Source organism: Gavia stellata, chromosome 32 (assembly GCF_030936135.1).
Source record: "Gavia stellata isolate bGavSte3 chromosome 32, bGavSte3.hap2, whole genome shotgun sequence".
Taxonomy (NCBI): Eukaryota; Metazoa; Chordata; class Aves; order Gaviiformes; family Gaviidae; genus Gavia; species Gavia stellata.
This window is the reverse complement of record NC_082625.1, coordinates 1,352,193-1,483,354: the sequence shown is the minus strand read 5'-3', so window position 1 is coordinate 1,483,354 and position 131,162 is coordinate 1,352,193. Positions and strand designations below refer to the sequence as shown.

At 66.1% G+C, this 131,162-nt stretch overlaps 15 protein-coding genes across 16 annotated transcripts in view; 8 read left to right on the top strand and 7 right to left on the bottom strand.

Moving 5' to 3' along the window:
- YJEFN3 (YjeF N-terminal domain containing 3) overlaps positions 1–898 on the top strand; it is a 6,525-nt gene extending 5,627 nt beyond the window's left edge. The window contains 2 exon segments of the mRNA XM_059831626.1: positions 1–49; positions 684–898. The exon segment at positions 1–49 is cut by the window's left edge and continues 102 nt beyond it. Of these exon segments, the coding sequence (XP_059687609.1) occupies positions 1–49; positions 684–898 (264 nt within the window).
- A 1,082-nt stretch (positions 899–1,980) lies between these two features.
- Positions 1,981–8,710, top strand: CILP2 (cartilage intermediate layer protein 2). The gene is made up of 9 exons (XM_059831953.1): positions 1,981–2,041; positions 3,605–3,703; positions 4,064–4,336; positions 4,612–4,794; positions 5,192–5,350; positions 5,457–5,717; positions 5,855–5,963; positions 6,059–6,216; positions 6,318–8,710. The coding sequence occupies exons 1-9, from the start codon at positions 1,981–1,983 to the stop codon at positions 8,708–8,710; spliced, it is 3,696 nt and encodes a 1,231-aa protein (XP_059687936.1).
- A 10,928-nt stretch (positions 8,711–19,638) lies between these two features.
- On the top strand, positions 19,639–21,448 carry LOC132319840 (coiled-coil domain-containing protein 194-like). The gene is made up of 3 exons (XM_059831625.1): positions 19,639–19,968; positions 21,004–21,100; positions 21,312–21,448. Exons 1-3 carry the CDS (start codon positions 19,639–19,641, stop codon positions 21,446–21,448), a joined length of 564 nt encoding a protein of 187 aa, XP_059687608.1.
- Positions 21,449–25,019: 3,571 nt separating this feature from the next.
- PLVAP (plasmalemma vesicle associated protein) lies at positions 25,020–27,489 on the top strand. Its single transcript, XM_059831980.1, has 6 exons — positions 25,020–25,397; positions 25,777–25,867; positions 26,062–26,651; positions 26,983–27,103; positions 27,215–27,293; positions 27,396–27,489. Exons 1-6 carry the CDS (start codon positions 25,020–25,022, stop codon positions 27,400–27,402), a joined length of 1,266 nt encoding a protein of 421 aa, XP_059687963.1. The 3' UTR covers positions 27,403–27,489.
- A 1,539-nt stretch (positions 27,490–29,028) lies between these two features.
- Positions 29,029–33,052, bottom strand: GTPBP3 (GTP binding protein 3, mitochondrial). Its single transcript, XM_059831624.1, is given in 11 exon segments — positions 29,029–29,260; positions 29,348–29,626; positions 29,740–29,905; positions 30,048–30,191; positions 30,279–30,351; positions 30,464–30,666; positions 30,777–30,863; positions 31,205–31,440; positions 32,742–32,814; positions 32,817–32,933; positions 33,025–33,052. Coding segments are annotated over 11 exon segments (1,638 nt in total).
- A 2,555-nt stretch (positions 33,053–35,607) lies between these two features.
- On the top strand, positions 35,608–44,903 carry ANO8 (anoctamin 8). The gene is made up of 18 exons (XM_059831958.1): positions 35,608–35,707; positions 38,498–38,608; positions 38,789–38,921; positions 39,009–39,147; positions 39,524–39,620; positions 40,029–40,145; positions 40,223–40,350; positions 40,595–40,756; positions 41,004–41,156; positions 41,250–41,376; positions 41,472–41,527; positions 41,617–41,691; positions 41,951–42,094; positions 42,446–43,117; positions 43,213–43,404; positions 43,486–43,617; positions 43,986–44,096; positions 44,226–44,903. Exons 1-18 carry the CDS (start codon positions 35,608–35,610, stop codon positions 44,901–44,903), a joined length of 3,327 nt encoding a protein of 1,108 aa, XP_059687941.1.
- Positions 44,904–53,978: 9,075 nt separating this feature from the next.
- On the bottom strand, positions 53,979–61,443 carry DDA1 (DET1 and DDB1 associated 1). The gene is made up of 5 exons (XM_059832014.1): positions 61,419–61,443; positions 56,744–56,824; positions 56,241–56,292; positions 55,848–55,909; positions 53,979–54,834 (listed from the first exon to the last, which is right to left on the bottom strand). Exons 1-5 carry the CDS (start codon positions 61,419–61,421, stop codon positions 54,724–54,726), a joined length of 309 nt encoding a protein of 102 aa, XP_059687997.1. The 5' UTR covers positions 61,422–61,443; the 3' UTR covers positions 53,979–54,723.
- Positions 61,444–62,055: 612 nt separating this feature from the next.
- On the bottom strand, positions 62,056–62,946 carry MRPL34 (mitochondrial ribosomal protein L34). Its single transcript, XM_059832013.1, has 2 exons — positions 62,900–62,946; positions 62,056–62,674 (listed from the first exon to the last, which is right to left on the bottom strand). The coding sequence occupies exons 1-2, from the start codon at positions 62,941–62,943 to the stop codon at positions 62,362–62,364; spliced, it is 357 nt and encodes a 118-aa protein (XP_059687996.1). The 5' UTR covers positions 62,944–62,946; the 3' UTR covers positions 62,056–62,361.
- A 7,567-nt stretch (positions 62,947–70,513) lies between these two features.
- Positions 70,514–72,729, top strand: ABHD8 (abhydrolase domain containing 8). Its single transcript, XM_059831979.1, has 4 exons — positions 70,514–71,268; positions 71,912–72,082; positions 72,261–72,477; positions 72,580–72,729. The coding sequence occupies exons 1-4, from the start codon at positions 70,514–70,516 to the stop codon at positions 72,727–72,729; spliced, it is 1,293 nt and encodes a 430-aa protein (XP_059687962.1).
- Positions 72,730–75,221: 2,492 nt separating this feature from the next.
- ANKLE1 (ankyrin repeat and LEM domain containing 1) lies at positions 75,222–80,153 on the bottom strand. The gene is made up of 10 exons (XM_059831623.1): positions 80,128–80,153; positions 79,370–79,522; positions 79,124–79,229; positions 78,851–78,953; positions 78,595–78,750; positions 76,681–77,754; positions 76,420–76,582; positions 76,158–76,317; positions 75,931–76,060; positions 75,222–75,394 (listed from the first exon to the last, which is right to left on the bottom strand). Exons 1-10 carry the CDS (start codon positions 80,151–80,153, stop codon positions 75,222–75,224), a joined length of 2,244 nt encoding a protein of 747 aa, XP_059687606.1.
- Positions 80,154–81,004: 851 nt separating this feature from the next.
- Positions 81,005–83,176, bottom strand: BABAM1 (BRISC and BRCA1 A complex member 1). 2 transcript variants are annotated; one of them, XM_059831989.1, is made up of 8 exons: positions 82,868–83,176; positions 82,726–82,784; positions 82,451–82,571; positions 82,294–82,372; positions 81,855–81,879; positions 81,479–81,608; positions 81,305–81,391; positions 81,005–81,205 (listed from the first exon to the last, which is right to left on the bottom strand). In XM_059831989.1, the coding sequence occupies exons 1-8, from the start codon at positions 83,159–83,161 to the stop codon at positions 81,005–81,007; spliced, it is 996 nt and encodes a 331-aa protein (XP_059687972.1). In that variant the 5' UTR covers positions 83,162–83,176. The 2 variants fall into 2 exon arrangements, with proteins under 2 accessions (XP_059687972.1, XP_059687973.1); XM_059831990.1 differs by lacking the exons at positions 81,855–81,879; positions 82,294–82,372; positions 82,451–82,571.
- Positions 83,177–85,712: 2,536 nt separating this feature from the next.
- USHBP1 (USH1 protein network component harmonin binding protein 1) lies at positions 85,713–89,981 on the top strand. Its single transcript, XM_059831622.1, has 14 exons — positions 85,713–86,106; positions 86,198–86,325; positions 86,509–86,616; positions 86,716–86,832; positions 86,953–87,062; positions 87,172–87,312; positions 87,387–87,469; positions 87,758–87,893; positions 88,001–88,244; positions 88,436–88,627; positions 88,714–88,805; positions 88,900–89,022; positions 89,563–89,640; positions 89,978–89,981. Exons 1-14 carry the CDS (start codon positions 85,713–85,715, stop codon positions 89,979–89,981), a joined length of 1,950 nt encoding a protein of 649 aa, XP_059687605.1.
- A 6,540-nt stretch (positions 89,982–96,521) lies between these two features.
- On the top strand, positions 96,522–103,798 carry NR2F6 (nuclear receptor subfamily 2 group F member 6). Its single transcript, XM_059832004.1, has 4 exons — positions 96,522–96,774; positions 100,503–100,597; positions 101,995–102,519; positions 103,037–103,798. The coding sequence occupies exons 1-4, from the start codon at positions 96,524–96,526 to the stop codon at positions 103,309–103,311; spliced, it is 1,146 nt and encodes a 381-aa protein (XP_059687987.1). The 5' UTR covers positions 96,522–96,523; the 3' UTR covers positions 103,312–103,798.
- Positions 103,799–105,925: 2,127 nt separating this feature from the next.
- OCLN (occludin) lies at positions 105,926–112,140 on the bottom strand. Its single transcript, XM_059831973.1, has 8 exons — positions 112,119–112,140; positions 111,011–111,716; positions 109,628–109,786; positions 107,029–107,192; positions 106,759–106,947; positions 106,511–106,682; positions 106,219–106,260; positions 105,926–106,062 (listed from the first exon to the last, which is right to left on the bottom strand). Exons 2-8 carry the CDS (start codon positions 111,707–111,709, stop codon positions 105,961–105,963), a joined length of 1,527 nt encoding a protein of 508 aa, XP_059687956.1. The 5' UTR covers positions 111,710–111,716; positions 112,119–112,140; the 3' UTR covers positions 105,926–105,960.
- Positions 112,141–117,845: 5,705 nt separating this feature from the next.
- KCNN1 (potassium calcium-activated channel subfamily N member 1) lies at positions 117,846–122,782 on the bottom strand. Its single transcript, XM_059831972.1, is given in 10 exon segments — positions 117,846–117,872; positions 117,874–118,119; positions 118,217–118,286; positions 118,963–119,090; positions 119,199–119,309; positions 119,406–119,547; positions 121,731–122,149; positions 122,234–122,329; positions 122,404–122,667; positions 122,669–122,782. Coding segments are annotated over 10 exon segments (1,617 nt in total).
- Positions 122,783–131,162: the final 8,380 nt, after the last annotated feature.

The window sequence follows — 131,162 nt, the reverse complement described above, 5'->3', positions numbered from 1 at the left end:
ACCCTGAAGCACGTCCGCATCCCCATCGTCAGCCTGGACGTGCCCTCAGGTCTGACACCGCGCTCAGCCCCCCTGGGCAGGATGGGACCCCCCCCAGCCTGGTGCTCCCCACACCCCGGGCTTGTCACTCTGCCGCTGCGGTGTCACCCTGGGCTTGGCACCGGGGCAGCTGGGGAGCCCCCGTGGTGCCCTCCCAGGGTGGGGACAGCCCCAGGGACCCCCCCCGCTCTCCCCCCCAGCCTGGCAGCATCCCCACCAGGAGCCGGAGCTGGCAGCCGCTCCCCGCGGATGCATTCAGGGCATCCACGATAAATAACAAACTCCCTGAACTGAGACATGATGTAATTTGAAAACACCCGGGTGTCTGGTGGCCAGGCCTGGAAATGCCATCACACACCCCCCCCCGCCGCGTCCCCCCCCCGCCGCAGGAGCAAACAGGAGCCCTCGGCACGGCTGCCGGTGAATCCCCACCAAGAAAAACCCCGCGCGGTGCCAAGATGCGGCCGGAGCCGTGCATGGCGGCGATGCCGGTGGGGGGGACGCACACCCCATCCTCCCTCTGCCCTCCCCATCCCCACCACCCCAGAGCATCCTCCACCGGCACACCGGCTCCGGGCTGCCGGCAGCACCGCATCCCCTGGGCCGCCCCCCGACCCCTTCCCCGTGTCTTTTTGCCGTCGCAGGGTGGGACGTGGAGGCCGGGAGCAGCGGCGGGATCAGCCCCGATGTCCTGGTGTCGCTGTCGGCGCCCAAGCAGTGCGCCCGCCGCTTCCTGGGCCGCCAGCACTTCGTGGCCGGTCGATTCCTCCCCTATGATGTGCAGAAGAAGTTTGAGCTCAACCCGCCCGAGTACCCCGGCACCGAGTGCGTGGTGGCCCTGCGAGCCCCCCGGGAATAAAGCACTTGGTGGCTCTTCCCCGGCGTCAGTGTCTGCCTGGGGACGCGGGGCGAGGGGACGGTGGCCTCCTGGCAGGGTTTGGGCTGGGGCTCGTGCCGGGACTCGGTTCCATGCCCCATCCACACCGGCGCACTCAGCCCCAAGCACGGCTCGACCCCCCTCATCCCGCGTCCCCTGGGACCTGTCACCAACCTGCTTTCGGGGACAGATCCGGCGTGACCTCCTCTATCGCCCATCCCATGGGGACATGGGCGGCCGCTGGGGTGCCGGGGGTGGCTGAGGGGTCCCCGGTGCTGCCGCATCCCTCCATAGCATTAAACCCTCGAATGTGCCAGGGAAGGGTCGTCCCGGGGAGCTTGGTGCAGCCGGAGTTTTGGGGAATGCAGGGAATGCGCCTGGATTTCCGCCGGCTGGGCTGCGGGAGGGGGCAGGCGGCAGCTCCCAGCTGGGGGCAGCTGTGGTTTGGGGGTGATCCTGGGGGGGTCCCCACCCCATCACCGCCGCTGTCACCCCACCCTTGCCATCACACACCAGTGCCGCTGGGTGCTTTGCAGCCCGCAGCCCTGAGGGGCAGTCGGGGCCATCGATGCACTGAGCTCTGCACAGCCTCAACTCCACCTCGGCATCGGGTCGCGGGCGGCTCCGGCACACCCACGTGGGCCAGGTCACAGCGCGGGCGCCCACCGGCCCCGCCAGCCCGCCGTGCCCCAAGGCAGTGGGTGCCAGGGGAGCGCTGGCACCCCGACCCCAACCGCAGGAGCGCCGAGGCCGGGCTCGCTCGGCTTTTTCCCCTTCCCGCCCCTCCACATTCCCAAGTGCATCCAATTTTAGCAGCTTTGCAAAAACAAACCCTCAAGTTTCCCGGGCTGGAGCGGCGAGCGGCAGCGCGCGGCCGGCTCACCGGGGAGGGCTCCTTCCCGCTTCCCTCTTGACACCGATCCAGCCCCAGCAGAGCCGACGGCCCCGAGTGCCAGGAGCCGATTGCTGCTGTCTGCCGGCGCGAGGGGGAAAGGCCTCATATATAGACCCGCGGTGCCGCCACGCTCGCAGTCGCCGGCCGACCTGCTGCCGCACGGGCAGCCATGGGGGAGCTGGCACTGGCCCTCCTGGCCCTCGCCGCCCTGCACGGTGCCGGGGCGACAGGTAAGGCCGGGTCTGCCTTTTAACCATGGGCACCGGGATCCATCCGCACCATCGGCCGGGGGCATCCCTGCCCTCCCCGGGGCTGGTGGTGGCGGCGGCGATGCCGGGCAGGATGGGGATGGGGCTGAGCTCTTGCCAGATGTGTGCTGAGGCCAGATGTGTGCCGGGGCCAGAGGTGTGCCGGGGTGGTGGCCACCACCAGGGACAGTCCCGCTGGCATCTGCCGGTGAGAGGACGCGATGGTGAGGCTCAGGGCAGTTTTGCCCTCCTCGGGACCATGTCACCGGAGAGATGGGGACATGCCCCATGCCGTGACCCCGCCAGCCGTGCCTGCTCCAGTGCCAGATGTCTGAGCACCTGTGGGAAGCCCTGGTTGGCTTTTTGCCCCCCGGCACTGAGGCCCCCCAGCCCCGCGGGTGTCTCCGTCAGGTGCCGAGGGCAGAGTCCATGCAAGACTGAGCCAGGAATGTCCCTGGTCTGGGGACAAATCCACCCACCTGCAGGACGGGGGCTGCGGCGGGTCCCTGCTGTCACCCAGCTCCCTTCTACCTGGGGGGCAATAGGGTGGCAGGGCCGAGTCCCCCCGCCATGGTGAAGGGATGGTGCCCAGTGCATGCCTGTGGGGTGCCCATGGGGCACCCAGTGCATGCCCGTGGGGTACTCACCGTGGTCCAGGCTGCATAGGGGTGTCTTGGGTGTTCGGCCGCATCCTGCCCGATGCCCGTGGGTGACAGGCACCAGGGGCCAGGTTTCTCTCCAGGGACCTGCTCCCCGCATCCGTCCCCTCCAGCACGGCTGACCCCCCCGTCGCAGCACCCGGGATCACCTGCACGAGGGGCAGGCGGGCAGGGCTGCCCTTGGAGACCTCAGCTCCTCGGGGTTCACTCCTGGGGGACGAGGCTGGCCAGGTTCGGTGGGAGCTGGGGGGGACACCCTCCACCCGGGCTGGCCGCTGCTGTGTCGGTGTCTCTGCCAGCTGTGGTTTTACAGCCCAATTCCCTGCTGCCGCCCGGTTTGGCCGGTTGGGCTCGGTGTGACACCGGGTTCATGCCGTGGCCTCAGCATGATGGGTGCGTGTGTGAGCACCCTGGCTCGTCTCCTTGTCCCACGTCACCCCCAGCGCTGAGCTCACCCCAGGGCAGCCGGGAGCTCGCAGGCAGCATTTCCTCAGTGTGCAGCTTGTGGATGGACATGGCGTGGGCCCCGGCATCGCCGGACTCGCCACGCGGCACCAGCCTCGGCTGCCCCTCGGTCCATCCCTGGCTGACCGGGAGGCTGCAGCCCGTCCTCAGCCGCCCCAGACGGTGACACCGCCAGCCTTGTCCCATGGAGCCGGTAAATCCTGCCCCGAGCCCCCGAGCCCAGCTGATGATGTGGGGCCAAGGGGCTCAGGGCGGGAGGGGGTCCCCGTCTCTGCTGGGATGTGGTCCGTCCCGGCACTGGCTGAACTTTACCGCATGATGTTGGTGTCCACGGCTCGGCGAGGGACCAGCTGGGCATTGTTGGGTGCCCTGGGGAGAAGGTGGCCCAGCACTGGGTGCTCCCACCCTGTGCTTTCCCCAGAGCCCCTGGAGAATGACTCGGAGCCGGGCAAGAGCGGCGCGGCGGGGAAGCCCTGGAAAGCAGCCCCCAGCCTGGCAGACCTCGACCTGGACACGGCAGGTACGGCTGTCCCCAAGCCCCCACCGGACCCTGTGTCACTGGGGACCTGCAGTCAGGACACCCCAAAGGGGCTGCCCGGGGCAATGCCCACCATGCCAGCCCGGGACGTGCCATCTCCCCCCGCAGCAGTGTCCCCACAGGACCCTCGCAGCAGGGACCTGGTGCCCACCCTGCGCTCCCCGAGGCTCCCACGCCGCATCCCCCAGTGCCCTCCATCCGCATGTGCTTTCATCCACTCGTCCTTTGTCCACGCAGCCCTCGATGTCCCCAAGCTGTCCCCAGCCCCGGCAGCACCCCGGAGTGCTTAGGGATGGGGGGGGCTGCTCCCCATCCGTGCGCTCAGGGCTCGCTCCATCCCAGGCGGAGGAGCGGAGTGGACGTCCTGGTTCAACATTGACCACCCCGGAGGGGACGGGGACTACGAGAGCCTGGAGGCCATTCGCTTCTACTACCGCGGGCGCGTCTGCGAGCGGCCGGTGGCCATCCAGGCTCGCACCACCGAGTGGGAGCTGCCGGAGGAGGTGGGCGAGGTGGTGCACGTCAGCCCCAAGAAGGGTTTTCGCTGCGTCAACAGGGAGCAGCCGCAGGGCAAGACCTGCTCCAACTACCACATCCGCTTCCTCTGCCCGCTGGGTGAGCGCCCGTCCCTGCCACGTCCCACCTCCCCGCACCCCGCTGGCACCGTGGGGTGGGGTCCATACTCATTGCTGTGCTCACCCCTTGCTCGTCACCCGCCCACCGCTGCATCCCACTGGGTGCTGCTGGAGCTGCGGCTACACCAGAGCCTCCCCACTCCAGCAATCTTCCCTGGGGTGCATGACACTGGGCATCATCCCTGGGGCAACGTGCGCCCCACGGAGCTGGCTGCGGGTGGTGGGTCCCCAGTTAACGCCTCTGCATCCCCCCAGAGCACATCTACTGGTCGCACTGGTCCTCCTGGAGCCCCTGCTCACGCAGCGCCTGCGGCAGCAGCGGCACCCAGACCCGCACCCGCCGCTGCGTCAACGCCCGGCTTGTGGCCCCGCTCAAGGAGCTCAAGTGCAAGGGCAAAGCCGTGGAGCGCCGGCCATGCAGTGCCGGCCCCTGCCCAGGTAGGGACCCTGGCACCCGCTCCAGCACCCACTTGCCCTCCGGCCACAGCTTGCCGCCTGGCCCCAGCCACCTCCGGCTCCTCTCCTGGATGCCGCTGCCGGCGGCACGAGGGGTCTCACGGGGCCGTTGGCATGCGGTGGATGCCCCCACACTGACGCAGCAGCTCCCAGGGCAAAGCCTACACATCGTCAGCTTAATTGCAATAACAGAGGCCGCGCTGGTAAAAATAGCTTGGCAGGGGCGTGCCGGGGGGAGCCGGGGCTGGCCGGGCACGGGTGGCTGGATGGAGCCTCCCCGGCTGGGAACCCCTCCGCGTCCCCGTGGTGCAGGGCCACCCCGGGCTGGGGGCTGGGGGGGAGCACGGTGCCCGATTCCCGCCCGGCATCTCCCCCGCAGAGCCGGCATGGATGGAGTGGGGTGCTTGGGGCCCCTGTTCCCGCAGCTGCGGCAGCGCCGGGACGCGTGTTCGGCGCCGGAGCTGCAAGAAAGCCAAGAAGGTGCCATGCACCGGCCGCCCCGCCGAGGTGCAGAAATGTCCCCCCTCGCCCTGCCCAGGTACCTGCCCTCGGGGACGTGGGGGACCCCCTCCCCAGTGCCCCCCACCTGCGTAGCCTGGCTGCCGGCCATGGCCATGGGGTCTGAGTACCATGCCACCCCGCAGCCTGCCCCGGGCACACGCTGCAGGGCACTGTGGTCTCCGCCGCCGGCACGGCGCTGCCGGACGCCCGCATCTACCTGGAGGGTCGCCCGCCGGTGCTGCTGGCCCGCAGCGATGCCCGCGGGCGCTTTGCCGCGGCAGGGCTGTGCGAGGGCACCACTGCCAACGTTAGCGCCCACCGCGAGGGCTTCGCCCCGGGACTGGCACCCATCGTCTCCAACGGCTCCGGCGTGGCAGTGGCACACGTGATGCTGCAGAGGCTGGGTGAGCATCGCGGCGCGGGGTGGGGGCCGAGCCGTGCACCCCTCGAGGGATGTCCCTGAAGGATGCACAGTAAGGGGGAGCGATCCGGGGGGGCGGCCGCAGCTCGTTGCACCCTCTGCCACCTTCCTCCCCTGCAGAGAAGCCCTACATGGTGCTGCACCCCAAGGCGAAGGTGCGGGTGGCCGGGCAGGAGGTGACCTTCTGCTGCAAAGCCTCGGGCACCCCCGTGCCCAAGAAATACTACTGGTGAGTGGGGTCCGGGCCACGACAGCCGGGACTGGGGACAGCGGGGACAGGCAACCCCGGCCGCATCCCCACTGAGCCCATCCCCGTCCCCACAGGTACCACAACGGGACGCTGCTGGAGAGGAAGGTGCACCGGTACGGCAGCCGCCTGGCGCTGCGGGGGCTGGCGCCGGAGCAGGCTGGCACCTACCACTGCAAAGCCAGCACTGAGGCAGGCGCCATCAAATCGGCACCGGCACAGCTCACCGTGCTGGGTGAGAATGGGATGGGCGTCGTTAGCGGCAACATCATCCCGGGATGGGGTGTGCGGTGGGGAGGGTCACCCTAACACCCCTGTCCCCCCTGTCCCCCTTAGCCCAGGGCCAGCAGAGCTGCAAGCCAGAGCCTGAGCCGAGCCTCGTGGAGCTGCCCAGCGAGTGCCCGCAGGACGCCGCCGGCTCCCGCTACTACAACGTGGGTCGCTGCCCGCCCGCCCCGTGTGCCGGCAGCCCGGCCGACCAGTCGGGATGCGGGGCAGATGCGGGGCGCTGCTGCGGGGTGCGGAGGATGGAGATGCGGGAGATCCCCTGCGCCGGCTTCCTGCTGCCCATCAAGGTGGTGGCCGAGTGTGGTTGCGGACCCTGCGCCCAGCCCCGTGTCCTGGTGCAGGGACGTGTGACAGCGGCCGACACCGGCGAGCCCCTGCGCTTCGGGCAGATCTTCCTGGGCGGGAGGAAGGTCGGCTTCACCGGCTACAAGGGCTCCTTCACCATCGAGGTGCCGCCAGACACGCAGCGCTTGGTGGCTCGCTTTGTGGACCGGCAGCAGAGGTTCGTGGATGCTGTCAAGGTCCTGCCCTTCAACCGCCGTGGCGGTGCCGTCTACCAGGAGGTCAAAATGTTGCGGAAGAAGGAGCCGGTGGACCTGGACGGCAGCCGGAGCAACGCCATTCCGCTGGGGGAGGTGAGCGGCCGGGAGCCTGTTGGGGAGCTTGTCCTTCCCGCCGGCGCCTTCCTCCGTCCCTCCGGGGAGGTCTTCAGGGGCATGGTCAAAGCCAGCGTCACCTTCCTGGACCCCAGGGACATGGCGACGGCCAGCGCCGCCTCCAGTGACCTCAGCTTCACCAACGCCGAGGGGGAGATCGTTCCCCTGCGGACCTACGGCATGTTCGCTGTGGATTTTCGGGAAGGGGAGACTGGTGCGGCGCTGCAGACAGGGCCAGTGGAGGTGCGGATGGACGCAGGGCAGGTCCAGATGCCGGAGCACCTGAAGAAGATGAAGTTGTGGTCCTTGAACCCCGAGACCGGCTTGTGGGAGGAGGAGGGTGTCCTCCGGCCAGCCCGGGGGAGCCGGGGGAAGAGGGAGGAGAGGACCTTCCTGGTGGGAAACCTGGAGATCCGGGAGCGGCGTCTCTTCAACCTGGACGTGCCGGAGGACCGCCGCTGCTTTGTCAAGGTCAGGGCTTACAGCAACGAGAAGTTCAACCCCTACGAGCAACTGGAAGGGGTGGTCATCAGCCTCATCAACCTGGAGCCCCAGCCCGGCTATCCCGCCAACCCCCGGGCATGGGGTCGCTTCGACAGCGTGGTGACGGGTCCCAATGGCGCCTGCCTGCCCGCTTTCTGCGACGGCCAGCGCCCCGACGCCTACTCGGCGTACATCACCGCCACGCTGGGCGGGGAGGAGCTGGAAGCCGTGGCATCCAGCCCCAAGCTCAACCCCAGCGCTGTCGGGGTGTCTCAGCCCTACCTGGGCAAGCTGGGCTACCGCAGGTTGGACCACGATGACCCCAACTTGAAGAAGACGGCTTTCCAAATCAACGTGGCCAAGCCCGACCCCAACAACGTTGACGAGACCAACGGTCCCATCTACCCTTACCGCAGCCTCGAGGAGTGCGAGGAGGCACCGGTCAGTGCCAACCACCTCCGCTTCTACCGCGTGGAGGTGGACAAGTATGAGTACAACGTGGTGCCCTTCAAGGAGAGTGACCTGACCTCCTGGACCGGCGACTACCTCTCGTGGTGGCCCAACCCTCAGGAGTTCAGGGCTTGTTTCATCAAGGTGCAGATCGAGGGGCCGCAGGAGTACATGGTGAGGTCCCGCAACGTGGGGGGCAGCCACCCCCGCACCCGGGGACAGCTCTACGGGCTGCGTGACGCCCGTAGCGTGCGGGACACGCTGCTGGAGAACACCTCAGGCGCCTGCGTGGAGTTCAAGTGCAGCGGGATGCTCTTCGACCAGAGCCTGGTGGATCGCACCTTGGTCTCCATCGTCCCCCAAGGCAGCTGCCACCGCACGGCCGTCAACAGCCTCCTCCAGGAATACCTGAGCCGTCATCCGCCCGTGGCGGAGAACAACCATACGGCCGCCTTCACCATGCTGGCACCGGTCGACCCATTGGGTCACAACTACGGCATCTACACGGTGACAGACCAGAACCCGCGGCTGGCCAAGGAGATCGCCATCGGCCGCTGCTTCGATGGCACCTCTGACGGCTTCTCGCGGGAGATGAAGGCGGACGCCGGCACGGCCATCACCTTCACCTGCCAGGAGCGGCCGGTGGGGCGGGAGAGCTTCTTCCAGCGCCTGCTGACGGCCCCGGGTGAGGCACTGGTGGAGATCCGACGGGAGATGGGGACCGGCGAGATGCGCCGGGCTCCCCCCGAGGTGATGGACTTCGCCTCCGGTGCCCGAGCCCTGAGCCCCACAGCCACCCGTCGGACCCCCAGCAGCCGGCGGAGGATGGGCCGGATCCGGGGGCAGCCGTGAGCTCTGCAGCCCCCCCCCCGTGTCCCCTCCCCGGCTCAGCTCTACTCTCCCTTTCCCCATCGCTTTTACCCGCACTCATTTATAACGACCGAGGGGGCGGGGGGACACACACGGGACACATGGGGTGAGACCCTCCCGCCGTGCCCCGGGTGGACAGTGGGGCAGGGGACCACTGGGACGTGAAGAGGGGGGTGACAGTGGGCAGCCCCCACCGGCCTTGCCAGGCCCCCCCGGTGCTGCCCCTGCCCTCGCCCCCAGCCCCGCGCGGGGCAGCTCTTGGTGCTCAGCCCCGGGGACCACGGTGCCGGTGGTGCCGGCAGCGGGGCCGCGGCCCCACAGGGGTTATTTAAATAAAAAAGAATAAAAGAGGGGGTGGAAGCGAATAGGGGAAGGGGCTGGGATGGGAAGGGGTCCCCTGCCCGGTGCTTTGCCCCGTCCCCAGTGGCAGGGCTCCCACGTGCCCATGCCGGGGCCGGCACTGGCCACGAGTGCTGGGAGCTGGGAGCACCCACTGCATCCCTGCCCTGCACCCCACAAGGAAAAGTGGGGTTTCTCTTGGAGACAACCCCTGAGGCTGTGGCTAAAAGCCCTTCCTCCGCTCTCTGCCCCGGCACGGTGCAGTGCCAGCAATCCGGCCACGGTGCCAGCTCTCCAGCTGCACTGCCAGCTCTCTGGCCATGGCACAGGGGCTCGGTGCTGTGCGGCATTCCTGGGACACCGGGCTCAGTCCCCGTGACCTTCACCTGAGCTCAGCACAGAGCCTGGCCGGGCCTGATCCTGCACCCCTCCTGCTGCCACCGCCCCGGTTATTTTGCCCTCGGGGAGTGTTTTGCCCCAAATACCTTTATCCCAGGCAAAAAAAAAAAAAAGGCATTTCTTAAACCCCCTCCCCGGCGCAGGGACCCCCCCCCAACTTCTGGGGTGTGCTGGGGCCGGGGGAGCGAGTAAGAGGCGATGGCAGGATGCGGCCCCGCGGCAGTGGTGCCAGCACGCACCGAGCGTGCATATGGATTTGTACATTATTTATTACAAAATATACCGTTGTGTGTACACCCGCCTGGCTGCTGGGCTTCTCCGGGGGTGCCCAGACCCGTGGTCGCCCCCCCAACTCCTGCCCCATCGCCTCCCACCCTGTACGGTAGCACCGTCCCGGCGGCTCCTGTTTGCCTTGGGCCCGGTTCAGGCGGCTGGCGGCGGCGTGCGGGGAACCACGCCAGCTCCCCGTGGCTGGGGGACGTGGCAGCTGGGGCGAGGGGGGGGGCCCATCCAGCCCCATGGCCCCCCCCGTCCAGGCATGGGGATGCGCCCGGCACAGGAGCTGGGCACCCACTGGGTGACCCCAGCCAGGGCGAAGGGCAGTCTGTCCGTCTGACGTACGTCTGTCCCACCTGGCTCGCGGTACCGGGTGCGTTTCAAAGGCGTGTGTCCCCCCCCGTGCCCCCTCCCACCCGTGGCTCCCGGCGGATGCTGTAATGGAACAGGCTGGGTTTATGGGGCCAAACTGCCCCCCCTCTGCTCCCGGGACAACGTTTCCCTTTTACAACATGGTTTGGCCACAAAACGGCGTTTTTTTCACCCTTATACTGGATGCAGCCGCTTGTGAGATCAAAGGGGACACGGGGCACCCAGGGGGACGGGGGGGGCGTTCGCCAAACCAGCGGCCAAATCCCAGCCCCTCTCCCCATCCTGCCGGGACGGGAACCCACCGCAGCCCGATGCCGGCACGTCGGGTGGGCGACGCTGCGGCGCAGCGTGGAAAGAGGCACCTGAAACACCGGGAACCCATCGTGGGGCTCCCACCCTGCCAAAGCGTGGGTGCTGCCTGCCCCTGGGTGCTGCCTGTCCCTGGGTGATGGGAGCTGCCCCACTGGGAGCCACGTCCCCTCCTGCCGTGGGGGAAGGCCGGCGGATGCTCCCCCGTGGGCACCGCTGGCGGCAGTGCCGGGGGCCGGGGGGAGCACCGGCGGGCAGGATTGCTTTCCACCATCTGGTTGGCTCGGTCGGAGGCAGAGGGCAGATGGAAGCAGCTCTGCTGCTATTTATGGTGTCGGGAAGAAAAATGGGGCGAAAAAAGACAAAAAGCAGCCGGTTGGACACCCCCATTTGCAGCCCCTTGTGCTCACCGCTGCGCCTTGCTCCGCCTTGCCGGATCCCATCCCAGCACCGGCCGAGACCTCCGGCATCGTGCCATGGGGTTCTCTGGGCTCTGGGGGCCGGGGGGCGATGGGTGCAGGGGGGAGCCAAGGGGGTGGCCAGGGGCTCCCCCCGATCTCCGACATGGAGAAGGAGCCAGGGGCACACATGCAGGGATGTGCCAGGGTTGTGGGAGGTCCATGCTGGGTGTCCAGCCCAGCCCCACATTCCCAAGGGCTGGAAACCTGCCTGGAGTCAGGGGCTGGGCTGGGGGCTGCAGCCAAAATCCTCCTGCTGCTCCCCCCCCCCCCCCGCAGTGTGGGACCCTCCACGCAGGAGCTGAACCCACAGACCCCCATCCGGAGGGTCCCGCACCCTCCAACCCCGGGGACAAGGAGCCCCTTGGTCCTGCCCCCAGCCCCAAATGCCCCCTGTGCTGGCCGGGGCCAGCCAGACCCGCACGCTGTGGAGCATCATCAGGTACCGAAATAACCCCCCCAGCCCCCCCTGGCTTCCAGGCGATGCTGAGCCTCGCAGTCCAGCCTGGACTGATTACACGTCCAAGGCTGCCAGCTGGGAGGCTTTTGTCTCTAATTCTTGTAATCATTAGCAGAAACCACCGGCACGCGGCTCCGCGCGACCCACAGCGGCTCCAGAGGAGGGTACCCGGGGGACTGGGGGGGGGCACCCCTGCAGGGACCCCACATAGTACCCGCAGGCTGCAGCATGGAGAGCCCAGAGGGATTTTTCTGCAACGCAACAGCTTTGGGGGCAAAACCCACCCTTTTTTGGCCTTCTCGGCCCCTTGGCTCGGGCGATGCTCCCGGCTCAGCTCCGTGACGGCAGGTGGGAGGATGGGACCGGAGTGAGGATCCCTTCAGGTCCCCCACGGCTTTGGGCAGGCGGTGGGGCACGGTGGGTCCTGGCCATGGGTTTTGGGGTGCAATGCGTCCCCAGAAAGCTCCTGGATGGCAGGACCATGGGATGCAGGCGAGGGGATGCAGCAAGAGCCCATCTCCGTGCGGGATGCATATCCCTGTGGTGATGAGAAAGGCGGGTGGGGGCGGCCGGCGGGGCCGGGTTCAGCTGCTTCTTGTTACCCCCGGACCCCGGCCAAAAGGGAATAGCAAAGCGGGGACGGGAAAAAGGAGCCCGGGAGCCGGCAGCTCCCATCCCGCCCCGCCAGCTATTAGGGATGGCCGGAGCCCAACGTAAATGAGCAGGACAATGTGCTGGCGCGTCCGCACGTCCTTCGGTGCTGCCGGGGCCCCCGTGGTGGGGATGGGGCTGCCGTTTGCTCAGCCTCCCCCAACAGTGTCCCCACATTGGGGTGCGTCCCCCCAAAATCCCCACTGGTCCCATGGGGAGGAGGGAGCTGGGGAAGCGGGAAGGGGGTGCCGCCGCGCTGCGCCCCACGAGCACGTCCTGGAGCTGGCCGGGAACAAAAGCTGCTCCGAGCAGCAGCCGGGAGCTGGAAAGGGCCTTGGGAAGCTGCTCGCTTTCTTTTTTTTTTTTTTTAAATAATGGAAAATATAATGACAGTGCCTAAATTAAAATAATAAAAGAAACCAACCAAAAAGCCAATCCAAAATAGGAGAGAAACCCACGTTTCAGGCTGAAAGGGAACAGGCGCAGGCAAAAGATGAAAGAGAAAAGCAGAGGCGCTGCGCCCACCTGGGACCCTCCTCTCAGCCCCCCGGGGGGCTCGGGGGGGGCCGCGCTGCCCGACCCCCCCCCCGGGGCCAAGCCATGGGGTGAGGGCTGAGCGGGGCACGGAGCATCGCTGCCCTGGCAGGAGCTGCTCCCGTGTGCCGGCCCCGACCCCAAAAATATTCCCCCGCGCGCCCTCTCCTCGCTGGCTTCGCTGCTTCGCACCACACCCAGCACCGCTGCTTCGGGGGGGGCCGCATCCTGCCCAGTGCTCCAGCCCCGGGGGGTGCGGAGGTGTCTCCGCCACTCCCCGCCCTGAACTGGAGCATCCCTGGGGACCCCACACCTGAGCATCCCCAGGGACCCCCAAACTGGAGCAACTCTGGGGACCCCAAACCCGAGCATCCCCAGGGACCCCCAAACTGGAGCAACTCTGGGGACCCCAAACCCGAGCATCCCCAGGGACCCCCAAACTGGAGCATCCCTGGGGACCCCAAACCCGAGCATCCCCAGGGATCCCCAAACTGGAGCATCCCTGGGGACCCCAAACCTGAGCATCCCCAGGGACCCCCAAACTGGATCATCCCTGGGCATCCGGAACATCCCGGGGCATCCGGCCGCAGGGGGACACGGGAGGTGCCAGCTCCCCGTCTCTGCCGGGATGGCAGGGCCAGGCCAGATCCAGCTGCCAAATTCCAGGCCGTCTGGCCAAGAGACGCTGCTCCGCTCCCGGCGCTCCCTCCGGACAACCTGCTGGAGGAGGAAAACAAACGGAACACGGAGAAGCTGGAGGCGAGAGACACACACACCCCCCAACCTCACACAAAGTGGGGGCACCGGGGGCTATCGCTGTGTGTCCCCTGGGAAAGGGGCCACTGGAAGCTGGGATCTGGGGGGAAACAGTGGGAAGAGGGAGAGGGGTTGGCCGGAGCACTAACACTTGCTTTCGGAAGCGAGCCCGAGCCGGGACGCCGCAGGGACGGCTGAGCTCCACCGCACCAGGGCGGGTTCGGGGCAGCCCTTGACGATGCACATTCCTCCCCCAGTTGCTTTTTAGCTGTATTTTTTAGGCGTTGCATCTCAATATCTCGCTGTTCAAAGTGAGCTGGTTCTGGAAAAAACATCCGTTCCTGATTTTTCAAGCTATTTTTGAAACCTTTGGCCTTCGTTCCTCTTCAGGCTCCAGACCATAAATAATAATAACATACTTAAAGCCTTTACACTGACAGCTCACCGAATCTGCCAGAGCCTTTTAATTCTCCAGATGTTGAAAATCTGACCCAAAAACTTGAAGTTTGGTAAATATTTTGTGTGTTTTTAATTTCACAGCCATTGCTTTTTCTATCATCACATGAAGCAGCAGAATAAAAATACTAAAAGTGGAACAGCTATTTCTGGAGCTGGGGGGAGGAAAGGTGAGGCGGTGGCCGCTGTCTCCGTGTGCCCGGATGCGGCCGGAGCATCCCTGGGGCCGGGTGGCCCATGACAGGGCTCTGTGCTGGGGGTTCTTGGCTCCCCGGCACGGTCGTGGTGGCAGGGACGGTGGCACCGGCACGCAGCTGGCTGCGGAAACACCGCAACTGCAGGAGCAGCCCCCCCCAGCCCCCTCGGCCCCCCGGCTCCGACCTGGCCTGGGCTGCTCCCGGCAGGCATCACCGTGGCCGGACTCGGATTTATTTGGGTGATCAGCTTTGGTGTCAGGTGCAGTGACATCCCCAGCTGCAGAGTGCCACCCCAGTCCTGCATCCCACACTCTGTATCCCACATCCCATATCCCATATCCTGCATCCCACATCCCATATCCCATATTCCATATCCTGCATCCCATAGCCCATATTCCCACAGCCCATATTTCATGTCCCGCATCCCATATTCCATATTCCCATATCCTGTATCCCATATCTGCCATCCCATATTCTATATCCCATATCCTGCATCCCACATCCCATATCCCAGATTCCATATCCTGCATCCCATAGCCCATATTCCATATTCCATATTCCATATCCTGCATCCCATAGCCCATACTCCATATCCCATAACCTGCATCCCACATCCCATATCCCATATTCCCACAGCCCATATTTCATATCCCTCATCCCACATCCCATATTCCCATATCCTGTATCTCATATCTGCCATCCCATAGTCTATCTCCCATATCCTGCATCCCACATCTCGCATCCCACATCCCATACCCTGCATCCTATACCTCACATCCCGTAACCCACATCCCATATCCACATCCCACATCTTCTGTCTTGTATCCTATCACATCCCATACCCCATATCCCCCATCCCGTGCCCCCCACCTTGTCCCAGCCCCATGCAGGGGCAGGGAGGGGACCCGGGAAGGCACCTCTCCCCGTCCCCCCCCAACGGAAGCAGAGCCCTGCTCCCGGCCTCCCGAAAACCAGCCCATGCGGTGGCTGGACCCGGTTACCCCACACCCTGAGTACCCCTGTACCCCAGGTACCCCATACCCCGAATACCCATACCTCTAATTCTTCATACCCCAGGTACCCCGTAACCTGGTTGCCCCACACTCCAGTTATGCCATACCCCAGGTAGCCCCTATCCCAGCCACCCCAAACCCCGATTATTTTATACCCTGGGTACCCCATACCCTGGGTACCCCATACCCCCATTTCTCCATACTCCAGGTACCCCATACCCCGAATACCCGTACCCCTAATTCTCCGTACCTCAGGTACCCCATAACCTGGTTGCCCCACACTCCAGTTATGCCCTACCCCAGGTAGCCCCTATCCCAGGCACCCCAAACCCCGATTACTTTATACCCTGGGTACCCCATACCCTGGGTACCCCATACCCCCACTTCTCCATACCCCTGGTACCCCATGCCCTGGGTACCCCATACCCCCACTTCTCCATACCCCCGGTACCCCATACCCTAAGTACCATGTACCCCCAATTCTCCATACCCCCAGTACCCCATACCCCTAATCCCCCAGACCCCAGACCCCCCCATGCTCTGGGTACCCCATACCCCATTTTCACCCCTCCCAGGCTCCCCACACCCCCATTACCCCTTGCCCTGGGGGGTGCTCTGCCCAGTCCCCCCCCCGCACCATGGGCACTGGCCCCACTGGCAGCTCCATGGGGCTGCATGTGCTCCCGCAGCCCCCCCAGCTCTGCCCCCCCCTCCCTGGGACATGGCCCCTGCAGTGGGGGGGGTTTCCCCGCAGCGTCTGCCCAAACCCTGCCCGTACCAGCCCCGGTGCAGGCAGGGGCACAGCACCAGCCCCCTGAGAAATCCCAGCAGCCCAGCGGCCGTTGCACTCCCCCGGGTGCTGCGTGCTCATGAGCCACATCATTTCCTGGAAAGTCACGTTCTTTGAGAAACGAAACAGCTCGATTTGGGGGCAAACCTCAAGCTCCCTCCCAGCCCCGGTGTTTTTGCCCAGGCAGGGCAGTGCAGGCGGGATGGGGGGCTGCAGCCGATGCCAGCTGCCCGCGGGCAAGCAAGGTTGGAAGATATATGTGGCTGTGGCCCTTGTGGTGGCCATCGTGGTGCTGGTGGTAGCCATCGTGGTGCTGGTGGTAGCCCTCCCCACCGTGCTCTGCCAGCTGGCCGCAGGCTTCACGATGGTGGGGAATGGCTCGGCGGAGCTGGCGCAGCTGGAGGAGGTGTTGGCCATCACCAACCAGTCCCTCGCCAAAGCTCACAGGCAGTGGGATGGCTGCAGGAAGCAGCTGGTAGGTGCTGGGGTGCTACTGGAGGGTGGGGGGCCGGGACCCCACAGCCCCCAGCCCCGAACTGGCTGCGTGTGGGTGGTGCGAGGGAGCCTCCAAGCCGGAGCCTCCAGCCCCTTCCCTCTGCCCATGCTCAGGGTGCGCTGGAGGGGAAAGTCTCAGAGCTGGAACAGGCGCTCACCAGTGTAACCCAGCTGCAAGGTGGGTCCTGGGCAGGGCGGGGGGTGTGGGCACGGGCAGCAGCCCCTCAGCCACCCTGATCCCCATCCCCTGGGACACCCTGATCCCCGTCCCCTCAGCCACCCTGATCCCCATCCCCTGGGACAGCCTGATCCCCGTCCCCTCAGCCACCCTGATCCCCATCCCCTGGGACACCCTGATCCCTGTCCCCTCAGCCACCCTGATCCCCATCCCCTGGGACACCCTGATCCCTGTCCCCTGTGTCATCCTGATCCCCATCCCCAGGGGCACCCTGATCCCCGTCCCCTCAGCCACCCTGATCCCCATCCCCTGGGACACCCTGATCCCCGTCCCCTCAGCCACCCTGATCCCCATCCCCTGGGACACCCTGATCCCTGTCCCCTCAGCCACCCTGATCCCCATCCCCTGGGACACCCTGATCCCCATCCCCTGGGACACCCTGATCCCTGTCCCCTGTGTCATCCTGATCCCCATCCCCAGGGGCACCCTGATCCCCGTCCCCTCAGCCACCCTGATCCCCATCCCCTGGGACACCCTGATCCCCGTCCCCTCAGCCACCCTGATCCCCATCCCCTGGGACACCCTGATCCCCGTCCCCTCAGCCACCCTGATCCCCATCCCCTGGGACACCCTGATCCCCGTCCCCTCAGCCACCCTGATCCCCATCCCCTGGGACAGCCTGATCCCCGTCCCCTCAGCCACCCTGATCCCCATCCCCTGGGACACCCTGATCCCCGTCCCCTCAGCCACCCTGATCCCCATCCCCTGGGACACCCTGATCCCTGTCCCCTGTGTCATCCTGATCCCCATCCCCAGGGGCACCCTGATCCCCGTCCCCTCAGCCACCCTGATCCCCATCCCCTGGGACACCCTGATCCCCGTCCCCTCAGCCACCCTGATCCCCATCCCCTGGGACACCCTGATCCCCGTCCCCTCAGCCACCCTGATCCCCATCCCCTGGGACACCCTGATCCCCGTCCCCTCAGCCACCCTGATCCCCATCCCCTGGGACACCCTGATCCCCGTCCCCTCAGCCACCCTGATCCCCATCCCCTGGGACACCCTGATCCCCATCCCCTGGGACACCCTGATCCCCGTCCCCTGGGACACCCTGATCCCTGTCCCCTGTGTCATCCTGATCCCCATCCCCTGGGACACCCTGATCCCCATCCCCTGAGACACCCTGATCCCCGTCCCCTGGGACACCCTGATCCCTGTCCCCTGTGTCATCCTGATCCCCATCCCCTGGGACACCCTGATCCCTGTCCCCTGTGTCATCCTGATCCCCATCCCCAGGGACACCCTAATCCCCATCCCCTGTGTCATCCTGATCCCCATTCCCTGGGACACCCTGATCCCCGTCCCCTCAGCCACCCTGATCCCCATCCCCAGGGACACCCTGATCCCCATCCCCTGGGACACCCTGATCCCCATCCCCTGTGTCATCCTGATCCTCGTCCCCTGTGTCATCCTGATCCCCATCCCCTGGGACACCCTGATCCCTGTCCCCTGTGTCATCCTGATCCCTGTCCCCTGGGACACCCTGATCCTCGTCCCCTGTGTCATCCTGATCCCCATCCCCTGGGACACCCTGATCCCCATCCCCTGTGTCACCCTGATCCCCATCCCCTGGGACACCCTGATCCCCGTCCCCTCAGCCACCCTGATCCCCATCCCCTGGGACACCCTGATCCCCGTCCCCTCAGCCACCCTGATCCCCATCCCCTGTGTCACCCTGATCCCCATCCCCTGGGACACCCTGATCCCCATCCCCTGTGTCATCCTGATCCCCATCCCCTGGGACACCCTGATCCCCATCCCCAGGGACACCCTGATCCCCATCCCCTGTGTCATCCTGATCCCCATCCCCTGGGACACCCTGATCCCCATCCCCTGTGTCATCCTGATCCCCATCCCCTGGGACACCCTGATCCCCATCCCCAGGGACACCCTGATCCCCATCCCCTGTGTCATCCTGATCCCCATCCCCTGGGACACCCTGATCCCCATCCCCTGTGTCATCCTGATCCCTGTCCCCTGGGACACCCTGATCCCCATCCCCTGTGTCACCCTGATCCCCATCCCCTCGGCTTCCCTGATCCTTGTCCCCGCCGTCACCTCCCTGCAGAGGAGAACAGGGCGCTGAAGGCGGAGGTGGCCCAGCAGCAGGAGCAGCTGGGGGACCTGCAGAGCAGCAGGTGAGCCCCACTGTCCCCCTCGCCGCCCTCAGCCCCACACTCTGTCATTGACTCCCCCTGTCCCCCCCAGGGACAAGCTGCAGCTGCAGAACCAGCTCCTGCAGAAGCAGCTCCAGGACATGAGCCAGCACTCAGGTGGGAACGGGCTCCCGGCCGTGTCCCTCAGCCTCCTGGCTCTCCTCCTCCCCGGGATGCTCCTCCTGTGAGCCCAAAGCAGCAGGAACACGGGCCCCGCCGACTCCCCGTCCTCTGACGTGGGGCGAGGAGGGACCGTCCCCATCCAGTCTGGTGGGGTCTGGGGGTGGCAGTGGGTGCAGTGCCCACTGCGGGTGCCCGGCGCCCGCTCAGCCCTGCCTCCGGCTCGCCTCTGCCCTGGCACTGCCTACGCTGTCCTATACCTCCCTGCATGCTCTGCTCACCAAACTCACCCCGCAACTCACCCCGCTCACTGCGGGGACGTTCCGGGGAGACGCTTTCCCTCCAGCCACCAAGGGCTGTGCCCAAGGCGAGGGAGGGGACGGGGCACGGGCAGGAGGGGACAGAGATGTAGCACTGTGCAGGGCTGCCTTGAGTTGAGGGGTTCATGGGTACTCCACGGTCTGCTGATTTTTAACCAATTTCCAATAAAACCTTGTGAAAAAACCAGTGTTTATTGCTCCAGCAGCTCTCAGGGACCCGGAGCCCTGACTCTGCTGCATGGTGGGGGCAAGGCGGTGCTGCAGAAACCCCTTGGGCAGACGGCAGCCTCAGCATCCCCGGCACCCACCGGACCCCAACTGCATCCCTGCTTGTCCCTGCAGCTGTGACCCACGGCCGGGCACAGGGGCAGAGCGTCCTCCCACCTCCAGCACAAACAAAGTCTATTCTGGGCTGTGACCTGCGACAAACCGCAGCCCAAAGCCGTGTTTGGTGAGAAAAACCCACACGCAGCAATTACGGCAACCCAGGGAGCGACCTGCCCTGGGGACACTGGCACATCCCGGGCAGCAGCCGCTGGAGCGGGCGAGCGACCCCGTGTCCCCCTCCGGCATGGACCCCGCGGTGCCCAAGGCCACCTTGAAGGTGCTGGGACTGTGCGCAGTGCTGCTGGTGCTGGTGGCGGCAGTGACGGTCTCGGTGGCGGTGATGGTGTGGCGCTCGGAGGCGGTAGGGAAGCTGCGGGGCTGCCGGGAACAGGCGGCCAACGAGAGCCGGGAGCTGGGGAACCGCGTGGCCGAGCTGGAGCGGGAGCGAGCCCGGCTGCAGCGCGCGGCGGCAGCGGGTGCGCGGGCAGAGGATGCTCTGCGGCGGGAGATTGCCCAGGCCCGCGGCGATGGCAAGAAGCTCAACGCCAGCCTGGCGTCCTGCCGGGAGCGGGCGGTAGGTGCTGGTGGGGATGGGGACAAGGGGGTCCTCGGTCACCTGGCTGCGTGAAAGGGGAGAGTGATGCTGGGGTGCAGAGGGGGGGTTTCTGGGGGAGCTCGGTAGCCAAAACCAGGGTGAGGCTTCATCCCTGGGGGGATTTTCACCAGGATCCTTGGAAAGTCCCAGCCCTGATGGGAAGGATGCTGCAGACGAGCAAATCCTGGAAGGCAAAGGCTGGCTGCAAAGATGAGCTGGGAAGGGGGAGAGGCAGCCCCGGGAGAGGGGGACCGGCAGCACCCCGGGGGTCCACGGCCATCTTCCTGCATGGGACGCCCCAAGAGGCGAGCCCCGGCTGCTCCCGGTCCCTCGGCACAGCCCCGGTCCCGCCGTCTCCCTGCCCGGGTGCCCGTGCCCAGCTATTCTTAACCATGACCGAGCTGCTCCGCACACATGTAATTACCCTGTCCCAAAGCAGCAGCGGAGGCCGGAGCTGGTGCGGAGCTGCCGTTTCTCTCCTCCCAGGTATTTTTAGCTGCGGCCCCGGTTGGGAAAGGGCCTGGCCCCAGTGCCATGGCCGCAGCCCGGAGGAAGAGCCGAGTCCCGCCGCCCCTCCGGGCTCATCCGGCCAAACAATGGTCCGGAGAGGCTGGAAAAGTGCTCCGGCTTCCCAGGGCTGGCGCCGGGAGTGGGGCTGGGCTGTGCAGCCTCTCGGGGACCCAGCTAAGGGGGAGCCCCGTCCCCTCCCAGGCAGCGGGGATGCCACCCATGGGGCACTGGAGTGGTCTGGGGCTCCCGTGACATCCCTGGTGCACCAGCATCCTCACCAGGCTCAAGCTGAGCCATCCCTCCAGGGAAGAGGGATTTTCCCCAAATACATGTCCCTACCCCTTCAAGAAATGTGACAAGGGGGACCTAAAGCCACCAGCAGCATTGGGGACAGCTTGGGGACACAGGGAGGTGGTGAGGAGGGGCAGGGCTCCAGCAGCGGATGAAGAGACGGGAGGACACTGCCCACCCCTGTCCCCACGCCGCCGTGTCCCCTCTCCCCAGGCCAGGCTGGAGGCCAACGCCACGGCACTGCGGGACGAGGTGCTGGCCCTGCGGCGTGAGCGGGCTGAGCTGGCCCGCGGCAAGGCGGCTCTGCAAGGTGAGGTCTGTCTGGACACCGCATCCCTCTGTCCGTCCCCTGGGAGCAGCGGCGTGGGGTGCAGGTCCCCTGCCACCCCGTGCAAGGAGCCCGTCCGGGGGTCCCCCAGCTGCACGCCCTTTGGGGGCAATGCCTGGGCGGGGTGGGCTCAGGTGTGGGGTTTCAGGGTTTGGGGTGCACGGGTGACCCCGCTGTCCCCTTCATCCCGCAGAGGAGCTGGCGCGGGGCGAGGAGCAGGTGCTGGGGCTGCGGCAGCGGCTGGAGGAGGCGGCGGAGCAGCGGCGAGCGCTGCGGGCACGCGGGGAGCAGTGCGAGGCCCGGCAGAGAGAGCTCGAGGCCACCCTGTAAGGTCCTTGCCCCCCACCATGGGCTGGGCACCCCAGAGCATCCCCCCCCCAGCCCCACACCCAGCCTGACCCCAACCCTCCAGCCCCACCACCACCCTGCCCTGTCCCTCCCTCCCCATGGGGACCCTCTGTCCCCCCATCTTGGGGACAGGGAGACGCCCTCACGCCGCTTCGCTCTCCCCCCCCAGGCGGGACTACACGGCTGAGGTCGACGCGCTGCGGCGGCGGGCGAGGGACCGAGCGACCGGGCGCAGGTGCCCCCCGTCCCGGTACTTTCTGTGGGTGCTCCCTGCCTGTGTGGCTGGGGGGCACGGGGTGGGGGGGAGATTGGGGAGGGGGCTTCACCGGTGCAGCCAGCCTGGGTGCTCACGGGCACACTTCCCGGCACGTGCCATCGTCACCGGTGTCCCCAGGGGAGCAGGACCCGGGGGCCGTGCGGGGATTCACTCCCTGCCCTCCCCTCTTTTGCAGGAAGGGCTGAAGCCCCGCAGCCCCCAGACCCCCTCGCTGCCGGGGGCTGGGGGCCGGGCCCCCCCACCCCACTGAGCCCATCATTCCCAGTCCCACAGCGCCCCTTAGCACTGGGACCCAGCAGCGGCTCAGCCCCGGCCGTGTCTGACTGGAGCCAGCGCATCCAGATGGACCATGCTGGTGGTCACCGTGTGTCCCGATCCCACCGTGTGTCCCGATCCCACCGTGTGACCTCATCCTGATGCCTGTCGTGACATCGCTGCGTGTCCCGACGCCACCGCGTGTCCTGATGTCGCCGCATGTCCCGATGCCGCCGCCGCAGCGGGACCGGAGGGGTTGGTTATCCAGCTTTTGGGCAGAGTTTTAGCTCAACCAAGGGTTGGTTTCCCCACCGACTGCTTGGAGCTGCTCTTTAATCAGCTCCGGGCTTTAATGCCACGTTCCCAGCACGCTCCGGAAACTGGGAAGACTGGGCAGGCAGTTGGGCAATAAACGCTGCTCTGCTCACCGGGACGTCTCGCCGTGCCACCAGCCTGGCTGTCCTCTTGTTCCCCCCGAGCCCCGCCGTACCCCCCAAGCCCAGCCATGCCCCCCGAGCCCCGCCGTGCCCCCCAAGCCCAGCCGTGCCCCCCGAGCCCCGCCGTGCCCCCCGAGCCCCGCCATCCCCACAGCCCTGCTCAGGCATCACACACCCCCCAGAGCTTTAACCGGGCTCTGCCACCGCGGTGCCCAGCGGCTGCCAGGGCAGGACCCGGCTCTGCCAGGGACCCCGCAGGCACCCCGGGGGGGCCCAGCCAGGGACGCAGGGCCGAGGTGGGGAGGGGGGACGGGGATCAGCAGCTGCTGCTGTTTTGCAGTCGCTTCCCAGCATCTTTGATCCGCTTTGAAGAAGGTTTCCAGGAAAGTTGCAGATTTTCCTGCCGCCGCTGCCGCGGTATCCTGTGCAGAGGGCAGGCAGGCCATGCGCAGGCATCCGGCCTCCTCCTGCCTGCACTCCCCATGGGGGATCGCCCCCCGCTGCCCCCCGGCTTGGGGGGCCGGGGAAGGTGCTGGCAGGCGGCTTTCCGGGTGAAAGTACCTCTGCAAGGCGGCCCCCGGTCGTGTTGGGGGTCCCCGGGCTGCGGATCCTGTCGGGGGGGGGACCAGCCCTGTTCCCGCACCCCAAACTCGATGGTCCCAAAGTGGAGACCCCAGCCCCACAGCAGTTTGGGACAGGGATGGGAACCAGGCAAAGCCATTCCCATGGCCCGACCTCAACGCAGCACCAGTCCTCGGCATGGGAAGGATTCCTTAGAGCCGGGAGGCTAATTGGAAAATGGGACAGAGGAGGGTCTGCAGTGGGGGGGGCCGGACGCCCCGTTGGGATCCCCGGTGACCCCCGGGAGGCTGCGGGGAGCCCTTGGGGTGGGCTGCCAGAGGGAGCATCCAACCAGCGAAGCCACCGGCACACCGGGGTCCTGGGGTCCGGCAGAGCCCCGACAGCGTCCCCGCGGCAGGGCCGGGGGGGGCCGGGGGGTGACTCACCATTATTTCCAGCTCAGGAAGGAAACGGCAGTAGCTGAGAATGGATTCAGGACCGACACCATCCCGGCCATCGCAGACACTTCCCGGTCCCCAGGGACCGCGGCACAGCCAGAAGGCAGGAAACAGCGAGTGGCTCGGGGTCAGCGCCCGGCGTGGCCCCACACCTCGGCCCCCCCAGCCAGCCCCCCCATTGCTGGCTGAGCATCCTGCAGAGCTGGGGGGGTCCCAGGCACAGCCAGCCCCTCCACTGCAGCCCTGGGCTCCCGTGGGATGGGGACGGGGTGGTGATGGCAGCGGCTGGGATCCGACCGTGGTCCGGCACAGCCCAGAGCCGGGGGTGCCAGTCCTGCAGCCCAGATGCCCCGTCTGTGGTCGCCGGCGCTGAGGGTGGGACAGGCAGCATCCCCCTCCCTCCAGTCCCTGCCGTGGTGCTGCATGCACCCGATGCGACCCCTTTTCCCTGCACTGAGGAGCCCCCTCCACGTCCCCAGCCTGTCCCCAAGCCAGCCCTCACCCCCAGGCTCCCCCCTCAGCCCCGCGCGGGGCCCAGGGGACCCCAGACCTGGAGCGGGACGGGGGAGATGGCTGCAAACCTGCAGCTCCTTCCATCCATGCCCGGCTGGGCTGAGCTGCTGCGGCAGCAACGCTAGCATGGGTGGCTGTCCTCGCACGGGGCCAGGGCCACCACGACCCACGTGCTTGGCCAGGGCTTCCTCGGCAGCCTGGGGACCCAGTGGTCCCGCAGGTGGTCCCGGAGAGGTCTGGATTTGCCCCTTGCTCCCCGCCACCGGCTGCTCTCTGCCCAGCAGAGATGTCCCTGGCAGGTGACAGAGCCCAGGAGCGGCTCCCCGGGCCCTGTGGCAGGATGGTGGCTCTGCGGGGTGACAGCACCCATGGACACCGCAGCCACAGGTTCCCACTAGTGGCTTCGTCCCACAGCCCCACGTCACCCCCCCCAGCCCACTGCCACCCTACCTGCAAGCCAGGACCTGGCCGCATCCTTCCCCTGCCCGCGAGCTGCCTGCAAGGTGCAGGAGAGCAGACGTGGAGCATCAGTCCCTGCATGCCACTGACCTGGCGAGCAGCGGGGTCCGGCGGTGACTCGCGTGCCACCGTCCCACCACGAGGACGTGGCGCCAGGACCAACCCGGGGCGCCCGGTGCAGGCGGTGGGATCCTCCTCCATCACCCCACCAGCGAGCGCTGGCGGCCGCAGCCCACCCTGCCTGGCCCCAGGGACTCCTTCCCCCGGCATCCCCGGTGCCCGCTGTGCCGGGGGCTATTTCGGGGTGAGAGCCGGTCCCGGGGGAGCGCTGGGCCCCGGCACAGGGGCGGGGGGAGCAGGGTCTCAGGCTTCGCCCCCGTCTGTTAGCAACCGGGAACAATAGTCCTCCTGCAAACAGAAGCTGCGTCGTGATAACCCGTCAGGTCCGAGGCATCCGGAGAGGCAGGAAGGAGCCCAGCAGAAGGAAATATTAAATAGAGCAATATAAACACGGCGGTGGGAGCGAGCTCCGCCCCGGCGCGGCCCCGTTGAAAGGGGCTGCCGCGGGGTGGGGTGCGCAGAGCATCGGCGGGATGGAGAAGAGCAGCTACGCCATGGCCACGTTTGGTCTGGAGGCCAAGGAGGCGATGCCCAAGCGGGACTGTGGGTTTTATGTGAAGTACATCTTCCTCTTCACCTCCCTCATCCAGTTCCTCATCATCCTGGGGCTGGTGCTGTTCATGGTGTACGGCAACGCGCAGGCGGGCACCGACACGCACCTCCGGCTGCTGGAGGAGCAGCTGCAGGATCGCTACAACAAGATCATCACCCTCAGCGGGAGGAACATCAACCTGACGCGCACCCTCAACGCCACCATCAAGGAGAAGCAAGGGCTGCAGGTCCTCGCCCAGAAGGTGCAACAGGACCTGGATAAGTGCAATAGCACCCAGACTTCCAACCCCGTCACCGAGGTGAGCCCCCCGCTCCCCGGGGAGGGAAGCCAAAGCTCCCCTGGGTACTGGGGGTAGCGACCCACCCATGGGTGCTGCGGGCTGCAAGGAGCCGGGACCTCGCTTCAGCCCCGCAAGCTTCAGCAGGGATGGGTGAGAGGGTGCGGGGGGGCAGAGCCCGCTGGCCATGCCAATGTGCCCCCCCCAGCCCCGGGGGGGGGCTCTCAGCCCCGGCATCCCGGAGGCAGCCGCTGGCCGAGGGGGTTCTAATCTCGCAGCCCCCCTCCTCATCCTCCCCAGCCCCCAGTGCTCTCACCACCACCCAGCGGGTGCGACGTGATGCGGGGGGGGGGCCTTGTGGGATGCTCTGACCCCCCTCCTCTTCCTCCCCCCACCCCAGCTGCAGGAGATGAAGAAGATCATCTTCTACCAGAAGACGAAGCTGGACGAGTGCCACATGACCATCAGCGTCATCAACACCAGCTGCAGCGGTAAGGGACCCCCCCACCCTCGGCACCCCCCTCCCAGCCCCCCGGGGACCCCCAGCACCCCTCGGGGACCCGCCGCAGCCTGCGCAGGGGGTCTGCCCGCTCCCTGGACCAGGCAGGGGTGTCACCCCGAGATGTGGGGTGGGAGGCGGAGGGGGGGAACCACGCACCCCAACCCTTCCCCCCCCCCCCGGCAGGTGAGAAGGTGCGGCTGCAGAGCAAGCTGGACCAGACAGCCCTGAGCAAGAAGGAGCTGGAGGAAAACTGCCGCAAAGCGGGTGCCACGCTGAGCAAAGCCACCCAGGAGCAGGAGAGCTGCCAGCGGGACCTGCTCACCACCAGGACCGTCTGCGACTCCACCAAAACCAACCTGGAGCTGCTGAAGCACGAGTGCGAGTCCCTGAGGTCCGACATGGGCTACTCCTTCCAGCGCATCAAGGAGATGCTCAGCCCGTACAGCTGCAGCAACGTCCACGAGCAGCTCAGCTGGTTGACGAAGCAGACGGAGAGGCTTTTCCTCTGGCAGCAGGAACGGGACACCAAGTACGTGGGGAAAAGCGTCTGCGACATGAACCTGCTCCAGTGTCACATCAACTGCTCCAAGGAGAAGCAGGAGTTGGAGAAGCGGCTGCAGGACCTCGAGAAACAGGTCAAGGACAGCCAGGAGGAGAAGAAGAAGCTGCTGGTGGAGAAAGAGCAGCTTGGCAAGGAGCTGGAGGAGAAGAGCAAAGCCGCTGCGCAAGCCGGCTACTTCAAGCAGCAGTTCAACCTCTGCATGGGCTCCAAGGTGAGGGATCTGCCGGGGCATGGGGACATCCCCGGGCACCCTCCGCGGCCGCGCCGGGAGCGCACGAGTCCAGGCTCGTACATCTTTCTTTTGCACACGCAATTTTGCACGCGCATCTTTTGGACACGCGCTTCTGCAAACGCACCTTTGCACACGCGTTTTCTTTTGCACGTGCATCTTTCCTTCGCACACGCATTTCTGCACGGCTGTGGGTGCGCCCCGGGCAGGGACAAGCCGCCGCAGCACCCTCAGGCCCCCTTCGCCCAGAGGTGCTGCGCTGAGCGCGGCAGCGGTGCCGGTGCTGACCGTCACCGCCCGCTCTTCTCCGCAGATCGACGCCTTTGACATCACGGGCTCGCGGGTGCTGGGGAGCAGCGGGCGGCCGGGACCCTTCACCAACATGGGTTCCTACGTGGATGCGCTGAGGAACCAGGGCATCTTTGGGAATATGGGTGAGTCCTGGGAAGGAGGGGGCTTGTGGGACCAGCCCCCCGTCACGCTGGGGGTCACCGTCCCCCCCCAGCACCCAGCCCAGCTCAGGCCCCACCGCTCTGTCCCACCAGGCAAAATCAACGCGGAGGAGATCCAGCGGTCGGTGCAGAAGATCGTGGAGCAGTACACGTCCACCCTGAAGAACCCCAGGTGAGGGGGGCCGGCGCGGGAGCCCGCCGGGCTGGGGGGTGCAGGGGGCTGGGGGTGCCAGGGGCAAGCGGTGCCCGGGGCCTGATCCTGCCCTCTCCGCAGCGGCTAACAGCCAAGCGGCGCACAGAAAATGGCGGTGAGGGGCTCGAGGACAAGCCCAGGAGGTGTTTCCCGCGGCACAGATGGCAAACCCCAACCGGAGTGAGCGGCCAGCACCACCACCGTCCTCCCCCCTGGCCCCGGGGGGCCAGCAGCGTGGCGGGGGCCAAGGACCACCCTCCCCTGTCCCCTTCCCCGAGTCCCCACGTTGTCCCTTCCCATGTACTCGCCTCCCCCGCGCATGTACCCGTATGCTTGGAGACGGGGCGGTTGGCAGCTGTAAATACAGCCGGCCCTGAGCACCGACACAGCTCACCGCACACGTGCCTGGATGCCTATGGGGGGGTGCAGGGGTCACGGCCGAGACGCGGAGCGGGAACATCCCGTCCCGGCTTCACGTGCCCCTTCTGGGGGGCTGCAATTGCCCCCTGCCAGGAAACGCAGCCGCGGCGGCACAAGGCAAACCCCGGCCCTGGGCTTTCCCTGCTTGCTCGCAGGAAGCGTGCGAGGCCGCGCGAGCCGGAAGCCCTTGGCCACTGAGCCCCCTCGGCACGCCAGGGCGTGGGGCCGGGGCGCCACAGCGGGTCCAGGACGCGCCGAGCACAGTGATTAATTGCCAGCTGCCGCTCACTGATTTACAGCCGCGCTTCCCGCTCTTTCCTGTTGAAACAGCCTTTCCTGCCTGCGGGGCTGCCCGCACGCCATCCCTGCCAGCACTTTGCCAGCGGCGCATAGTGTCCCCGGCGTGTCCCCATCGCCATCCCCAGCCAGCACCCCCAGATCCCATTCAGGTCCCCCGAGCTGCATCGCTTATGGGATACAGGCAGCCACATGCTCCCACCACCCGCTGATGCCCAAGGACGTTGCCGGGTCCCCCCCATCCCTGCCCAGCCCCTGGAAGCGCACGGTGCCGGGGTGGGATTGGGGTGACTTGAGGGGCTCCCCCGGGGACCATGGCCCCAGCTGCCCACACCGCCCCGGGAAGCCCGGCTGGGGGTGCGGGGGAACCCGCTCGCTGCCAGAGGATTTCCTGGAGCTCCACTATAAATAATCTCAGAGCACCAGGCATTTCCGGAGCCTGGGAGCCCCGGCCGAGGGGCAGGAGAGCGGGGGGTCCCCGGGGAGCCCCCATCTTTGGGGTTGCAGAGCCCGAAGCTGCCAGGTGGGTGCAAGGGCTGGGGGGGATCCTGTCGCTCCGCGGTCTGGGGCTGTGCCCTTGGGGAGGGAGCCCAAGACCCCCATGCTGCATTGCTGGGGGTGTACTTGGGGTGCCAGGATGGACCCCGCCGGGATGCTGAGCCCTGCGTCCCCCATGCCATGGCACAGGGAGGGATGCCCCAGGGGGGAAACCCGGGGTGGCTTTTCCCTTCCAGCCGCTCCAGCTCCTTGTTTGTCCTCCTGGCCAGGAAACGGGGCCTCTCCCAGTGGCTTTTTTCAAGCCTGGGGCTCGGGACACACTTCCCCGGCCAGGAAAACACGCCAGAGCCCCGTGGCACCGGCGACCAGGGAGGGGAAAGGACACCAGAGCCGCCGAAGGCACCACGGTTTAATACCAGCACGGAGCCAAGAGCTCCCCTGCCCACGGTCCTTGACGCCGGTGGCATCGCAGCCAGGGGACCCCCCACTGCTGTGCCCCTCACTTCCCGACGCAGAAGTCCCTGAAGATGATGTCGAGGACGTCCTCGGCGCCCACGTGGCCGGTGATCCGGCCCAGGTGCCGCCGGGCCAACCGCAGCCGCTCGGCCGCCAACCCCAGGTCCCGCCGGCGCTCCCGGTCGTAGCGTGCCAGCGCCGCCGCGCAGTCGCCCAGGTGAAGGCTGTGCCGGCTCTGCGTCAGGCTGGGCGAGCCTGCCAGGGGGTCTCCGCACCTGGGGGGACGAGAACCAGCCTGGAGCACCCCCCCCCGAGCAGGGACAGGGTGGCTGGTGTCCCCTCCCGTGCCGCCCCGCACTCACAGCCGTGCCAGCTGCCGTGCCAGCAGCTCCAGGAGGTGGTCGAGCCCCTCGCCCGTCTTGCAGGAGAGGAGGGCGGCGGGGGGCAGGGGGTCCCCCTGGGCGCAGGCATCGCGCAGGGCCCCTCCGTCTCCCCGCAGCAGGTCGGCCTTGTTGAGGACCAGGATGCAGGGGGTGGCGGCGGGGGGCAGCAGGGACCCCAGGGCAGCCCCCAGCCCGGCCGGCTCGGGGGGCACCGCCGCGGCGTCCAGCACAGCCAGCACCAGGTCCGCTTGCCGCAGCCTGGCGGGGGGCGGCAGGGTAGGGCAAGGGGCCGCATCCTGCCACCTCCCAGCCAGCCTGGCCCCTGCGGTGGGGGGTACCCCCAAGCCCGGCCCCCCCCAGCCCAGCCTCACCGGTCCCGCGCGCGGCTGACCCCCTCCTGCTCGACGGGGTCGGTGGCATCGCGGAGCCCGGCCGTGTCGCTCAGCACCAGGGGGTAACCGCCGACGTTCAGGGCCACCTCCACCACGTCCCGCGTCGTCCCCGCCACTGGCGACACAATGGCTGCCGGACGCTGGCCTGGGCGGGGGACAACACGACACAGAGGACGATGCTGGGGCCCCCCCTGCCCTCTTGGCATCGGGGACAGTGACTGCTGTCCCCAGGGAGGGGGAACGGCATCCAGGCTGCGAGCAGCACCCCCACCCCGTGCCCCACTCACACAGCAGGTTGAGCAAGCTGCTCTTGCCCACGTTGGGGGGGCCGGCGATGACGGCGTGGACCCCCCCCCGGAGCAGCTCCCCACGGCGCCCGTCCCGCAGGTGGGCACCGATTTCCTGCTCCAGCGCCCGCACGGTGGCATCCACTGCGGGGAGAGAGCGGGAGCACGTAGCGGGAGCGGGGACAGCAGGGACCGTGCGTCCTGGCTCCCCCCCTGCCCTGCCAGCCTCACCTCGGGACAAGACCTCTTCCTCCACGTTGTCATCCTCACTGAAGTCAATATAGGCTTCAAGGTGGGCGAGAGCCTGGGGGTCGGGGGAGTCAGTGGGGACAGCCCGGCCCCGTGTCCCTAAGCCACCATGCACCGGCAGCGGAACCTGTGTGGCCGGATCCGAGCCCTCGTCCCACCACCCTCACCTGGGTGAGGGTCTCGCTCCAGCGCTGGTAGAGCCGGCCCAGCTCGCCCTCCATCTGCCGCAGCGCTTGCCGCCGCTGGGCCTCCGTCTCCGCCCGGATCAGGTCCCCCAGCCCCTCGGCCGCCGTCAGGTCCAGTTTCCCGCGGCGGAAGGCTCGGCGCGTGAACTCCCCGGGCTCGGCGGGACGCAACCCGGGCAGGCGCCCTGCCAGTCCCGGGGTGAGCCCCCCTCCCCGAGCCGGGGGCACCCTCCAGCAGCACCCCGGGGGGCAGGACCCGAGAGGAGAGGGGGAGGAGGGATGGGGGGAGCCTCACCCAGCGCCCGCAGCACCCCGCTCACCACCGCCGGCCCGCCGTGCACATGCAGCTCGGCACAGTCCTCCCCAGTGAAGCTCTTGGGACCTGCAGAGCCGGGACACGGCTTGGATGGGCACCGACTGATCGCACCGCCGGGACCTCACACCCGGCCGGATCCGGCACACCCCATCCCTTCCCCTCCCGTGGCAGCACGCATGTTTCAACCCCAGAGGGGCTTTGGGGGGGCTCAGGAGAGACCTCCCGCTAGCAGCTGTGCTGCGGCTGTGTCGGATCAGTGCAAAGGGGCCAGCGTTGACCAGGACCATCGCTACTGGCATCCGCGCTTAGCCGGCTGCATGGTGCCGGGGAAGCCAAGAGGGGCTGAGCGCCGCCTGTGCCGGGCACCGAGACCCCCACCAAGCACCGAGACCTGATGCCAACCCCACCTGGGAACCAGACGACGAGGCCGCGGTCCAGGGGCTCGGCGGTGGCGGGGTCGCGGATGCGCCGCAGGGCCAGGACGCGGGGCGGGGGCAGCTCGGGGTGCCCGGTGAGGCTCCGCAGGGCCCCGCGGCTGCCGGGCCCGCTGGTGCGGATGACGGCCACCCCGCACCGCCCGTGTCCCGAGGAGACGGCGAAGATGGTGTCTCCGCGTGCCGCGGAGCACAGGCGCTGCGCCCACCTGCGACGGGGCAGGCAGCGCGGAGAGGGGGTGCTGGGGTGGAGGGTCCCCCATCCACACCCCCCCCAGACGGGGCAGAGAGGGTGCAGGGGTGCACAACCCCCCATTCACCCCCCCGGGACCCCTCCTCGTGCACCCCACAGACCCAAAGGGGCTCCCACTGGGCCCTGGGGTGCAGACCCCTCCCTATGCCCCCCAAGATTCTGGGGTGCACCCCCCCTTCTGCAGCCCCCCACCCCAGCTTGCACACACCCCCCCGCACCCTGCCAGGCCCGGGGCAGGCAGACAGGGTGCAGGGGTGCCCCCCCTCCGTGCACACCCTCTCCCCACGCTCACCCCTCCGCTTTGGGGTGCAACCCCACCCCACATTCCCCCAAAAGGCACCAGGGTGCCCCCCCACCGTGCACCCCCTCCCCGGGGGGCAGCCCCCCCTTCCTGTGCACCCCCCGTACGAGGGTGCACCCCCTCCCCGTGCAACCCCACCGCCAGGTACTCCCCCTTCCCGTGCACCCCCCACCCCAGGCGCACCCCCCACCCCAGGGCCCCCCCTCCCCAGGGTGCCCCCACCTGCGTCCCGCCGCGCTCAGCGCCCTCCGCAGCGCCATGAGCCCCCGCCGCCCGCCCGCACCTCGCGGCGGCCTCAGCGTAAGCGCCTGGCCCCGCCCATCCGCGCGCGTCGATTGGTCAGCGCACTAGCGAGGGGCGGGCTTCGTGCCAGCGATCCCATTTCTGATTGGTCAGCAGCCCAGCAATGACGTCCCGCCGCCTGAGGCTGTGCAGGAGCCGATCGCTTCCGCCCGGCGCGGGGCGCAGCGCTGCCCGGGGCGGCTGTGGGGGTCCCTGCGTGTCCCCCCCGGGCTCCCTGCCTGTCCCCGCCGGGCGGGCAGCGCTGCCAGGCTGCAGCCGCCTCCCCCGGTGCCCCCGAGGCACTGCACGCCCGCTCGCCGCCTGGGTGCTGCCCCCGGGGGTGCAGGGTGTGGGGGTGCAGCGGGACCCCCGCGGGGTACAGGGTGTGGGGGTGCAGCGGGACCCCCTCGGGGGTCCCCCCCAGTATTGCAGGGCCGTCCTGCGGGTGCAGGGCCGGGGGGAGCCAAACAGCCGCGACCCCCCGGCTGCACCCTAAAAATAACCCCCAGCACCGCAGGACCCCGAGGTGGGGGGGTCCCCGTGTCCGGAGCAGGGGGGGCAGCACCCGTGTCCCCCCATGGCAGAGCCCACCCCTGCCCGGGCCCTGCCCTACCACCCCCTCTGCACCCACTGCTGTCCCCGTCCCTCGGGGATGGGGGTTCCCTCGCCCCCACCCTGACACAGGCTGTCCAGGAGCACTCGGGCTTTTGGGGGACACCTGCCCCCCCCGGGGGGTCCCCTGTGCTGGCACCCCCAGGCCCCGAGGCGGCTCAGCCGGCTCCGCACCCAGCCAAGTTGGAGCTGCTCTTCCCCGGAGAGCCCCCTCCACGTCCTGGGGGTCTCCCCCCGCGGTGGGGGCCCCTGGGCTGCGGGGTGGGGGTCCCCACATGCTGCCCCCGCCGTCTGCGCAGGGAGGGGCCCGCAGCCACCCACGCCCCCCCCCCCTGCTCCGTGAACCACAGAAATTTTCCCCAAGCAGCGTCATGGTGGGGTACCCACCCCCCGTCCCCGCCCGGGGCTGGGGGACCCCGTCCCTGTCCCCATCCCCTCCCGCTCAGGGCCCGAGCCGGGGGGGGGGGGGGGGCTGAACCAGCTGGCGCGCAGGGGTTGGGGTGCAGGCAGCCAGGACGATGGGGTCCCCCCCTGCTCTGGGGGGTGTCCCCCCGCAGTCCCCAAAATCTCAGCTCAGCCCGCAGCGGTTTTGGGTGGGCTCGGGCCGGGGGAGGGCTGCGGGCCGCTGCGGTGGCGGGGGGGGACGGGGGGGAACGGCCATGCAGACAAAGGCGCTGGAGCGGGGAGGAGCGAGCAGCAGCAGGGCCGGGATGCAGGCTGGGATGCAGGCAGGGATGCAGGCAGGGATGCAGGCAGGGATGCTGGCTGGGATGTAGGCAATGATGCAGACAGGGATGCAGGCAGGGATGCAGGCAGGGATGCTGGCTGGGATGTAGGCAATGATGCAGGCAGGGATGCAGGCAGGGATGTAGGCAGGGATGCAGGCTGGGATGCAGGCAGGGATACAGGCAGGGATGTAGGCAGGGATGCTGGCTAGGATGTAGGCAATGATGCAGGCAGGGATGCAGGCAGGGCTGGAGGCTGGGATGGAGGCTGGGATGCTGGCTGGGATGCAGGCTGGGATGCTGGCTGGGATGCAGGCAGTGAAGCAGGCAGGGATGCAGGCTGGGATGCAGGCAGGGATACAGGCAGGGATGCAGGCAGGGATGCAGGCAGTGAAGCAGGCAGGGATGCAGGCAATGATGCAGGCAGGGATGCAGGCAGGGATGTAGGCAGGGCTGCAGGCAGGGATGCTGGCCGGGATGCTGGAATCCCCAGGGTGCTGGAGACCCGTCGACGTCGCCTCCTGTGCTAAATCCCTGCGGGCACCCCAAACCCCCCCACGCCCCCCCACGCTCCGTGGGACGAGGGGTGGGAACCCAGAGCAGGAGCCGCAGCAGAGAGCAGCGGCAGGGAGCAGCCCCAGCTCTGGGGATGGGGGGGGGGCTCCCCGGGGGCTTGGGGGTCCCTGGGTGCAGGCGCCCCACGCGCACAGCCCTGCAAGGCCCCGGGGCAGCCCCCAGCTGACCAGGCCAGCCCGGGCCCCCTCCCCACCCTGGGGTGCAGAAGCTTTTCCTTGCGCCGCCCCCCCCTTGCCCCCCAGCTCGGAGCCGCTCAGCCCTCCCCTCCCCACCCGGCAGTGGACCCGGCCCACGGGGGTCCCGGGAGGCTCTAGTGGGGGTTCGGGCTCTGCCGGACCCCCTGGGCGGGGGGGGGGGGCACCCCGTGCCCGGCCAAGGCAGGGACGGCGGCCAGGCCTGGCCTGGGAGATGTGCCAGCTTGTCCCCCCCCCTCCAGCTGCCGAAGGAGAGATGCCAGAGGAGGGGACGGCTCCTTGTGGCACCGTTCATCAGCGCTGGCACCCAGCCCCTGCCCCAAAATAGCTGCGGGTGCGCGTGGAGCTGGGGGGGGGGCGAGCAGGACCTGGCACAGGGGTGCCCCCCACCCCAAAATAGCTGCGGGCATGTGCAGAGCTGGGGGGGGTGCGAGCGGGACCTGGCACAGGGGTGCCCCCCACCCCAAAATAGCTGCGGGTGTGCCCGGAGCTGGGGGGGGTGCGAGCGGGACCTGGCACAGGGGTGCCCCCCACCCCAAAATAGCTGCGGGCATGTGCAGAGCTGGGGGGGGCGAGCGGGACCTGGCACAGGGGTGCCCCCCACCCCAAAATAGCCGCGGGCGTGCCCGGAGCGGGGGGGGGGCGGTGAGTGGTACCTGGCACAGGGGTGCCCCCCACCCCAAGGCCCACACTGCCGGGGGGCTCACGGGGTGCCCTGGCCGGCCCCAGGACCCCCCCCGGCCCTGCGGGGAGCTGGGTGGGGTCCCCCCCGAGGGAGCGGGGTCGGGCTGGGGGGGGGGGGGGGGGCAGAGGAGGGCTCCCGAGAGGTCAGGGAGGCAGCGCGCAGCCCCGGTCGGGTTACCGGACCCCCCCCCGCCCCGGCCGCTCCGGGGACCAGCCTGACCCGCGGGGCCGGGCGCCGGGGCGGGGGGAGCCGGGGGGGGGCACGGGGGGGGCGCGGGGCAGCCCCGGGGCAGGCAGGGCAGAGGGGGGTTGGGGATGCAGGGGACAGCCCGGGGGGGGCGGGGGGGGGCGCTGGGGACGTGGGGCAGTCCCGAGCGGGGGGGGGCGCTGGGGACGTGGGGCAGCCCCGGGGGGGCGGGCGGGGGGATGCCGGGGCCGGGGCCGGGGCGGCAGCCGGGATGCTCCGCGACCCCGGCGGGGGGGGGGGAACCGCCGCCCCCCTCCCCGCAGGACCACCCCACGGGGCGCGGCCGGACACGCGTGGCCGGTGCGACCGGCGCTGTGGAGACGGCGGCCAACCAGACAATTAAAGGGGCCGGGAGCGCGGCGCTCCGCTCCGCCGCCTTTGTCCCTCCTCCCGCCCGCCGGCGGCGGCGGCGGCACCGGCACCGGCCCCGGCCCCGAGCCCGGAGCCGCGGCGGCCCCCATGCACCGGCCCCCGCCGCCGAGCCGCCGCCGAGCCCCGCACCATGCCCGAGCCGCCGGTGGCAGCGCAGGACGGCGACCGGCCCCGGCGGGCCCCGGCCGGCGAGGAGCGAGCGGAACCGGCGGCCCCGACCGGCGTCCTGGGTAAGGTGGCACCGGGCGGGAGCGGCCCCCGCCGCCGGGGTCGGGTCGGGGCTGCGGGCGGCGGCGGCGGGGGGGGGGCGGGGGGGCCGCTCCCTGCGGCTTCGCTGCGGATGTCGGCGGGGCTCGGCCGGGCTGCGGCTCCCCGGGGACGGGGAGGGGGGTCCGTGCCCCCGGTGGGGCTCTGAGCACCCCCCCGGGAGGGCTCCGTGCCACCCCCGGGACGGCTCCGTGCCACCCCCGGGGGTCCCGGCCCCGCGCCCCCACGGGGGTCTGCGGTCCTCCGGGGAGCGGGACTGCGCGTCCCTCCCTCCCCGGGACTGGGCTGTGCCCCCCCGGGGTGGGGTCCACGCACCGGTCTGTGTCCCCGCGGACGTACCGGTGACCTCCCCAGCATCGGGTCCAGGCTCCCCCCGTGTCACCTCCGGGCCATGCAGCCCCCCCGCCCCGGGAAAGTCCGGTTGCCCCCCCGGGACAGGCCCGTGCCCCACCCCAGACCGGCTCTGTGCCCCCCGGGGCCGGGCTGGGGCAGTGCTGGGCAGCGGGTGCAGGACAGGGGCTTTGGGTTGGGGTCCCCAAGCCGGGGTTGGGGTCCCCCCCGCGTGGGCCCAGGGACAGGTGACGTCCCCCCGGCCGGGTTGGGGTCCCCGGGAGAAGGCAGCGCAGGCAGGGCCTGCTGCCCGCCGCGCAGCCGAGCGGGACTCCCGCCTGCGGGAGGGTGACCCACTTTGTCCCCCCCCCGGGACACGGCCGCCCGTGCCAGGCAGCATCGCCGCTCCCCCAGATGCCTCCTTCCCGGGCGGCCGCGGGCTCCGCTCGCTGGTGGGGCAGTGGCGTGCCCGTCCCCGGCACGCTGCAGCTCCCGTGACCTTATCCCGGAGAGCCAAGGTGAGCAGCATGGCCCCAGCGTGCCGGGGGGAGCGGGTGGCCGTGGGGACGAGAGGGAAGGGGGGGACGCAGCTGGGATGCTGCGGGGCTCCGTCCCCACGCTCCGCTGGCGGACCCCTTGTGCCAGTTTGGTGATGGCAGCGGGTGCTGGGAGGGGGCTGGGGGCCGCCCTCGCTGGCAGCGGGGCGAGAAGGACCCCGTGGCCGGAGCGGGGCGAAAGCAGGGTCTGGCCCCCCAAGCCCAGCCAGGGTGGGGGGACAGGAGCAGCGCTGGGGACCCCTCTGTGTCTCGGCCACGTCTTTACCCATGACCTTGGGCAGGAAAAACCCTCCTGCACCCAGAGCTGAGGCATCGGGGTGGGCACCCCCCTGGCACACCCCCCTGGCATCGCCCCGGTTTGCACGCTGGTGCACACGCGTGTGCAGGCTTCGCCGGCTGCCTCCGCCGCTGCCCGCCTGTGCCCGCCGGCTGGGCCCCCGCGGTGCCCCCACCCCGCTGCCCGTGCTGCCGGCTGGGTTACACCGCTCCCGGCAGGGTGTAAATAATTCAGGGTGGGTGAGCTCACCCTGCCGGCGTCGGCGAGCTGCCTGGCAAGCGCGGCCGAGCCACCACCCTGGCACCCCGGCAGCGCTGGGCCCGAGGTGCGGGACGTGCCCCAGGGTGCAGGATCGGCCCCGCTTCGGGGGCGGCTGGCTGGCTGGCAGCCTGGCGCCATCCCCGGCTTTCGCCCACGGTGCCAGGACAGGGCGGCCTTTCAGAGCCTGGCGCCACGGCCTCTTCGTGACGGCAGCTCAGGCGATGAGTTTGTTGGGTCTCAGCCTGGCTGGTGGGGGGGGGGGGTCTGCTCTGCTCCACTCCCCCAGCCCAGGGGTGTCTGGGGGTGCCCAGAGCCGGGGTGCATCCCCTGGGATGAGCTGCCGGAGCAGGTTTGGCATTTCCTGTTTTTCGGGGTTGGCAGGTCCCGGTGTGAGCCGAGTTTCCGGAGCCCTGGGACCTTCCCAGCCCTGGGGCGGCCGGAGAGGCCATGACGTCCCCTGGGCATCGGTCCACCCACCCCATTCTGGCTCTGCCACCCTGGCTTAGGAGGGGAAACTGAGGCAGGGAGGTGGCTGGGCACGCTGCCGCATGGGGCAGGGAGAAATGGGGTCCCGTGGGGGGACCCCCCCTAGTACCATCAGGGACCCTCGTCCTGCCCGCCCTGCTAGCTGTGGGCAGCGTTTTGGGATGCACCCAGTCCCCATCCACCCCGAGAAGTGCGATGGGGACACTGGGCACAGGGGTGGAGTGTCCCCATGGCGTGGGCACCCCACAGCAGGACAGGGGCCATATCCCTGCGTTGGCCCCTGCCGAGGGGTGACGTGGGGACCGTCCCCATCCCGCCTCACCGCGTTGGCGCGGGGCCTCCCCGGGTTTCCATGGAGACCGGCTGCTTTTTCGCTCTCCCCATTTTTCCTGCGGTTTCCCATCTCCCGGAGCCGCGGCCCTACCGGATCCCGGTCCCGCCGAGGGGCTGCGGGCAGAGGTGAGCGGTGAGGGGGCTGCAGGGGGGCACCCCGGGGCATCCCGCGGCAGCCGGCACCCCAGGGGTGCCAGAACGTGCCGCCAGCTCCTCCCCAGCAGCTGTCGGGGCCTTTTTGGGCACCCTGAGCTGCCGGAGGAGAAACCTGAGCCGGGGCCAGCGTCACCACGAGCGGGGCCATGACCTGCTGCCATGGCCACTGCTGGGGACGGCCACCGCCGGGGACACGCCGGGGTCCCTGCACCCATCCCATGTGCCGGCAACTGAGTCGTTGGTGCTTCGGGGTCTGGTTCCCAGGGCTGCGGTGGAGGGGATGCCCCATGGGGTCCCGCGGCTGCTCACCCCCTCTCTCCCTCCTTCCATCCCTCCCTCCCTCCCTCCGGCAGATAAGCTCTTCGGGAAGCGGCTGCTCCAGGCCGGGCGCTACATCATGTCCCACAAGGCCTGGATGAAGACGGTGCCCACGGAAAACTGCGACGTGCTCATGACCTTCCCGGGTAGGGAGATGCCCGGGGTATCTGGGGCCGGGGCTGACGGTGCCGGTGCGGAGCACCGGGATGGCTGTGCGGAGCTGCAGCAGGGATGGGGGACGTGGGGAGGGATGGGGACCGGGGTGGGCTGTACCAGGAGACGTGGATACCCTGGTCCCTGCCACGGTGCTGACCGATGTCATCCAGACACCACCGACGACCACACGCTGCTCTGGCTCCTGAACCACATCCGCCTCGGCATCCCCGAGCTCATCGTCCAGGTCCGGCACCACAAGCACACCCGTGTCTATGCCTTCTTCGTCACCGCCACCTACGAGAGGTAGGGTCCTGGCCGCGTCCCCAGCCCCTGCCGCATCCCCCACTGTGCCCCCACCCGCATCCCCAGCCGCGTCCCCCCTCCCTGCAGTTTGCTGCGCGGGGCCGATGAGATCGGGCTGCGAAAGCCGGTGAAAGCCGAATTCGGTGGGGGCATGCGGAGCTTCTCCTGCGAGGAGGATTACATCTACGAGAACATCGAGAACGAGCTTTACTTCTTCACCTCTCAGGTGGGATGCGGAGGGATGAGGGACATGGGGCAGGGATGCGGGGATGCTGGGCAGGGATGCAGGGATGCGGGGATGCTGGGCAGGGATGCAGGGATGCGCAGACGCAGGGATGCAGGCATGTGGGGTGCAGGGCAGGGATGCAGGGGCATGGGGCTGGGAAGGCAGGTCCTTTCCCCCTCCCCAGGTGAAGAATGGGATCAGGGAGCCCGAGCCCAGCTGGGAACTGAGCCAGCCCTCCCCCAAGCTGGGGACAAGGCAGGTCCAGGGAGGGGACAGGACAAGGGCAGGGGATGGGGACACGGGTGTGGCAGGAGAGGGGCCGGGGGCCGAGCAGTGGGACCATCGCCCCGGGCTCAACCCCGCTGCGGTGCCGCAGGAACGGCAAAACATCATCAGGTACTGGCTGGAGAACCTGCGTGCCAAGCAGGGCGAGTCGCTGCACAACATCCACTTCCTCGAGGGACAGCCCATCAGTGAGTACGGCACGGTGCGGTGCGGTGCGGTGCGGCACTGCCACCCCACTGCCCCGCTCCCTCTGCCCAGCCCATGCCCAAGTCATGCCACAGTGGTCCCAGAGGTCACAAACGCAGTGAGGGTCCCCTGTCACTGCGTGTCCCCATCCCTGGGGCTGTGCGCCGGACGGGGTGGTGGGTGCACGGTGGCTGTGCCGTGCTGTGGCCAGGCAGTGCCAGGGTTGGGCAGAGAGCCCCAACGTGCCACGGTCACCCCCAAACCCATTCTCCCCGTTGTCCCTGCCCCAAACCCCACCGCACCAGGGCCATCTGGGGACACACATGGGATCTGGGGACACGCATGGGCGGCCCGAGGTGGGCTGGCAGCGTCCCTGCAGCCCGTCCCTCACTCGGTGCCCTGCGGCGCAGTCCCGGAGCTGGCGGCCCGCGGCGTCATCCAGCAGGTCTTCCCGCTGCACGAGCAGAGGATCCTCAAGCGGCTCATGAAGTCCTGGGTGCAGGCGGTCTGCGAGTCCCAGCCGCTCGGTAAGGCGCTGGGGGCAGTGGCATGGGGGAGGTCTGGGGGTCCTGGCCCCGCTCACACCTCCCCTCGGCCCCCACAGATGAGATCTGTGACTACTTTGGGGTGAAAATCGCCATGTACTTTGCCTGGCTGGGCTTCTACACCTCGGCCATGGTGTACCCCGCCGTCTTCGGCTCCATCCTCTACACCTTCACCGAGAGCGACCAGGTGAGAGGGGCCGGGAAATGGGGGAGATCCCCGCGTTTGGGGGGCGTGGGGGGGCAGGTTGCATCCCTCCTTGCTCCGGGCTTTCCCTATGATGCTTCAATACTGTAATGGCTATGAGCTGGGAGGCTCCCAAGCCCGGGGTGGTGGGGCCGGGGCAGCACCGTGCGGCTCCTCAGGGCTGTGGGGGGGTGTTGGGGACGGGAGGGGACCGACCCCGGTGCAGTTGGTGCCATCCGTCCCGCAGACCAGCCAGGACATCTGCTGCGTGGTCTTCGCCATCTTTAACGTCATCTGGGCCACCCTCTTCCTCGAGGAGTGGAAGCGCCGCGGGGCCGAGTTCGCCTACAAGTGGGGGACACTGGACACCCCGGCCGAGTCCATCGAGGAGCCCCGGCCCCAGTTCAGGGTGAGCCCTGGGGAGGGGTTCCCGTGCCTGGGGGGGTCCCCGGGGCTGGGGTCCAGCTGAGCTCTCCCCCAACCCCGACAAGCCACCCACGCTCGGTGCAGAGAACTGGCGCCTTCGTGACACCCCCCACCCCTGCACCCTGAGAGGGTCTGCACTGGGTGCCACTAGTGCTGGGGTCACGGAGGAATCCCGTGGGGCTCCCCGCCGTGGGGAGGGTCACACGCTGCCGTGTCCCCCCCATCGTTAGGGCATTAAGAGAATCAGCCCCGTGACCAGCGCGGAGGAGTTTTATTACCCGCCGTGGAAGCGCCTGCTCTTCCAGTGCCTGGTCAGCCTCCCCGTCTGCCTCGCCTGCCTCTCCTTCGTCTTCCTTCTCATGCTGGGCTGCTTCCAGCTCCAGGTGGGTCCTCATCTCCCCTGCGCCGGGCTGCCAGCCCCTGCCGCGCTGACCCCGTCCCCGTCCCCGTCCCCGTCCCCGTCCCTGTCCCTGCAGGAGTTTGTGCTGAGCATCCAGGAGCTGCCCCGGATCATCCGTTTCCTCCCCAAAATCGTCCTGGCTGTCATCGTCACCGCCTGTGACGAGGTTTACAAGAAGATCGCGTACTGGTTGAATGACATGGGTGCGTGGGGATGGCACCCAGGGGTGCTGCTGGCAGGGCTGGGTGCTGGGACCCCACCCCGAGCACCCCCTGAACCCCCCTCCTCTGTTTTGCAGAGAACTATCGCCTGCAGAGTGCCTACGAGAAACACCTCATCATCAAAATCATCCTGGTGAGAGGAGGCCGGGGGCTCCGGGGGGGACAGAGGGGACCGGGGGGGTCCTGGCAGCCGCCCCGCACTCACCCCCCCCTTTCCCGCAGTTTCAGTTTGTAAATTCATACCTGAGTCTTTTCTACATCGGTTTCTACCTCAAAGACATGGAGCGGCTGAAGGAGGTAAGGGGCCGTGCCCGGGGGCGGCGGGGCCGGCCTGAGACCCCCCGGCGTCGCCCAGATGGACAGACGGATGTCCTTGAGCCACCCCTGCCGCAGTCCCCCTGTGCCCTCCCGGGGGGCCGGTGTCCCCGCATGCCCCCCGCCGTGGTGCCTGGCTGCTGCGCTCCCAGCCGGAGGCTGCGCCGGGTCCCCGGCTCCCGCTCCTGCTCACGGTCTCTCTCTGTCTGTCTGTCTGTCTGTTCTTCTGTCCCTTCCACAGCTCCTGCTCATCTTCTCTCTCTCCCAAAGCCTCGTGCGTCAGCTCAAAGAGGCTCTCCTTCCCTTCATCCTCCTCCACCTCCACCTCTCTCTCATCTTCTTTAAGGGCCTCCTGGGCTTTTGCTGGAGACTGGGAGTATCCAAAGTAGGAGCGGGGAGGGGGAAGCCGGGCATCCCCTTGCACCCCCCCCAGGACTCCCGCTGCCCCCGGGAGGGACACACGGGCATCCCCAACCCCATCTCTGCTCCGGCTGGCAGTGGCACATGTGACTCCAGCACTGCTGAGGTCCCATCCCATCCGTTGTCACCAATGGGGGGGTCACAGGATGGGGGGGACACCAGGCTTGGCTGTCCCGCTCCGCCAGCACAGCCATGGGGAGCAGCGGGGACCCCGCGGGGGCAGGCGATGGGGATGCAGGGACACACACAGCCCCCCCCGCCGGGTGCTGTCCCCCCCCTCCCCGGGTGACAGCGTGCGCCCCGTGTCCCCGCGCAGATGCTGGCCACGCTGCTCATCACCCGCCAGTTCCTGCAGAACGTCAGGGAGGTGTCGCAGCCCCACCTGTACCGCCGGCTGCGCCGGGGGGACCTCAGCCTCCGCAGCCTCCGCCAGCTCGCCCACACCGTCATCTGCCTGCTCGCCCCCCGCCGCCACCCCCCGGCCCCCCCCGAGGGGCTGCGGGGGGAGAAGAAGTGTCTGAACGGGGGCTGCGGGGTGCCGGAGGAAGAGGAGGAGGAGGAAGAGCGGCGCGAGTCGGACTCGGAGGAGGAGAGCGCCCTGGATTGCGGGTTGAAGCTGAAGAAGGTGAGCTTCATCGAGAAGGCGGAGCGGCGCGGCGGGGAGCCCGGCGGCCCCGAGGACGAGAGCTTCCTCGAGGAGGGCAGCCCCACCATGGTGGAGAAGGGCATGGACCCCGCGTCCGTCTTCGAGCTGTGCGAGGACGAGGAGGAGGCTGAAGGTCCCCCCGGCAGCCCGGTCAAGGCGGCGGAGCCGGCGGTGGTCCCGCGGGCCAGCCGGAGGAGGCGGGCGGCTGAGAGCCGGGAGGAGGAGGAGGGTGAGGAAGAAGGGCGTCGGCGCAACCGGGCGTCGTGGATCGACCCGCCGGAGGAGGACTACTCCACGCAGCTGACGCAGGCGGAGGTGGAGAGCTGCATGAAGAAGTATGAGGTGAGCGGCGCAGGGGAAACACAGGGCCGGTGGGGTGGGGTGTACCCCCCCCAGCCCCATTGCAACGTGCTCTTCCTCCTCCTCTTCCTCCCCAGGACACCTTCCAGGACTACCAGGAGATGTTCATCCAGTTCGGCTACGTGGTGCTCTTCTCCTCCGCCTTCCCCCTGGCCGCCATGTGCGCCCTGGTGAACAACATCATCGAGATCCGGAGCGACGCCTTCAAGCTGTGCACGGGGCTCCAGCGTCCCTTCGGCCAGCGGGTCGAGAGCATCGGGCAGTGGCAGGTGGGCTGGGGGGGACGACGGGGGGCCCGGCGGGGGGCCCGGCTGGCTGGGGGCTCATCCCCAGCACCATCGCTCTTGCAGAAGGTGATGGAGGCCATGGGCGTCCTGGCCATCGTGGTCAACTGCTACCTGATCGCCCAGTGCGGGCAGCTCCAGCGCCTCTTCCCCTGGCTCAGCCCCGAGGGAGCCATCATCTCCGTGGTGGTGCTGGAGGTACGGTGCTTGCGCCCGGGGCTTGCACCCGCCGCCTGCTCCACGGGCGTCTGTTATTGTAGGGTCTCCTGCTGCGTGACAAGGCGTTGTCTTGGCTCAGACAGCCGAGGGCTCCCCCAGACCTTCCCCTCCAGGGGTGGGGTCCCAGCCCTAAACCCTCCACTGCAACCCCAGGCAGCTCGCGGTGGGTGCTGCCGAGCAATGCGATGGGGCTCAGAAACCCCCGGGGTGTTATTGTAGGGACTCTCTCTGGCCCCGCATCCCTTGCGGGCTGCCTTTCGGGAGGGGGTGCCCACGGGGCCGGGGTGGGGATGCTCAGCCGGGCCCGGGGTGGGGATGCTCAGCCGGACCCGTGTTTCCCCCCGCAGCACTTCGCCCTGTTCCTGAAGTACGTCATCCAAGTGGCCATCCCCGACATCCCCGCCTGGGTGGCCGAGGAGATGGCCAAGCTGGAGTACCAGCGCCGCGAGGCCTTCAAGGTAGGCGATGTCGGGGTGGGACCCTCCTCGGGGCTGAGCACGGAGCCAGGACACCCCGTCCCCGGGGCCGGTGGGCTCCCCAGGGTGTCCCCGAGGTGTCCCCGGGCGTGACGTGCTCTCCGTTGACAGAAGCACGAGCGGCAGGCGCAGCACCACTTCCAGCAGCAGCAGCGGCGCAAACGGGAGGAGGAGGAGCGGCAGCGGCACGCTGAGTACCAGGCCCGCAAGGAGCGCGAGTCCAGCCGCGACGAGGCCAAGCCCGAGGCCGCTGGGCAGGACCCGGCCCACGAGAAGAGCCAGAGCAAAGGGAAGGGCTCCGGGGGCACCTCGCACGGCTCCGACAAGCCCAAGCGACCCAGCTCCCTCCTGGCCACCAACAACGTGATGAAGCTGAAGCAGATCATCCCTTTGCAGGGCAAGTTCCTCTCCGGGGGGGCTGGGGCCAGCAGCACAGCCACCGCCAGGTCCCCCCAGTCCCCCACCGGCAGCGAGAACAAACTCCCCGGCTTCCTCAGCTTCAAGTTCCTGAAATCCCCCGAGACTAAGCGGGACACGGGGACCGAGAAGGTCCAGTCGCCCACCAAGCCATTCAATCCTGGCAAGCTCTTCAACTTCGGCAAGTCCGAAGGGGCCGGGGGCAACGGCGCCGTGGCCACCACCTCCCCCCAGCCCCGGCCCGGCCCCTCAGCGGACACGGGTGAGCGGCCGGTCCCCAGCAAGTCCCATCTCAATGGGGTGCCGGAGGAGGGGGGCCGAGAGGAGCCGGAGAGCCGGGCAGAGGAGGAGAGCGGGGGCTATAAACTCTAACCGGACCTTTTGGGGGAGCGGGAGCGAGCGGGGCTGCCTGCTCCCCGCTCCAGGTAGCCGCGGACATCGTCACCCTCTCGCCTCGCCTCGCCGTCCCCCGCCGCAGGGAGCGCAGGGCTGGGCTGAGCCTGCTGGGTGTCAGTGCTGGCCCCTCGCCCTGCACCGTCCCCCTCTGCCGCATCCCCTCACGTCCCTCCAGCCCCTCCGCTGGGACCCGCCGCTGCCCCAGCTCCGGCGGGGGTCTGGCCGCATCCTGCACCAAGGACACCTGAGCAAAGCGCCGTTGGTGCGAGCAGCAGCAGGGGCTGGCCGCGGCCTCGGATGGAGCATCCCGACTGGTTTCCCTCCTGCGCCCCTCCGCAGGCTCACGGCTGGGAGGTGCCCTGGTCCAGCTCTGCACCATGACCCCGGCGTGCCAGCCGCCGGCATCGCACCCACCGCCCCGAGGAGTCCGGCACAGGGTGATGCCATGGTCCAGCCCGAGGAGACACAGGGGACGCTTGGTGCTGCCAGATCCACCAGGACCAGCCTGCCGGGCTCAGCACCACGTCTGGGATCGCGGAGGGACGAGACTGCAGCGCTCATGGGAGCAGCGGCGAGAGGAGCCCGATTCACCCGTGCCTACAGCCTCTGCCGTACAGCCATCGCCCGGGGGTCCACTGGCACCGGGGCCGTGCCCTGCTCCGTCCCGCTCCCGGCAGCCTCTGCGTGGATTCCTTCCCAGCACCGGGATGTTTTCCTGCCCAAAACCCGGACGGCCGGGAGGGAGGGGGGTGAGCGGCGAGCGCCAGCCACCTGGATTCCCATGCATGGGCAGCATTTCTTGCACTAAAACCGAAACAAAACCCAACGCAAGTAACTCTCTCCCCTTCTTCGTCTGACGGCTCGAGGCGGCGGAGGCGAGAAGCTGGCACCGGTGCCGCAGTTGGCAGAGTCAGGCCGGCTTTGGGCAGTGGCCCCAGCGACTGCAACACGAGCCGGGACGGTCCCTTCCCCTCTCCGCTTTCTTATTTCGTGGAATTATTTCGCAATAAGGCACTCGCACACAGAGGTCGCAGCCGGGAGAAGGAGCGGGGCTGGGGGGGGGTAAACGCGAGCTCTCTGCAAGGGCAGGGTGGGGGGGTGGGAGCAGCTTCGCTTCTGCCGGGGCGAAGGTTTTGCCATCGCTGGGTCTAGTCTTAGTGCTTTAACAGCCGCCGTCCTCGCTCCAGCGTGCGGGGAAGGGGCTGCGACGCAGCTGCTCCTTGCTTTTCGGCGGCTCTGCTCGGTGCTGCTTCGCTTTAGGGGCCAGGACGGGGCGGTGGCACCCCAATGCGGTGTCCACGGGTGACCTGGCTGGGGACATCCAGCCCTGCCGGCTCCCTCCCGCCCCTCGCCACCCGCTCTGCCCACCAGCCACCAACCATTTCCAAAGCAAGCAGGGGAGAGGCGGGGGGCTGCCGGGAGCCGGGGGTGCCGCTGGGGCGGCCACCCCATCACTGTGCCTGGTCCAGGCTCGGGCGGGGTCCCTGTACCCCTCTCTCCCCAAGACCTGGGCTGTAGGAAACGTCAGGTTGTTTCCCCCCCCATCTCTTTCCACACATCATGTAATTTTTTTCAGTCTTTGAATCAAGCCATTTTATACAGCAATAAGGGCAGGAGAGGACAAAGGCTTTATCTGCTGCTCCGCTCACCGGCGCTGCCAGCGCGAGAGCCGAGGTGTTGCCCATGGTCCAAGCGCAGGCAGGGAGATGCTCGCCGGGGCCAAGGGCACCGTCCCCCTCCACCGGGGTGGGGTCCCCGCGCTGCAGTGGGGGCAAGATCCCCCCGTGGGCTGGGGACAGCCCCGAGCTTTACTGTCCCCGGGACCACAGGGCCAGGGCTGGTTCCCTGCAGACAGTGCCCTCCCCGGGGCCACTGGTCCCCCCTCGCCCTCCCGCACCGGCCGTGGCCTCTCCTGGGTGCGAGGAGCAGAGGGTGCGGGAGAGATTTCTGGGGCGAGGCCAGGGAAAAGGGAGCGCTGGGAAACTGGGACACGCAGGCCTTGGGAAACCCAGCGAGACCAGCACCACCGTGGCCGTGCCCTGGAGCAGCAGCAGCAGCGCGTCAATCGATGGCAAGAGGAAAGACCTCGGCCCGGCTGGGGGTACCAGGTAACCCAAAACACCCACCCCTGCCTCGGCGCGGCACCCTGCCACAGCGCTGCCGGCCCTGGGGGCTCTGCAGAGCCCAAGGCTCGCCCCACGCCCGGCTGCCCTGCCTGCACGCACCCCGAGCTCAGGCAGGGCTGCAGGCAGAGGTGCGGAGCGCTCTCCCTTTCTCCATTTCATTTAGTTTCTCTGCTTGGGTTTGGCTGGTCGGGGCCAGCTCTCATCTCTGCCCCTCCTGAACACACGCTGGTCTTCAAGGGAGTTTCTTTTATCCCATTTCCCTCCTGAGAGCGACAGTCCTGGTACCATCTATTCCTGCACCGCTTGCCCGAGGAGAGGGCAGGGTCCCGCTGCTGCCAGGACCCCACAGCCCAGGGCGTTTTTAAACATTTCTCTCTACAACGTATTTCTACAAGCGGCCGCCTGTCTGGTATCTCACTCTTCTGGGCAGTTACTGCACAAAGGAGGGAAGAGTCAGGTTGTTTTGGTTTGTTGTTGTTTGTTCCCTTGTTGTGTTTTATTTCTTTGGAAACGAAAAGAAATGAAGGGGGTTATTTATTTCTTTTTAATTTATTTTGTCATATTTTTGTAAAACCTGCAGAAATGCAATAAAAATATATTTCAACAAGCCTGAGGCATGGGCTAAGTTATTACCTGCAGCGGCTTGCACAGGGCATCTGCTCAGGGGACAAGGCTCAGGTCTCCTGTCCCTAGGGAAGGTGGAAGGGGACACTGGGGATGTTGTCATCCTTCACAATCCTCTAATGCAGGGCAAAGCTTGGAGACGGCGACACAAGGCCAAACCCCGCCGGCGCGATTCGATGCCAAGCGCCCTCCAGCAGCCACACCGCGGCTCTCGCGCGTATTGTCAGGTAGAGGAAGAACGAAGAAAGTTATAATCCTCTAAATTCTGCAAATTTATTATACACAGTATCAAACATGGAATAGTTTAAAAATAAATGCAAAAAAAAAATCCAATGGCCATGACATTCAGCTAACAGTGTATTTACAGTCACTCCACGAGGGCAGTCCATCTGCCAACATGCAGCTTTCAGGAAAACCCACCTTCTCCCAGCCCCACAAGACAATATATTTGCAAAGGAGGAAAATTCAAGTTGCAAAGACAAGTTGGAAGTAACACAGACTCACAAGCTCGGTGCTGCGTCGCAAAAAAAAGCCTGGGATTGTGTGTGCTGAACGGACCGGAGGAGTTAAAAGCGGTTGCGGACGACAGAAAGCTCCGAGCCGCTCGCAGACACCCAGCCGTGATGCGCAACTGGCCAAGGACGGGGTGGTTTAACTAAAAATACCCAGTGAAGCCTGTTAATGGCACACTGTGCGCCGGTTCATAAGAAATGAATGCATTTGGAAATCAGCACAACCGTAGCACAGACAGCGCGGTGACTCAGCTCTGACCATCCATTCAGATTTCATCCTATTTCTTACAGTAAGCTGTTAGTCATCCCATGTCCCCACAGCCCTGAGAGCCATCGTTAGGGAACGAACCAGAGAGCTAGTCCTGCTCTCCGCCGGCTCACTCCGCTGCCTCGACGCTCCCCAGCCCCTCACCCCTTTTCATACTCACACATCCATGCCGCTTATCAAAGCAGGGGACAGTATTCGACCTGTTAGACTGTCCAGTATCGTGTGTCTCAAAAAAAATAAAAGCACGGTGTGCATTTAACAGCAACATGCCAGGGATTACAGCACTGCGATTCACTGAGGAGCGAACAGGGAGGAGTTGTCCTGGGGATGTCTGTGGAGCTGGTAGCAACCAGGCAAGTCGCTAGCCAAATAAAGTTTGCTTCGGTCATGAAGGTGAGGAAATTAAAAGCAGAATTAGAGCACAAAGAGCACAATTACCACCCTTGTTGTGCATAAGGCTGCACAAAGCAGCTTCGCTTTCCCACAGGGCTGGTGAGCCGAGGAGTGGAGCTGTCTCTCGCCTCCGAACGCTGCTGAGGAGTTGGTTAGGGGAAGGGGAACAAGAGCGGCCGACAACCTGTGGAAAACCTTGTCTGTGACCGCAGCGACAAATGCTGGTCTGCAGGCGTGCCTGCTCACCCTGCCTCACCGACTGATTCAGCAAGGAATTCACCATAGGAAAAAAATCCTGATTTGAAATAGGGTCAAGTTTTAGCAGTGCTGCCCTTCGATCTCGCCAGCTGGATGCTTACTTTCAGGTTTACATCAGCAAAGCTTGGAACTCTACCACAAAGGTTAAAGCCACCCAGACTCCTCAAAAAGCATCAAGACCGCCAATAAGGCTTTTTTTTAATTCCTAGAACAACCCAATTCTAAAAAATCACATATGTAGGGAGCCTTAGTTCTTCATACTTGGGGACACACTAGGCAAGTTTTGCTTTTAAAAACAGAATCTCAGTGTTAAAGAGAATTTGAAAGCTGGTATTTCATTCCATGTTCTTCCCCGCAGGCCAGGTTCAGCCTTTTCAATATCTAGAAGATGGTGTTTTTCCCCAGTAGTTAAAAAAAGATGAGGTTCTAGAAGTCCTATCTCCTCCCTGACATTAAACTCTCAAGATGACACACATCTTTTATATAAAATACAACTCAGCTGCCAGCACACGCGTTTCAGGGTGAGCTCTGCAAGCCGATGCTGCAATAGTAAGTCATTTAGCATAGCCCGGATGCAGCCATTAGACCCATAAGTAAGCTGTCAGCTGGCATAGCCAGTCCACCTCGATAGCCTGCTGACTCAGCCTCTTTTGGCGATTACTAGCCGCAAACATCCCAGATCAGCTGTCAGCCGAGACCCCAGGGCTGCCCTCTCTGCTGTCAGGGCACAGACGTCGTGAACCAGCAGCAGAGGAACCCGAAAGCGCAGTCAGTGCGGCGTGAAGGTCAGTCAGTGCTTAACCGAAGCCATGATGCAATACCCCCTTGCAGGCACAGCAGCCAGCACATCCTCTGCACTGCTCCCAAAAATACCCTTCGCTGCTCCCAGGTAAATGCAACCCTCTCTTCTTTAAAGAAAAGGATTTCCCACTCCCTGTTACACATCCAAAAACATAAAGACAAAACCTGACACGGGGAGAGATCAGCTGGAAGCTCTCTGGTCACGGTCAGTGTGTCGCACAATTCCTCGGCTGCCAAGCTGATGTCATCAATCCTGGAACACTAATTAGTTTTTCTATTATAGATACGCAGGTCTTTTTTAGAAGTCTTAAAAACAAAAAAATGAAGCTAGTGGTATACAAGCAAGCTGGGAAACAGTAAGTGGTAACATAGCTGATAGCTGCACTGTTAGAAAAAGTCCAAGACTCCTGCTTAGTCTTTGCCCTTAAGGCCAGTGTCAAGGAGCTCACCAAAAAATAAAGCTTTGAAGTTACAGCTATTATAACTACCTAGTACAGAGTGAAAATTTTAAGACTCATGTTCAGCATGTTCAAAATTTGCCTGACAGGAAACAGTCCAAACACCGACAACTGAACTGCCGCGTAAGGCACGCGCTGGAGAGGGAAGGAAACCCATCTTCCAGCCTATCCTACTCCAAAGCCAACTTCACAGCCTTCCCCATCGGAGCTGTCGGTACAACCCCGAACAACTGCGCGCACGTGGAGTTCACCAACAGCTTGGCACGTTCACCAGGATGACAGAAAACAGCGGTCGGGTGAAGCGTGTCCTTTGGATTCATCACAACCCGGCTCAGCAACCAGCTCCTAACAGTCATTGGGACACGCATCCCAGACATCCAGACCAGTACGCTGCTGGTGCTTCAGGTCTTGCCAAGGCTAAGAAAACAAGTCTTTTTTTTTTTTTTTTTAAAATCACATCTAACATATCTAAATGATTCTAAAAGCCTGTCCTCTTACATTGAAATGCATCTAAGTGCATCCTCTTAGTGAAATGCATCTAAAAAAACCTTCTGCCCACCTTAAATACTCCTGTGGTAGAGTTTAAACCCAGGACAACCTCGGTCCAGGCTGAGCCGCAGCCCCAGGCAGATGGGGAGCCGAGCAGCTCCCTTCCTCCCCTCCCGCTCTGGGTCTCCATCCTGCCGCTCGCTGCTCTTTGTAGCACAATGTGGTTTCAGGGCTTTGTCAAAGAAAACTTTCGCGCATGCTTGCAAACTCCACAAGCTTTGCGAACAGTCCTCCACAGCTTGCCAGCTTCGTACAGAAACCAAAAGCTTTCCAGGCACAGGTTGTGCTGCATTCTGCACTTCCCGGTGTTCATCGGTTGGAAGGGACCCCGGGAGGTCGCCTCCAGCCTCCTGCTCAAAGCACAGGCGACACCCAACGCAGAGCCCGTTGCTCAGGGCATCGATCGTTAGGTCTCGAAAAAACTTCCAAGAAATTTCCAAGAAACAGGCAACACCGTGAAAGCCGAACATGCCAACGTTACCTGACTGAACGTACTCTGACAAAATGAACTGACCCAGCAAACTCCAGGAGCCAACCATCAGTGCAAACACACCCAGACCTTGCTGCTCAGACGCAGTTACCTGTCCCCTCAGCTGTGAATTCACAGAACACGTTAAAGTCTATCCTTTCTTTCAACGTTTTCCCACCTCTAACTCTTATGGGAGTATTTATTTACCTATTTCTCCCCTAAAAAAAGAAGTGATCATATGCTATCAAGAATTAACCTCAACAAAACTTTAGTTTCCCTGCACATCAGTCACTAGTGTATTTTTATGTTAGAAAAAGGCGGTGCCTAACTTTTTTATATTCTAAACTTACACAGCATACATCTAATTGCTCACATTGGGCACAAGCTCCAGCGCTGTTTAATATGGGACAGACGCCTGCCAACAGGACAGTCTGCTGGAAGGGGCTGCTCCTAGATGGACTCATCACCCCCGAGATCAAGAAACATGTTTCTGCTACTTTGACTTTTGAGAAGAGATGCACTATTCAACTAAAAAAAAAAAAAAAAAATTCTGATCTCCCACAAGTATCTCAAGTTTTCATTAAAAAACCCAAACTGTTAGTGTACATTGGTAACAGAAACAATAAAAATACCACTATGCAGACATATACAAAAAACCCCTGAGGGTCACTAAATCTCAGTCACTTTGTAACGAGAGAGTTGGAAGTCAGAGGAGCTAGGTATTATACAAACAGTGCGGGCAGCAAAAACCCAGGGTTTCTTTTTTTAAACATTTTTATGTTGTTTTCAATGCACTAAGGCACCAGGAAGTCACAGTTAGGCAAGTAAGATCTTCCATGCAACATTCAAACCCGATACACTTACCATGTATTAAACAGACGCGAATAGAGGATCGAAGTGCAATAGCTTGAGGACAGCACTCTTAAGCCAGCGGCAGCATGGAAAGCGAGTCAGAGAAGGAAGGAGGAAGGAAGGGAGCTCTCGCTTCAGAGCGGATGGGATGCAGAAAGACTCACTGTGGGTGTCAGAAATCCACACTGCTTGCACACAACCACCAATGCAAAAAAAAAAACCACCAGTGACACTTAAAGTCACGTCCCTTTGACGACCTGTTTGTCCGTAACTTCAGAACTACTTTAAAAAGGCAACTGTCTTTTACCTCCTAAAAACATCTGAAATATTTCAAAGGCTCCCGTAACCAACAAGATCATTTTTAAAAGACACGGAGGGAACAAAGACGGGGGTTTACAACAGGAAGGAACTGCCAACTCTCTTTAATAGTACATCACTCTGTCTAGCAGAGAAGTCAGCAAAGCTCACCTTGCCATATCAATCAAGAATTATACAGCATTTTACAACTTTAAAGCACTGTACAAACATTACTGCAAGGTTGCAGCTCTCAAGCTTTGCTAAACACACAAATTGGTCACACTTTACCACCAGCTGCACGTTCGTTTCCTCTTCTGGTATCTCACAGCTCTTCAAAGGATTCTTCAGTTTCAGCTTCAGATAATCCCTGCCAGGCCGGATGCTAATGCGGCACCTTCAGTCGACGTCTTGCACTTTGCACAAAAGCACTTTTTGACAGCGTTAACTCTGGGAGGAGTCCTCTTGCAATTGCCAGTACATCACACGGAAACCCAAGTATATTTTATCTTCACCAACACAGTTGGCATTTTCAACGTCATTCCAGTAATTTGGAGGTTACTGCCTTAGCAAAAAGGTAACGTTTTTTGAGGCAGATACAAAGTTCTAAACTACTCAGTGTTAAGTTAAATTCACTCACTGCATCAGAAATTTGGTGCCTAACATACATTTAAAAATGCAACATGAGCTGTGTCCTGCTTTTCCTAAGGTTCTGCCTTGCAACATAAGGTCGTCAGCAACAGCTTATCTCCCTTCGTGTTCCCTTCGCCCCCAAACCTGAACACGTGGCATCCCCCGGTTGGACAGGGGTGCTGTGGAGAAGGGGACGGCAGAAACCCTCAAAGCTCACGGCCACTGCAGCCACTCCCAACGAGGCTTATCCAGGATCTCTAGGAAAACATGCGTGCGATTTCTTGAATTGGTGTTTAGGATTCGTCAACGAGGAAAAAACACAGCTATAAATGCAACAATTTAAACTAACACAGTGTGAAGTCAGCTTCTTACGTTAAAGCAGACAAGACATCATTACTAAGCTACACCTTTCCTGTTCCCTTCAGGTGACGATGCTCGTTTCCTTTTAGTCTCTGAACCTCTGAATCCACCTAGACGACTTACGGGTCTCCATTTTGGCTCTTTCCGAAGAGTCAGTGAAGGGTTACAGGCAACAGGCACTGAACTGTCACAGTCCAAAAGAGATTGGTCTTCATCAGAGACCATGGAAGCTCACATTTTGATCAACTCCAAGTCCTGGACTCCATTCCAGACAGGCTGATATCGCAGGAAAATACAACGTACCATTATTCAGAGCCGGCAGTTGAGAGAGAGAACTAGGTCTAGCTGCCGAGGTGCTCCCAGACTTATCCAGCCAAGCGCTGCCTGCAGGGTGCCTACCCAACTCCATTCCATCAGCTGTTGCTTAAATACGTGGTTGATCAAATACTCAGAATAGGCCAAGAGTATCCTTTTATTCCAACGGAGAAGTTGCACACAGCAGTCCGTTCAAGACCAAGAGACGGTTAGAATTTAAGAGCAACAAAAGCAACACACCTTTCACTTGAATTCTCCATGACCACCGATGCATGAGATAATGTAACGCTGCCAAATGACCGTGGCCCTTACAGAACAGACCAAAAGAATACAACTGATGTATCAAGTTGACAACACGTTTGCTAAGATCAACAGAACCCTAAATGACACCCATGATTTTTAATAGTGCGGTGCCAGTTTCAGAATATTTGCGAAAAATAGTGAGGCCCCACACTTATGGCTGGACTGGGCACATCCAAAGAAGAGTTAACCACTTGTAATACGTCAACGGGTACATGAATCGGGAAGCCGATACCACCGCAGGGTTCTGTAATAACCCACGTCTCCCACCCAGGCTCCCATAACTAGATCTGGTTGATTAGGTAACAGATTCAACAAAACCTGTGAAAGTGACAGTGTATATTTTTAGAAAGGAGGAACTAAGGTTATACTACATCATTTACTGAATGGTTCCACCACTGCTCCGTAAGTTTTACGGCATAAATAAAAAATGGAGAGAAGAAAATAAATACATTGGCTCCTATGAAGTCAGAAGTGGTTTGGGCTGCATAGTGGAGGGGTGAGAGATGGGGGCAAGGGGCAAAATTTACACACTTTGAGACAAAACAGGAAGCGCCTGCAAAGTAGAGGAGAAAGCCAAGAGTTTAAGTGTCCTCGTTCATATCCTGGCTGTCTGTCCGAGCGATTTTCCGTGGTGGTGCCGAATTCTCACCTTCTATTTCCACTTGCTCTTGATCTCTCTTCTTTGCTGCATTCTGTTTGGACAGAGAAAGCCACAGTGAAACTCTCCAAAGCCTCAGATTCTGGTGGGACCTAGTGTTGGTAGAACAAATTCTTGCTTGTACAAGGTTTGGATGGAATACTGTGCTGCGATGACCTAACAGGCACACTGGAACAAACACTGAAGAGGGATTTTGCTCAAAGCCAAAAGGTGCTCCTTCTAGATTGTTCTTCAAATTTGAGGGTGGGACTAAAACACCAATCATTGATCTTGACACCTTTTATTTATAGATCTCAAATATTGCGTAAACATGAGCAAGATACTCTTTCCCACTGCTCTGAGTCAGTCCTTGAACTTACCAAAATCTCCCAGAACCTTCTGTCACATACAAATACTTTCTCTTCAGCTTCAAGGTTCCTTATAATTTTGCCTCTCTCCACGTTCTTCCGCAACCTCTGCTCTGCCCATGATTACACTCACTGCTTTGACAGTGTACTTCGCCTTGTTCCAAGTGCTCCCAACCCAGGTATCCCAGCTTCCTAGTCTCAAACGCTAGCTAGAGCACGCTAATTTGTGTGTTCCTCATACGAGAACTCAGATTTTGTACCCGAGGTACTTAAACAGCCTCATTGGCGCATTCACATTCTGCACAAGCTCATCCGTCTTCTCCTAACAGTCCTGGGAGGTAAGAGCAGCTTTACGCTAGCTGTAAAGCAGATGCTGAGGCATGGGGAGACCAATTCGTCAAGATCACAAAGGAAAACTGCAGTAAGTGGGAGATGTAACTGCAGACTCCCAAGTTCTAGGCTAAACACGGAGTTAATGTCCTTTAAATTGAAAGGGAAGAAAAAGTTGTGGGTTGTTTGTTTGTTTTTTTTAAAGTAGTGTTGTGCAGAGACAGTCTCCTTAAACTATCTTTTGCTGAAGTGCAGCTCGCACTTTCTTTTAATTAATCTTCAATACCTTGATTGTGATCAACATTCAGATCAATTAGCCCAAATCAGCAAATCAAGACAAAATGTTAATATTAAGAAAACACAACCATACCTTTTTGTCCCACTGCTGATGTAAATAACGCAAAAGTATATTTGTCTTTTCTGTTACTATGACTGCGAAAAAAAAAAGAGAGAGAGAGAAACACACTGAGGTCATTTTAAAGATAACTTTTAAAACGGTGCAGTAATCACCACATTACTTCACGTACTGAGCACGGTCCTTTTTAATAAGAGGACAGTATGCAGGAACACCAATCGCTTAATAAGGATAGAGGAACAGCACAAAAACAATAACTAGACATACACTGCTAATCACTGTGGTGATAATTCAAAAATATCACCTCTCTGAAGTTTAAAATAAGGGGTATCATGTGTATGCCAGATTTCCAATATTAGAACAGAATAAAGTTATTAAAAACCTCAAACTTTAGTGGGGCAGACTTACTTTGTTCAGACGGATATTCTCTCGTGGGAAGATACACCGATGGTCTTCTATTCTGTAGAAGAATTAGAACAATTACAGAACGAAGACAGCAAAAAGGTGATTTTTAACCCAACCACAGCTAAACCAACCAAAAGACATAGGGTACAAAGGCATTGTGATATTCTGCCCTATTACATGACACTGTGTGGCTACAGCTTTTTAAAAACACACATAGAAAGAAGAAGGTCCATTTCTCATGTGTTTTTCAGAGCATAAGACTACTACTAAAGAATGCATATATAAAGAAAGCACCACAGATGTGGTTTGGCTGATGTGATGACGCATTCCTCATCAAAGCAGGCAGGAAGTTTTCCTTGCCAATCTCAACTCATGAACTATCAGCTGTGATCATACATGTTTTTTTAAGAAACAAAATGCTCATTTCAAGTTTATTTCACTCTAGCATCCTTTGAGCTGTGCAAGAAAACCTTCCCCCCAAAGCACCAGGACGTGGCAATACTTACTGATGCTTTACATACAGAATCCGCATGGAATCTGCTGAAGTTGCTTTTGTTGTAGACTGGTAATCCTTTCAAAAAATCTGCCTAAAAAGACACAGAATACAAAGATGTAGGTGAGGAATGAAAGAGCAATATTCTGGTTGTTGTTTGCTTTGCGCTGATTCTCGAAGGAGTCACTCAGATCATTAAGATAAACAACTACAGGAACTGAAGTATGGTGCCAGGTCCCAGCTAGCGAGATGGCTGCTGGATACTGAAACCCACCCAAAACTGTTTTTGTAAAGTAAGCCAAGCCCCAGCTTCTGCATTTGACTCATTATATCCCCAAAGTTCAGTAATTCAGTTAGAAAGCTGCTAATTAAATATCTTTTGGCATATAGGTGATTAAAAAGAGGAATGTGTCCAACTGGGTGAGCTCTGACAGAAGGAAGATTTGCACCACACAGATACAAACACTGCTGAGGTAGCAGACCAGAATTCACAGTAATTTACCAGCACAAATCACGACATCACATGAGAAATTCTGCTGCAGCTACGCTGATGTCTGAAGTCCTTGAATACGACACCATACCAAAACAGTTGCTCTTTCTCCTTCCCAGTTAACATTCTCTGTCACAGACCAAGGCTGGTTCCACAGAGCAACGAAAGCCTACACGACCTCAAAAGCCCAATCCTTATCACACACTTATCAGCCTGGCCCAACTTTATTTCCTTTTTGAAGGATCACATCCCTACATGCGTCAAGGCTACTGGTACATCAGAAAAAAACAAGAACAACCCAACTTTTGCTGGAATCGGTTAGATGACCACTCACAAAAAAAAACGTTGATCGCACAGGCCAGCAAAGCGATTTGCTAACCAGCCGTGGGAACCCTGCAGAGCCTTCTCCGTTTAATTAAGCCGTAGCAGCATGAAACAGGAATTTCCTTCTCCAAAGTGAAAAAGGAAGGCGGGAGGAGAACATTACAGGGTCAGGAGAAAAACGAGCTTGAAAGTGTGTTGGAGCCTCTCTACTCTCTAGCAGAGACAAAGGAAGATGCCCAGCAATGTCTTTAAAGTAAAGAGAAAATGGGTAATAAATATAAGATGTACCTGTGCGATAAGCAGAGGAGAGAGAGGCCCTGAGATGGTCCCTTCGAAGTCATTAGACCAGCTATCTGTATCGTAATGATACTTGCTTAAAGATTCAAAGCCTGTTACACCGAACACTAAAGGATTCTGCTCCGGGACATACATCACCTTCTTTATAAGCAATTTTAAAAGGACAGTAAAGCAGCAGATGAGAAGTCATTTAATTTCAGTGTTAGAAGCAACAAATAAATGGACACTACTGCTACAAAACAGCTAGGTTGGAAGACATTGTTTTCATTTAAATAGAAGCCATTATTTTTATTAACACTGCATCTTTAATTCAAAACAAAGAGCTATAATTAGCCAAACCAGAAAATATTATTCATACTTTTGTTCTTAAGAAGAACTCTACCGACTTACTAGTTTCCACATTCAACCCTTCCCCTGCTCCTGGTTTTAGAAATAATCTTGTTACAATACTGGACTCGGGGTTCAAACAGCGAATTGTGAATTTCTCTTGCCCGTCTTAACCCCCACAGGACCAACACTATTTCCTTGTGCCTTCACTGCCTTCGATCACAAGTTCTCCAGGACAGAGCCCATCGCTCGCTCGTCTGTGTAACGTCCATACCACGGCTGAGCTCAGGAATTACGGCAGGATCTTCTGGCTCTGCTATAACAGAAGCCCACAGTTTCGGACTGCGTTGTGCTCTCAGCTCGCCACTTCCCACGCCTGCCCCGATGGATTTCTCTCTTCATCTGTTCACACCGACACCCACCGTCGGCACCGATCAGCCAACACGTACGCTACCTGAGGACTCCCAGACTGAAAAGGACGGGGAACCCTTTAACAACTTCTGAAGGTGCAGCCAGACAGAGTTTTCTCCACATAGCCCAGATTTAAGAATCACTAATTATATTACTCTGTTTAGAAGGATTGAGGTTCTTTAAAAATATCCTGTTACATTTCAAAGCATCTCACCTTCCCATTACATTAAATTTGCAGGCTTTTTATGACAAAGTAACCTGCTCTGGGACACCAGCCTAATCCAGAGACAGACATGTCCTTGATTTCTTTCATTGCAGCAAAAGCCTAACAACTACTTGGTTTTAATACCACTTATAAGAATGGAAAATAACTGCTCTTATTTAGGAGCAGACAACTTCAAGTAACTCTTCAATAAGCTACAGCTCACCCCAAGTTTCTCATGCCAGACTATTCCCTACTTTCCCGCCAGGGATTTGGTGCAGCAGAGCCCACGTTTCCCTGGGAAGAGCCTGGGCGAGTGGGATCACAGCTCTCACCAGGGGTTCTGCAGTCTTTTAACAGACTTTTACAGCACAGCAAGTTACATCCAGTAAGTTGCAAAAATACTGTTAAAATTTTCAGTCAAAATGCAATTTAAATGGTGAATGCGGGGGTTTTTTCCCCCCTCTCTACCATATAAACAACTGAAGCAGGATATATGCCAGCTAAGTGCAGACTTGCAAGCAGGAAAGGTTACTACACTCAAGACAACACCTGGAGACCTCAGCTCGAACAGCCACGAACATCCCAGGCTCTCGGCCATCACCTTTCCTTTTCTCAGGCCAGCAGTCGCTTGGGTGGACCAGCCCCAGCCCCGCCAGCAGTGCCCACTGCCCAGCCAGAACTTAGCTAGAGCAGAACAACAGGGACACCGAAACGACTCAGAACGGGAGACGGACATTTCTCCAACCCACACTCCAGCCAGCACGTTAAGCAGTTATCAGCAGTTCAGCTGAAAAGTCTGGCTGTCAGTGACACAGACTATCCCTCTGATAACGATAATCCTGCTGGATACGCGCATATTTCGGCAGTTATCTGCTGAGACGATCTCAGAAATTACCAAAAAGGCTCCCTCAGGGGAATTGCCTGGAATCATACTCCTGGATATTCAGAATTAGACAATACTCCAAGTGCAATGATCCTTATCTGCTCCAAGGGCACCAGACAAATAAGCCCCAGCAGGTCACTGCCGTGTTTGCGCACCTATCACACAAGGCAACACCGAGTCATACCTCCCGTATAACGTCACATGAGGAAACGTTCCCCCCAGTGTGCCTTCTGCCACTCTTTAACCAAGGAAAGCGCACCCCAGCCAAGCTAACGAAGCTGATGGAGCGTCCTGTGTGGAAGTGAAAAACCAGCACCCGAACTGAGCGGATGCCTCGTTTCCTTTGGGGAAAGGCAAAGCTCAAAAAAACCCAACAAAACAAGCGCGATTAAGCAACCTCAGAAGACAACACTGGTTCCTTCTATGATGTGGGAAGTGAGGCAGAAATAAGATGCATCTACTGTTCTTGTGTCAACAAGGGTGCTCAGCTTCCTAGGAAGACCGCAGTCCTCATCTAAAAGCAGAAAAGTGAAAAAACCCATATATACGTGCCCCATTCTCAGCTTTTGAAGGGAGCTGCAGTAACGACGCTCAGAAAGACGAGGCCCAGCACACGCATGCTGAAAGCAGGGCTCTGTCCCAGCATGATGCATGCACACGTGGACGTGGGTTAGAAGAAAACCACTAACACAGGCTTGGGAACGGCCACCTAAGCTCTCGGCCACGGTATGCCTGTACAGGGAGACCACAGGGACACCACTGGTTTTCCCTTAGTTAAGGAGCTGGCGGAGGGGCAGAAGGAAAACCCTCTTTCTCTGAAAATTACGTCGCTACAAAAGGGAGGGAGGGAGACTGGAAGCCTCTTGGCTGTGCCAGCCGCTGCCAAACGCTCAGGCATCAGACCAAGTCCCTGTTGCTGCTTAGGGGGCACAGAAAGGGTTGAACAACCTCCACAGCCGCCAGCCCCCTTAGTGCAACCCCCAGCCCTGGGGACGGGGGAGCACCCTGCACCTCAGAGATGCCCCAATTTTCCCCTTCTGCCCCCCAGCCGTGGGGGCAGAGGAAACACCCCACTCCCTGGCAGTGCCCCCGCTGCTCTCAGACCCCCATCCCTGAGAGTGGGGAAGACCCCAAACCCTGGGGGAGCCCGAACCCTCCAGCCGTGGTGGGGAATAGCCCACACCCTGAAGTAACACAGCCCCCCCCAGTCACTAGAAGGGGGAACCCCCCCAGCCCCCCTCATCCCCGCACCCCCAGAGAAAGGGTGCATCCCCAGCTTAGGGTGTCCCTACCCTCCTTAGCCCCCCACCCCCGGGGAGGAGTCCCGCCATCTTAGGGTGCTACAGCCCTCCGCCCCTTGGGGTGTAGGACACCCCCGGCAACAACCCTCCGCCCCCCCCCCCCGTCGCTAGGGACGCGCAACACCCCCGGCCCGGGGTGCCCCGGCCCGCCGCAACCCGCCGTCCCACAGGGTGGGGCACCCCCCACCTCAGGGGGCCCAGCCCTCGGCCGAGGCCCCCGCAGCCGCACCGCCCTCCCACCTCCGCCGAGGCCCCGGGCGGGGACGCCGGAGGGTGCGGGCCCTGCAGGGCCGGAGGCGGCCGCGGGCCCCCCTTCCCCGGGCGGGGTGGGGCAGCGGGGCGCGGCCGGCGGGGCAGCAGCGGCGGCGGCGGGGCCCCACGGGCCGCGCTCCCCTCACAGGGCCGGGCCGGGGGCGCCGCCATTTCGGGCGGGGGGCGCGAGGCACCTACCATCTTCGCCGCCACCAGCCGTGAGGAGCCGCCCCTCCCCCGCCGCCGCGCCTCAACCCACCCACTACCTCCGCTGTCCGCCCCGTCCCTATTGGCCAGCGCTGCGCCACTCTCGTCTTCTATTGGGCGCCGCGCCCGTCACTCAGCGCGGCGCTGAGGAGCGTGAGTTAGGTTGAGGCAGGAAATACCCGCTCGGAAGGTCCGGGGGGAGTGTAGGGGGGGGGGGGGTGTGTGCAGAGCGGGAGGACCCGGATGTGGCGGCGGCCGCGGGGCACTCTGGGAGATGTAGTCCGTGCCCCGATTCCCCTCGGCCCTCGTTAATGAAGGCACTGTTCATTACGTGGCAGGAACCGGGCGGTTAATTAGCAGAACAGCGGCCAGGAGAAGGCAATTCCTCCCCTCCACCCCAGCCCCAGCCTGGGGCTGCAGCCCAGAACCAGGCCCCTGCTCCTGAAGCGCCTCAGGGGGACGGAGGAGCAGAGTAGGCAGAAGCCGGCGTAAATTAACACCAAAGTCCCCTCCGCACCCTAATTCTGCGCTCGTGCCATCCTTCCGAAGGCTCCCGAGCAGCTGCGACCCCGCAACAAGCCAGCTTTCCTCCCCCCGTTCAGTTTGCATCAACAATTAGCGCAGGAAGTTGAAGGCGAGTCGCGGGGCTTTAATGACAGCTCATGTTTTCACAAGTTTATCTCTGAATCACACACACAAACCGGCAATAATTTTACAATTTAAAAAGCAGCCGTTAAACGAGGCCCTCGGAGGCCGCCCTCAAGCCAGCACGATTCCTCACATGCTCCAGCCATGAAAGGGACAGTCGGTCGCTGCCGCTCGGCACAGCCTCCCTCAGCACAGACGCTCAGGCCAGGTCAGTCCAAAGCCACGGCCAGCTCTAGGGCTCGATTCTGGCTCGCCCCACGCCAAATCGATCTCGCGGGCAGAGCCCTCAGTGGCTCAGAGACTTCCTGCCCTTCAGCATACGCCGGAGGATAACCTCGATGCCAGCCGGCGTGCTGATGCGCTTGATCCAGCCGTGGGTCCGTTTGCGCTTGCGGTTGTTCGGCTGATACTCGTTCCCGCGCGCTTTTGTGCGGATCTGCTGGTGGTTCCAGGAAGACGGCGGGCCGGCGAGGCCGGGGCAGGCGCCTGCGGGCTTGAAGGAGAGATGGCTTCCGAGAGGCAGCTCCAGGGAACTTGAGAGGACTGAGGCTGTTCGGAGCTGGAAAGGACAGGCTCCAGCTTGCCCCAGCAGAAAAAATCTTTGGAAAAACAAAAAAAAAAAACGAGAGAAGTGAGAAGCGAGAGCCTGGCGCTGCCGCTGACAGGCAAATAAAGGGCTTTTCTGCAGCCATGAGGGACGGGGCTGACCCTGTCACCTTCCTCCCCCAGCCCAGGGCCCGCTCACCCCCCACTGTCCCCTCGGGGGGTAACGCCACACTCCGCCCGCCCTCAGCCCTCCCCGGGCAGGCGGCGACCGCCGTTACCTGCCGCCAACAGCCCGCGGCCAGAGACGGCCCAGCGCCGCCATCGCCCTCGGCCCGCCCTGACAACACCGTCCTCCCAACAACACCGCCTCCTATTGGCTCCCTCCTCCCGGCCAATCACGACCGGCGGGGAACGCGCATGTGCGCTGGGCGGGAGGGGCACGCACGTACAACGCAGCGGGCCGCAAGGGCCGATGGGGCGTGTAGTCCTGCAGAGGCCGGGCCCGCCGCGCTGTTACCATGGCAACGGCCGCGGGGTACGGCCTGGGCCCCCCGGGCTGGCGAAGCGCCGAGGCCTCCTGCAACGGGGGGGGACTCGTCCCTGTCACAAGCCGCTAACAGGGCAAAAGCCGCCTCTACAGGGTAATTTATTCCTCGCCAGCACAGTTCTGCCGGCATCAGCTCCGGCATTTGCGCCCCTCCGGGGCGGGAGGGCCAGGCCAGGCCCAGGGCCCTGCCACCACAGGGGGCCCGCGCCGCCGCCCTCCCTGCCCGGCCTCCTCGCAGCTCTTCTTCTCGCCCCTGAGGGGTGTGCTGCGGCTGCCCCCAAAATTGGCACCACAGGCAGCGTGGTGGAGCGGCCATCCATTTTTGGAAGCCCCGTCGGGCACCGCAACTGGCCTGGTAGAGGGTAAAGCGGTGCTGGGACCGGCACCGGACTCTGATCGCCTTCCTCCTCTTACGTATATTACGTGTATAGAGCAGCAGCATGTAGGATGTGCCAAGGCACCTACAGCCTCCGCCCGTTCCTGAGTAGGTGAATGTGATTTATCTGTGTTTTACAGAGCAGGAGAATGAGGTGCAGGAGGATGAGGAAGAGGAGGATGAGGAGGGCCGGCTGGGGGGTCCGAGGGTGAGTCACCGGTAACCCAGGATCTCAGCCCCCCTCGCTGTCTGCTCTGGTCATGGAAAAGATCCTTCAGATTGCTTTGCTGGAGCCAAGCCCAGCCGTATCACCAAGAGCCGGCACCAGCTCCGGGGTTTTTCTGCACTGGTGCGTTGCGTTCCCGCCAGAAGTCAGCCCGTCGGGGTGAGGGGATGCGACTGCAGTCCTCCCAAACCCATGGCTGTGAAAATAAACCCCAGAGACACTCGTGATTTTATGTTTGTCTTCCTGTCCCGGCCCCCGGGGTCTGCGCGTTCATGCCTTCGGTGCATGGTCACCCATGCTGAGCTCCGACCCGCTCGTGGCACTGACACGCTCATGGCCTCTGGGAAGCTGCAAATATAAGAATGGTGAGAAAAAGGGTAAAAGGTGAAAAAGGAACTCGGTAACTCGTCCCACTGGAAGGGGCAAAAAACCAGGGCGAGTCCTCGCGCTCCCCCGGCTCCTGGCAGGCTCCCCACGGGCGGGCGGCGGGGCTGCGCTGGGTCTTGCTTTGACTGGCAAGTCTCCTTGTCTGTCACGCCGAGAGCCCTCCTCTTTAGGAGGGATTTAAGGGGCTTTCTATGGCTATAGACTACAAGGACAAATAGCACCCCCAAACCCCAGAGCTCAGTTATGAAGCTGCTCGTGGGGAGAAGATGGAAGGAGCGATTTCGGTCTAAAGCAGATGAGCTGAGCTGAAGGCATTGCTCCAGCCTTCCCACCAGACAGGCAAAAAAATGTAATCGGAGGAGCTGAAAAGCTGAGCAGCCTGCCAGCGCTGGCACCCTGCATCCTGCACAGGCTCCCGCCGCCTCGGGCATCTCTGCCTCTCCCCCGTTTGCCTCCTGCAAGATTTAAGCCTTTCATTTGCAATCTCGACTCCTGACAATCCTTGTCAATAAATGAGGTGAGCATCCTCTTCTGTCTCTCTCTCTCTCTTTGTGCAGAGAACTGGGAGCACAAGCTGTGATGTAGGGCGTGCGCTGAAGCGGAGGGGAGGAAGGTGCTCTGCACGGGGAGCAAAATGGCCAAAAGATGTGGTTTTTTCGAAGCTGATGGTGGGAAGGGATTTGAGAGGCGTTAGATGGGATTGCAGGGAGAGAAGGGGAGACGGTAGCCTCGCAGCAGCACGGCATTGCTTGCGCTGAAATAACCCTGTTATATTGAGCGTGCTTTGAGCGTGGGGTTATAAAAAGCTGCCCAGCGATAAAACTTAAGGGACGGCTTCTGTTGTGATGCAATTGCAGTAAATGATTGCTGGCTCAGACCGAAGACCTGCTGTTGCTATGTGCGTGTCAAATCTGCTTGGATTTTCGGTTGGAGATCGAGGGGGCACCTGCACGCATCGCTGCCCGGCAGAGGGGGCAGGGTTTTTCTTCTTCTCCTGCCTCCTTGCAATGGTTTCTTCCAGCTTGCTGCTGGAGGACGTTTGCTGCCGGAGGAATCCAGCCGGCTTTTCTGCGGCTATGCGATCAGGGGCGATCCCCTCAGAAATCCAGGAGGTTTGGGAAATGGAGGGGGTTAAGCGGGATTTCGGTCGCGGAGGTCAGGCACAGGTTACTCCGCTGTGCATTGCATAATCTTTTGTTTCTCAAGGTCTTCTTCCTTCCTAAAGAGAGACGTGTGGCAGGCGGCCAGCCGCGGCTCCAGGCTGCCGTATGTCTTGCAGATGCTCTGCTTTCCCTGCCATGCCGTTTCTTGACTGAATGCGATTTGTCTGCGTCCCGTGGGGCCCTTTGGCGAAGTCCTGGTGCCTGCGGATGGGGACCAGTCCTCCCCCTCCTGGGAGGCTGCATCCCTGCCTGTGCTGAGGCTTTCAGGGCTGCCTCCTTGGTTTTCTATTTGTACAACTGATAAAGCTTTCCTGACTACTTACTCCTGCCTGTCCCGATAAAGCTGCTATAATTGTATCAGGATGGGGAAGCCAGGCATAACAGAATAAATCGAGGTGCTTGCCACCAGCTCAAGTGGCTTTTTCACATTCCCCCAGAGGGAAGTTGACTTTGCAGGACCGAGACTAAGCGGCATAAACATTTTCTTGCCTGTATCTGAGATCAGTGCTTAAACAGTCGTTCTCTTTATGTGTTTCTCGATGCTGCAGTTTCTCCACTTTGCAGAGAGTGAATGACTGGGGGAGGCTGGGAAGAGCATAACAATATTTGCCCATTCCTCAGGAGTGTCGTGTGTCATCATTAATACTCGTGAGCCCCGGAGGGAAGGGATTAGAGCTGAACAAATTATTATGGCAGGTCGGATTCTGGCTGCAGCACATCTCATGCTCCTCTCTGGCACCTCTCCTCCGAGGATTTGCAAGAAATTAGCAGATATCAAGTCCCTGCTACTCCCTGCGAGGGTCCAGGTCTGGGTGCAGGGAGGGGGACGGAGGTGCTGAGTGGTGATGGGACTCGCTGGGTTATAGGGAGGTTCGTGGCCATTGGCTCTGGCGCTGACTCCGGCTGCCCCTGCAGCAGATGATGCTCTTGGCTCGCTTATTGGGGCCAAATGTTTACCAGGACTTCTCTCGGCAAGGAGGGGCTCACTGCTGCCCTGGGGGCTGTCATGGAGAAATGCTCCTGCCCATAATTCAAGGTCTCCCCAGCGGGGAGGGGACAGGAGGAGGAGATTTGTGTCATTCCCAGCACCCTGGATGTTTGGGACATCGGCTGTCCCCAGCGCTGTGTGCAGGGACCCAGCGGGGACGGGATCACGGTGGGAGGCAGGACCAGGAGGCTGTTTGGGGCAGGGGAGACCCTCTGCTCTGCAGGGATGGCAAGGGAAGACCCAGCTTGGCTGGCCCGTCCCTGCGTGGCCGTAAGCGTGCCCACACCGTGATGTCGCATCCCTGGGGCAGATGTGGTACGAGCGCTGCCCTGATACACCACCCCCCCGGCTCCGTGTCAGCCCCACGGGCTCCGTGTCAGCCCCACGTGGCTGCCCGTCACGTTACCCCGTCGGGCTTTCCGCCCTCCACCCTGCCACATCGCGTCTCGTCCCATTTTTCTCCAGCTGTGACATGGTGCCATCAAGTTGTATAAAATCTGAGGCGCTGCAGCCCCAAGTAGGTCAGTAAGTTGTTTTTCCGCAACCAGGTTATTCATCGCAGCAGCAGGGAGGGTGAAGCCAGAGGACTCTGCGTGGGTGCTGCGGGACAAGGTCTGGACCTGGGCAATAAATTATCCTCCAAGGGATTAATCTCCAGCATTCCTCGAGCATCCCCTCTCTGCTGATAGCGGTTTCTTGGGGGCAGCCATGATTTTCGGGGGGACCGGGACATGGGTATCAGTTCAGGGCGATGCTGTCCTCCTTCCCAAGCCTGCAACGCGTCCTTGGCCTCACGGGACACGGGGGCTGGCGGCAGGTTCACGCCGCGCCTGACTCATTGTTGTGCCTGGCCTTATGTAACCGGTGCCGAAATCTCGCTCTCTGCTGGGGGCGGCGATGGAAGGTAGCTGGGATGGAGGGGGGGGGGGAAGCAGCTCATCGCCATGGTTACCAGCATCTTTGCAAAGTTCTTCGCATCCATCTGGTTTCATTTTCAGCCCTTTTCATCTCGCGGAGGGAACATCCCTTGATGTTTCTGGCTGCATCAGCCACAGCAGACGGCGTGGTGGGTTAGAGGAGGCGCGTGGGAGGTGGGAGACGGGCGCGCTTTGCCTCCCAGCCCCTGAGATGAAGCCTGACATCGAATCGAGTCTTTTAACCTCCTGGCCCTCCATTTCCCACCTAGCCACTGAACGGCTCGACCGGGATGCGCTCTCTGATGGGATTCGGGTGGTGTTTTCTCAGTCCGATACCCAGCAGGGATTGCCGCGTCCTGGACCACAAGCTCCAGCCTGGGCATATCCGAGCGGAGGCATCTCAGCTCCGGGAGCCAGGCCCTGCCCTGCTGAATAGCCCCCACCTCTTGCAGCGGGATCCGGGCTCATACCCAGAGCCGATGAGGCTGGAGGGCGGCTCCGTGGCCCGAGCCTGGGCTCCTGGATCTGCCTGCAGAGCTCCTGACTGCCAGAGCCTTCCAGCAAATCAATTCTGGAAATGAACAGGATGGACTGATTGAGTTAATCCTGAGAAGTTAATCAATGTCGAGGCGGTTTGGCCAGAAGTCCTGTTTATAATCCATACAGAGATCATTAGTACCTTGTGAAATGGAGGCACAGCACAAAGCCAGGCTTTATGGAAATCAGAGGCAGAATCATGTCCGGGTCCCGCAGGCTGAGCCCGGGGGAAGCGTACCCAGTGCAGGTGCAGGATGCGGCCTGCCAGCTGTGGGCAGAGCTTATGGAGAGCTCGCAGTCATGCTCGTGGGGACTGCGAGGCTCAGGGTCTGCCTGGTTTCCCCTCTCCCCCCGGGTTTTCCGCCTGCCCCATCTCTCTGTTCAGCATTAGCAGCTCAGAGCTGCTTGGGGGTCAAGAGCAGCCCGAACCTGGCACCAAGCTGGTGCTCGACAACACGGCAAGAGCAGTGGTGTGTCCGTCCCAGTGCAAAAGCAGCTGGGCATCTTCCAGCCAGGGCTCCAGCCAGCCTGGTGCCCAGCTCCTCAGGCTCATCACCCATCTGGAAGTGTGGCTCAGCAGAACAGACCGGCCCCTTGCCAGCGAGGTCTGGATTTGGCCTCTCCTTCCCAGGGCTCTGAGACCTCCTGCTCTTGCTCATCAGCTTGGATGGGTCCATCCCCAGAGGAGCGAAGGGAGCCCAGTGGGTGACACAGCTGTTTAGCAGGGTGCTCGGCCAGGCTGCGGGGAGCAGGGGGCTGCTGGAAAGCTCTCGGTGCAGCCGGATTCTGCATGGATGTACTTGTGTCCAGAAGTGAGATCACCAACATAAACCCAGGCACCAAACCGCAGAGAGCTGGGACTGCCATGCCCCGCAACGGGGGGAGCCCCCGGGGAGCTCCCCGGCCAGCGATGAGGAGAAGGAGCACCCAGGACCGGCTTTGCTGCATTTCCAGTCCCTGCAATTCAGCACCCAGAGCCTTGCACGGAGTTTGCGTGGGAGTCGGGCCACTGTCCTCGGCAGAGCCGGGTGAGAATCAAACGCTGGCTGCAGTCCCAAGAGCTGGCAGCGCTCCCCGGATAAGCCGCTCCGGCTTTGCCAAAGGAACTGTTACCCGGACCGCCTGCCTGGAGCGAACAGGCTGGTTTTTCCCGGGGAAACCCGCGAGCTGTGCATTGGGCTGGGGCCGGAGCGTGCGGGGTCCCCACCGGCCAGTGGCTCTTGCCAGAGCCCAGCCAGTCCCCAGGAGCGTGTGGGGGCCAGGCTGGGCACGTTGGGGTCCGTAGGGGTCTCTGAGGGGAGCGCGGTGTTGGCTTCCCCAAATATAGTGAACGATAAAAGCCGCAGCGAGGGAGGCCTGCGCTCCCAGCCTGCCTCCGTCCCTTGCTTTGTTTTGCATGGTCTGCCAGCAAAGCGCCCGCAATCCTGCCGGGTGCACTTGAAGGGATTGTTTGGAGATCTGAGGGGGCTGCTCCTGACAGCGTCACTGGGATTTAGATGTTTAATTCCCCTCTGGGAATGCATTTGTCCTTCTCCTCCCCTCCGCAGGGGTCATGGTCGGTACCCACAGCCACCTCTCGGGGGGCAGCTGGTCCCCCCTCCTGCAGGGACAGCCCCTTTGTGCAGCGCCCGCTCCAAATCTCATTGCCCATCGGCATCAATAATTCACCATGTTTAGCTTCATCAATAATAAATGCGCATCAAGCTGCCAGCCAGGGGAGGCAGGGACCTCCCCAGCCTCCTCCGCAGCTACCCTCGGCACCGCCGGGACGGCGTCGGGCTCTGGTCCCGGCACCGACGTCCCCGGTGCCACCAGCCTTTCCTACCTCCCATCTGCCTTTGCTCGCGTCTGGCTTCACTCTCAGCCGGGCTCGGTGGTCCCGGCATCCACAGCCCTCTCCCAAAGTCACCCGAGCGCATCTGGAAGAGCAAATGTCAAGGAATGAGCCTTGGGGACAGCAAGGACAGTGCCACGTCCCCCCAGCCCTCAAGGTGCCGGGGGGGGATGTGGGGAGGGGGTTTCCCACCCCCCAAGCAGGTACTGGGTCACTGCCCACCCCCCCCCAGTTCTTTTGCCATATTATTTTCAGCCTTGGTTTGTGGAGTGATTTTAATTAAAACCTTCATCTCCAACCCCTGTAATTTCCATCTCTCACTATTTGTGTTGGTGGTTTAGACTGGAGCTACATCTATATATTTAATTGGTATAAATAATGCATTTTCATAGCTGAATCTTTCCTTAGCTCCATACTTGGTGCCAGAAATAGCATTTTCATTTCAAACAGGCTTTCCTTTGCGCGTTCCTTCCCTTGGCCGCAGCAGATCCCTTCTCGGAGGCCCATGGCTGCGTGCTGGGGACGACATGGGTTTGCAGCCACTTGAGTTCATCTCTGCCAGGCCAGCGTACGTCGCACCGGCTCAGTGACAGGGACGTGGCCCAAACAAAGCTGGACGGGGAGTGCTGGGTCCATCTTTGATCTGAAACAGAAGCCCGTTTGCAGGTGGCTGAGGAGGGCTGTGCATTTGGGATGCACCACGTTCATCCCCCGATGCATCCCCAGAGGCACGTTCTGCCCTCAGTCATGCTGCTGCGGCTTTTCCCGGGGCTGGCAGCAAAGCAGGGGGGGACAGGGCTGTTCCCTGGTCCCCTGTGCTGCAGCCAGGACCCCCAACAGGTCCCCACTGGGTGCTGGAGCTGATGACTGGCCCCCCTTCTCCTGCCCCCCCTCTTGCCTTCATTGCAGGGAGCATAATGCTGAACAGCATCACCGATGGGCTCCTCTGCTGCCTGATGGGCAAGACGACAAACGCCGTGGGGCCACTGGACAGCGTTGAGTCCAGCAACGGCTACACCTTCATGGAGGTGAAGCCGGGGAGGATCCTGCGGGTCAGGCACAGCATGCCCACCCGCCCGGCCCTGGAGGGGCCCGAGGAGACCCAGCCCGGGGGGCCGGAGCGGGGCACGGTGCACTGCAAACGCAAGATCACCGTCTACCGCAACGGGCAGCTGGTGATCGAGAACCTGGGGGATGCCGTCCGCTCCGAGATTCTGCACTGCCAGAACAGCTCGGGGGAACCCAACAGCACGGTGGAGCTGGAGCTCTCCGACGTGGCCGGCCAAGCTCCTGCCCAGGGTCCTGCCGGCACACCGGGATGCGGCACACGGGAAGCAGCCACTGCCCCTGGCAAGCGTCGGAAGCGTAAACCCAAGAAAGTCGTCAACATTGACTGCAAGAAGCAGATCACAAGCTGCAAAGGGACGCACAGCGACGTGGTCCTCTTCTTCATCCACGGCGTGGGCGGCTCGCTGGACATCTGGAAGGAGCAGCTGGACTTCTTTACCAAGCTGGGCTACGAAGTGGTGGCTCCCGACCTGGCCGGCCACGGCTGCAGCTCGGCTCCCCAAATTGCCGCCGCATACACCTTCTACGCACTGGCGGAGGACATGAGGGCCGTCTTCAAGCGCTACGCGAAGAAGAGGAATATCTTGATAGGACACTCGTACGGGTAAGGGACCAGGGGGTCCCAGGGGGGAAGGGATGGATTCATCCCCCGCCCCGTCCTCTCCTTGGCAGCAAATGCCCAACAAATCCTGCACTTGGGGGGGGTGAGAAGCAGAGGAGGGGTGTGCGGTTTCCCATTCTGGGTTTATCCCTCAGCTCTGATCTCCTATGTCCTCTTGGTGCGTGTCCCTGGGTCCAGCTAATCCCAGAGCCCATCCTCCAGCAGGGAAGCTGGCAGAGCACAGCCTATAAATAGAGTAAACCCAAGAAAGTCAATTAGATGGAGACTAAGCAGTGCAGAGAGCAGGGCTGGGAGGAGAGGGGACCGGAGACAGGCTCCGACCTGGGCAGGATTAGATCAGAAGGACAAGGCTGGTCCAGGCCGGCGGGCACCCAAGTGAGTCCCAGCACCCTGCTTTGCTCTGCACAGGAGCGAAACCTGAGCTCAGCCCCTCTGCCCGTGCTCTGCGGGGCACCGGCTGGTGGGTTTGACTGGAGTTACCCTGCCCCGGAAAGGGGGGGCATGGGTCAAATGAGGGGGTGTAGCCTGTGCTCTGGCCATGGATCCTTAGGATCTGCCTTGGGATGCAGCATCCTCCGGTGCCACGGGGTCAGAGCGTGGCCCCCATGTCTGTCTCTCCCCGCAGGGTGTCCTTCTGCACCTTCCTCGCCCACGAGTACCCAGACCTGGTCCATAAGGTGATCATGATCAACGGAGGGGGCCCGACGGCGCTGGAGCCCAGCCTCTGCTCCATCTTCAACATGCCCACCTGCGTGCTGCACTGCCTGTCCCCGTGCCTGGCCTGGAGCTTCCTCAAGTGAGTGGCCGTCCTGGCACCGCGGCACTGGGGAGGGTTGTCCCTGGTCAACCTGGCTTCCAGCCGCCACGGGCAGGGACACGGCGTCCTGCCAGCAGCGTCCCCCACACTCCCGTGCCCCTGATGCTGAGGCACCGCGCTGGGCTAACCTTCTGCCCGTGCCGGCTCCGTCCCGCAGGGCTGGCTTCGCTCGCCAAGGTGCCAAAGAGAAGCAGCTGCTGAAGGAAGGCAACGCCTTCAACGTGTCCTCCTTCGTGCTGCGCGCCATGATGAGCGGGCAGTACTGGCCGGAGGGCGACGAGGTTTACCACGCGGAGCTGGCCGTGCCTGTGCTCCTGGTCCACGGCATGCACGACAAGTTTGTCCCTGTGGAAGAGGATCAGCGAATGGCTGAGGTAGGGGCTGGGGAGGGTGGGCGAGGGCTGGGGTCTGCCTCCCAGCACACAGCGACGCTCGTCCCGGTGCTGACGCCTGCCGCTGGCACCATCTCCCTCCAGATCCTGCTGATCGCCTTCCTGAAGGTGATCGATGAGGGCAGCCACATGGTGATGATGGAGTGTCCCGAGACGGTGAACACGCTGCTCCACGAGTTCGTCCTGTGGGAGCCTGAGACGCCAGCTGGGGACGGGCAAGGGGAGAAGAAATAAGGCATCGGGACGCGGTGACCGGGCTGCTCCGATGGGAGAGATGTTTCAGAGAAGAGAGGGGTTTGCGAGAGCGGAGGGGTGCAGCGGAGGCTGCCCTCACCGGGAGCTCAACCGATTTTCTTTCCCGGCCGCGTTGGAGGCTGGTAGCGGAGCGCAGAGGCTCCCCTGGGCAGGGGTGCGTGGGGCCGGCAGCGGGAACACGGCAGACCTGGTCCCCGTCCCCTCGGGGATGGCATGGCAGCCGCTGGAGCGTTTTCATCCTGTTTCTTTGTAGTATTATTTTCCTCACACAGCGACTCCCCTGGGGACACAGAGGAGGTGGCTGCGGGGAGACTGGTCCCACCTGCAGCAAAACGGGAAGGACTCGGAGGGGTTCCTTCAGGGAGAGCATGTCGGCTCCGGCACCTTCCCGGCCAGGGCCGGAGGAGCTGAGCTGGGATTGCTTTAAGGGGAAGCCAAAAGCTTCTTGGCCTCAGCAGCGGGATTTGCCTCTCTGAGCCCTGCAGCGCCTCGCTCGAGCCGTCTGTGGGGCCAGGAGGATGGGACCACCATTATTGCCAGCAGCCGCACATGTGGCGTCCAGCGGCTCCTGCCTGGTGCTGGCAAGGGTCTGCCTGCACAGCTCGTCTCTGCCTGGCCAGGAGATGAGGACGAGGAGGTGACCTGCTCCCACGGGCACGGTCAGAAGGACTGTCAGCTCCCCCGCCGTGGTGGGACTGGCATGGCTGTGGTGGGGAGGACAACGCCAAACCTGAGCTCTCCCGCGGTCCCCAGGTGCCACCGTCCGTGCAGTCACATCCCCAACCACCATCGCTTTAGGTACCGCAGCGCTGGCTTCTCCAGAACCCTCTGCTTCCCTCCCGCTGCTGCATCCTCGAGATGCTCGGAGCCATCGCCACCACGCAGCGACTCCTGCAGTGTCTGATCCACTCGCCCTTCCCAGCTTCTAGCTCCTCCACGACTCTGGGACCCACCACCCACTCCCAGACCACGTGCCCACCGGGATCACACCCATCCCTCATGCACCGGGGGACCAGCAATACGTCGTCCCCTTGCCGCTGTGTCCGTCCTTGCCGATGACTCCTGTATGGATCCGCAGGTCTCGGAGCAACACGGGAGCGACGAAGCAAACCGCGACCCGTCTGATCGCAACGGACAACAGCTCGTTACTTGCTGACACTGTTTTGTACATAACCCACCGGTCCCATCACCTCCTTTCCTCTGCGCTTCGCATCCCGCTGCCAGGAGCCAGGCAGGACCGAGAAGGTACACGAGAAGTGTTGAGCGGGGACCCGGGCACCGTCGCGAGGTCTGGGGGCTCCCGGCTGCACCCGTGGGTGGGAGCCCGAGCGAGCCGGGAGGATGCTGTGCTCGGGGGATTGCCCCAGCCTCCCCACTACCCCAAAGAGCGGAGCCGCTCCCTGCCTTGTTTCACTCTTATTTCCCCCCATCTAAACCAAAGAAACAACCAGTCCCACGGAAACCTCACCCTTGGCCCACGTCCCACCCAGTCCCCCTTGCCCCGAGCGGGGCTGGCACCACACCGAGGCACCCCAGGTTGGCTCGGGGGGCTCCTGGCTGGGCAGGGCTGCTCCGAGCAGAGCTGGCACCCACCTGCAACGCGCCTTCCCCGAGGCTGAGCCCATCTTTCTCCCCAAACTGAGCTACGTAGAAGAGGAAGGGTCCTTCGGAGCCAGCCCCGGCGTGATGGGGACCTTGTGTGATGAGTGTCCCCAGGCAGCCCCCCTCCATCCCAGCGCCGGGGCAGAGCTGCCCCTCTGCCAATGCCTGCCCCTGCCCACTGCTGCCGCAACCTGTCTCATAATGAGAATTTTAATGACCCTGGGTTCAGATCGTTTCCATGAGCCTTCCCTCGCAACACCCCTTCCCACCCCATCCTGGGCAGGGGAGACCCCGCAGCACGGCCGGGGTCTGCAACGAGGGTACCCAGAAATACAACCGTACCCCAAAATGCGGCTCTGCCCCTGCCGCAACCCCCCCCAGCCCGCTCCAGGCGACTGTGGGTGCCCGGCTGTGGGCCACGGCTCTTCAACCTTTGTTTGCCACGGAGTCTGTGTCGCTTGTACCCACGTCGCTTGTGCTAAGGCCAAGGCAAACCGCGCACCGTAACCCCGCCGCTGAGCCACGCGCCGTCTTAGTGCCATTTCATACAGTAAAGCCGTGTTATATTCTCAGCCGCGTCTGACTCAATGACGGGGAGAGATGCGCCGGGGGGGGGGGGGGGGGGGGGCTGTCCTAAGAACATGGCAGAACAGGGAGGTGAAGCCAGAAGTCACACGCAGCTTGAATTTCTTAGCAAAAAAAGAGCTGCAGTGATTTATTTATCACCCATAGGGAAATAGAAAAATTCTCGCCAGCGTTCACGACGTAAAACCTGCACCCAGAGCACAGCCGCCTCCTCGGCCAGGGCGGAGGGGAGGTGCAGGCAGGGGGTGCCCCCCAGCACAGCATCCCCCAGCCCCCCAGGGCGCTCAGCGCCCGCCCTGGATGTCCGCCGGCCAGAGCTGCCGCTCGCCCTCGGCCAGGAAGATGCGCATGGCCCTGTGCAGCATGTGAACGCCCAGGCGCCGGCGCCGCTCCGCCGGCCAGCTCGCTGCCACGCCATAGCAGTTCCCCTTCCTCTGGTTGGTGATGGTCTGCAGCCCTGTGGGGAGGGGGTCAGCACCCACAGATCCAGCCCCCTGCTCCCCACCAGCACCCACAGCCCTGCAGGGAGGGGGTCAGCACCCACAGATCCAGCCCCCTGCTCCCCACCAGCACCCACAGCCCTGCGGGGAGGGGGTCAGCACCCACAGATCCAGCCCCCTGCTCCCCACCAGCACCCACATCCCTGCAGGGAGGGGGTCAGCACCCACAGATCCAGCCCCCTGCTCCCCACCAGCACCCACAGCCCCACAGGGATGGAGGCAGCCCCATGTCCCCCACCAGCACCCACTCCCAGGCAGCTTTTCCCGCAGGAGATGGGGGTCTGGGGATTGTGTCCAGACCCTGTGCTGGCAACCGGGGTCCCCAAAGTCCCCGTGTGCCCCAGGATGGGCTGCGTCCCCTGCCCTGTGTCCCCCTGACTCCTGCATGGGGTGGGAGGGAGGGATGCAGGGAGTCGGAGTGGCGGCAGAACCGGTGCCGGGAGCCACAGCAGGGGACCGGGGCAGCACCATCTCCCCCCCGGGCCCCGCTCACCCAGAGCCTCCACGAGGCAGCCCTCCCGCGTGTAAGCCTCCGCCGGGACGGTGCTCTGGAAGCAGTGCACAGAGATGATGCCCTGCCCGCTCGCCCAGATCTCCAGGATGCGCCGCACCTTGGGGCAGCCCTGCGGGACAGTGGGCACCGTCACCGTGGCCTCGAGCCCCCCGCTGCAGCCCCCCGTGCCCATCGCCATGGCCCCAAGCCCCCCCAGCCCATCCCACCTTCTGCGTCCTGGCACGGTGCTGGCTCAGCGCCTCGGCAAGGTGGCAGTATGGCCGGGCACGTGTCCCCTTGCCCACGTAGAAGATGGCTTTGACGAAGGTCCTGAAGCACTCAGCTGGGCTCAGGCGGTGGGAGCGGAGCGGCAGGTTCTGGGTGGTCCTGGGGGTACAAACCCCCAGCTTTGGGGCTCGATGTCTCCCAGGGGTCCCCGCTTGGACCCCTCTGGCACAGGGGATATGTGGGGCAGTGGCGTGGCCCTACCTGGGGTCGAGGAGGAGGTAGTTGAAGCTGGACTTAACCAGCCCTTCCCGCCAGCGCCGGCTCCGATCGGGGCGGTCGAACTGCCGGACTAGCGCCAGCTCGTCCTGGGCGCAGTCGGGGACGTGGCCAGTCTGCAGCGCGGCTGCCAGCTCGGGGCTGTGCCCTGGGGTGGCCATGCCGGCATTGGGGAACACCATCAGCCCCACGCCGGCATGGCGGGGACCAGCCAGCTAGGCAGGGAGGGGGATCCCTGGGACTAACCTGCCGTTTTCCCCCGGGGTCCCCTCACCAGCTCCTCCAGCCGCCGCAGGTAGAGCCGCCTGGTGAGCTTCGTGACAGGCCCCGGGTCATCCCCCAGCGCCCGCAGCCGCCGGCGCAGACCTTCGTCTGAGAGGGGCCGCAGCAGTGCGGTGCACGCTCGCCCACCCTGGACTGCGGCGTCCTTGGGGCTGGTGGTGGCCTCTGTGCCGGGGCTGTGCCGCTCGGTGGGTGCCTGTCCCCGCTCCTCATCCTCAAGATGCTCCTTGGAGCCGTGGGTGCTGCAGCCAGCAGGCGAGTGCGGCATGGCCGGGCTCCCCAGCTCCACCACGGTGCTGCCCGGTGGCCGTGGGGCCGGGAGGCGGCTGAAGCTCCCGTGGGACCACAGGGGCTGGTGTGTCCCCAAGGGCGAGGGGTCCTGCCGCCCAGAACCACCCTCCAACACCGTGGGTTTGGGGCTGCCGGTGGCACAAGGGGGGTCCCGAGCATCTGATGGGGAGTCCTGGGGGAGGCCGTGGTCCCCAGGGCACAGCAGGACCGTGGGGCTGGAGCCGGGGGGGCCCCGAGCATCTGATGGCGAGTCCTGGGGGAGGTCGTGGTCCCCAGGGCACAGCAGGACCGTGGGGCTGGAGCCGGGGGGGCCCCGAGCATCTGATGGGGAGTCCTGGGGGAGGTCGTTGTCCCCAGGGCACAGCAGGACCGTGGGGCTGGGGGAGCTACTGGCCCCCGGGGGCAAGCTGGGCTGGCTGGGGGCTCCGGGGAGGATCTCAGTGTCATCCAAAGAGCCTGTCCCCTCTCCGTCCCCACTGGACACATCCTCGGCCCCCGGGGTGACGCAGTGCCCCAAGGAGGTGGCAGGGTCCCTGCGGACACCTCGGGGTGCTCTGAGCCTGGGGGGCCTCCGGGGCATCTCCGGCATCTCATCGAAGAGGGAGGAGGAGGAGGAGGTGCCGAGCCGCTCTGCGGAGGCCTGGAGGCGGCTCTTGGTCCTGGGGGTGACGTGGCGGTGTCTGGGGGGCTCCGGCCCCCGGGGGGTGGCATCGCCAGCGGCAAGGCTGGCCAGCCTGCGGGGGGGCTCTGGAGTACAGGGTGGGGAGCCCCGGAGGCTGCACCCCTGGAGCCGTGCAAGCAGCTCCCCCACAGCACCCCCCTCTGAGCCATCCTCACAGCGAGGGGCTGCCCTTGAGCCCCCCCCAAAATCCTCACCCTGCACCCGCTCCGCATTTGGGGGGCTGGTGGGGGGCAGCTCCCGGATGGCAGCTCCGGTCAGGGAGGGGGCTTTGCCTGGCTCCGGCCCCCCGGCTGCCCTGGGCTGGGGGGAGTGTTGGTGCTGACCCCCCGGGCACCCCCCGGCCTCGCTGGGCTCCAGAGTCTCCACGGCACTGACAAAGCGCTCGCTGTCACCGCTGCTGTCCCCAAGGCTGCTGCGGTCCCAGCCCCTGGCCCCCGCCTCGAGCACCATCATCCCCAGCTCGGGGGCAGCCGGGGCCGCGGTGCCGGGGATGTCACCATCCCCAGGGCTCCGGCATGGCACAGAGCAGCCGCTCAGGCCACCGCGGAGCAGGGGAGCCCTGGGGTATGCCCCGTGTGTCCCCAGGACCCTGCTGCAACACCAGGGCTGGGGGGGGCTCAGGGACCCACCGGGACCAAAGTCCTGCCGGGGCGAGGGGCCGGGGCTGTCCCCAGCGCTGGGCTCGGGGAGACCCGAGGGGGGACCCCCCATCCTTGTCCCCACGGTCCGGCTCCAGCATCCCTCCCCGAGCTCATCCCCGGCCGAGAGCAGCGTGCTGGAGGCGAGGGGCTGTGGGGGGAGAACTGGGCCCCTGGGGTCCCTGTGGGGCCAGGGGGCAAGAGAGGGGACGGAGAGAGACGGGGGCTTTGGGGGACAGCCCAGCCAGAGCGGGGGCTCCCCCGAACTGCAGCCACCCCCCAGGTCCGGCTCCTCCAGCAAGGACCTGCGGGTGCTGCTCAGGGGCCCGGCCTCAGCACCGTCCTCGGGGAGCCCAGAGGAGACGCTGCCTTCGGTGCCGTCCTCCGTCAGGAAGGAGAGGGAGCGCCTGGGCCCCCCCGGCTCTGGGGGCAGAGACGGGAGTCAGCCTCCGGCCCGAACTGAGGGGCTGGATCAGTCCCCCCGACACCCGCCCCGGCCGAGGGGGCACCCTGGGGACCTCACCCTCGGCGGGGGGCCAGCCCCGGGCACGTCGCGAGTCTCGCAGGATCCGCAGGCGTGCACGGTTGTCCTGCTCCAGCACCAGGTCAATGCCTCGTTTCCCATCCTGCGGGGAGGGGACGCTGCTGTCACCGCTGCCAGGGCCACCACAGGGTGACACGGCCCCGCCAGGGCCAGGCGGGCACCCGCTGCTCACCCACCCCACCGATGATGAGGGTCCCAGCACCGGCAGCACCTCAAGGTGCCATCCCCATCCCCAAAGCTGTCCCCGCTGACCTGGTCTCGGGGCTCCGCATCCCCCCCTTTCTTCAGCAGGAGCCGGAGGCACCCGCAGCACCCCCAGGACACGGCGACGTGCAGCGGCGTCAGCTCCTCGGCGGACCTGGAGTGGGGAGCAGGGCTCGGCCGGCGGCACAGGGTCACGGCCGGCCCTTGGGGGGTCACACAAGTGCCACCAGCCCCGCAAGTGCCACCAGTGCTCCGGCATCGTGGGAGGGGACACTGCGTGGCCCCGGCTGTTACCTGGTGTTGGGGTCCCCGCCGTGGCGCAGCAGCACCCCCAGGCAGCACCCACCGCCCGCGTCCTCTCTGAGGGTGGCCAGATGGGTGGGGGTGACCCCCTCCGGGAGCAGCAGGGTGGGGGCGTCCCCCCACTTCAGCAGGGCCCGCAGCACCCTGCGGCACAGCCGGGCACGGTCAGGGCGGGGGGGTCAGCCCGCAGCACCCCCCCCGCCCCAAGGTGCTCCCGGTGCTGGGCTGTGCCCCCCCGCCCGGCTCAGAGGCACACACTGGGGGACACCCCTGTGCCACTGCCCCCCCGAGCAGCGCACCCCATGCCCCCCCCGTGCAATGCACCCAACACCCCCCCCGGGGCCTGCAGGACCCCCAGCGCCTGCACCGGCCCCCCCCACCCCCGGTGCAGCGCCGGGGGCTCCCCCTCCCCAGTGCAACCCCCCCCCCCGGGGCAGCGCATATAGGGGGACCCCTAAACACACACACCCGCCCCCCCCCCCGAGTTGCAGCACGTGCAACGCGCCCCCCCGCCCGGTGCAAGGCCGGTATTGCAGAGCCTGCCCCGGTGCAAAGCCCCCCCGCACCCGTGCGAGGCCGCAGCCCGGGGCGATGCCCGCCCCCCCCCCCCGGGGCGCTGTCCCCGTCCCGTGTCCCCCCCCGGGGCGCTGTCCCCGTCCCGTGTCCCCCCCCGGGCAATGTCCCCGTCCCGTGTCCCCCCCCGGGCAATGTCCCCGTCCCGTGTCCCCCCCCGGGCAATGTCCCCTTACGGCTCGCGCCGCCCCGCGCCGCTCATGCCGCCCCGCGCACGCGCACTGCGCCCCGCCCGTTCGAACCCCCCGCGCACGGCCGCTCATTGGCTGGCGAGGCGGCCAATAGGAGCCGTCCGAGGGCAGCCACGCCCACCCCGCCAGAGGTTGTCGGTGCTGGAGGGGCGGGGCCGCAGCGCCCAGTGCCCCGCCCCGAGCCCCACCCAGCGCCCCCCAGTGGCCTGCGCCGGCATTGCCCAGCGCCGCCCAGTAACACCCACCAGGGCTCCCAGTAACCTGCACCAGCACTGCCCAGCACCTCCCAGTAACCTGCATCAGCACCGCCCAGTAACCCGCACCAGGGCTCCCAGTGCCTCCCAGTAACATGCATCAGCACTGCCCAGCGACTCCCAGTAACTGCACCAGCGCCGCCCAGTGCCTCCCAGTTACCTGCATCAGCACCGCCCAGCACCTCCCAGTGCCCTGCACCAGCACTGCCCAGCACCTCCCAGTGCCCTGCACCAGGGCTCCCAGTTCCTCCCAGTGCCCTGCACCAGCACCACCCATCGCTCTGCCCCGCTCTTAGAGGGGAGAGCCCCAGGGCTGCCCCGGACACCCAGCCGCCCCTCGGGACCTCCACGCCAGCACCGCGGGACAGGACCCCCCGGTCCCCATGGCCGGGGTGCGGGAGCACCCACACACCCCACCCCGGGTTTCCAACCCCGGCACAGGAGCTGCAGCATCAGCACGACACCCGCTCAGGAAAACACAGCTCTCTTTCCCCCGACCCCAGTAACACCGTCCGGCCGCCCGCAGCAGCCCTGCGCCGGCCACCCCCCGGAGCCATCGGCACCGAGGAAAGGCTCCCCGCCCCAGCAGCCGTCCCCCCCGGCCCGGCTCAGACGGTGGCTTCGATCTCGGGGGGCTCGTCCTCCTCCAGCAAGCTGTACGCCGCGTGGGTCTGGAAGGGCCGCTGCAGCGGGTGCGCCAGCAGCTTGGCCATGCAGTTGTGCAGCTCCACGGCCGGCCCCGTCAGCGACACCTCGTACTTGTAGTTGGTGCCTTTGGTGTCCAGGCTGCTGAAGAAGGCGTACATCTCCTGGGGGGGACACGACGCGGGGACGGGCAGCGCTGGCACGGGGTGACACGGCCCCCAGCTGCGGTGGGGAGCGGGGGGGACACCCCGTCCCGCGTTTACCTTCCAGCTCGTCTCGTCGTCCTTCTCCTCCACCCCGTTGTGGATGTAAACCACGTCGAAGAAGAAGTAGGGGCACTGCAGCATCTTCTGCAGGACGAGAAGCCGGGAGCGGCGCCGGGATGGACCCGGAGCTGCCGAGCTCACCCGGGGTGGGGGGGACGGGAGGGGACCTACCTTCATGTGCTCCGACATGGAGAACTGGGGCTGGCAGCCCGGGCGGCCGAACACCAGGATGGTCCGGACCACGTATGGCGGCGGGATGGTCTGCACGTTCTCCGTCACCGGCAGCTCGATCTTCTGCTGGCTGCGCCGGGGGGACGGAGGCGGCTCAGGGACCCCCCATGCCTGCGGCGCAGGGACCCTTCCCGCCTCGTTAAAACTTAATGACTATCTTCTGACAGGGCTGGGTCCGGGAAAGCAGCACCCACCCCAGGAGCTGTTGGGGTTAAAGGCTCGCGGCCGTTTTTACAGCAAAGCAGAAAATCCGTAGCCAGGGTGGGAGCCCCGACCCCCCCGCAGCAGCCCCCGCCGCCCCCCCAGCCATACTCACATCAGGTTGAAGAGTCCTTCCAGATCTGCAGCCCCAGATAAGGACTGATCCCGGCACACGGACCCCCGCCCGCCCCGGGGATGTCCCGCACCCAGACCCGTCGGCCGGACACCGGGATGGAGAAGGATGGGGGTAAAACACCAATAAATGGGTGTTTGGTGGGTCTGGAGGGTCCGGCGTTGAACCCTGCCATGGGGGATTCAGGGGTCTGGTTCGACCCTCCAGCCGCAAACGCCGATGCCGCTCTGTGCCGCAGCCGGCTCGGCTGTGCCGGGGATGCCAGCGAGGCTGCGGATCTGCTGCCATCTGCAGGCAACGGGCCCAGAGGGTCCCCGCTTAGGCTTGAGGGACCCCGTTTGCACCCAAGGGACCCCGTTTGCACCCAAGGGACCCCACGGGGTCCCGTCCCCCTGTCCCAGCCCCACAGGCGGTGGGATACTGAATGACTTGCAGACGACGGTCTCCAGGTCGTAGAGGCAGCTGCAGACCTCGCGGGGGTCCGAGGTGAACCCTGAGAGCTGAGAGGAGCCGGGGTGAGGGGGGCACGGAGCCGTCCCCGTCCCCGTCCCTGTCCCTGTCCCCGTGGCCCCGCTCACCCACGTGGCGTCGTTGTTCACCACCACCAGCGCGAACTCGTGGCCCTTGTCGATCTTGTGCTTTGTCCTCACGAACATCTCGATCATCTTCTGGGAGATGTTCAGCGCGTTGGTCTTGGACCTGCCGCGGGGGCCGGGGCTCAGCGGGGACCCGCGTCCCCCCGCGTCCCCCCAGGCCCCAAGTGCACTGGTCCCCGTGCCGGCTGGTGACGGCAGAGCCGGGGTCCCCGGGGGTCCCGGAGCCAGCCCAGCCAGGAGCAGCCCCCAGCACTCACCCGTTGAAGGACTCCAGTTTGGGCAGAGCCATCTCCTCCGCCAGGTCCAGGCAGATGATCTGCAGGAGAGAGCCACGGCTGAGCCCCCGGCAGCCCCTCACCCTGGCGTCGGGGCTGCGCCACCCTCCCTGCAGACACTCACCACCTTCTCGGGGCAGTTCACCCGCGGCGTCTTGACCTGGACCTCGGTGGGGGGCGCGGGGCCGGGCCAGGCGGTGCCGTCGGGCGCAGCCGTGCCCTGCGGGCTGTCGTCGGCGCTGGCCGCCTCGCCCTCGCCCTCGCTGCGGTTGCCCACGCTGGCCTGGGCGCTCAGCGCCCGGTCCTCGGCCCCCTCGGGGTTGGAGCGGGTCCTGGGCCGCGGCTCCGTCGCCTTCTCCTCCTCCTCCTCGGCGGCGCTGCCCGGCTCCGACGTGTCCATCACGCAGCCACGCTCCATGGCGGCTCCGGCAGTGCTGGGGACCGGTGCTGGGTGGCTGCGGGGTGTCAGTGCTGCTGCAGCCCTGCGCCCCCCAGACCCCCCTGCTCCGCGCACCCCTCGCTCACGCACCCCCTGCCCCATGCACCCCCCCCTCGCTCTGTGCTCACATCCCCCCTGCCCTGCGCACCCCCTGCTCACACACCCCCTGGACCCCCCCGCTCTGTGCACCCCCTGGACCCCCCCCCGGCTCTGTGCACCCCCTGCTCATGTACCCCTGGTCCCCCCCCACTCTGTGCACCCCCTACTCACGCACCCCCTGGACCCCCCCACTCTGTGCACCCCCTGCTTACACACCCCCTGGACCCCCCCCCCCCGCCCCCGCTCTGTGCACCCCCTGCTCACATACCCTCTGGACCCCCCCGCCCCGTGCACCCCCTGCTCATGTACCCCGGGTCCCCCCCCCACTCTGTGCACCCCCTGCTTACACACCCCCTGGACCCCCCCATTCTGTGCACCCCCTGGACCCCCCCGCCCCGTGCACCCCCCGCTCACGCACCCCCCGGGCCCCCCCGCCCCGTGCACCCGCTGCTCGTGCACCCCCTGGACCCCCCCCGTTCTGTGCACCCCCTGGACCCCCCCCCCACTCTGTGCACCCCCTGCTCACGCACCCCCTAGACACCCCCCCCCCCACTCTGTGCACCCCCCGGACCCCCCCGCCCCGTGCACCCCCCGCTCACGCACCCCCCGGCGCGCGCTCACCCTCTCCCGGCCGCACGAGCCCCGCCCACTACCGCCCGGAAGCGGCGTCGCGCGAGGGCTGCTGGGATTTGTAGTTTCCCGGGGTCCCGCCGGGCACGTGGAGGAGCGGGGCACCCCGGCACCCTGAATGCCCCTGCACGGCACCCCAAACACCCATGCACCGTCCCCTGCACCCTCAGCACCCATATACACACCCCTGCACCCGTGCACACGCCCCTGCACCCATGGACCCACGCCAGCACCCCAAATATCCATGCACACCCCCCTGCACCCATGCACCCACGCCAGCACCCCAAAGATCCATGCACACGCACCCCCGCACCCATGCACACCCCCCTGCACCCATGCACCCACGCCAGCACCCCAAAGATCCATGCACATGCACCCCCGCACCCATGCACACCCCCCTGCACCCATGCACCCACGCCAGCACCCCAAATATCCATGCACACCCCCCTGCACCCATGCACCCACGCCAGCACCCCAAAGATCCATGCACACGCACCCCCGCACCCATGCACACCCCCCTGCACCCATGCACCCACGCCAGCACCCCAAAGATCCACGCACACGCACCCCCGCACCCATGCACAGCCTCCTGCACCCATGCACCCACGCACCCATGCCTGCACCCCAAATATCCATGCACAGCCCCCTGCACCCATGCACCCACGCCAGCACCCCAAAGATCCATGCACACGCACCCCCGCACCCATGCACACCCCCCTGCACCCATGCACCCACGCCAGCACCCCAAAGATCCATGCACACCCCCCTGCACCCATGCACACCCCCCTGCACCCATGCACCCACACCTGCACCCCAAATATCCATGCACACCCCCCTGCACCCATGCACCGCCCCCCTGCACCCTAAAAACCCATGCTCTGTCCCGGCACTCTGAACACCCACACAGCACCCTCCAGCACCCACGCACTGCCCCCCCCCCCAAATACCCCTGCAGCACCCCTTTGCACCCCTCCAGCACCCAAACACCCACGTACTGCCCACAGCACCCCTGGGCTGCTCCCTCCCAGCCTGCACACCCCTGCACCCCGTGCAACGCCTCCTAGCACCCCAAATGCTCATGCACCCCCCCTGTGTCCAGGACCCCCCCTCCAAACTCCGGGGGACGCTCGAGGATGCAAAGCTGGGTGCATCCTCCCAGCTGGGTGCGAGGGAGCCCGGGCACGTGGGGAGGGTCCAGTGTGGGGCCGAGGTGCCGTGGGGCAGAGGAGGGAGGGACGGTGTTGGGGGGCAGAGCCCCCCAGGATGGCCGCGCCGCCCGCCCGGGCACGGGGCAGCGCAACGGTTAAGCGCAGGAGGCTGCGCCGGGGCTGCCGAGGAAGAGGAAATCTCGGCAGGAACAAGGACAGGGAAAGGCCCAGGGCTGGGGCTGGTGGCGGAGACGGGACGTGCCGGGACGTGCCGGAACGTGCCGGGAATCCCGGCTGTGGAACCGGGACGAGCCCACGGACGGGTGCTGGTTGGCGCGGGGCGTCGTGGGCAGGAGGCGGCCGGGATGGAGGAGGCAAGTGGGGTGTCCCATGGGATGGGCGCTGCCGCGGGCTGGTCCCACACGGCCGAGGGCCTCCTCGTGCCCCCCACGGGCATCCCCCGGCCACGGGCATCCCTGGTCCCGGTGCCAGGCTCCGGTACACAATGGTGCGGCAGTGCCGGGTCCTGCCCAGCCCTGGCTCCGGAGACCGGGGCAAGGCGCTGTGGCCGGTCGGCTGGTGGCCAAAACTCAGCCGTCCCCAGCCCGGCAAATCCCGGTGTGTGTCAGCCCCTCCGTCCCCTGGTGCCGGCCATGGCTGGCCCGGGCAGACCCCCCTGCTCCCCGCAGCCCCCGCAGTCCCCGCTGGGCGAGGAGGAGGATGAGGCCGAGGATGAGGATGATGATGACGACATGGCAGAGGACACCGAGGGCATCCTGCGCTACGAGGAACGCATCGCTGGGCTGCTGGCAACAGTGGCCTGGCTGCACCGGAGAGCCGAGCAGCTGCAGTGCCGCACGGGCAGGTACCGGCACATGGCGGCCGTGGGGCGCCGGGAGCTGCCACTGCCCGGCCCCCTCCACCTCTGGCCTTCGCTGCCCCACAGGGAGGATGAGGAGGGCTGGGAGGGCACCGCCAGCCTCCCCACTGCCAGCCCGCAGCCCCAGCGCCTCGACGGCACACTCGACACTGCCACCGGTCTGAAAGGTGGGTGCACCGTGCTGTGCTGTGCCGTGCCATGCCGGCAGCTCGTTGCCGGCTGCGGGGACCTGACCCCAGCCGCGCTCCCTCTCCCCAGCCCATGGCCCCGACCTCTTTGCGGACCTGCAGCACGCCGTGAGCTCGCTGGAGCGCACTGTCTTCTCCCGGCACCGGCAGGCACCAGCGCAACCTGTGCCCAGCGAGGAATGGGCACGGGCGGCCAAGGTGAGCCACACCGCCATGGTCAGCCCAGACGCCAAGGGGATGGGCACTGGCTGACCGGTCCCGTATCCGCAGAGCCTGGAGGAGCTGGACCGGACACCGGGCTGGACCAGGGGGGCGATGTGCTGGGGCCTGGAGGAGGGAGGGCTGCCGGCGGAGGAGGCGGCGGTGGCGGCGGCGGCGGAGAGGAACGCGGCACTGCGGGCGGCCCTGGGGCGCCGGGACGAGGAGCTGAGCCAGGCCACCACCTCGCTGCGGGTGCTGCGGGGGGAGCGCGACCGGCTGCAGCGGAAGGTGGGTGCCAGGGCATGGCAAGGGCAGGGCACTGCCCTGGTTCAGCCCTTGGGGTGCCACCGGAGTGGCCCCCGGGGCTCAGCCCAGTGCTCGGTGCAGGTCTGGGAGCTCCGGGACGCTCTGTCCAGGCTGGAGGAGCCGGGGGGCTCCGGCAGCGACACCCCCGGCCTCGGCAGCCCCTCGGGGCAGGGGGAGCCCCAGCTGCCCCAGGTGAGTGTGGGGCCGGGGTGGGATGCGGCCACGGCACGGCTCGGTGGGTGACATCCTGCCCCGGCACCGGGCTCTGCCTGCCCCGGTGCTGGGCTCTGCCTGTCCCCTCTGCAGGACTCGCCCCAGTGCGGCGATGGTGCTCAGCCACACGGCGCGCAGCCCCACAGCCCCCTCTCCCCACAACCCTCGGAGGGTGCCAGCCGGGAGCAGGAGCAGCGGGTGCAGCATCTGCAGGGGTGAGTCCCCCCCAGCCCCAGCGGCTGCCGAGCCCTCGCCGGTGGGGAAACTGAGGCACGGCACTGGGGCCTGTCTGTGCGGTTAACCGCGGGTGCCGGCGTCGCCCAGGTACCTGGAGAGGCTGCAGGAAGTGAACCGGCAGCTGGCGGCCGCGCTGCAGGGGTGCAAGAGCGATGCGGAGCGGCTCAGCATGGTGCTGGGCCAGCACGAGTCCCGCAGCACGGCCCTGCGCCTGGCCCTGCGCTGCAGGTGGGGACGGGACCGGGGGGGGCATGGCGGGGGGGGGCAGCCGGCGGTGCCACGCTGACCCCCTCTCCCTGCAGCGAGCGCTGTGGGGGGGCCTACGCCGCCCTCCTCGACCTGGTGCGGGTGAAGCTGGGCAGGGAGGAGGATGGTGCCCGTGGGGGTGAGTGCCAGCCCGGGGGGCTGCGGGGTGCGGGGGGGGCTGGGGGGATGCTGGGGAGTTGTCAGGGAGGGTGCTGGGGGGATGCACGAGGGGTGCTGGGGGATATCGGGGGATGCAGAGGGGATGTAGGAGGGATGCAGCGGGATGCACGAGGGATACTGGGGGGGTATCAGGAGGATGGTGGGGGGATGCAGGGAGGATGCTGGGGAACCCCAGTCCCCACCACAGCCCCTGTGGGCACTGACTGGAGAGGGGCACCTGCCTGAACACTGCCTGCCCGGTGCCAAGGAGCCGCAGGGGAGCAGAGCCCGGGGCACGGATGGGGGTCCAGCCCCACGCCGACGGAGGGGCTGCAGCTCCCAGGCCGAGCAGAGCCGGACGGCCAAGAGGAGAGCGGCGACAGCGGCTCCCCCAGGCTGCAGAGGTACCGGGGAAGGAGAGGTGGGGGCACGATGCTGGGCCAGGGCTGAGCCGTCCCCGGGGTGGCACCGTGCCCCCGTGCCCACCCCAGCCGTGTCCCCGTCCCCGCAGCACCCCGGTGCCCCACGGGATGGAGGAGGGGGCCCTGCGCGAGCACATTCGCCGGCTGCGCGCGGAGCAGGCGGCCGTGGAGGCGTCCCTGCACGACGCCCCGGTGCCCGCCCGTGTTGGCACCCGCCGCAGTGAGGACGCCCGAGCCCGGGCTGAGCAGGCGCTGCGGGATGCCAGGGCTCTCCTGCCTGGATGGAGGCGGCCGGAGAAAGCGGAGCTGCTGCAGGACTTGGCGACGCTCAAGGTGAGATGTGGGGGGGATGCAGGGGGCCGGACCCCTGGGTCCCTCCGCGGCGCTCCGTGGGGTCCAGGCTTCGAGCAGAGCAGCTGGGAGAAGGGCAGGGGTGATACACGGCAGGAGGGAGCCGGGGTGGAGGGGGGGGTGGGCTGTGCCTCAGTTTCCCCCACCCAGCGGTGATGCCACTGCCCTGCCAGGAGTCCATGGCCGACCTGAAGACGCGGCTGCAGCTGGCGGAGAGGGAGAAGCGGGGCCTGGAGGTGCTGGCAGCCGGGCAGGGGCCACGGGAGGCTGCGCTGCGCCTGGTGCTCCAGCACCTGGAGCGGGAGCGGGACAGGGGACCCGGCCGCCCCCCCAGCACCCCCAGCAGCTCCAGCAGCAGCGAGGAGGTAAGGATCACTCCGACCTCCCCACGGGGACCCTCCCCAGGGCCGGGGGTCTCCCCAGGGATGGGACCCACACCCAGCCTCTGCAGGATGCCCAAACCTGCCGGGTGGGAGCGGCGGCTCCCCGGCACCCTCCGGACCTGGAGAGGATGAGGGAAGAGCTGCTCCGCACCCTGGCTCGGTAAGAGACCTCACCAGCGTGCCACGGCCCCACCACGGGGAGCCATGCCGGCACTGGGCAGCGTGCCGGCTGGCTGCCATGCGGGTGTCCCCAGGGTGGACGAGCTGCGCGCCCGGGCGCAGGCCCTGGTGCTGTCCCTGGAGCAGAGCAGTGCCGCCAGCCGCGCGCAGCAGGCACAGTGCGTCACCGTCACCGCAGACTTCTTCCACGCTCACAGGTGGGCAGGAGGCGTCTGTTTCCCCGCTGGGTGGGTGGTGGGTGCAACGTCCCCTCACACACCCCGAAAACGCGGCGCCTTCCTGCATGTCCCGGATGCATACCCCCCCGCATGCCCCAGATACACGGTCCCTTCCTGCACACCCCAAAACCACGGTCCCTTCTTGCACACCCCCGATGTGTGGTCCCTACCTCCATGCCCCAAAACCACAGTCCCTTCTTCCTGCACATCCCAAAAGCGCAGTCCCTTCCTGCACACCCCAAAAACGTGGTCCCTTCCTGCACCCCCCAAAAAGGCAGTCCCTTCTTGCATGCCCCTGATGCGCAGTCCCTTCTTGCACACCCCAAAAACACGGTCCCTTCTTGCATGCCCCCAAAATGCGGTCCCGCCTTGCACACCCCTGCTGCGCAGTCCCCTCCTGCACACCCCAAGAGAGTGCTCCCTTCCTGCAAACCCCAAACCCATGGTCCCTCCTGCCCACGCCGTCCCCTCGGTCCCCTCGGCCCGCTCGGCACCGCGCGCCCGGGTCGGGATGCTGAGCGTGGCGCCCGCAGCGCGTTGGCCCTGGCGTACCGCGGTGCCCGGCGGAAGCAGGCAGCCCAGCTGCGGCGGCTGGAGGTGCAGGCAGGTGCCCTGCGAAGGCAGCACGCCCGGCGGGCGCAGGCGCTGGCCCACAGGCTGCAGACCCTGGAGCAGGGGACGGCCGGCAGCGAGACTTGCATCTAGGGACCCCCCCGTCATCCCCAAGACCCCCCGTGCCGGGGGATGCCTGCTGTATCCCCGGGGAGAATAAACCACTGATGCTCGTGGCTCAGTCAGCCCCAGCCTGGTTCGGGTTTGGGGGGCTTTGGGCTTGGGGGGGCCTCAGGCAGCCGGACCTCCGGCTTGGCTCATCCCAGCGGGGCCGGGAACAAAGGCCGTCCCTCCCCGCCGCCCCCGCTATCTCCCGGCGCAGATGAAGCCATTTCGTTATCCCTGACGTGGGATCAAAGGTGACGGCGGTGGCCGTGGCGGCCGGGGCCCCATGCATATTCAGGAGGGAAGAGGAGCAGTGACCCCGCGCCGGGGGCATCCTCGCTGCGCGGGGGGGTGCCGGCAGCGGGGCTGTGCCGGGGGGGCTGCCGGGGGGAGCAGGGGGCTAAATCCGGCAGCCTGAACCCCAGCACAATGGGGCATTTGGATAGTGGGAGCTGAGCTGAGCGTGGCTCTCTGCTGGGAGGATGCGCAGGGCTGTGGGGCAGCCCAGGGCTCAGACACGCTGCAAGGTGGAAGGGAAACTGAGGCACGGAGCTATATATAGGCTAAAATGAGGCCTGCATCTCCCCAGAGAGATCCTGCAGCAGAGTTCAAGTCTCAGTGCATCAATATCCAGAGCTGTGGTGATGGAGAGGGCAGAGAGAGGGATACAGGGCAAGGCTGTGGGGATGCAGGGATGCAGGGATGGCAGAGAGAGGGATACAGGGCAAGGCTGTGGGGATGCAGGGATGCAGGGATGGCAGAGAGAGGGATACAGGGCAAGGCTGTGGGGATGCAGGGATGCGGGGATGCAGGGATGGCAGAGAGAGGGATACAGGGCAAGGCTGTGGGGATGCGGGGATGCAGGGATGGCAGAGAGAGGGATACAGGGCAAGGCTGTGGGGATGCAGGGATGCAGGGATGGCAGAGAGAGGGATACAGGGCAAGGCTGTGGGGATGCGGGGATGCAGGGATGGCAGAGAGGCATACAGGGCAAGGCTGTGGGGATGCGGGGATGCAGGGATGTGGGGATGCGGGGATGGCAGAGAGAGGGATACAGGGCAAGGCTGTGGGGATGCGGGGATGCAGGGATGCGGGGATGCAGGGATGGCAGAGAGAGGGATACAGGGCAAGGCTGTGGGGATGCGGGGATGCAGGGATGGCAGAGAGGGATACAGGGCAAGGCTGTGGGGATGCGGGGATGCAGGGATGGCAGAGAGGGATACAGGGCAAGGCTGTGGGGATGCGGGGATGCAGGGATGTGGGGATGCGGGGATGCAGCTCACTCCCTCGAGCTGCTCGTGCCCTCCGTCCCCACCACCTCCCTGCCAGCGGGAGCCCTCCGAAACGGGGGCAGCCCCGTGTCCCCGGAGGTGGCGGGACTGGATCAAAGGAGAACTTCTCCAGGCCCCGGAGAGCCGCCCTGGCACGAAACGGGAGCAGCGGTGCCATGGAGCCCGGCCCCGATCCGTGCGGCAGGCGCTGCCACGTGCCGGGCACAGAGGGGCAGGTCCCCGCACCCAGATACCAGAGTGGGGGGGCTGCCTGCTCCCAGCCCCTGGCCCTGCCTGCATCCCCTGTGCCAGGCTCCGGCGGAGACCGCGGCTCGGCTCGGTCCAGCCTGGCGCGTTGGGGGGGTCCCAGGGCCACCGGGGGCCGGTGGGGGTGGCGTGGAGGGGCTGACCCACAGGTTGAAGGTCAGGGCTCTGCGCTCAGACCCCTTTTCAGATTCAAATGGGCTCCTGGGGGCTTTGTGCGGGGTCAGGCTCCACCGAGAGCCGCATGAAAGGGCCGGGGCGGCCAGGGCGGCTTCAACCCTGGGTGCCGGGAGGGGGGCGAGGGCAGGTGGGACCCGCCGCCACCCCCACCCCGGCTGGAGGGGTCCCCCCTGCCACGTCCCACTGACCCCAGGGCCAGACCGGGTCCCCCCAGGGCGGGTGATGGGGTGCCCGAGTCTGCGGTGTCCCCACCGTACCCGGCGGCTGCGGGGGCTCGGGGCAGGCTGAGGTGGCCTCGGCTCCCCATTCCCGCCGCCGGGCCCAGCCACGCTGCCCGCCTTGGCACACCCCGAGCCTCTGCCAAGGACAGAGCATGAGCTCTGGGAGTGGAGCCGGCGGCTGCCGGCACTGTGCTGCCTGCCAGGCTGCTGGCACGGCACAGCACGGCGCAACTCAGCACGGCATGGCGCGGTACAGCACAATGCGGCATGGTGCAGCATGGCACGGCGTGGCGTGGTGCAGCTCAGCATGACACGGCACGGCATGGTATGGTGCAGCATGGCACGATGCAGCATGGTGCAGCATGGCATGGTGCAGCATGGCATGGCATGGCATGGTGCAGCACGGCACGATGCGGCATAGCGCAGCGTGGCATGGTACAGTATGGCACGGCATGGCATGGCGCAGCACGGCACGGTGCAGCACAGTGGCTGAGGATGGCAGGACCCCCCTGCTTTGCCCGCTGCTCACCCCCAAGTGCACCCAGAAACCTGCAGCTCCCCAGGGAGGGCTCCATGTACCAGTCCATGATTTACAAGACGCCGCCATTCTGTCCCACTCCCTGCCTCAGTTTCCCCTCCGTGGAGCAGCGTGGGCTGCAGCAAACCCCCCCAGCACCCTTGGGTAGCAGGGCCCAGTGTGGGACTGCACCCCGTTCCCTGGGAGAGTGGGTCCGGGGGGCTGCAAAACACCATCCGGGTGGGGGCCAGCCTGTGCCGGGGGGGGCACGGGGGCGAAGGCAGCGGGGAGAAGCCGGGAGTGATGGGAGCAGGGAGGGTGGTGGGGCGGGAGGGCGGGTGATTCATGCCCCCCCCCCCGGGGAGGGAGCATCCGGCCTGGGTAGGGGCTGTGGTGCGGGAACTGATATCCCGGGAATGCAGGGCAGGGAGAGGCGGGGGGGGGGCAAGGGGGGGGGGCTGGGGGTGACGGGGGTCGGGTGTCCCTCAGCCTCTCTGCAGGGCTGGGGGCAAAACCGCGGCATCGGGGGGCAAAACCACCACCCCGTGGGGTGGCCGTGGGGGGCACGTGAGGGAGCGAGAGCCCGCGTGCGTGCGGTGACCCCCGCTGCCGTTCGCACGCACGTGTGCACCCCCCTGCGTGGGGCTGCGTGTCCCGTGCACACGCATGTGCGCTCGGTGGAGGTGTGTTTGCTGCACGGGCACGTGGCGGGTGCTCCCTGTGCCGTATTGGCGTGTGGGTGCCCCGGGGCAGCTGTGGGGCGCAGGGCCGTGCTGTGGGGCAGCCGTGGGGTGCAGGGGTGCGGGGCAGCCCTGCCCGGGGAGCCAAGGAGCCGCGGCACGGCTGGCCTCAGCCTCCCTTTGTCCTTCGCCTGCCACGGCGCGGCCGCGGTTCGGCCCTGCAAGGTCACGCGCTCCCGCGGCTGCTGCGGGAGGGTCAGGACCCACCCCGCCATGAGGGCCCCTTCGCCTTCCCGCCGGCTACGGAGCGGGTCACACCTGCCCTCGCCACCCACGGCACGCACGCACATGCCCGTACACCCGCCGGCAGGATCCGGCCCCAGGAACGCAGCACCCTCGGCCCCACGGCAAACAGGGGCTGGGGGCTCTGCAAGCTGCTCCGGGGCAGAGCGGGGCCGGATCCTGCCCGACGGCCGAAAATCAGGAGACTGACCCAAACCATGCAGGGCTGTGCCCAACCCCTCCACAGTCCCGCACTGGGGTGCAGGTCCCCATGGGGGTGTGCTGGGGCTGGGGGGGGACGGACAGACAGACAGACAGAGAGACGGGTGGGGTGGTATCTATCTAAGCCCCCGGGAAGAACCGCTGCCGGCAGCTCCCACCTGGGTTTGGGAATGGGCATGGCTGCCCCGCAACCCAGAGTGCTGCTAACCAGGATGCCGGTAACCGGGTCGGGGCTGGTGGCACCGGCACCCGGCTCTCTGGTGGCACAGCCACAAACCCGCACATTTTGGCAAGGGTTGCTCAATCGTCCTCCAGCGCAAAGGCTGGAGCCGGGTCCGACACCGAGCCTGGAAACCTCCCCGAGCCCCGTGGGCGCCTCTGCTGTGCCGGACCCTTCCCGGGGGCGTCGGGGCGGCACGAAACGCGCCGGCAGCTCCGGCTCCTGGGGGCCCTTTTGTGCGGCGGAGTCAGCAGAGCAGCACAAGGAAGGAGGAATTCCTCCGGAGATCAAACGCCTTCGCCAACTGGACACCGACGTCAAAACAAACCCGGCTCCCACCGCGGGGCCGGGAGCCGCGCGGGGGAGAAGATCCAATTTCCTCCTTTGTTCCTGGATTATTATTTTTTGCAGGGGGCGAGGAGGCGGGGGAGCGGCAGGGAAAGGGCCATAAATCACGGCCTGACAGAAGAGAAAGGAGAAACGGGGCTGGCTGCAGGTGGGGGTGACCCCCCCCTGCCTGGGCTGGGACCCCCCCGAGCCCAGCCCCTTCCCCGGCGGCTCTGCCGGGTGTTGCTCCCCGACCGCGGCAGCCCTGCGGCATCGGCCCCGTGCACAGCCCTCGCCGGGCACCTCGGCGCGGCCGTGTTAGCAGGTACCTGGTGAGCAGAGATCCCTCCAGACAGGAGGAAATGGAGGTTTTATTTATGGCCGGAGCTGTAATCCATCCACCTCTGTTGCACCCCGGCTCCGGGCTCGGGGCTTTGCTGGGGTTTTTTATATCCAGCCCGCTTTGCTTCGCCTTTCCCTTAGCCCTGATGGAGACGCCGGCCCCGGCGCGTGGGTTGGGAATGCCAAGGACAGCGGCACGAGGCGCCGCGGAGGTCCTGGCAGCGCTCAGTCCAAGCCCGTCCCTGCGGCGTGGGCATCGCCGACTGCTCCACTCGGCATCAGCATCCTCACCCGGCCCGAGGCATCAACTGGGACCGTGGCGTGGGGTCCCCCCGTGGAGACAGGCCTGCCCCGAGGGCACGCCAAGGAGGGACAGGGGTGCATGGGGGGCAGCCAGCCCACCCGCGCCCCGGCTCCGCGCCCTGCCCGCCGGACTTTGCCCCCGAAGTCAAGGTGAAAGGCGCGCTGCCGGGAGACACCGGGGCCACCGCGGCATGGCCAGGAGCAGAGTTTGGCCCCCGGGTGAAAGGCGAAGGCAGGGCGCTATCGCGGGGCTGCTCCTGGGTCAAGCACCTTTCCGCACAGTTTATTTCTTCGTTAACGATTAACAGGGCGGCAGCAGGCGGGCGCTGCGCACCCACAGCCGGCACCCCAGCCCGCCCCTTCTCGCAGGGCCGGCCGACGAGCTCTTACGGGTCCGACTTGATGAGCCACATTACAAACGGATTTTACGGGGCTGCAGGCAGCCAGTCCCCGGCCGCATCCAGCCCTCCGCCCCGTCCCAGGGGCTGCGCGGAGCGGTGGCACCCCAGGGACCCCGGGTGCCACAGGAGCACCCCGCGGCACGGCGCCGGCCCTCGTGCCCCGCACGAGACGGTTTGCCGCGGCCTCGTGCTGTTTGCGGTAATTAAAGATCCCGCTGGGACTCTCGGCAAGAGGGGATTGCCGGTGGCGGCAGCTTGGCCACGGGCCAGGCGTGAGGAATCGCTTCCCATCCTCCCGCCGCGGCCCCGCATGGTGTCACGCCGCACCACGACGCGACGGCTGAGCTTTGCCCGTGCGTGGCAGGGCCGCAGCGGGGCTCCGTCCCCGTCCCCGTCCCCGAGGGGACCCGCTGCTTGGCGGTGCGGCTGCCCGTCGCCGTACCCCGCAGCTCAGAGGTCACTTGCCGGGGCGGGGGACAAGGACCGCAGCCGTAACCGCGGCCCATGGCGCAGCACGGCCCTGCTCACCGGGCGCCCGGTGCAGCCCCGGGCAGCACGAGGTGCCGAGCGCTCCCGGGACCAGCGAAGGCCTCCGGTCCCCAAAGGGCACCGACCGGGCGAGGCCGGGGGGGGGGTCACCTCCGCCGGCCAAACCGCCCGCCCCATCGCGGCGGCGGGGCCACGGCATCGCCCTGCCCGTGCCCCGCACCGGGGCCGTGCCCGCCTCCGCCACAACCGGTCCCACCGGCCCACGGAGCCGTGCCCGGCCCCGGCCACCGGCCCGCCCTGCCCGCTCCGCTGCGGGGCTGCCCGCCCCGGGGCCGGCTCGGCGGGGGGGGCGGCCCGGTGCGGCGGCGGCGGCGGGGCCGGGGCAGGACCCGGCGGGCGGCGAGCGGAAGGGGAGGAGGACGGGGAGGAGCATCCAGGGCGGCCACCGCGGCAGCGGCTGAACTTTGCTCTTTCGCGGGAGGCGGGGAGGGCCCCGGGGCTCGGCGGAGCGGGTCCCGCCGGACCCGGACCGGGACCGGGCTGCATGCAGCGGCGGCGGCGGCGGGGCCCGTAGGGGCGAGGGCGGGCCGGGGCAGCGCCGCCTCCTCCTCCCTCCTCCTTCTCCTCCTCCTCCTCCTCCTCCTCCTCCTCCTCCTCCTTCCTTGCCGGTGCCGCGGAGCGGAGGAGCCACCGGGGGCGGGAGCGGCGGCCCCCGCATGCGGCCGAGCCCCGGGGCGGCCGCCGCGCCCGGAGCCGCCGCGCCCCGCGGGGGGATGCGCCGCGCCGCGCCCCGCTCCCGCCGCCGCAAAGTTTCCGCGGGGCCCCCCCGTTAACGGGGGGGGGGGCGGGGGGGGGGAGGAAGGAGGGAGCCCTGGGATAGGGGGGGGCTAAAAAAAAAAAGCCAAAAAACCCCCTAAAAATCCCAAACCGGCCGCCACCCCCCGAAAACTTGCTCAACTCGTTCCGGGAGGCGCCGGGCGCCGCGCACCGGGCGCCGCTCCATGCGGCGGCGGGGCCGGCGCTGAGCCCCGGGGCCGCGGAGCCATGGCCATGGTGGCCGGCGGCTGGGGCGAGCCCAACGGCGGCGGCGGCGGCGGCGGCGGGGAGGAGGCGGCGTCCCCGGCGGGCGGCGGCAGCGACGCGGAGCACGGCGAGGAGGAGCGGGCCGGGGCGCCGGTGGACTGCGTGGTGTGCGGGGACAAGTCCAGCGGGAAACACTACGGGGTCTTCACCTGCGAGGGCTGCAAGAGCTTCTTCAAGCGCAGCATCCGCAGGAACCTCAGCTACACCTGCAGGTAGGGGCTGGGGCAGCGGCGGGGGGGCTCGGCGGGGCCCCGCGGGGGGGCAGAGCCCTGGCACCCTGGCAGCTCTGAGGGCGGCCCCCGGTGCAGGTCCCCAGTGACCCCCCCATGAAGGCTCCCCCGGTGCAGGTCCCCCAGTGCAGGGTCCCCACTGACCCCCGGTGCAGGTCCCCAGTGACCCCCCCATGCAGGCTTCCCCAGTGCAATCTCCCCAGTGTCTCCCGGTGCAGGTCCCCTGGTGCAGGTCCCCAGTGACCCCCCCATGAAGGCTCCCCCGGTGCAGGTCCCCCAGTGCAGGCTCCCCAGTGACCCCCCCATGCAGGCTTCCCCAGTGCAATCTCCCCAGTGACCCCCCATGCAGGCTCCCCCGGTGCAGGTCCCCCGGTGCAGGCTCCCCAGTGCAGGCTCCCCAGTGACCCCCCGGTGCAGGTCCCCCAGTGCAGTCTCCCCAGTAACCCCCCAGTGCAGGCTCCCCAGTGACGCCCTGGTGCAGGTCCCCCAGTGCAGGTCCCCCAGTGCAGGTCCCCCAGTGCAGGCTCCCCAGTGCAGGTCCCCAGCGTGGCTCTGCAGTGGCCCCCGTGCAGCTCTGCGCTGGCCCTGCCGTGGCTGCTCACTGGCCCAGCTGCAGCACTAACGGGGGCCCCGATGTGGCTGCACAGCTGCCCTCGGTGCAGCGCAGGGGTCCCCCTCGTGCTCTGCACCCCGCATAAGCAGCCCCTCTGCCCGGCGCATCTCCGGTGCCCGGAGGGATGGATGCCCTGGCTGCCCCGTCCCCTGGGCCGTGGGGCACAGCCGGTGTCGGGGTCCTCGTCATCGCCCGGCTCTGCTCCAGCATTAATTGCCGTTCCAGGCTAATGCCTGAAAACACACCGTGGCTGTGAGTCACTTCGGTCACGGCCGCTCTACCCAGAGAAAGCACCAGTGCGGCAGCGAGTATAATTTTAACCGGAGGTGTCAACAGCCCGGCGTGCTGCGGGCGCTGATCCGGTGAGATGCCGGGGAGAGGGGCTGCGGCCCCCGCTGGCCCCTGCGCTTGGGCCAGCGCTGCAGCAGATCCGGGCCCGCCGGCAGGACCAGGATACGACCCCTGCGAAGTTTGGAGCTGTAAATAACTCCGGAGTTTCTGCTGGGCTCGAAACGAGCATCAGGCTGGCTGGCACGTATGGGGGACCCCCGGCCCTGGGCTGTTCCCAGAGGGGTAAATGCGTATATAGGGGTTCACTCGCAGGTCTGGATCCACGTGCGGGTGCTTCCAGCGGTGTTTGCTAAACCAGTGAGGGTGCTGCGAGGATGGCACCCGCATCCTGGCCGTGGGCACCCCGCAGGCGGGCCAGGAGAGGGGCACCCCACCTCTGCACCCCGCTCTCCCCCTGCCCAAGGGGGCCGGCTGCTTCGAGCTTCATCTCCTGGTGCTGAGAGGCCGCGGGAAGGCAAGGGGCAGCGCTGCTCCTGCAGCGGGAGCCGTCTCCGAGCCGCCTTGCTCTCGTTTGGGCGGCCTAGATTCGTCCTCCCCCGTGCGCAGCATCTCCTCTCCCGGCAGCTCCCGGCACCAGCGCTGCCGGGTCCTGGCTGACGTCAGCCGAGCTGCTCGTGGCCGTGGAGCTGCCGGCGTGGGGCAGGGTTCAGTTCCCGTTGCCCCTGGTCCTGCCGCATCCTCCCCACCGGCTGCCGTGGATGCAGCGTGCGCGGACGCAGCGTGCGCATCATCCCTGGCCCTGCCTCAGTTTCCCCATCTGATCAGCAGGATCTGAGCAGCAGGCTCGGCCGAGCGGCTGCTCAGGATTAATGATTTGAAGATGGGGAATACATACGGCTTTTGAGAAATTCCAGTTTCCTGGAACAAAGGAAAGGCCAAATCAGGGCTCCCCGGGAGAGGATCGGGCTCTGCGTCCCAGATGCCGCTTCGGTGCCGGGGTGATGGAGGGGCTGTGAGCATCCAAGACTTTATCCTGTGCTTGTCACTGGTATCTGGGCACCTACTTCAGGTGTTTTGGGGTTTTTTTTCCGCACTTTGTGCTGGGAAGTGACTCGGTGCAATAGAAAAACGTTGGTTTTTCCAAGTAGGGAGTAAGTGTTGGAGGGGCCGGGAACAATGCTCCCCGGCAGCCCTGGCATCTGCTTTGTTCAAGGAGTCAAAAGCAGCATCAAGCCAAGATTGCTCTAATTTGAATATTAAAAGTGAGTTGGATTCAGTTTAGTTCTTGCACTAAATAATTACATGTTCTAATTACATAATTAGCACAGTAGACGCCTTTTGTATTCTCACAGTTTCCCAGGTCGCTGCAGCCTATCAGGTGGAAAACTTTGCTACGAGCCGCTGGCGGGAGCTGAGATGACTTTTGGGTTTTCCTGGGGCTGGGGACGGTGCCCCGAGGCCCCGGTGAGGGTCAGCCAGGCCCCCGCCAGCCGCTGTGCCGGGAGCTGTGCCCCCGCCGCGGTGCAGGCGGCTGATGGAGATGTAATCTGACGTTTTGATTAGCTATCGCTTCTCCGCTGGAATAACTTTTTATCAGCAACACGTTTTAAAATGTGCTAAGCGCAGTGGTGATGTTCGGGGTGAATTAATTCCGGTTGGAGCGCGGTGGGAATCCCTGCCTCTCTCGCCTCTGGAGTCGTGTAGGGATGAGGAGATTCGTGTCAGGATTCCCAGGCAGAGCCGAGCTGCTGCCGGATGCCGGCGTGCCCTGGCCCTGCCTGCGCTTTCCTGGCTGCTGCTTTATATGCCTTAATTTATCTCTCTTTTGCCGATAACCCCCTGTCCTCCCTGTTTGCCGCAACAGCCTTCGGGTGGGATGCGAGCGCCCGGTGTCACCCGTGCCCCGCTGCATCCCTCGGCCATGTGAGGACCATGAGCGCGAGTGGGCCCTGGGAATTGGGGCTGGGGGGTTTGGGTGCTAACGATGCCGTTCGGGAACGTCTTCCGCAGCCTGTCCCAGCGTGTCGCTTCCCACCATGTCAGCAGTTGGCTTCGGTGCTGGCCGGTGGCCCGCTGCATGGTGCGGGGCTGCCCGGTGCCCGCGGCTCCTTGCCCGGGGCAGAACCTGTGTGCCGGGGGTGGGCATGACCCCCTCGCAGGCTCTGAGGTTGCCGGGGGGAAAGCATCCCTCCGGCCGGTGCAGACCCCGCGCCGGGGCTGGGTGCATGTGCACCACTGCTCCGGAGTTGCCGGGTTTTGCTTTGCCACGCTCGCGGGGTCCGGTCGAGGCCAGACCGGAGCACGGAGGATGCAGAGCCGTGCCACCGCCATGGGGGACGTGGGCAAGCGCTTGGTGCCCGAGGGGCCGCGGCGACAGCCCCGACCCCGTAGGAAATAGTTGAAATTCCTCTCACGCCTGGCGGGGAGGCCGGGGGCTGCTCGCCCCCCGCACGCCGGGACACGGGGCATCGCTCCCCGGCACCCGTCCCTATGTGTTCCCGAGGATGGGGTCTCTCCAGCTTTCCGACAGCCCTGGGCATGGCTGGCAACACGAACTGGCAGCCCCTGCTGTAAATCGCTCTGTTTCCATAGCATCTGAGTGCCGCCTGGGAGTGCCTGTGGCTGCACGCCGGGGGCCGGCGTGGCACAGCCGCGGCCACCGCGGAGGGGGCCGCGCTTGGAGGCGAAGGGCTTTGCCTGAGGGTGGTGGGGAGGTGGGTGGCGGAGCAGCTCCGTGGGGCACAGGGACCCCCGGCGGCATCGCGTCGCTCCTCCCCGCACCTCATCTGCCCGGTCCTGCCCGCAGGTCCAACCGTGACTGCCAGATCGACCAGCACCACCGCAACCAATGCCAGTACTGCCGCCTGAAGAAGTGCTTCCGCGTGGGGATGAGGAAGGAAGGTAACGCCAGTGCCGCGGGGATGGGGATGCTTCCCGAGGGGTCCCAGCGAACCCCACCGCTGCAGCCCTGGCCAGGGGCTCCCGGTGCTGCCGGTGCCCACTCTGCTCCCGGGTGCTCGGTGCTGCCGGTGCCCGCTCTGCTCCCGCTACAGCCGGGTGCTCTCCCACCTCTCTGGGAACCCTGTTTGCATCAAAACCCTCGTTCGCCCCTTTTTTTTTTCCTCCTTGAATCGCCCCCAGTGCCGGCAGCGCAGGTGGTGTTTGTTTGGAAAAGCCGGAGCCTTGAGCTGATAAGGTGACACACCTGGAGCCGGGCCGGCCGTGGTGCCCCCGGCGCGGTGGAGGTCAACTGGGACGGGCTCCCGGTGCTGCCGGAGCCATGCAAATCCCCAGGCTGCTTTCTGCTTGCTGCCCGGCGGTGCGAATCCCAAACGCTTCCCAGGCTGCTGCAAACGGGACAAAGGGTTTAGCCCAAAATCTCAAATCCCCGCAGCAGGATGGGGCTGCGCCAAGGCACGCACGGGGATGGAGATGCCGGGGCTCGGCGCGGGCTGTGCCGTGGTGCCGGGGCTGCTCAGCGGCAGGTGGCATTAATGTGAGGAGCAAGGGGGGAAGGATACTGGAAGCAGGACAGTAATTCCCTCCTTTCCAGAGGAGTCGAGATGGCATTATTGCCACTTAGCATGATTTAGAGCTCTCATTTAAGTGGCTCATGAACAGCCCATAAATTAATTACTAGGGACTGAGCAAATAGTGGGCGCTAATGGGAGAGGGGGGGAGCTGAAAAATGGCTCTCCCTGAATGCAATTAGGAGGGGGAGTGCCCCAGGGTTAACGATGCTTCCAAGATGGACGTTTTATTTGCAAATAAATGATTGCCGCCATGCGATGACCTTGGGTAGCAATCGCCCTGCCCTGCTACAGCCAGCGCGGGGTGACCGTGGTGCCGGTGGGGCACCCGCTCTGGCATGGCATGGCCGGAGCCGCGGCTGCTCCTGCGCCGGGTCCTTGCAGAGGAGGAGGTGGCACGGACACTGTCTCAGCCCGGCTGCTGGTCGGAGGCCACGGTCGAGCCGTGGTGCCGGCAGCCTGGGAGCTGCTGGTGAATCACCGGGATGCTAAATAGATTAGTGTAGCTCTCGCAGGCAGCTCGCCGGCGGGCGCAGCGGGTGGCACGCACCACCTCCCTCTCCCCCAGCGCCTGAAAGCCGCCCATTGTTCCCCTTGGGTGGCAGGATCCGGCCATGCCGGGGATGCTGGGTGGGTGGGGGGAGCATCCCCGTCCTTCCTCACCCCTGCATGGGGCAGGGGGAACCCCGCGTGCCCCCCCTGGGAGCGGGATGGGGGATGCAGCAGGATACAGAAGCAGGCAGACACCTCCTCTCCTCTTCCTCCTAGCCGTGCAGCGGGGCCGGATCCCCCCCACCCACTCCAGCACCAGCCCCAACACCATGCCCAGCGGGGAATACTTCAACGGGCAGCCGGTGTCGGAGCTCATCTCGCAGCTGCTGCGGGCTGAGCCCTACCCCGCCGCCCGCTACGGCTCGCAGTACGCGCAGCAGGGCAGCGTCATGGGCATCGACAACATCTGCGAGCTGGCCGCCCGCCTCCTCTTCAGCACGGTGGAATGGGCCCGGAACATCCCCTTCTTCCCCGAGCTGCCCGTCTCCGACCAAGTAGCCCTGCTACGGCTCAGCTGGAGCGAGCTCTTCGTCCTCAACGCGGCGCAGTCGGCGTTGCCACTGCACATGGCCCCGCTGCTGGCCGCCGCCGGCTTCCACGCCTCCCCCATGTCGGCTGACCGCGTCGTCTCCTTCATGGATCAGATCCGCATCTTCCAGGATCAGGTGGAGAAGCTCAACCGGCTCCAGGTGGACTCGGCTGAATACAGCTGCCTCAAAGCCATTGCGCTCTTCACGCCGGGTAGGTTGGTGCCGCAACCGGGCTCTGTCCCCATCTCCCCACATGGAGCCATGAGCTCCCAAGGAGCATCTGCCCCCCGTTTCCCTGGGGGTTCGGGGTCCGGAGAGCATCGTGTGGCTCTCGCGGGGGGTGGCAGGGGTTCCTTGCGTCCCGGCGCTTCTCCACCGTGGTTTGCAGCATCTCGGCTCGTCCGTCTGGGCGCAGGGCTGAGCTTCTCCGAGGCGACGGGAATGAGACCTGCAGTAACAGGGGGGTCTTGGGGAGCTCCGTCCATGCTCGTCTCGTGCCGCAGAGGTGCCTGGTCCTTCCTGGCAGGGACGAACCTGCAGCAGCCCTTTGCAGCCAGAGCAGTCCAAGCCGTGGTCTCACACCGTGCTGCGGCGCTGCAGCCAGCTGCCTCCGCTAATCCAGCGAGGAGAGCAGCCAGGCAGGAGCATGGCTGGCCAGGGAGAGGGGCTCGCTGGGATTACTGGGGGGCTCCAACCACTGACCCCTCTCCATCCCATCCCTCTCACAGATGCCTGCGGCCTCTCGGACCCGGCGCACGTGGAGAGCTTGCAGGAGAAGGCGCAGGTGGCCCTCACCGAGTACGTGCGCTCGCAGTACCCCTCGCAGCCCCAGCGCTTCGGCCGGCTCCTGCTGCGGCTGCCGGCTCTCCGGGCCGTGCCGGCTGCTCTCATCTCCCAGCTCTTCTTCATGAGGCTGGTGGGGAAGACGCCCATCGAAACACTAATCAGGGACATGCTGCTGTCCGGGAGCACCTTCAACTGGCCCTACGGGACGGGGCAGTAGGGGACAGAGCCTCTCCCGCCGGGGACACCCCGGGGATCCCCAGCAGCTGGACCCGGATTCCCTCCAGCACCCTGAGACGGTGCCGGCCCCAGGGAGCCCCGAACTGCACCGGCCCCCAGCACCCCAGCTGTCTCATAGCTCCTCCGTCCGCCGCAGCTCCTCCCGAATGCAGCGGGGTCGCGACGTTCTCCTCCTAAACCCCAAGGTACTGGCCATGCCGCTGCTGTCGGACACCGAACTCTTCCGTACCCCCGACAAGCGGAGCGCCCTGGCCCCCCCCGGTCTCCCCTGGGGACCTCGGAGCATCCCCAGGGCTGGTCCCTTGCTCTGCCCCCGTGTCGGAGCCGGGCTGGAGCCCGGGGAGGGGGACGCTGTCCTCTGGTTGCCTCTCCGAATCTGAATTTCAGATGGCAGGAGGCTCGGGTGGGAGGCGAGGGGAGGTGGGACCAGCCAGGCTGGGGTGCAGGGGGGCTGCGGGACCCCCTGCCTCTGCCCCCCCCCTCCCCCTGGTCCTGGCAATCGTGGAAAAAGGGTCGTTTTAGAGCCCAGGGGCTGCCCCTGCCCCCCCCCGGGCCATATCCAGCCCCGAGGACTGAAGCGCTGAGCTTGGGGCAGCCCCTTTTTGGGGACCGGGCTTGTCCGTGCCCGGTCCCAGCTCCCTCCCTGCACTTTTAACTGAAGCATCTCCACGGTCGGGGCACGGGGGGGGTACGGGGGAGGCAATGGGGGTTCACAGGCAGCTGACGGGGGCTGCGCACCACACAGGGTGCAAACCAAATGGTCCTTTTTGGGTGCTGCACAGCACCCAGCCCAGCCCTTCCCTGCTGCCTCGCTTGGTGCTTTGACCCCACCCCAGGGATGGATCCAGCACCCACCACTGTCCCCACACTGGGAAAGATGGGTGTCAGCATCCCCCTGCCCGCGCTGGCGATGTTCCTCTGCCTCATTATTTTTTTTTTTAAGCCAGGTTTGGGGGAGAGGAAGATTTGGGGTGGGGGGGGGTGGGGGGCAACACACCAAAATCTGGCTGGAAAGGGGTGATGCTGCTGGGGGTCCTTGTCCCCAGGGCTGTGCTGGAGGAAGGGGCACATGGTGGGGCAGAGCCACCTCGGAGGGATGGGGGACGCCCCGCCGCCTCCGATCCCGCGCCGGCGGTCCCGCCGGCACAGGATCGGAGGCTGCGGGGCGTCCCCCGCCCCAGGCTCTGCTTCTCAGGGGTATCCACCGTGCAAACAGACGGAGGCAGGATTAGCCGGGGGGATTTGTCATTTAGATTGATTCACTGAAAATATAATCCTTGTTCAATGATACTAAACAAATTAACTGAAGTCAATAAAAGATGTTTCTTACAACGCCGGGGATCTGCTGTCAGCGGGGAAAGGGGCTTATCCTGCAGCGATGCTGAAGCCCACCCCGGGGTGATGAAGCAGAGTGGGAAATACAGTCCCAAAAAACTAAGCCCACTAAAAGTGGATTTTTTTTTTTTTAAATCCTGAGGATTTGGGGGTGCCCTGGGTGCTGGTCTTCAATGCGGGGTGGGGGGGGGATCCCTTGGGAATAAATCCTGTTGCCCATGGTCTGCTGGGGAAGAACTGGCTCAGCACCAGGAAGGGGAGCAGGAGCCAGCACAGAGGTTTGTACGTGGTCTTTGGGGAGCAAGGTGGGGGATTTGGGGTTCCCCTCCAAGGTGAGGGGTTTGGGGGTTGTCCACCCCCCCCCAGGTGGGATTTTTTGGGGGTTCCTCCCATCTTGCAGGGACTGGGAGTGGGGTGCTGTGTTTGCCCTGCATGGGTGGGATGCGCTGTGTCTGGGCAGCATTGGTGGCTGGACCAGCCGCGGAGGGGAGGATGCGGTGGGGGGGGTCCTGGTGCAGCGTCCGGGCAGTGGCGGGGGGGGCTGCTGGGACAGGGCTGGGCGGGTGGGCGCGCGGGATCCATGCAGCACCCATCGCACTCAGGGCTTGGGGCAGGATCCACGCAGCACCGCGGGGCTGTCGGCTCCACGGGGACGTGCCACGGCCATGCCAGGGGACAGCCTGGCATCCACGCCTGGGCCACCGGAGGTACCACACCGGGCCCCGCCGCAGCCCCTTTCACGCCAGCACTGATGTAAAATCAATAGATACAGTTTATTTATTTAAAAAAAAAGAAATTACACAGCTTTAGCCAGTTCCTTATAAAATACCACCCCTGCCCAGGGCTGCTCCCCCAAGGGCAGTGCCAGCCCCGGGGCTTGGGGGGCTGCAGGGCTCTGTGCCCCCCCCGGGCGCCCAGCTAAGGGATGCTCTGCCCCAGGCGGCACATCCCCGCGGGCACCAGGCGCTGGGCTGCGGGCACACACAGTGCCGGCAGGGGCAGCTGGGGGGCTGCGGCCCCTCCCCAAACATATTTACAGCAGCGGCAGGGGACCCGCAGCCCCCGCTGTGCAGGAGGGAAGGCACGGGGGGGGGGGGACACACGCATGGCGGGGGGCATCACTCGGGCAGCTGCCTCCGGCCCGGTGCCCTTGGCACCGACATGGCAGGATGGCTTTCAATCTTGGGTTTGGGTTTTTTTCTATACAACCAAAGGTACAAAATGCACCAAAGTCTTTGGGGGGGGGGGGGGAGCCCCTCCTGTCCATCCTGCCGTGGCGGAGGGGGTGCACAGGCTACCCCCGCACCTTGTCGTAGTCGCTCACCATCCTCTTGATGTGGAAGAGTTTGTTGCGCAGAGTTTTGGTCTCCAGCTTCTTGGTCTGGTAGTCAGGGCTCTGGAAGGCAGCACAGGACCGTGGGGAGGGGGCTGCGGCTGGGGACGGCGGGGGGGGGGACATGGTTTCCACACCCACCCCCCCCCCCAGCTGCATGGCAGCAGCCCAGCCCCACTTCAGCTGGAAGCCGAGAGCGGCCGCGTTCCGCACACTCACCCGCTTTAGGTCCTTCAGTCTGTTGTACTCCTCTGCGACATCCTGCCAAGGGAACGGGCGGGAGGGCTGGGGGTCACAACCGGCCAGCACCGTGGCCGGGGGGGTCACGAGGGTGGGTGCCCCATGGGGACAGGCGCTGCCCCGCAGCATCCCTGACGCCCCGCAGCACCCATCCCCGACACCCTCCAGCATCCCCAGGCCCCGCAGCATCCACCCCAGATGCTGCAGAGCACCCACCCTGATGCTCCGCAGTGGCCCCACGGCCTCCCCACGGCTCCCGGAGAGCCCTGACCTGGTACTGGGGACTGTCCTCGGAGATGCTGTCGAGCTGTTTGCTGAGCTGGTTGAGGCGGTCGTTGACGCCGTCCATCTCGGCGCAGAGCTGCTTGTAGCGCTTCAGGTCCGTGTCAAACTCCTGCTTGTACTTCTGGCGGGTGCCGTCCGAGGCGATGGGGGGGTAGAGGCTGCGGGAGAGGGGCAGGATCAGGCCCCGGGGGGGCGGCTCTGGGTGCAGGGGTACTCCGGGGGTCCTCCCCTTACCTGGCCCACTGGTCCTGGTCCCGCTCATCGCCGGACTCCACGGCCGTGGTGTAGTCGGTCTCGTATTGTGACTCGTCCAGCTCGGGGTTGCGCCGGCGGCGGCGGCCGCGGCGAGCGGGGGGCTTGGTGGGCTGCTCCCGCACCTTCTCCTCCGCCGGGCTGGGGCTGACCGCCCGGTCCGGCTGGTCGCTGCAAGGGACGCGGGGACATCAGCCAGCTCGGCACGGGGGGGACGGGTGGCCCGGGTCCCCTCCCTGCCCGGCCACTCACCCCCGGCTGCTGTAGGTCCCGGAGGGGTAGTACCCGTTCTGGGGGGGGTAGCTGTAGGAGGGTGGGCTGTAGGGCGGTGCGGTGATGGGGCTCATCGGCTTCTCCGAGTAGGCGAGCGTGGCCGTCTCGTCCTGCACGCTGGCCCCGTCCGCCACGTTCTTCACCTGCAGCAGGGAATGGCGCTCAGCCCTGTGCCGGGACGGTGGGGACCCTCGCCCCCCACTCGAGCGGGGCCCCAGCACACGGGGACACTGGTGTCCATCCCACGTGGCCGGAGACACCTCAGAGCAGCCGCGGCAATCCTGCCTGGGGTCCCGCAGGGGACGAGCCCTGGCAGAGCTGCAGTGGGGCATCCCGCATGGCTGCATGTCCTGCAGCCTCCCCCCTCCCCAAACACTGCTCTGCCTGCAGGACGTGCCCCGGAGAAGGGCCCGCGGATGCCAGTGCCGCAGTGGGTGATGCCACCCTGCACGGAGTCGCATTAGGAGATGGGCACAGATGGACAAACAGCTCAGGGGGGGGGTCTTGGCACCCAGCTCTGCACCCCCAGGGTGATACCCCCCCAGGCTTTGCCGGGGGCTGCATGCTCGCCCTGTCCAGCATCGCCCCCCCCGGACCCTCACTGCTGCCCTGGCACGGCCAGGGCTCCTCAAGGAGGACGTGGGGCGTCCGTCCGTCCCGCCCCCTTCCTTCCTGGCCTTTGTGGGTTGTTTGTGCCGGAAGCCGGTCCCTGCCCGGGATGGTGGCCCTGGGGACGTCAGCTGCGAGCTCCGTCCGGCGAAGCCACTTCCTCCGGCACTTTCCCCCCCGGACTAACGAAGACACCGTTAATTGGGGGCCGCTCCTGGCCCTGCTCTGCCTGACAGGGCCACCAGGTGAGATGGCGGCCACCAGCGTGGGGACAGCCACGTCCCTGTGCCGTGCCAGGACGGAGGCAGCGGCGCCCAGCGGCTCACGCCCGCTCGAAGGTCACCCGTTTATCTCGGTCCCGACCGTAAACAGAGAACGGGAACGAGACGTCCCGGGAGGGTTTCACACCCCGGCACCTCCCCGCTGCTGCATCCCCACTGAGTGGGGAAGTGTCACCGGTGGGTGACCGTACCCAGCTGGGACGGTGGCACCCGGCAGAGCGGGGACCCTCCAAGGGGCAGGTGAGGGGGAGCCCGGGTGCGCGGGGTGCTGCCCCCCAGCCGGCCCGGCCCCCAGCGGGCCAGGAAATGCTTTGCAAGGGAGGGACTTTTTAACGAAAATAAATAAACCAGAACAAAGGTATTCCTGCAAAATGAAAAATAAATATTAGACCTACACCCAGAGCGAGGCGTGGGGACAGACGCAGAGCGCGGAGCTGAGCTTTCTGGGGCTTCAGAGCAACTGCTGGGCTTGACTCCGGGTCTGCGTTGAAGGTTTGGGATAAACGTGATAAACGTCCCCACTCCGGGCTCCGGTGGGGAGCCCCGTGCCTGAGCCCCACCGGGCTGCCCCGGTCTCACAGGGATGGGGACGAGGATGGGATGGGGACGGTGATAGGGACAGAGATGCAGCCCCTGCCCACGCAGCGGTCCTTTGCTGCCCGCTGTCCCAGCTCCCACGGGGGCCCGGGCAGCCCCCTCCCAGCCGGGGCACGGCAGCACCCCGAGAGCCGTGCTCCAGGGCAGGGGCGGATTTCAAAGGCTCCTTCCCCGTGGGGTGCTGCAGAGTTCCCACACCCTCCCCAGGCACCGGCTCCTGCGGAGACACCGGCTCAGGGAGCTGCAGAGCAAGGGACAGGACAGGGCACGTCCTGGCACGCAGCGGGGCCAGGCTGGGACCGGCATCTCCCCGAGGCCGAGGGGGCTGAGCCGCAGTGGGGGGCTCCCTGACACCCCCCACCCAAGGGACACAGGCTCATTGGAAGCCGGAACAGTGCCGGTTTGGTTGCTGCAAAGCCCCCGGCTCCCTCCGCAGCACCAGAGTGGCACGGCCCCACGGAGCCAAGTTAATCATTGCCAAGACCGAAACCAAACGATGTTGACGGGCAGCGCCTCGTGGCCGGCGTCCCCGAGCGCGGGGCGAGCAAAGGGGAGAGGACCCAGAGCCTCGGCGTTGTGCTCCTGGCACCCAGCCCATCAGATCCCACCCTGTTTGTCTTTCAGGGAGTTTGAGACCAGCTCGCCCAGCCCGGCACCCTGTGCAAAGCCTTGCAGTGCCGGGGAACGGTACCGGCTGGGAAAAAACACGGTGCCTAAACGGGGTGACAGGGAGGGACCCGGCGAGCACCGGGCACAACGCCGCACCGGTGGCGATAACGCCGCACCCCGGGAACTGCCTGCTGCGGTGTGCAAACACGCCGGGACCAGGCACCGGGGCGGCACAAGCCGGGCAGAAAGAGGCTCCTGGCACAAAGCCCTGGCCGGGCTCGGCACAGCCCCGGTGCCGGGAGGAGCCCTGGGGTCCCCACATAGCCCCTGTACTCGCCCCGGCACATCCCGCCCCGGCGCTGCTTCGGGCACGTTCAGCCCCGCTGATAAAGGGCAGGCGGGGGGATGCTCGGGGGGAGGTGGTGGAAGACCCCCCCAGCTCCAGGTACCCACCGGCACCCCCAGCCCGCGCTCGGACTCACCCACTCCTCCACGTTGGGACCCTCCTGGACCACCGGCACCTTGTCCCAATAGATGTTTGGTTTCCCGTACTTCCAGATCTTGCTCCGCGTCTTGTGAGCGAAGAAGCAGATGAGGCAGAGCAGAATGACGATGAGGAACCCGCAGACGATGGCCACGGCCTGGAGGGGCGGAGGGAGGGGCGTCTCAGGGTGGGGGGTCCCGCAGGGCTGCGAAGACCCCGTCCCAGCCAAGCCGGGGGTCCAAGCACCCCGCACCCCCCTGGGCTGAGCAGGAATTGCTCCCTCATCCCAAATGCTCCCAATGTTGGAGCTCCCACCACGGCGGGGGGAGAAGGGCAGGGCCCCCCCGTGCCCGGGATGGAGCCCATCAGGGGTTCGGGAGCTTTTGGGGCCAGCTCAAGCAACCGGGGGGAGTGATTTTCCCCACGGGGACAGGACAAGTTCGGGGCTTGGGGTGCAGCAGGGAGCTGGCACCCTCTGGCATCTCCGTGCAGCACCCTGACCCCACTGCCGGCTCAGCCATGGGCCAGCTCCTGCACCACGCAGCCGGGCCCCTGCCCGGAAGGTTTCCCACGAGCCAGATCGCTGCAGCTGCACCAAAATTGGGGCCAGGCAAGGACGGATTAGGCCACGCTTGGCCATTGCATGGAGCAGGAGCAGCGTGGGCGCCGCGGCTCCCCCCGCTCAGGGCGCAGGAATGCGGCACGGCCAGCCCGGCCGGATGGGAACCGGCAGCGCCAGTCCCAGCCCATGTGCCACGCAGGATCCCCGCCGGCCCCAGCCGAAACTGGGGCTGGTGGACCTTGTTTTGAGGGCTCTGGCTGCCCCACTGACCCGCTGGGCTCCTGAGCCGACCCGGCAGCATCATGGGTGCTTGGGGAGAGCTGGCACCCAGCTGGCACCCTGACCCCGCACCCATTCCGGCACCTCAGCCCTGAGCACAGCCCGCCTCTGCTCCAACCTTGTTCAAATACTTTTACGACCGGGGAGACCAAAGTACCAGATACCGGGTCTGCACCGGAGCCTGTCCCCTCCCCGAAACTCCCCGGCACAAGCAGCCGGCTCACCCCGGTTCCTCCCGCAGCCCCAGCTCACCCCGGCAAACAGCCGGGCTGGGATCCGGCACCAGCAGCCACCCCCTGCCCTCCACAGCCGCGAAACGGCAACCGGTACCACCAAAACCAGTAAAGACGGAGGGGAAAACCCCGGCTGGCCGGGGACCCGGCGCTGCACACCCATCCCAAGGGCGGGACGCGTGGTCGCCGATGCTCTCCCTCCCGCCCTGCCCTTGCTCAGCATCGCGTTTGAAGCAGAGCAAGGGGTTTGCGCTGCCGGTTTGGCTCAAAGAGGGGGGGTCTGGCCGCAGCTGGGGTGCACCCTCACCTCCTGGGGGTCCACGGTGCAGTAGTGGTAGAGGTACTGGTTCAGGTAGGTGCTGCTGCTGTATATCTGGTTGCACATGGTCAGCAAGGGGTTGTAGTAGTAGCTGCCGGTCATCTGCGCCTGGGGGTTGACCCCCACGATGTAGACGATGGAGGCGATGAGCATGACGAAGGCCAGCACGGCGCAGACCACGATAACCACCAGGTAGAAGCGACGGGAGCGGGAGCTGCTCGATTTGCTGATGCTGGCGACGAAGAGCCCCAGCTGGGCCAGGAAGCAGAGCACGGCCATGGCGATCATGAAGCCGTTGGCCGCCCGCGGGTTGGTGACGCCGCCGTAGTAGCCCCCGTAACCGTAGCCGTAGTTCAGCCCACTGCCGTAGTAGCCGGAGCCGTAGAAGCCCCCCAGCCCATTGCCGTAACCCCCCCCGAAGCCGTAGCCGTACTCCCAGGCCAGGGTGGAGGCGACGCAGGCGAAGATGGCGATGCAGAGCAGGATGACCACGGCCTCCAGGATCCTCACCACGCCGGGCGGCGAGGTCCACTTGTAGAAGTGCTGCGGCACGTCCTCGATGTAGTAGGAGCCCGGCGGGGGCGAGCGGGCGCCGTAGTCGTAGCCGTAATCGCCCGTGGGGGGGCCGTAGCTGGTGGGGGGGCCATAGCCTGTCGGGGGGCTGTCGTAGGACTTCTTGCTGAACATGGAGAGCCTGGCGGGGAGATGGACGGAGCCGTCAGGGCTGGTCGTGCACCGGGAGGTGCCGGCACCGGCGCTGCAGCTGTGCGAGGCGGCACTGCCGGGTTTCTACGTCTCCACACGCCCGGCGGGGACTTTGGTCTCCCATCACCAGCCCGACGGCGTCGTCAACAACTGCCCGCCCGTGCCCAGCGTCGCGCCACCAGAGTCACCGTCGCTCATGGGGAAACTGAGGCACGGGGAGGAGAAGTGACTCACAGAGCATCTCCCAGCAAAAGCTGCCAGGTCGCACCCCAGCCCTGCCCCACGCACGAGACACTGCCACGCCGGCCCCGACCACGCCGACCGCGGCCGCCAGACACCACCTGAATGAATTGGATTGTTTAAATTCTAATTAAACCAGAAAACCTCTTACCCAGGGCTGGCGCTAACCCCGAGGGTTCCTCCGTAAGCAGATCTGCCTGGATTAAAAAAATAATAATAATAATACAGGGCGCATGAGCAACCCCAGTGCAAAGTGGCAAATCGGTTTTCAAAAATTTGGGGTTTTTTCAAAATGGACACAGAGACCCCCCGGCCCAGAGACCCCCCGATGTGAAGACACCCCAGCCCACAGTGGGGAGCAGCGTGGGGGAAACCTGAACCCTCGTGGGAAACCCAACCCGGCCACCGCTCCCAGCAGTGCCGGGGCTCAGCAGGCAGGATCAGGCCCCTGGGGTGGGGGTGGGGGTGTAGGCACCCCTTAACCCGCAGCGAGGGTGGGCACCGGGGGTCTGGGGTGCAGCCGTGGTCCTGGAGCACCCCCCCCAGGGTGCCCAAGCCAAACTCCCCCCACTTCAGGGGGTCCCGACCGTCCCCCCGCAAATCCCAAACCCACCGATCCCAGTCGGATTAACCCCCGGGGCCGCGGTCTGACCCCCCGCCACACCGGGGACCAGCGGCAGCGGTAGGGACCCCTCCCCAAGAGGGGCTGGGGGGGTCTCGGGCTCCCGGAGCCGTAACCGGGACGCGGTGCCCCGGAGCACCCCGGTGCCGGCGGGGAGTACACGGGGCGGCGGACTCCGGGGGTCCCTTCCCGCTCCCCCGGGAGGAGCCGCCGCCTCTCGCCTTCCACCTGCCGGGGCTGCGGCCCCGGGAGCCCCGGTGCCGGTGGGGACCCCGGTGGGGACCCCGGTGCTGGTGCTCCTGGGGACTCCGGTGTGGACCCCGGTGCCGCTGGGGATCCTGGTGCCGCTGGGGACACCGGTGAGGACCCCGGTACCGGTGGGACCCCGGTGCCGGTGGGATCCCGGTGCCGGTGGGGATCCCGGTGCCGGTGGGGATCCCGGTGAGGACCCCAGTGCCGGTGGGGATCCCAGTGCCGGTGGGGACCCGGGTGCCGGTGGGGACTCCGGTGAGGACCCCCGTACCGGTGGGGACCCCGGTACCGCTGGGGATCCCGGTCCCGCTGGGGACACCGGTGAGGACCCCGGTACCGGTGGGACCCCGGTGCCGGTGGGGACCCCGGTACCGGTGGGGATCCCAGTGAGGACCGCGGTGCCGGTGGGGATCCCGGTCCCGCTTGGGACTCCGGTGAGGACCCCCGTACCGGTGGGGATCCCGGTGAGGACCCCGGTGCCGGTGGGGACCCGGGTACCGGTGGGGATCCCAGTGAGGACCCCGGTACCGGTGGGGACCCCGGTGCCGGTGGGGACTCCGGTGAGGACCCCGGTACCGGTGAGGATCCCGGTACCGACCCCGGTGCCGACTCCGGTGCCGGTGGGGACCCCGGTGCGCGCAGGGTGGTCGGGGAAGGACGGACCCCCCCCCGTGCGCGGTGGGGCGCGGGGACCCCCGGGGCGCCCTCCCGTAGCGGGAGCTCTCTAGCACCCCGGTACCGGTACCGGGGGGGTCCCGTCCGCCGCGGAGCCACTCACCTGCCCGCGCCTCCGCCTCTTTGTTCACCTTAAAATGGCAGCCGGCAGCGGCGGCGACCGGGCGCTGCAGGAGACCGGCCCCGGCCCGGCCCCGGTTTCCGCCTCCGGGGGGGGGGGAGGGGGGGGGCGGGGAGGGGGGGGGAGGGGAGCCCCGGGGCCGCCCCCGCTCCCGCCGCCGCTTCTCAGCGCCGCAGCCCCGACGGCTCCGTGCCGGGGGCTCGGGGGGAGCTCGGTTAAATTGCACGGGGTGGAATAAGGGGGAGCCCCGGGGGGGCGGGGGGCACCCCCCGGCTGGACCCCCGGGGGTCCCTCAGGGCTTTGGGGTCGGGGCTCCGCTCTGCCCCCTCCCCGCCCCCCCTTGTTTTCCTGGAGGGTCCCATGGGTGCTGGGGTGGGACGCGTTTGCCGGCTGCCCCCAGCCGCTGTGGGTGCCCCCGGGTGCGCATTAAGACCCCCCCCCAAAACATCACCGTGTTTTATTAAAACCAGTTCTGGCCCATTCTGCACTCGCAGCCCCGGGGAGGGGGGTGCCCCCCAATTCACACGGGGTGAGGGGGGGCACAGCCAGGGCCTGGCTCCCACGCGGGGGCAGGCAGCACCCACCCAGCGCCCGGGGGCACGGAGCACCCAGAGGACCCCAAACCCAGCAGCACCCTACGGGTTTGCTCTCCGTGCCCAGGTGGGTGCCATGGCTGGGTGGGCACCGAGCGCATCCCTGCAGCGTCACCACCCCCTCCCCAGCACCCAGCCCCTGGGGTCCCCCCTGGGGTCGTCGTCCCACGGCGTGGGTGCCGGCCGGGGTGCAGGCTCAGAAGTAGACAGCGCTGTCGCGGGCGTCGCGGTCGTACTCCTGGATCCGCGCCTTGATGTGCGTCAGCTTCTTCTTCAGGTATTCGCAGCGCTGCTGCTTCTCCAGGAAGGCCGAATCCTGCCGGCCGGACCGTGCTCAGCCGAGAGGAACCCGGCACCGGGGTCCCGCGGTGCCCTGGGGACCCCCCCAAGCACTGGGGAGAGGCACCGTGGGGAGGCTGCAGGCTCGCAGCCCCCCGGCTCCCCAGCACGGGCAGCAGATCCTGAGCCCTCTTCTTCCTCACGTACTCGTGCCAGACATGGGCCACCCTGCTCCCATTCTGCCGGGCAGAAAGACACGTCCCAGAGCCCCCAAGGGCTCAGCCCTAACGAGGCAGCCGGAGCTAACGAGCCCGGGGGGCTCCGGGGCAGCCCGCCTGGCCGCAGCACCGCTCGGTGAAAACCTCGCCCAGGGCATAGCCGAGAAATGCCGCCGCTTGTTAATTTTCCGGCAGCTGCCGGGTGCCTTCGAGCACGGCTCGCACCTCTCAGCCGCAGAAGCCCGGGTGTGCACGTGTCCCCCTGGTCCCCCCAACCCAGTCCAGCCCCCCAGGCTCATCCCCCAGTCCCCGCAGAGACCAGCCAACTCATCACACCCAACACCGCTTGCAAGCCATATAGCACCTTGCCGAGGGACCCACCGTCATGCTCATGGCGTGCCGGGGCAGTCGGCCCATCGACGCCTCCAGCTCCCCGAGCCTCCGCCGCGCAGCGCGGACCTCCCCGAGCAGCTCCGTGTACTCTGCCAGCTGGTCCTGGAAGACGCCCTTGTAGCCCTCCCGCTGCCGGGGGCTCCGGATCGCTGGGTACTTTCTGCACCGCCATGATGCCGGGAGGCTCAGGGTGCGGGAGGGAGAGCCCGGGTGCTGCTCGCACCTCCAGGCAGGCAAGACCCTCTCAGCTGGGTGTCGCGGGTCCCCAGGGCCCTGTGACACCCCGTCCCGTGGTCGTTCCCGTGGGAGTCACTTACACCACGTAGTCCGGGACAGCGCGTGGCCGGGGCGGCAGCCTGGGGGGGATGGACCCGGCCCCCAGCTTCTCCCCCTTCTCCGCAGGGGGGACCCTCCCCGGGGGTCTCCCTGATGGCATCACCTCGTCCTCGAAGACGACGTGCCTGGCTCGGGCTGGCGGAGCCTTCGGGACACAAGGAGGGGCGTGAGGCTGCACTGCCACCGTACCGGGGGACACGGGGGGACCACCCAGGGCTGTCCCCGCTGCCGGTGATGGCAGGACTTCGGCCAGGACTTCATGGAGGTGAGGCAGGGGCCAAACGCCTCCAGCCCAGCCTGGGGGCTCAGCACCCCTGCGCCCGGCTCCGTACCTGGCAAGCCCCGGCTCCCCAGCGGGGCGGGTGGGCTCAGCCATCGGCTCCCTGTGGCTTCAGGGTGATGGGGGTCCCCTGGGCGCATCCGGCGGCTGCTTCGCTTCCCCGTCTCCAGGCTGAGCCCCGCTGGAGGAGAAGCCCCGAGATGCACGGGGATGGGAGCAAACCCCGTAGCAAGATGACACGGTCACGGTGTTACCAGCCCTCTTTGCGTGCCTCAGTTTCCCCCCGTGGGGCATGCTTGCAGCCTGGCCCCGAGCTGCCTTCCCTCCCCATCGCTCTCCAGGGATTTACGAGTGGCCACTGACATGGGGACCCGCCGTGAGCTCCAACCGTGCCCCGGGGATGTCACCTTCCCCTGCTGTGAGCTCCTCCTGGAGCATGTCCCAGGGCTGCCACCCCATCCTGGCCCATGGGTGAGTGGGAAAGCACCCACTGGTGCTCCCAGCACCCAGACTGGGTGGGAGCAGGGAACTGGACTCATGTCAAGCAGACCAGCCCCACTGTGTCACCCCTGGGCTCCGCGTCCCCCCCCCGTCCCCATGCCAGCCCCCGCAGGACAGCGTCTGGTCCCCGATCCGCACCGCCAGTGTTACCTGCCCGTCTCATGGCGGGACGTGTCCCCGGGGCTCACCGCGATGTCCCCAGGCCACTGCCCGCCACCGCCGCTGCCCGCAACAGGCACCAGCGGTTAAATATTAACAGCAACGCGCCGCCCCAAAGCGCAGCACGAGGCCCTGCATGGGCAGGATCAGGCCCCTGCCCCCCCCGGGCTCCCGCACAGCCTCCACCGTGCCCGGTGCCCGCCGAGGGCCGAATCCTGCCCCCACCTTCTGCAGGGCCCCGGCACCGGCCCCCGGTTTTGGCTTTGCAAAGGGTTGGGGCTGAGCAGCACCGACATCCCGGGGCTGCCTACGGGGACCCCGGGGCAGCCTCAGCTCCACCGCCCCCCGCAAACAGCCCCCATCCGCTGCTGTGAGCCCCCCCAAACCTGCCCCAGTGCCAGCAAGGGGGGGCTGCAAGCTGCCAGCCCTCTTGGTGCACCCGCCGGGGGGGTTAGAGCCCCCAAGCCAGCCCCATCCTCCCCCCACAAGGTTCCCAGGATGGGGGGAGCCCCTGCAGCGAGGGGAGCTGCAAAGATCCCCCCCAGAGCATCCCCCCTCACCCCCCCCCGGGACCCCATCCCACCCCTCCCGCCGGGCAGGGGTCCCGCTGCCACAAGCAGAGAGCAACGCGTCCAGTTCAGCCTCCTTTAATGTGCGCCTCAGCCCCCCCCGGCCCCCCCCCCGTGCCGAGGGTCCCGGCTGGGGAGCGAGACTGTTCCCCAGGGGGTCGGGGGCCCCGGGGGTCCCGGCAGAGGGTCCTCGCCCACCCCGCTGGCAGGGGGCTGGGCTGAATATTGCATCCAGGAATCTCACAGCACTTTACAATGGTCGGTACCGTTGTCCCCCCCTCCCTCCCACCTCCCCCCCCCCATTTTACAGATGGGGGAAACTGAGGCACAGAGAGGTGACGTGACTTTGCCAAGGTCACTTCGCGGCAGAGCCAGGAACAGAGCCCCCCCCCACCCCATCCTCAAGCCCTGGGGCTCAGCCCTGCTCTCACCACGGGGGTCCGCCCCCCCCCCCTGCACCCTCCAGGCCAGACCCCACGCATCCCCCCACCCTGTCCCCAACCTCTGCCCCCCCACACCGGTGTGGGGGGGCAGCCCCCAGACCCCCCCCCAACACTCAGGGCTCCTGGCTTCTCCCCCCCTCCCCTTTCCCCCCCCCCAGCTCCTACCCCCCCAGGGCTGCTCCATCCCCCCCAGGGCTGCTCCATCCCCCTGGGCGCAGCGGCTGCTGCATCCCCCCCCCCAAAAGCCCTCCTGGAGGCCGGGGCTCACCCCCTGCCTGGCTGGAGGGGGGGGCACGGGTGGGCCCCGGGGGGGGCTCCAGCCTCACGCCAGCACAGTGAACGCAGGAAATTTATACAGGGCTTTACAGAACAAAGCTACTGAAATCAGCCACACGATGGCCAGACATAAAGAGGGGTCCCGGCCCCCCCCCTCCCCGTCACCCGCTGTCCGAGGAGGTTGGGGGGGGCGGTGGAAGGGGACCTGGGGGGTCGGGTGGGGGTGCAAGGGGCCGTGGCGGAGCAGAGGCGGGGGGTCCAGCTCCCCAGGAGCTCGCGCTGCTGCTGCCCCAGGGCTTGGCTGACCAGCCCCGGCAGCGCCAGCAGGCTCAGCCCCAGCGCCTCCATCTTGCTCTCCAGGGCGCCCAGCCGCTTCTCCAGGTCCTCGTTACGCTCCTGCAGCTCCGAGACCATGTCGTACATGATGTTCTGGGTCTGACGGGAATTGGGGGACACGCCGGGGGGGGGCTGTGTCTCAGCACCGGGAGCCCCTGCAGTGGGGTCCCCCGGCTCCCGCCCCGGCATCGCTCACCTTTGCCAGGTCCACCAGCGTGTTGGCCTGGTCGTTCAGCTTCCGCTGCTCCATCTTCACGCTCCTCAACCTGCAGAGATATCGGGGAGCGGGATCGAGGTCAGCGACACCCCCACGCAGCCCCCCCAGCACCCCGGCATGCAGCCCCCCCACCCCGCAAGCGCAGCCTCTGCCCCTCCATCCTCGCCCCAGACAGCCCCGGGGGGGCTGCGGCGGTGCAGCCCCCCCCGTTTTGCAGCGACGAGCCCATGCACACGGGAGCAGACGGAGGAGAGGAGCAGCCCCGCGGGGTGACTTACTTCTGAGCTCTGCAGGGACGGGGCAGAACAGAGACAAAACACAACAGCAGGTTTAATACCACCACGAAGAGCGCAGGGAGACGACAGCAGCCGCAGCACGGCCCCCCCCTCAGTGTCCCCCCCAAGCCGGGCGCCCCTCAGTTCCCCCCCCAAAGCAGGAGGTGCCCGGGGGCTCGCAGCCCCCAGCCCTGCTCCCCGATGCGGGTGAAGCAGATACGGTCACATCAAGCCTCATCCGTCGGGTACCCCCAGGGTCACCCCAGCATCATCGGGGTCCCCACCCGCCGGGAAAGCATTCCCGCAGCGGGGACGGGGACCACCTGGCTCCCAACCCCGGGGTCCAGGCAAGGCGGGCGCAGAAGGGGAGGAAGCGCCCGGCTCTTCTTCCAGAGCCGCGACGGGGGAAAAAACCTCCTCGTAGGAAGCAGGTAAAGGTTTGGCACTTACTGATGGATGGCTTGGAGGAACTTACGCTGGTGTTTCCGAACTTTGGCATGGTCGATCTTCTTCACCAGCTTGGTGTGTTTGTAGATGAGCCACGTTTCCCTGAGTACGTTGGCAGCAGCATTTTTCACCTGGAGGCAACAGAGGGGTCGGGGATGGAGATGGGGCTGGTCCTGCGCTCGGCAATGCCGTGTCTGATGGGGCCAGGGGAGACGGACACGGCACTGTGGGGGTCTTACCCGCTTCGTTAGCTGCGTATCCATCATGAAGTTGTGCACGTGTTTCTCTGCTTTGGTGAGCTCTAGCTTTCTGGCAACGACAGCGACAACCAGAGCGGTGCAGCCGGCACCCTGCGGGCAGAGAGCCCCGCGGTGAGGGCAGCGGCAGGAGCGGGGAGGGTGCAGGAGCCCCCCCCACCCCGCCCGTCCCCACTCCCCGGCGCTCACCATGATGCCGGTGAGGAGACACACGCCCTTCCCACAGTAGGTGTGCGGCACCATGTCCCCGTAGCCGATAGAGAGGAAGGTGATGGAGATCAGCCACATCGCCCCCAAGAAGTTGCTGGTCACCTCCTGCTTGTCGTGGTACCTGCCCAGGGCCGAGAGCAGCCGCCGTCACCGCACGGTCCGGTCCCAGTCCTGCCACGTGCCCCCCCATGGCACCGCCGGCTTTGCCATGCGGTTTTTAGCCGCTTTCCCATCCGGAGGATGCAGCCAGGAGAGTCCCCAAGCTCCCAGCCGCGCTGTTGGCACGTGGGGCCCCAAAGAAGCTGGGGACACCCTGGGGACACTTTGGGGACACCAGGTATGGCCACTCTGGACACAGGTGCCGGGGAGGAGGAAAGCCCTGGGGTGGCTGCGGCCCCCAGCAGCGGGGCTGGCTCGGGGTGGGTGCTGCTGGACGAGGATAAGGTGGGTGCGGAGCAGCAGCCCCCACGCACGGATGGCAGCGACCTCCATCCTCCTGAAGCTCCCACAGAGATCTCAAAGCACAGGACACGGGTGTCACTGCCGGGTCCCCCGGGGAGGGGACACCCCGTCTCTGCAGAGCAGGGGGCCGTTGCACAGACCCGGCCGGATCAGAGCACCCCTCGCCCCCCCCCAAAGCAAGCCCAAGGCCACCGCGGGCATCTCTGGGGGGGGAGCGAGGGACACTGTGCTACTGTGCTTTGAGATTTTGTGGCCAGCACCGACGCCACAAATGCAGATGGCTGTGCCCCCCGCCCCCTCCCCGAGAGACCCCCGGACACGGCCCCCGCCGCCTGCCGGGACGAGCCCGGCTGGGGGACGCGGAGCAGCGGGGCTGGGCGCTGGGTGCGGCCAAGCCGGGCAGCAGGACGGGGGCATGCGGGGAGCCAGGAAAACCAGGTGCTGGGGGTGAGAAAAGGGAAGGGAGGAGACGGGAGCGAGCCGGGCTGGACTCAAGCGTGGGGCGAGGAATTTAGGATTGCTGCGTCCCTCCCCCCCGGTCCCCTGGGCACAGCCGCGCGGTTTGGGCTTGGAACCTCAGCCGGCACCGAGGGATGCAGCGGGGCAATGCTGGGGGGGACACGCACCCCGGGGTGGGCTGGCAGTGAGGGCTGAGCCCGTCCCCAAAGGGTCGGCAGTCTGAGGGCGTCACCCCACGGCGATGCTTCCCGGGGCAGCGGTGCTCCCTGCTCCCCCCATCCGCCGAGGAGCACCCCGGACTCCTTCAACGCACCCGAACCGTGCGCGTTAAGGAGGGGAAACACCGAGCAACGGCAACTGCCGGAGCTGAGCGAAAGCCCTTTGGAGACTCAGCCGAAGCCTCCGGTTAGAAACGGGAAGGATCCAGCAGCTCCTTCCCGGCTGCTCCGGCTCAGCTCTGCTCCTTGCTGGGGTTTCTCCCTCCGGGGCCACCCCGGGAGCCGCAGCGATTCCTGCAGCAAGCCCACCCCTCTGAGAGCACCCCGAGAGCCGGGGCAGAAGGACCCATGCTCTGCCCCCCCCGCACACTGCGACGGGACCCTCGGCTTGTGCCTGTGGCCAGGCTGGGCACCGCGGCCGCCCCGGCTGGGGGGCACAGGGGGGACGGAAAGCAGCTGCTGAGGTTCCAAGCGGAAAAGGGCTCCGGCCCCGTTCCGCATCCACGGCCTCTTTGCCCTGCCCGACCCCCCCAGCCTTGACCCCCCCACACCCGCCGGCTGCAGCTAATCCTAAATTCTGGGTAGCAGAAGCCTGGGGCGGGGGGGACGTCCCGTGCAGGACGCGCTGTCGGTCCCTGGGGTGACTCACAGTTTGTCCCTGCGAGCAGCAGAGCGGTCAGGGAGGGAAAACAAGAGCAGTTAATGCGCGTCCCGGGGGGAGCGGCCGAAAAGGGGCGAGCACGGGCAGGGCACCGGCACCGACATCCCGGCCCCGGCATCCCGGCCCCGGCATCCCGGCGGGCGCAGCTGAGGAGCACGGGCCACGTCCTGCGCGAGGGCTCGGTCCCCTCTGCGAGACCCCCAGTTCCTCCTGGCCAGACCCGCCGGCAGAGAGGGGGTCTTGCCGCATCCCAGGGGGACACGGAGGGGCTTGGGGACAGCCAAGGGGGTCCGGCCGCCCCCACCTCACCTCAGCAAGCGGTTTTGGTTTGGCAAAACCATCCTGGCCACCACCCAGGGCACGAGGGTCCCGCTGGGGAGGCTCTGCCTGGGGAGCAGGAGCCTCTCCTCTCCCCCCAGCCCCCCCAGGGTCCGCACCGTGCGTCCTCAGCTGCACCCCAGCCCCCTGCCCCCCAAGAGCCCCGTCGGGGAGTGCCCCCCGTACCTCTCGCAGACGCGGACCGTCCAGGCGGCGATGATCCAGGAGGAGATGCTGAAGACCAGGAGGACGGTGCCGGGGCAGATGGTCATGAGGGTCTTCATGACGAAGCGGGTGTTGAAGTTGATCTTGTTGAGGGCGCCGATGCTGCGGGAGGAGGCGTCGGTGAAGAGCTTGCTGTGCAGCAGCATGACGCGCCCGATCAGGTACAGCCGCAGGAACATGGGGATGGAGAGGATGATGTCCACGTCGGCGTCGGCCACCGAGGCGGCGTAGGTGAAGGCCAAGCGGGCCGTCCAGGTGAAGAGGTACTGGCCGGGGATGGGGTGGATGGCGCAGACGATCAGCTCCAGGGCGATGAAGAAGATGCGCTCATAGGTCATGGCGATGCGCCAGTCGTCGGCGCCGTTATCCACCATGAAGAGCTGAGGGGGGAGAAGGGAGGTGGGGTGGTGGGACCCCTGGGGCGGCGCGGCCGCGGCGAGCACCCACCGGTGGGTGCCCCTCACCTGGATCTCCCTGGCGTGGTACATGACGATGAGCCCCAGGAGGATGACGGTCGAGAGGCTGATAAGGCATTTCAGTGCAAACGAATACGATGACTCCTGCGAGGGGAACGCGCAGCGTCAGCCCGGCTGGGCCCCCTCCCTGGCCCCCACCCGCCCACCGCGGCCCCTACCTTGGTGTAGACCCCCCAGGACAGCTCCGTCTCCGTGACCATGACCACGATGCCGAACATCCCGAAGATGAGGGCGTAATCGCTGAGGCGCTTCCGCTTCTCGAAGAGGGCTCGCCGGTGCCCCAGCTTGTACCCAATGTTCTGGTTCCTCCGGGGTCCTCGCCCCCGCTCCTCGGCCGCATCCTGCCCCGGGGCCGCCGCCGGGCCGGGATCCGGACCCCTGGGCTGCTCCGGCCGTGAGACCACCACCTCGAGGCCGGGGGGGACGGTGGGGTCGCAGCGGCTGGGTCTCACCCTCCGGTGGGTGCAGGGTGCGGGCGGAGGCGCTCAGGGGGCCCCGGGGTCGTGCCACCCCCCCATTGTACCGGCAGCCGCTCATGGCTCTGGCGGGGAGGGGACCGGGCGATCCCGCATGGCTCAGCGGCGTGGGGGCGACCTGCGGGAGAGGGGACGGTGTCGGGCGGGGGGCAGTGGGTGGGGGGTCCCCGGGGAGCCGGGATCACCCTCCTCGTCCCGCCCGGCACCAGGCGACGCCGGCTGGGGCACGTGGTGCCCATGTGCCGGCCTCGACGGCGGTGGGGACGTGCCATGACCACGGGGGACGTGTCCTGCCCGCGGGGGACGTGTCCTGCCCGCGGGGTCGTGCCCCCCGCCCGGGGGTCGGTGCCGCCGCAGCCCCGGCCGCCCCCTCTGCAGCCCCCCCCCGGGGCGGGGGGCAGCGAGGGCAGGACGGGTCCGGCCCCATGGTGCCCCCGGCGCTGGCCCCTGCCCGCGGCCCCGGGAACGGGCTGCAGCTGCGCGTCCCCGCCGCCCCCGGACGTCCCCGCCGTGCCCGGGGCTCCCGGTGCCGGGGCGCCCGGTGGGCTCGGCGAGGCTCAACCCCACCCCCGGCCCGGCCCAGCCCCGGCCCGCTGCCCGCTACCTGCCGCCGGGCCGGGGCCGGGGCCGGGGCCGCGCCGCCGCCGCCGCCGCCGCCGCAGCCCGGCTCGGTCCCGGGGGCGCGCGGCGGTGGGACCGGAGCGCTCGGGGGCGGGGCGGGGGCGGGGCGGGGCGCCTCATTGGTGGAGACCGCCCACGCCCCCCGTGACGAGCACCACGCCACGCCCTTCGCCACGCCCCCGAGCGCTGACCCCGCCCCTCGCGCTCCCCCCCCCGCCGTGCGCTCCCTCGCGCCCCCCGCGCCCCCAGACCCCTCTGCTGCCCCTGCGCCCCCCCCGCGGCCCCCACAGCCGGCACAGCCCCGCCAAGCCCCGCTCATGCTCCCCATGCACCCCCAGACCCCCCCATGCACCCCCATTCACTCCCATGCACCCCCAGACCCCCCCAGGCACCCCCAGACCCCCCCAGGCACCCCCATTCACCCCCATGTACCCCCAGACCCCCCCATGCACCCCCATTCACCCCCATGTACCCCCAGACCCCCCCATGCACCCCCTCCCCGCCCAGCCCCCCCATCACACCCCTGTGCACCCCCCTCAGCCCCCCAATCACACCCCCAGCGCCCCCCCCCCCATGCACGCCCCCCCCCCCCGCCTCACTGCGCTGGTCCCCTGCACCCCAAACCCCATCATCCCCCATGTACCCCCCCGGCACCCCCAGTGCACCCCCTCCTTCCTCCCCACGCCCCCCCAGTGCGCTGCCTCCAGCACCCCCTGCATGCCCCCAGTACAGCCCCGCCGTCACCTCCCCAGCACCCCAACACACCCCCAGCACCCCGCCATGACCCCCCCACCCGGCACTGCAGCAGCTCCCTGCACCCACAGCCCTGCCCGCCCCGGCCCCCCCACACCCCCCTACCTGCTCAGGCTCCCCGGGGCCGGCCGGGGGGGACCTCAGGGCGTCAGGGGCTGCGGGGCCGGGGCTTGGCGCGGGGGGGGTCCGGGGGTCCGGGTGCCATGGGCTTCCCTCCACACCTGGCCGGAGAGGAGACGCGGCGTTAGCGGGGTCCCCAAACCCCCTCGGCCGCGGTGCCAGGGACCCCCAGAGCCGCCGCACCCGGCCGAGGGTCCTGGCTGGGCACCATCGCCTGGGGGGGGTCACCGTGTCCCATGTCCCGTGTGCTGTGGGCAGCAGCGGGGTCGCGGGCTGGGGGGCTGCCGGTGCTGCACCGACCCCCCCCTGGCACCCGGCAGCCAAGGTGGGCGAGCGGGGACTCGGCAAGGAGAGCCACAGTTTTTGGCTGTGGGTTTGTCACCGGGCCATGGGGCAAGGGGAACGCGGGGCAGGGCCGGAGGGGCACCGGGGGTCCGCGGGCAGAGACCCCAGCCCTGTGCCCTCTCTCTCGGGGGAGGCGACAGCCCGAGCGGTTCCCCGGCCCCCTGCCCGGGTGGCCCCGCAGGGCCAGCGCAGGCCCCGGCACGAGCAGCCCCGTCGCATGGGGGGGGGTCCCGCGGCAGCGAGCACAGACCCCACTGCAGGAACAGCCCCACTGCAGCCAGCACGGACCCCCAGCACGGACCCCCAGCATGGACCCCCAGCACAGAACCCCAGCACGGACCCCCCAGCATGGACCCCCAGCACGGACCCCCAGCACAGACCCCCAGCACAGATCCTCCAGCATGGACCCCCACCACGGACCCCCAGCACAGATCCTCCAGCACGGACCCCCACCACGGACCCACCAGCACGGACCCCCAGCACAGACCCCAGCACGGACCCCCAGCACAGATCCTCCAGCACGGACCCCCACCATGGACCCACCAGCACGGACCCCCAGCACAGATCCCCAGCACGGATCCCCAGCACAGACCCCCCAGCACAGACCCCCACCACGGACCCCCACCACGGCCCCCCAGCACCAGCGGCCCCACTGCACAACGGGCCTCAAAATCCCCACGCGGAGTCCACGGTGCCGACGGCATCTGTAGCGCCGTCCGGGTCGGAGGGCCAGGCCGGAGCAGGTCGCTGCAGGGCTCCTTGCGGAGGGGAGCTGGGGGGGTCCCCGCAGCCTCTCCCCCCGCCCTGCAGCGGGGCCGTACCCGGGGGGGCAGCAGCCCCCCGGGATTTCAGTCCTCCAGGCACCCGAGTCCTGCTGCAGCCCGTCCTGGCTAAAACCCCGAACAACCGGCATCGGTATCCCCATTGCAAACCCTGCCACCGTGCCCGCGTCCCTCCCGGTGTGGGGACACCCAGGAAGGGGCTGCTGCCACCAGCATCCCCCATCCGTGGGGCGCAGCAGGACTTTGGGACCCCTTCCCGTCCCCTGAGGGATGCGCCGGAGCCAGGGAAGATGCTTTCCTGCTACCTACGGGGAGCAACGGCTGCGTGGCCGGGCTCCAGCGCCCAGCTGCTCCCCGGTGTGCATCCGGGACCGCTGGCTCCCCTCCAGAGCCAGATCATTTTCTCTCCATTCTGCCAAATTTATTGCGGGAAAATGGGCTCCGATTTCTTTTAATACTCCGTTGGGGAGAAAAATACGCAGCGGGCAGGGCCGGGGGGAAGCGGTTTTCCGGGGCTGCGGGCCCCAGGCCCCCCTCACCGCGGAGGTGCTGGAGATGCCGGAGCCATGCTGGGGCAGAGCGCTCGCCCCAGGGCTCGGCAAACTTTTTGGCACCTCGAATGGGGTCGGTGAAGCCGCCCCCAGAGCTTTCCCAGATGGATGACAAGTAAATATTTTATTAACCATCACTCCGTGGTCGTTTCACTAATAGCTTCTATCAATGGCAACGTAAATGGGCCTTATTAAATCTTCCCCCTGTCAGGACATCGATAGGGACGGCTCCGGCAGGATTCAGCGTCCGGAGGGTTGATTAAAACTGCGAAGCCCCGAGGGGTCCCTGTTCCCTGTCCCCATGGGGACGTGGTGGCCGGTGGCTGCATCCCCAGGGATGCTCCGGTGGGATGTGCAGCACAGGGGCACCGAGCGTGGTCCTCCACGGCCCCGTCATGGGGACGAGGACATCGCAGGTCCCCCCGAACGGGGCTGCTGGCCATGGCCGCCGTATGTCCTTGAGCAACAGCCCTGAGCGTCCCCGCTCTCGGCAGCTCCCGCACCGGGAGGTTGGCGGTGATGCGGCAGCAGGACGCCCACCGCCGCAGCCCGGGTGTCTCGGCACAGCCGCAGGGTGCTCCCGCCACCCCCGCGGCAACGCTCGGGGCTGGGACACGGGGACCCGCGAGGTCTCGTCTCCCTGGCGGGGTGCGGGGGTCCCCGGGGAGAGGTGGGGGGGCCTGCGCTGGGTGGGCATGGGATGTCAGGGGCTTTAAAGAGGAGCTGGCTGGGGAAGGACCCTCGGCCGGGGAGGGATGGGGATGACGGGGAATGGGCAAAGGGGTCCCGAGGGGTACCCCGGCTGGGGCGGCACCCCCTTGCCCCTGCCCGAAGGAGGGACATGGTTTTACTCCCGCAGGGCCGGGCTGCAGCAGCCCCCGGTGCCCTGGGGGGGTTGAGGGTGCCAGCGGGACCCCCCGCTCCCCCCGTGCCCCGGAGCAGCAATGCTGCCTAGGAGCAACTGCAGAGGAGGAGGGTGCAGCTAAAAATAGAGGCGGGCAGCCAAAAAGCTCCCGGCTGGTGATTTATTTATTACCCGCTCGCTAATTCCTGCCTGGGAATCTCGGTCTTGGGGAGGGCGGGGCAGGAATTTGGGGGAGCTGCGGTTGCTGCCGGGGCCGTGTCCGCGGGCCCCACGCCAGCAGCCGGGCAGCACGGCCACGGTCCCGCTGCCGTACCGGGGTGAAGGGGTCGGGGAAGCAGGGAAATCCCCCCGCCACGGTGCAGGGGACGGGGTGCTTGGGGTGGGGGGGACCCAGGCTGTGCCCCCCCCAAGGGTCGCAGGGGCTCCCCGCCAGCCGGTACGCGGGCTCGGGGCGTGCTGGGCGCACGAAGTGCGTCAGACCCCTTGCAGCCCCCCCGTCCCCCCAGATCCCCCACGGTGGCCCTGGTTCCTCGGGTGGCCACAGCTCCCGCCGCCGCCAAGCCCTGGCCATATGTCCCAGGCTGCAGAGCATCTGTCGGTGCCAGCAGGAGCCCCCGGCCCCGGCAAACACCACTGCCCGCCCGCCAGCACAGGGCTGGACGGGGGGTGTGCCACCGCCATTGCCCCCCGAGAGTAGGGCAGGGGGGCTGAGCGTGGTTTGGGGGGACACGGGACCATCTGAGCCCCCTGGGGCTGGTGGAGGCACCAGCATGAGGCCACCGGGCTTCCAAAGAGCGCCGGGACGGCTCAGCCAAGCCCTGCCACCGTGGGACCCCCGGCGATGCCAGCAGCCGGGGCCCCATCCCCTGGGCACCCCGCATCCGCCCTGGCACGTCAGGGCTGGTGCAAAGGGGCACAGCCCGGCACTGGGGTAATTTGCACCGCGCAGGATCTGGCCCATTCCTACCCGTGGGGCTGTGGGGTGTCTGAGGGTCCCATGGCACGGGGGGAGGCACACGGGCTGCCACACGCGCGGGGACATGCGGGGACACGCGGGGACACCCGAACTTCCCCGGCCGTGCTGCAACGCAGGGGAATCCCCGGATTGTCCTGGGGTCTCCCCGAGAAAAACCCTCCCCTGAGCCCCACCGAGATGCCCTGGGGCCGGGGCTGGATCAGGCCCCGGCGGTGAGGCGGTGGCAGCACCAGCTTCCCCGGGGCTGGCAGAGGCAGCCGGGGCCCCCCCAGCCCCCCCAGCCCAAGGGGGGGACCCTGTCCCCAGCCCTCCCAGCTCGGGAGGGGACACGCGGCCGGGGACGCCCTACCTGCACGAGGTCGAGTGGGTGCCCGTGGCTGGTGTGGGGGGTGCTGGGGGATCCGGGGGGGGGGATTCGGGCTCCCCACACCCCCCCTCTCCGCCGCCACCGCGCCGCCGTCCCCAGACAAAGCCGTTGCGCAGGGTTCGCCCACCGCCTCCCCCACGCTGCTCGGCTCAGCCGAAGGACAAAGCCGCTCCGCCTGGCTGCCCCCGCCGGGTCGCGACGGACCCCCCACCCGGAGCCAGCTCGGGGGGACACGGGTGTCCCCGCTGCCCCTGGGACTGCCCCAGCCCCTTGGGGAGGGGGGCATCCCCCAAACCTCACAGGCACCTTTGTAGAGCCCTGTCCCCCACTGAGGGGTGGTGGTCCCCGCCGCCATGGTGGTGTCACCGCAGCCACCGCGGTCCCCAGCCCTGCGCAGGGTCCCCAGGCGCGGCCCAAGGTCACAGGGAAGGTTGGGAGGGGCAGGGGGGGCCCTGCGCCGCGTGCCCACGGCCTCGACGGCTGCACCGCAGCATACCAGGCGCTCCCCGGCACGTCGAGGCCACGAGCACCGTGCGGTGCCGGAACCTGCCGGGAGCCCCGAGCGTCGATCCCGGACTTTGCACTGGCAAACCCCACACATGGCCCCGGCACCGCGCGCAGCCCGAGGTCCCACCAGCCCCGGTGCCTTGTCAGCCGTGCCACCCCAGCGTGGCCGGCTCACGGCGTCACAGCTGGATCGACCGGCGCTGTTGGCAGCACAGGGTCTCCCTGGTTTTGGTGGGTGCTGAGCTGGGTGCAGAGCAGGGCTCGTTCCCCCAGCCAGAGCTGTCCCGGGGCCGTGTCCCGCCAGGGCTGTGCCGGCAGCCGGACCCCACCATGGGGGAGCACCAAGGGCCCCGGGCCCCTCAACCCGCTCGGCCGTGCTCTCCTTCGCAGCCTTGTGGCTTCGGTCCCCGTGGCCACACCGTCCCCGAGCACCGAGACCCCCCGCGGTCCCCTGACTCCGGCAGCTGGGGCTTGCCTAGAGCAGCCGATCCACCACAGGCAGGATGTCCCTGGTGTCCCCCGAGTCCCCCCACCCAGGCACCCAGCCACGGCCGGTGGAAGCCGTCCCCGGGGTCCCCACCGCTGCCGTCCCTGCGCCTGCTCACCTGCCACCGCCCCGCGCTATGGGGAGCCTCGGGACGAGCCGGGGTGCCCGGGGGGCAGCGGGGGCACGGGCCAGGGCGCGGGGGCCGCGGCTGCTGGCAGCTCTCTGCGCGGCGCAGCAGCAGTGGCGATGGCGGCCGTGCCTGGGCGCGTGTGGGAGCCGCGACGCATGGGGGGGCCGGGGGCTTCCCCACCCCACACCCCCGCGTCCCCCCCGGCCCCGCCACGGCGGGCAGTGACCTTGAGGCCGCGGCGCTGGCGGAGGATGGGGGAGGAGGATATTTTTAGCCCGGGCAGAGTCACTCCCATCGCGTCCTCATTGTCACCGCCGTGGGCTGCCTCCCGCGCCCCGCTGCCCCAATCCGGTCCCCCCGGCCCCCCGCCGCGCCGGGGGCTGCGGGGTGCGCAGCGGGTGCGAGCAGGGGCAGCTGAATGGGCGCTGCCTGCCCCGGACCCCCGGAGTCTCGGGGTGCCCTCGGGGAAGCCCCCCCGTGGCATCCCCTTCCCAAAGAGCCGCGCTGCGCCTGGGCATCCCCCCGCTGCCGCCTCGCGCCGTCCCCGCTGCGCCGGGGTCCCCGGGAGCTGGGGGATCCCCAGAAGTCAGGGGGTTCCCCAGCACCGTCAGGTCCCCAGGAGCCAGGGGGGGTCCCCAGCCCACTGCCCCCCCCGAGTGCACCCACCTGCAGACAGACCCCGGCCTCCGCTCCCCTCGAGCGCTGCCACCGGTGACCATGGCCCGGTGTCGGCACGTGCCGGCGCGGCGGTGAGCCCGGGCTGCCGGGAGGCTCCGCCGGCACAGCCGGACGAGCTGGGGGCCGCGGGTGGCCGGGGGGTGCCTCGTCTCCGGCCCCACGGTCCCACCTGGCCCCACGCCGCCGCTCCGTGCCTCGGTTTCCCCAGCGCGCAGGCGGAGGGCGCGGGGCTGCCGAGGTGGCGATGCGGCGGCGTTGCTATTCCGCTCACACGCGCAGCCGCGCACACCCGCTCCCGGTTCCTCCCCGGCCACCGCAGCTATTGTCTGCAGCTAAATTTAGCCGCCTGCCGGCTCCCCCACTTTAATTGCCACATCTGCGGGGACGTGGGCGACCGCCCGCCCCGCAGCTCCCCGAGCACCCACGCCACCGCCATGCTTCTGCCTCCCTGGGGCCCAGCTCCGTCCCACCGGGGCGGTGGGAAGCGGGAGCCACGGTGGCTCTGAGCGGGCCGCGGTGGCCTCGGTTGCACCGAAAGCAGCCCCGCGGTGGGCCTGGCGTGGGTGCGTGAGCAGGACCCAGCACCCAGCGTGGCACGGGGACCACGGCCCCCCACCCCTCGGCGTTGCACCAGGCCGCTGCGCGGCTCCCGGGGATGCGATTGCCACCGGTGGGGAAGCGGGACCCCCCAGGCCCCGGGAGGGGTGTCGGGGTGGCACCCCGGATTCCGCGCTGGGCAGGCTGCGGTGGGCGTGCGGGCAGGGTGGGCAGCGGGGGGGTGTCTGTGGGTGCTGCCCACCCACCCGCAGCATCCCCCCCCCTTGTCAAGGCGGAGAGCTGCAGGCGGCAGCGGGGCACATGCGTGTGCGAGACCCCCCCCGGGGCACAGGGGCCGCGTGTCTCGCGTGGGGAGGGCGCGGGGGCGCGGTTGTGTGTTGAACAAAGCACTGGGGGGGGGACACGGGGGGGGGGGTGCTTTGTGTTGGGTGCAGGGCGTGAATATGCTGTAGTGGGTGCCACGCGTGGCTCCGCGTGGGTGCAGGGAGGGGTGCAGCGTGCATGGGGGGGCTGCGGGGGGGGGGGCTGTGCTACGTGCGCGGTGCTGCAGTGCGCGGGGGGGGGTGGCGCGCGGGGGGGGGCAGGCATGGCGCTGCCCGGAGGGTTGCGTGGCGCAGGGGCGGTGCGGGGGGTGCAGGAAGGCGGGGGGGGGGGCGCGTGGTGCGGGGGGGGCCCGGTGCGGAGCGGGCATTCTGCAGAGG

Coding starts and splice junctions, on each gene's coding strand:
- CILP2 (XM_059831953.1), top strand. CDS start 1,981: ATGGGGGAGCTGGCACTGGCCCTCCTGGCCCTCGCCGCCCTGCACGGT. Junction 2,042..3,604: donor GCACGGTGCCGGGGCGACAG/GTAAGGCCGGGT, acceptor TGCTTTCCCCAG/AGCCCCTGGAGAATGACTCG. Junction 6,217..6,317: donor GGCACAGCTCACCGTGCTGG/GTGAGAATGGGA, acceptor TGTCCCCCTTAG/CCCAGGGCCAGCAGAGCTGC.
- LOC132319840 (XM_059831625.1), top strand. CDS start 19,639: ATGGACCCCGCGGTGCCCAAGGCCACCTTGAAGGTGCTGGGACTGTGC. Junction 19,969..21,003: donor CGTCCTGCCGGGAGCGGGCG/GTAGGTGCTGGT, acceptor CCCTCTCCCCAG/GCCAGGCTGGAGGCCAACGC. Junction 21,101..21,311: donor CGGCAAGGCGGCTCTGCAAG/GTGAGGTCTGTC, acceptor TTCATCCCGCAG/AGGAGCTGGCGCGGGGCGAG.
- PLVAP (XM_059831980.1), top strand. CDS start 25,020: ATGGAGAAGAGCAGCTACGCCATGGCCACGTTTGGTCTGGAGGCCAAG. Junction 25,868..26,061: donor CATCAACACCAGCTGCAGCG/GTAAGGGACCCC, acceptor CCCCCCCGGCAG/GTGAGAAGGTGCGGCTGCAG. Junction 26,652..26,982: donor ACCTCTGCATGGGCTCCAAG/GTGAGGGATCTG, acceptor TCTTCTCCGCAG/ATCGACGCCTTTGACATCAC.
- ANO8 (XM_059831958.1), top strand. CDS start 35,608: ATGCCCGAGCCGCCGGTGGCAGCGCAGGACGGCGACCGGCCCCGGCGG. Junction 41,692..41,950: donor ACATGGAGCGGCTGAAGGAG/GTAAGGGGCCGT, acceptor TCCCTTCCACAG/CTCCTGCTCATCTTCTCTCT. Junction 43,618..43,985: donor TCTCCGTGGTGGTGCTGGAG/GTACGGTGCTTG, acceptor TTCCCCCCGCAG/CACTTCGCCCTGTTCCTGAA.
- DDA1 (XM_059832014.1), bottom strand. Junction 55,910..56,240: donor AGAATATCCGTCTGAACAAA/GTAAGTCTGCCC, acceptor TTTTTTTCGCAG/TCATAGTAACAGAAAAGACA. Junction 54,835..55,847: donor ATCAGCAGTGGGACAAAAAG/GTATGGTTGTGT, acceptor CTGTCCAAACAG/AATGCAGCAAAGAAGAGAGA.
- MRPL34 (XM_059832013.1), bottom strand. CDS start 62,943: ATGGCGGCGCTGGGCCGTCTCTGGCCGCGGGCTGTTGGCGGCAG. Junction 62,675..62,899: donor CCGCGGGCTGTTGGCGGCAG/GTAACGGCGGTC, acceptor GTTTTTCCAAAG/ATTTTTTCTGCTGGGGCAAG.
- ABHD8 (XM_059831979.1), top strand. CDS start 70,514: ATGCTGAACAGCATCACCGATGGGCTCCTCTGCTGCCTGATGGGCAAG. Junction 72,083..72,260: donor CTGGCCTGGAGCTTCCTCAA/GTGAGTGGCCGT, acceptor TCCGTCCCGCAG/GGCTGGCTTCGCTCGCCAAG. Junction 72,478..72,579: donor AGGATCAGCGAATGGCTGAG/GTAGGGGCTGGG, acceptor ATCTCCCTCCAG/ATCCTGCTGATCGCCTTCCT.
- ANKLE1 (XM_059831623.1), bottom strand. CDS start 80,153: ATGAGCGGCGCGGGGCGGCGCGAGCC. Junction 77,755..78,594: donor GGACCTGGGGGGTGGCTGCA/GTTCGGGGGAGC, acceptor CCTGTACTCCAG/AGCCCCCCCGCAGGCTGGCC. Junction 76,583..76,680: donor ACCCCGGGGGAAAACGGCAG/GTTAGTCCCAGG, acceptor TGGCCACCCCAG/GGCACAGCCCCGAGCTGGCA.
- BABAM1 (XM_059831989.1), bottom strand. CDS start 83,161: ATGGAGCGTGGCTGCGTGATGGACACGTCGGAGCCGGGCAGCGCCGCC. Junction 82,785..82,867: donor TGAACTGCCCCGAGAAGGTG/GTGAGTGTCTGC, acceptor TCTCTCCTGCAG/ATCATCTGCCTGGACCTGGC. Junction 81,880..82,293: donor CGTCGTCTGCAAGTCATTCA/GTATCCCACCGC, acceptor CTGGGGCTGCAG/ATCTGGAAGGACTCTTCAAC.
- USHBP1 (XM_059831622.1), top strand. CDS start 85,713: ATGGCTGGCCCGGGCAGACCCCCCTGCTCCCCGCAGCCCCCGCAGTCC. Junction 87,470..87,757: donor GGAGGATGGTGCCCGTGGGG/GTGAGTGCCAGC, acceptor CCCGGTGCCAAG/GAGCCGCAGGGGAGCAGAGC. Junction 88,245..88,435: donor AGGACTTGGCGACGCTCAAG/GTGAGATGTGGG, acceptor CTGCCCTGCCAG/GAGTCCATGGCCGACCTGAA.
- NR2F6 (XM_059832004.1), top strand. CDS start 96,524: ATGGCCATGGTGGCCGGCGGCTGGGGCGAGCCCAACGGCGGCGGCGGC. Junction 100,598..101,994: donor CGTGGGGATGAGGAAGGAAG/GTAACGCCAGTG, acceptor TCTTCCTCCTAG/CCGTGCAGCGGGGCCGGATC. Junction 102,520..103,036: donor CATTGCGCTCTTCACGCCGG/GTAGGTTGGTGC, acceptor TCCCTCTCACAG/ATGCCTGCGGCCTCTCGGAC.
- OCLN (XM_059831973.1), bottom strand. CDS start 111,709: ATGTTCAGCAAGAAGTCCTACGACAGCCCCCCGACAGGCTATGGCCCC. Junction 107,193..109,627: donor GTCCCAACGTGGAGGAGTGG/GTGAGTCCGAGC, acceptor TCCCTGCTGCAG/GTGAAGAACGTGGCGGACGG. Junction 106,063..106,218: donor GACTGAAGGACCTAAAGCGG/GTGAGTGTGCGG, acceptor GCTGCCTTCCAG/AGCCCTGACTACCAGACCAA.